General features: G+C 42.6%; 1 protein-coding gene across 2 annotated transcripts; it reads right to left on the bottom strand.

Annotated features, from left to right (window-relative positions):
- Positions 1-48,296: 48,296 nt before the first annotated feature.
- On the bottom strand, positions 48,297-143,731 carry SLAIN1 (SLAIN motif family member 1). Of its 2 annotated transcripts, XM_056555568.1 has the most exons (8): positions 142,936-143,731; positions 127,969-128,108; positions 108,656-108,802; positions 97,392-97,541; positions 79,730-80,083; positions 74,829-74,981; positions 71,311-71,596; positions 48,297-49,183 (listed from the first exon to the last, which is right to left on the bottom strand). In XM_056555568.1, the coding sequence occupies exons 1-8, from the start codon at positions 143,391-143,393 to the stop codon at positions 49,108-49,110; spliced, it is 1,764 nt and encodes a 587-aa protein (XP_056411543.1). In that variant the 5' UTR covers positions 143,394-143,731; the 3' UTR covers positions 48,297-49,107. The 2 variants fall into 2 exon arrangements, with proteins under 2 accessions (XP_056411543.1, XP_056411544.1); XM_056555569.1 differs by lacking the exon at positions 108,656-108,802.
- Positions 143,732-144,179: the final 448 nt, after the last annotated feature.

Below are 144,179 nucleotides of genomic sequence, written 5' to 3'. Positions count from 1 at the left end.
CTTCCTAGTTCACGTGTGTGGTCACATGTCTAGACCATAATTCCTTGTAAAGTGAATGACAGATGGTATGGACCAATGAGCTCAAGGTCAGCCCCTGCCCATATAAGGGAGCTGCCAGCCAATCCTCCCTCTCTTGGGTTCCTGCTCTCTCTTACTCTTGAGCTGCCAAGCAAGCAGCATATCTCTTGATTCCGGATTACCAGACTGAGCAGATCTGTTATATCCTTCAAGACAAGCTTAGGCCTGAAGCCTGCCAGCCTTGACCTGAATCTAATCGCGAGTTACAATACCAATCCCCGCTAAAGCTAGCGTGACTGCTGGACCTAAACTCAATCCCCTAAATCCAGCGGAACAGCGCAAATAAATCTCCTGAGCTTAAAACTCACAAGGTCCCAACCAACTGTCAGGATCCTCATAGACTCTGATTGTGCAAAGACTGTTCCTGTTAAATGTTGCATAAAACTTGCAGTAAAAGTTCCGACAGTTTTCTGAAAACCCTCCGGTTGTGGACAATCATTTATTATACCTCCCTATCGCTCTTGGGACAGGTGACGATAGGAAAAGCATATACAGAGGAGCCCCCACCCTGGTATCACAAGTGATAAGGGTTAAACAAGCACCCTTTAGTTACCGCACAGCTATACCCCATATACCCTACACCCCCAGGCTACCACAAGGACATGTGGGAAAAGGAGCATGGAGGAGGACAAGTGGGAAAGGGAGCATGGAGGAGGACATGTGGGAAAGGAGCATGGAGGAGGACATGTGGGAAAAGGAGCATGGAGGAAGACATGTGGGAAAGGGAGCATGGAGGAGGACATGTGGGACAGGAGCATGGATGAGTACATGGGGTGGGAAAAGGAGCATGGAGGAGAACATGGGGTGGGAAAGGGAGCATGGAGGAGGACATGTGGAAAAAGGAACATGGAGGAGGACATGGGGGGGTGGGAAAAGGAGCATGGAGGAGGACATGGAGGTGGGAAAATGAGCATGGAGTAGGACATGTGGGAAAAGGAGCATAGAGGAGGACATGTGGGAAAAGGAGCATGAAGGTGGACATGTGGGAAAGGAGCATGGATGAGTACATGGGGTGGGAAAGGGAGCATGGAGGAGGACATGGGGGTGGGAAAGGGAGCATGGAGGAGGACATGTGGAAAAGGAGCATGGAGGAGGACATGGGGTGGTGGGAAAAGGAACATGAGGAGGGCATGTGGGAAAAGAATAATGGAGGGGGACATGTGGGAAAAGAAGCATGGAGGAAGACATGTGGGAAAAGGATCATGGAGGAGGACATGTGGGAAAAGGAGCATGGAGGAGGACATGTGGGAAAAGGAGCATGGAGGAGGACATGTGGGAAAAGGAGCATGGAGGAGGACATGGAGGTGGGAAAAGGAGCATGGAGGAGGACATGTGGGAAAGGAGCATGGAGGAGGACATGTGGTAAAAGGAGCATGGAGGAGGACATGTGGGAAAAGGATCATGGAGGAGGACATGTGGGAAAAGGAGCATGGAGGAGGACATGTGGGAAAAGGAGCATGGAGGAGGACATGTGGGAAAAGGAGCATGGAGGAGGACATGGGGGGTGGGAAAAGGAGCATGGAGGAGGACATGGAGGTGGGAAAAGGAGCATGGAGTAGGACATGTGGGAAAAGGAGCATAGAGGAGGACATGTGGGAAAAGGAGCATGGAGGTGGACATGTGGGAAAGGAGCATGGATGAGTACATGGGGTGGGAAAAGGAGCATGGAGGAGAGCATGGGGATGGGAAAGGGAGCATGGAGGAGGACATGTGGAAAAGGAGCATGGAGGAGGACATGGGGTGGTGGGAAAAGGAACATGAGGAGGGCATGTGGGAAAAGAATAATGGAGGGGGACATGTGGGAAAAGAAGCATGGAGGAGGACATGTGGGAAAAGGAGCATGGAGGAGGGCATGTGGGAAAAGGAGCATGGAGTAGGACATGTGGTAAAAGGAGCATGGAGGAGGACATGTGGGAAAAGGAGCATGGAGGAGGACAAGTGGGAAAAGGAGCATGGAGGAGGACATGTGGGAAAAGGAGCATGGAGGAGGACATGTGGGAAAAGGAGCATGGAGGAGGACATGTGGGAAAGGGAGCATGGAGCAGGACATGGGGTGGCAAACGGAGCATGGAGGAGGACATGGGGGTGGGAAAAGGAGCATGGAGGAGGACATGTGGGAAAAGGAGCATAGAGGAGGACATGTATGAAAAGGAGCATGGAGGTGGACATGTGGGAAAGGAGCATGGATGAGGACATGGGGTGGGAAAAGGAGCAAGGAGGAGAACATGGGGTGGAAAAGGGAGCATGGAGGAGGACATGTGGAAAAAGGAGCAAGAGGAGGACATGGGGGGTGGGAAAAGGAACATGAGGAGGGCATGTGGGAAAAGGATATTGGAGGGGGACATGTGGGAAAAGAAGCATGGAGGAAGACATGTGGGAAAAGGAGCATGGAGGAGGACATGTGGGAAAAGGAGCATGGAGGAGGACGTGTGGGAAAAGGAGCATGGAGGACATGTGGGAAAAGGAGCATGGAGGAGGACATGTGGGAAAAGGAGCATTGAGGAGGACATGTGGAAAAGGAGCATGGAGGAGGACATGGGGGGTGGGAAAAGGAGCATGGAGGAGGACATGGAGGTGGGAAAAGGAGCATGGAGTAGGACATGTGGGAAAAGGAGCATAGAGGAGGACATGTGGGAAAAGGAGCATGGAGGTGGACATGTGGGAAAGGAGCATGGATGAGTACATGGGGTGGGAAAAGGAGCATGGAGGAGAACATGGGGATGGGAAAGGGAGCATGGAGGAGGACATGGGGAAAAGGAGCATGGAGGAGGACATGGGGGGGTGGGAAAAGGAACATGAGGAGGGCATGTGGGAAAAGAATAATGGAGGGGGACATGTGTGAAAAGAAGCATGGAGGAGGACATGTGGGAAAAGGAGCATGGAGGAGGACATGTGGGAAAAGGAGCATGGAGGAGGACATGTGGGAAAAGGAGCATGGAGGAGGACATGTGGGAAAGGGAGCATGGAGCAGGACATGGGGTGGGAAACGGAGCATGGAGGAGGACATGGGGGTGGGAAAAGGAGCATGGAGGAGGACATGTGGGAAAAGGAACATAGAGGAGGACATGTATGAAAAGGAGCATGGAGGTGGACATGTGGGAAAGGAGCATGGATGAGGACATGGGGTGGGAAAAGGAGCAAGGAGGAGAACATGAGGGTGGAAAAGGGAGCATGGAGGAGGACATGTGGAAAAAGGAGCAAGAGGAGGACATGGGGGTGGGAAAAGGAACATGAGGAGGGCATGTGGGAAAAGGATATTGGAGGGGGATATGTGGGAAAAGAAGCATGGAGGAAGACATGTGGGAAAAGGAGCATGGAGGAGGACATGTGGGAAAAGGAGCATGGAGGAGGACGTGTGGGAAAAGGAGCATGGAGGAGGACATGTGGGAAAAGGAGCATGGAGGAGGACATGTGGGAAAAGGAGCATTGAGGAGGACATGTGGAAAAGGAGCATGGAGGAGGACATGGGGGGTGGGAAAAGGAGCATGGAGGAGGACATGGAGGTGGGAAAAGGAGCATGGAGTAGGACATGTGGGAAAAGGAGCATAGAGGAGGACATGTGGGAAAGGAGCATGGATGAGTACATGGGGTGGGAAAAGGAGCATGGAGGAGAACATGGGGATGGGAAAGGGAGCATGGAGGAGGACATGGGGAAAAGGAGCATGGAGGAGGACATGGGGGGGTGGGAAAAGGAACATGAGGAGGGCATGTGGGAAAAGAATAATGGAGGGGAACATGTGTGAAAAGAAGCATGGAGGAGGACATGTGGGAAAAGGAGCATGGAGGAGGACATGTGGGAAAAGGAGCATGGAGGAGGACATGTGGGAAAAGGAGCATGGAGGAGGACATGTGGGAAAGGGAGCATGGAGCAGGACATGGGGTGGGAAACGGAGCATGGAGGAGGACATGGGGGTGGGAAAAGGAGCATGGAGGAGGACATGTGGGAAAAGGAACATAGAGGAGGACATGTATGAAAAGGAGCATGGAGGTGGACATGTGGGAAAGGAGCATGGATGAGGACATGGGGTGGGAAAAGGAGCAAGGAGGAGAACATGAGGGTGGAAAAGGGAGCATGGAGGAGGACATGTGGAAAAAGGAGCAAGAGGAGGACATGGGGGTGGGAAAAGGAACATGAGGAGGGCATGTGGGAAAAGGATATTGGAGGGGGACATGTGGGAAAAGAAGCATGGAGGATGACATGTGGGAAAAGGAGCATGGAGGAGGACATGTGGGAAAAGAAGCATGGAGGATGACATGTGGGAAAAGGAGCATGGATGAGGACATGTGGGAAAAGGAGCATGGAGGAGGACATGGGGAGTGGGAAAAGGAGCATGGAGGAGGACATGTGGGAAAGGAGCATGGAGGAGGACATGTGGGAAAAGGAGCATGGAGGAGGACATGTGGGAAAGGAGCATGGATGAGGACATGGGGGTGGTAAAAGGAGCATATAGGAGGACATGTGGGAAAAGGAGCATGGAGGTGGACATGTGGGAAAGGAGCATGGATGAGGACATGGGGGTGGTAAAAGGAGCATGGCGGAGGACATGGGGGTGGGAAAAGGAGCACGGAGGAGGACATGGGTGGTGGGAAAAGGTGCATGGAGGAGGACATGGGGGGTAGTAAAAGGAGCATGGAGGGGGACATGGGGGTGGGAAAAGGAGCATGGTGGAGGACATGGGGGTGGATAAAGGAGCATGGAGGAGGACATGGGGGTGGTTAAAGGAGCATGGAGGAGGACATGGGGGGTGGGTTTTGAAACGTGGGTTTTGAATAGTTTTTCTCACAATCCTGCGAGCTGTTCTGTCTGATATTTTTCTTGATCTTCCAGATCTTGCTTTAACTTCTACTGTTCCTGATGACTGCCATTTCTTAATTACATTCAGGATATTGACATTCAGGATATTGATATCTGAAAGCGTTTTGCTATCTTCTTATAGCCTTCTCCAGCTGTGTGAGCGTCAACTATTTCCAGTTTCAGATTTCTAGACAACTACTTAGAAGAACCCATGGTGCTGATTGTTGGGGCAAGGTCAGATCAGTCTGGGCATTTAAAACCTTTGAGATTGACATCACCTGGTCTTCCCAGATGATGATTGAGAACAATCCATGACACTGGCAGGTCTCAGCTTTGCAAAGGGGGCAGGGCATGCTATAAATTCTGCAGGGTGCCCAAACTTTTGCAGTCGCCATTTTTTTGTTTTCTGTTATTTTGAAAGTGTAAATTATGGAAATAAAATCTAACTTTTGTTGACATATTATAAGAATGTCTAATCTGTAATTTGATGCCTTTTGGAGATTTTTCCATCTTTCCTTGGCTTCTCTAGGCACATTAATACAAATTTTTACCTGGGATGCACAAACTTTTGATCCCCACTGTAGTAAATGAGGGTCATTGAGTTATATATATATATATATATATATATATATATATATATATATATATATATATATATATCGATATAGATATAGATATAGATATAGATAAAGATATAGACATAGATAGATAGATAGATAGATAGATAGAATGCATGTAATAAAATAATGAATTTTATCCATTTTAAAATAAGGCGATAACATGAAAAATGTGAAAAAAGTTAAGGCATCTGAACAGTATTTAAATAGTTATGTATCTCCTTGCAACAGCAGCAAGGGAACATTTCTCCCACAGTGAGATATCTAAAATATTTTCCATTTTGATAAGTCCCTGAAATATTTCAGTTTCCGGCATATTGTTATCAGTTGTAGTATTTTAAATTTAGTAACTTGTTTAAGCTAAAAGGAAAAAAGTCAGATGCCTATTTTCAAGTTCTTTCGCTAACTAAGCCAAATAAATATATTTTTATTTATTTTATTTATTCCTTTTTTTTTAATTAATTTACATCTCAGACAGAAGTTTTGTGAAATTATTTAGATTTCTATATTTTATTTGTTATGCATAAAGATATAACTGCACTTTAACTCAGGAGTTCATAGATTAGAGACCATACAAAAATGTTCTTGTTTATGAGTTTTTAATCCTAAAAAGATTACAATTTGCTTTTCATTTGAAGCCAATAAAAATATTCCATGGAACACATTTATCAGTTCTATTTCTAAATATATTTCATTTTTAATAAAAGCTACAGCTCTACAGGATCTGTTGCAACGCATACACCAGTGCACCCAGTGGACCTTATTGACTTATGATAAAGGAACTTCCAATGCAGATGTTGTTGTTAACCTTAGACAAATAACAGTTGATATAATGTACAGTATATTAAGGAAGAATTGTGTGTGTGTATGTGTGTATACATGTATACACCAATCATCCATAACAATAACCCCTTGGCGACATCTGCTGTCCATTTACAGTGATGCAGTTATGCACCTAATACCCAGAGCCATAAATGTGCCAATCTGCAACAGGTGTTGGCTGTTTGCTACAGTTTACGCTTTGCTGCAATGGCCAGGGTTAAAGATAACAATCAAAAGTGGTTTCTAGAAGAAAATTATATTTATTCCTACAGTGAAAGCTGTAAAAAAAAAAAAACTGTGTCAGAATAGCTGTTGGCTGTTCCTGCTGTCTCCCCCCAAAAATCAGAAAAAAAGTGATCAAAAAGTTATTTGTACTCCAAGATGGTACCTACAACTGACTTCACAAGAAGCAAGGACTGCTATGTTGATGAAAAATAAAAAAAAACCTTGCCCTGCTATGACTAGTTATACTGCCATTGACTGCTTCCAAGAACGTGCCCACCCTACTTTGCAGCTACACACTTATCCACGAGAGGGGCGTCCACGAGAGGGTCGACACGGCTGTTGCCCTCATTGTCATGTTATCGCAATGCCTTCATCAGCACGAACTATACTTGGGGGGGACGCCCCTATACTCGGACTCTTTACTTGACTACAGTATGTACTGCAGTCATATTTTTCCATTGTTTGTAATAGCTTTACTGTTTTGCTATACTATTAAAACTTGAATAAAAATTTATTTTGGAAAAAAAACAAAAACAAAGCTATGAATATCACAAAAAACACAGAACATCACAGTTTGCTGAGTATAAGGCTGCAGTAAGATGCAGTTAGACAACTATCCCCTTTCTTGCATGTACATGAGGACAACCCTGCAACAGTCCTTCTCCAACAAGTCTTCCACCTGTGTCCAAAGTCTGGGTCTGAAATTTACCTATGAAATCAATCGGTATGAACTATGTTTCCTCAATGTTAGATTGAGAAGTGACAGTGGAGGCAGAACAGATATTAGTGTGTTTAGGCAATCTAGGGCTGGGAACAGCTTACTGAAATGGGAGAGCCACCACTCTTTACCATTAAAACGGGGCATCCCTAAAGCACAATGGTCCTGATTTACTAAGAGTGGAGTGTAGGTTTCTTTGTGGGTTTTAATTACCTACAATTTTTTTTTTCCACGGTATTTACAAAGGTTTCCCTACATTTTCCACTTATCCTACACTTTGCTTTTTTTACACATGTTCTGATCTGTCGGGTTTTCCTCAGCTCAAATCCACTACATTTTCTGTGGCAACCTTAGTAATTATGTTGGGTTTTTGTAAAAATGTTGGGGACACCCCCTTTTTGGCAGCCACACCCACTTTTCCTGGCGGCCACGCCACAAATTCTGGCGCAGACAGAAACATGTCGGGTTTACAATAGAAAATCAGGGCCAATATCTTAGAACAAGGAGGAATCGTTTTAACACTGACAATTTTAATATTCAGGCTCGGAGATTTATGGAGTGTGGCTACCCTAATTCTTATTAAGCCATGTTCACATGTCGGAATTTCTGTGCCAAATTCCTCATTGAAATTCAGCATGGAGATTCCGCTGCAGCAAAAGTCCCATTGAATTACACAAGATTATGCTCAGCTGTGCATGGGGCGGAATTTCCGTGTCAGATGTTTTCGGAACGGAAATTATGATTTTCATGTCCGCAGAGAGAATGAAAACATTCATTGGCGGGGGGGGGGGGGGGTTTCTGCACATGCTCCGTGCGGAGCTGAAAAAAAAGAAGCTGTGCCATCTTGCTACACCCTTCGAGTTCCGGCAGGCCGGTCCTGACACTAACAATCTATTTCAAAGCATACGCGCGGCAGCCCGCCAGCTCGCAACATGATGAAAAATTACCATGAGACCCGATTGCCCCGGAATAACGGGCTCCCGCCATTGACACCACAGCGTGTGTCCGCCCTATCCTCTGCTCAAGGAACCCAGGCAATGTAGGTAAGCCGACATTAACTAGGGAAGCCCCAAGTATAGCCTTAACAAGGGGGAAGCGGAGGGACAAGGGGAGCCCCCGGTATACAGCAAAATCTTTGTCCCAGAGACCCCAGAAACCTGAGGTTTGGGGCCCTTGCATTTGCAACGTTCTTCCTTCCTAGAAGAAAATAAATACATGTGTGGTCTGTTCATTGGGGTCTTTATACACTAGGGGGCAGCTGGGGACTATTGAATGAATTGATTAGTGAATGAACTTGTTTAAAATACTTCTATAAAATCCCATATAGAAAAATTATTGCTTGTAAATGTGATGATTGTATTTTCTCTGAATAACAAATGACGATAATGTAACTAACAGGAAGCATATTTCCTAGAAAACATCATGGCAACAGAAAAAAACTGAAGTCTTACAAAGAAAAGTAAAGTGCAAGTAGGTGACCCAAGCTTTTATACAGTTTAGGGCTAATGTGGCTCAAATGTAGAATACATCTGGAATAGATTTTTGTTACTGCTTTTCTCAGTGGATATATTGCTCACAGCTATGTGATGAATATACAAGCATAGATCTTTACAATGAAAGAGACTCCCTGGAGAAGCAGTCTTGTATTTTATACTCATCCATGATTGAATGCGCTATGGGTTTAAAGAAGGAGTCTAGAGATAACAGATTGTTCCATCGCTGCACTTTCCACCTGTCTATCATATGAACTGGACTTCTTGAATATTGCACTTGCTTCCTTGTAGTACATCATCGTGTCTGCATTTAATCAGCCACCATCTTGACTTTTAGAGGTGTTTTGCTATTAAAGGAAATCTGTCATCAGTGTCACTTGCACTAACCTGTTAGTAGAGACAGGTAGTGCAGGTGACACTGCTGACAACGGTACTTACCTTGTCCCATTCCTTGCTGTTGTTCTCCGGCAATCCTCTTTGTTATCTTCAGCTCCGGGTCTGACTTGGAGCATGGGCGGAGCTTAGTGACGTCACCGCTGCTGTTCCCTGCTGGGTCCTGCTGCTAGCAAACAGCAGCAGTGATGTCACTAAGCTCCGCCCATGCTCCAAGTCGGGCCCAGAGCTGAAGATACCGAAGAGGATAGCCAGAGAAAGACAGCACGGAACGGGACAAGGTAAGTACCGTTGTCATCAGTGTCATCTGCACTACCTTTCTGTACTGACAGGTTAGTGCAGGTGACACTGGTGACAGATTTCCTTTAATCCTATAATATATCAGCGCAGAATCACATGGTAAGCTAGAGCCAGTCCTAGCTCTACAATTTAGAAGATGTTGCATATGTCCTCTTACAAGATCTTCTAAATTGCTTTATATGTTTTTTTTTTTTAATTGTTAATAAAAATAAACATTTCGAGAAGCAATTTGACTTATAAAAAAAAGTTCATATTTATCCAAATCCAATTGTGTTATTATTTATTTTCATTCAATTGAGTACAGATGCCTTGAGAAAGGTACTTACCAAAATGCGTCTGAGTTTTTTGTACTATTTTATGGTTTACTTGTATCTTTTTAATATGACCTAAATAAAATGGATGTGTTTTAACTAATCTCCATGCTGTAGTAGGAGTGATGGGATTTTTTCCTACATAGAGTCTTCACCATTTGAACTACTTGCACATCGGCCGCATTGCCCAGAGCACCTGACCGGCTAGAAGTCCTTGGAGGAGATCAATCATAAGGAGGGATGAGCAAACATTTTCTCTTTTTTCCTCTAAATTTCACTTCTATTCTGTTTTTGATAAATTTTATAATATAGTGAAATTGCCTAAAATTAATGATTTTCTGTTTTAGTTAATAATTTACCATATAGGGATTGCTGACAGTTAAATCTGAATTATAGAATTTATGAATGGTTTCAATTATTATAAAGCTGTTTCAATTATAGTAAGTCAGGCTTTGAGGATCTGAGATCACTGACTCACTTCAAAGCTTTCCAGCGTGGTCCATGGCTTCGCCCATTACAGATGTTCCTCTTAGATGCCGAGATGAGCTGAACACTAATTAACTAATAAATTACAAGCGAGCGCAGCCCATTCTTGTGAAATGCACGCCAGCATGGAATACTTGCCATAATAAAATAATTTTCACTCTTTCTAAGTTTTCTTCAATAAAACAGAGGCAAAGATCAGATGACAAATGCTCAATAAGTACAAGCTATATTATTGTGCAACGGTTGTTCAAGCTTGTACAGGAATCTCACACTAAGTGTTAAACAGCATAGCCTGATGTATGTCCAGAAAATTCTAAGGCTATGTTCCCACTGAGTTTTGAGCCATTTTTGGTCCGCAAGGAGCAAAATTGTCACAGAGAGAAATTATAATGGAAAGATTTGATCCTTTTTCTACGTTTTAGAATCACTCTTCGTTTTGGCAAAAACAACATAAGGACCAAAGCTAAGCTCAATAGCAGCTCAAAATATGAGTGGGATCATAAGCTCATGGTGGGTTTAGACATTGTGAATTTGTTACATCATTTCTACGCTGATTTTTAAATGCAAATGGTGAAATCCACACCAAATTCCCAATGTGCACAATGATTTCATGAAGATGTAGTGGGGTTTGGCAGTTTCCTTACCCTAGTCAACTCACTATGCCTGACAGGCGGATCCTGAGCCTCCGCTATCTGGGAGCTGGGGTACATGTCTGCGGCAGTGCCTCCATCCAACAGAGCATCCGGGTAGGGATTTGGGGTCCCACTGGGAACATACTTGATTCAATGAGACTGACACAGCCTAACTCAGACTAACTTGATATGTTAAGCAGAACATTAGCAAGCGGGCATAAAATAATACAATAAACACAGTAAAACAGAGAGAGCAAAGCAGATGTGAACTTTCCTTTCCCACCAACTTGTATAATTGCGGCCCACCCCCTTACCCTCACGCCTATGGCCGTTGGTGGACATATGATCGATGGGGCTCTTACAATTCCTGCCCGACAGCGTTCTGGAATAGGCTGAGATGTGTGAATGTTCGCCACTGGACCTCAAGGCCTTTACTTTGAATAAGAAGACAGGTGCCCTGTTGTAGGACAGGGGAGAGGCTTTAGGCTTACCTTCACAACGCCATATCAAGGTCAGTCCAGCTGTAGTTTTCTCTCACTGCATTCGCAGCCGTTCAGACTTTGTGCTTGTTTCTCTCTGTGCTGCCACCAGGTCTCTCTCTAAACGGGTGGTGTTCTCTGTGAAGAAAGTTCTCACAACTCCCAGCACACCCTCTCTCTGGCTCTTGTTGTCCAAGGAGATCAGGGAGAACACAGGACATGTATGATGTCACAATCATGTGCCCTGTGTCTCAACCAATGCTGAATACCCTCTCTTAAAATGGTTGCTGATCACGTGATCACAAAACTCCATCCATGATGTTATCTTGTAGTTCACAGGAAATCAGCACACTCATGACTTGACTTCCTTTTGACACATTTGTGAGTCAGACTGTTAATCACATGAGCAAGTTAATGAAACGCATAGATGCAGCTGTGCTGGAATAAAATAAATGGGAAACTTGAAGAGTAGATTCAGGAGGCACTCACCACCATAGATTGTGCAAAAATCCAAATTCTTTGTTGCATGGTGCAGAGATAAAAGCAGACAAGTGTGGGCACAGCACACCAGGGAAAGGCAACAGCTATTTCACGCCTATTACAGGTGCCTTATCAGACCACGCCTCTGCGCTCACGTCCAGGTGCTTATAACACCCTACCTGTATGACGTCAGAATTTGGGTTACTTAAAATTCCATGGCCCCTTGGGACCCGGTTGCAGGCGTCATAGGATTTATGCGACTTTATAGTCCAGAATAGGCTAGTTTCTTTCTCGGCCAGGTTAGATACTTTAAATTCCAGATTCTTAGCACTCAAAACTTTGTAAACTTCCCCTTCATTGCAAGCTGCAAAAAAATCATTCACGTCCACACGTCCTGCATTAACTGCATTCACTGCACCCCTTGTAGGTTCCATATTACCTCCAGATGAGTCGCTGACTCAATATCCATGTTTGTAGGAGGGCTTGGCTTCTCAGCATGCTCAGGCTAATAGCAGAAGATTCAACAGGTGCAAAATCACAAGATAGAACAGGCTGACACAGCTTGGTCCAAACTCAGCTTTCCCACACCTCTTTATAACATGTGGTAGCCGGGGTGCAACAGGTGTTCCACACATGCAACAATCCTGATTCGGGAGCTCAATCCCGCAAAGGCAAAGTTCATAGAAGCAAACAGAAATAGTAGATTCAGGAGGCACTCACCACCGTAGATTGTGCAAACAAATTCTTTTTTTTCATGGTACAGACATAACAGCGGACAAGTGTGGACGCAGCATGCCAGGGAAAGGTAACAGTTATTTAATGCCTATTACAGGCAATTTATCAGACCACGCCTCTGCTCTCACGTCCAGGTGCTTATAACACCCTACCTGTATGACGTCAGAGCAAGGTGCGTTTACAAAAGTCACATAAAATCACAATAATACACCATTGTGAATTAAAAACAGATAACCTGGTAGAAAAAAACTGATCTAAAATAAAAAGCTTGCAAAGGGAATAAAAATATATTACAAAGAAAACAACCTAGGCAGAATGGATGGTGCTAAATAAACGGACTCAGATCCAGTCGATCATTGAGTCCTAAGTTGCCCTGTGCGTTTGTCTTTAAGATCCAGTTAGCCTCACATTGAAGTAGAGCTCTCCAACTATCCACACCTTCTGTGGTGTGAACACGTTCCAAACTGAAGAAGGTGAGAACACTAAAGTCTCTGCTATGTTTGTCTCGGATGTGTTGAATAAGTCTTGGTGAGCCTTTTTGTGTTTTTACCGAATGCACATGCTCGCGGAATCTAACATTGAGTGCACTTATAGTGCATCCAATGTAGAACCTCGAGCAATCTGTTTTAGGACAAATTTTGTAGTGTATGCAATCCGATGTACCTGCTTGAGGCTCTACATTGGATGCACTATACGTGCACTCAATGTTAGATTCCGCGAGCATGAGCATTCAGTAAAAACACAAAAAGGCTCACCAAGACTTATACAACACATCCGAGACAAACATAGCGGAGACATTAGTGTTCTCAACTTCTTCTTCAGAAGGTGTGGATCGTTGGAGAGCTCTACTTCAATGTGAGGCTAAATGGATCTTAAAGGGGTTATCCAGGAAAAAACGTTTTTATATATATAAACTGGCTCCAGAAAGTTAAACAGATTTGTAAATTACTTCTATTAAAAAAATATTAATCCTTTCAGTAATTATGAGCTTCTGAAGTTAAGGTTGTTCTTTTCTGTCTGATGACACGTGCTCTCTGATGACACGTGTCTCGGGAACCGCCCAGTTTAGAAGAGGTTTGCTATGGGGATTTGCTTCTAAACCGGGCGGTTCCCAAGACACTTAGACAGAAAAGAACAACCTTAAATTCAGAGGCTCATAAGTACTGAAAGGGTTAAGATTTTTTAATAGAAGTAATTTACAAATCCGTTTAACTTTCTGGAGCCAGTTGATATATAAAAAAAAGTTTTTTCCTGGATAATCCCTTTAAAGACAAACGCACAGGGAAACTTAGGACTCAATAATCCGCTGGATCTGAGTCCATTTATTTAGCACCATCCATTCTGACTAGGTTGTTTGCTTTGTAATGTATTTTTATTCCCTTTGCAAGCTTTTTTGTTTTATATCTTTTTTACCTACCAGGTTATCTGTTTTTAATTCACAATGGTGTATTATTGTGATTTTATGTGATTTTTGTAAACGCCCCTTGCTCTGACGTCATACAGGTAGGGTGGTATAAGCACCTGGACGTGAGAGCAGAGGCGTGGTCTGATGAAGCGCCTGTAATAGGCGTGAAATAGCTGTTACCTTTCCCTGGCGTGCTGCATCCACACTTGTCCACTGTTATATCTGTACCATGCAATAAAGAATTTGGATTTTTGCACAATCTACGGTGGTGAGTGCCTCCTGAATCTCTTCAAGTTTGCTTCCATGAACTTTGCCTTTGCGGGATTGAGCACCCGAATAAGGATTGTTGCATGTGTGGTACACCTGTTCCCCCCGGCTACCACATTTTGCAAAGAGGTGTGGGAAAGCTGAGTTTGGACCAAGCTGTGCCGGCCTGTTCTATCTTGTGATAAAATAAATGGGGCTGGACTAATGATGGTGAGTGTGCTTGACATGGGGAAAAAGACTGAAGTGCTTCTTTAATAGCAGAAAAAAAACATCCCACAATTTCTGTAGTCTCCCAAGCACAGTAATACACCATATGGGGTCATAAACTCATGCACAATGACTGCTGCAGAATGAAAATTGCAATTTTTCTAGATGTATGCCATTTCAGTGCCAAATGTAATGTGCCACTATGGACAGACAACTCATAAATATAAGCCTTGTTTTTAACCCCTTAGGGACAAAGACCATTTTGGTCTTAAAGGGGTTATCTACCATAAGGTGATTTTAGTACGTACCTGCCAGACAGTAATGGACATGCTTATTAAAGACCTGCGCTTGTCTTGGGGCTACATGGCTATGTTGTGAGATTACCATAAGAGTGTGACTAGCTTTTTGTGAACTGGTATTTCCTGTTTCAGTTTTGTTTTTTTGACTAGAAATCCCATAATTCCATTTTCCTCTCTCCCACACATCAGCCACCCCACCCATTGAAACGTAAATGAGCGGCATCCAATCAAAAGACCTGTGGTTTTCCATCTGGGGGCCTACAGCTGTTGCATTAGTTGCAGATTGATCTCTCTCCCACCAAACGATCTCTCCACCCATTGAAGCAGACAGGCTCCCTGTAATCAGCTGACTAGTGAGTCAGGTCTCGGCCGCATTGCAACCTGGGAAAAATCTCAGACAATAGTTATTGTATGCTGTTAAAAATAAATATTGGGGTGAAAATCACAGGAGAATTTTTAGAAAACAGTCACACACAGGTACAGACACTATATTATGAACTACACTAACTTTATAGCCCCTGTAGCAAAGTAAAAAAAAAAAAATTCCTGGAATACCCCTTTAAGGACCAGGTGATTTTTTGTTTTTTCACTTTTGTTTTTACCTCCTCCCCTTCTAAAAATCATAATGTTTATTTTTGATTACATTATTTTATCTAAAAAATGGGAAAAGGGTGGTGATGGAATTTTTTTGTGGGGGAGGGGCTTATTCACATTTATTAACTTTTTACACATTGTACTTTTTTTTTTAGCCCCCACAGGGGGCTACAACATGCAATCTTGTGATTGCACACACTGTTCAATGCTGAGCTTTGACTCAGCATTGGTCAGTGTTATCGGTGCTCTGGTGCTCCAGCCTGCGGAGGCGGGAGACAGCAGAGGATCACCGATTGGACGGCGAGGGGGCAGGCAAGGGCCATCGAGATTTCATCGCTCCGCTGAGCTGCTGGGATTGTTTTACTGTCATTTTAGACGCCGCAATAAACTTTGATCGCAGAGTCTAAAGGGTTAATGCCAGGCATTGGCCCTATCAGTAATGCCTGGCATTAACCGTGGGTCCAGGCTGCTCATAGCAGTTGGGACAGACCGGGTTTGAAGCACACTCAGCCTATGAGCTTGACTTAAACATTGGTATCAGAACCAGGGCATACAGGTACGCCCTTGGTCCTTAAAGAGTACCTGTCATCAACTAACCTTTCCCTGATCCCCCTCCCCATCTGTCCCTTACCCTAACTATGCCTATCCCTGTGTTTATTGAGGTTTAAAACGCTGTGGAAATACCTTTTTTTATCCCTCTTCATTAGCTCAGGAGCACTGCCTTTCTGAGGGGTGGAAGGAGGCGAGTCCCGGCAGGCATGATGTCACATGAAGCCTGGCCGGGACTCTGCTTCTGCCAGTCTTCCTGTATGCTGCTCTCCCTCTGCAGCAGTGTTTCCCAACCAGGGTACCTCCAGCTGTTGCAATACTACAACTCTCAGCATGCCCAGACAGCCAACAGCTGTCCGGGCATGCTGGGAGTTGTAGTTTTGCAACAGCTGGAGGCACCCTGGTTGGGAAACGCTGCTCTGCTGTGTGCATACAGACTAAGTACAGGGGAGGGACGACAGCATCTGACTCTCTCTCTCCTGTGTCTCTCAGCACCTGAGAACCAGGGGTGGTGGGAGCAATTACAGAGGCAGTAACTAAGATGAATGTCGGGGGGGGGGGCACAGAGCAGGGAGTGCAGTGAGATAATACAATGTATAAGATAACGTGTGGTGAGGGACAGGGAGAACACAGAGCAGGGGGGAGGGGGAGGTGACTGGCCTCTGTTATATGAAAGGCATGTGCAGGCTTGTAGCTCACAGTGCTGCTCCAGGCTGGGAGCAAGTCCTGAGCTGAGAGTACTGAACTTCCTGTGGAAGGACCAGTGCCCTTTCAGCATTAGTCCTAAAAGCTAAGGACTAATGAAAAGCATAGGAAGCTGCCTGCAGACCAGGCATAGAAGAGAGACCCCTAGTGGCCAAAAGTATTAAATGAAAAAACTGGTATAAATATTAATATTTTTTAATGAACATATATTAAAATATGTCTTCATTAATGATTAAGAACAACATATTAAAAAATTTTGTTGATGACAGGCACTCTTTAAACCCCTTAACCACGCAGGATGTATATTTACGTCCTGCGCCGGCTCCCGCGATATGACCGCATCACATCGCGTCGGTCCTGGCGCTCATCAACGGCCGGGACCCGCGGCTAATACCACACATCACCGATTGCTGCAATGTGCGGTATTAACCCTTTAAAAGCGGCGGTCAAAGCTGACCGCCGCTTCTAAAGTGAAAGTGAAAGTATCCCGGCTGCTCAGTCGGGCTGTTCGGGACGAGCTGGCGTCCCGAACAGCTTACAGGACACCGGGAGGGCCCTTACCTGCCTCCTCGGTGTCCGATCGACGAATGACTGCTCCGTGCATGAGATCCAGGCAGGAGCAGTCAAGCGCCGATAACACTGATCACAGGCGTGTTAATACACGCCTGTGATCTGTGTAAAAGATCAGTGTGTGCAGTGTTATAGGTCCCTATGGGACCTCTAACACTGCAAAAAAAAAGTTAAAAAAAAGTGTTAATAAAGGTCATTTAACCCCTTCCCTAATAAAAGTTTGAATCACCGCCCTTTTCCCATAAAAAAAAATAAAACAGTGTAAATAAAAAAAAATAAACATGTGGTATCGCCGCGTGCGTAAATGTCCGAGCTATAAAAATATATCATTAATCAAACCGCACGGTCAATGGCGTACGCGCAAAAAAATTCAAAAAAAGCGTATTTTTGGTCACTTTTTATACCATTAAAAAATGAATAAAATGTGATCAGAAAGTCCGATCAAAACAAAAATTGTACCGATAAAAACTTCAGATCATGGCGCAAAAAAATGCGTCCTTATACCGCCCTGTACGTGGAAAAATAAAAAAGTTATAGGGGTCAGAAGATGACATTTTTAAACGTATAAATTTTCCTGCATGTAGTTATGATTTTTTTCCAGAAGTACGACAAAATCAAACCTATATAAGTAGGGTATCATTTTAACCGTATGGACCTACAGAATAATGATAAGGTGTCATTTTTACCGAAATATGCACTGCGTAGAAACGGAAGCCCCCAAAAGTTACAAAATGGCGTTTTTTCTTCGATTTTATCGCGCAATGATTTTTTTTTCCGTTTCGCCGTGAATTTTTGGGTAAAATGACTAATGTCACTGCAAAGTAGAATTGGTGATACAAAAAATAAGCCATAATATGGATTTTTAGGTGGAAAATTGAAAGGGTTATGATTTTTAAAAGGTAAGGAGGAAAAAACGAAAGTGCAAAAACTGAAAAACCTTGAATCCTTAAGGGGTTAAGTACCAGGATGCAAGGGCGTGCTTAACAGGGATATTTTTCATCCCTGCTTCCCATAAGCCATAACTTTTAGAGGCTGCTGCAGTTCCCCGTGCACACAGCCAGACAAGAGTGCTGGTGTAACGGGGAAAACTCCCGCTCATGATCAGTGGCGTCTGAGTAGTCACTTTATGAAATGGGAGAATCATTTAACTCACGCTATATACCTGTCATCTGGGATCCCACAAGGCTTTGCTCTCTAGAAACATAATCCTTTTGTCTAAACAGAGAATTCAACATTACCTAATCAAAAAGCAGTGCAGCACTAGTAATGCAAGTATAATTTAAATGTTATATATGTTTAAGTAGTATACATACAGAAAGGAGCAATGCCCTTTGACAGCACTATAAAACAAACATTGAATTTTTCAGATTTTATGTTTCAGACAGAATTATAATACAAATGATCTTTAACTAATGGGAAAAAAAATTGTAAATAAACTAGGAATGTGATACGTCAAAATGATAGGACTTTGTTTAGACATCAGATAGCGTGAAATATTTGTGTCATAGTACATTGAACTTTTTCCTTGACAAAAATGACATTGATTGCTCTTTTGTTACAGATATTTTATATTTTCCATCAGATGTTCTCTTTTCTGGACTTCAAGGATCGCCAAAACAATCTTATGTCTATTAACCACTTCCTTAACTAGTGAATTTTTAACTCCTCACTCTAAGTACTGTACATTCTTCATTTTACCATATACAGTGAAATTTCTTTAAGCCGACCACTCAAATCTTTGTAAAAAAAAAAAGGTATGTTATGGGGGTGGAAAGTAAAAAAATTAGAAAATGCTGGTTAAAGTGTGAAAGGATACATGGAAAGCATGTATCACACTCCATAATAATGAAGTAGCCATAACTAATGCCTTTATCATGTGTCAAACTACTGGTCCCCTTACATTTTATTGTCCCCTGAATTTTTCCCTATTTAACTAATACTTCCCAGCAAGGCCATCAATTTAATTCCTAGTTCCAATATGATATGGCTCCCTATATCATTCCTAGTCCTCAGTACAGCTCTCCATATAATTTCTAGTCCACAGTATGGCTCCACTTATATCCCTGGACCCAAGCATGGCTCCCTATCTCATTCTTATACACAGCATGCCTTCCTTTCTTGTTCCTATTCCCCAGCCTGGCTTCTCATTTCATTCCTGGTCCATAGCATCTTATTTATTTTCCGCAGCATGAATTTTGATCTCATTCCTGGTTCCATGCATAGCTTCTATCTTATACTTGGTTTAAAGCATGGCTTCCCTTTTCATCCCTAGTTTGTGTTGCACCCGTTCCATCTCTGACAGCCTCCCTCTTTTTGCCTCCTATCCAATTATCTGGCATATCTCACTTGATGTCTATTGCAAGTCTCCTCTTCCTTCTTGCTTTAGTTTGGTAATACCAGTGCATTGTGGATATGCATCCAGATGATTCTGAACATGTAATTCCAATGTATGGTGCTGTCAAAAAGGTTACAGCAAAAATAATTGCTCAAAAAAGTGGCCTTTGGTCAGATAAAGGGGTAGTCTGCTAATAGAGGGAAAGCTCCCGTAGACTATAATGGGTTTAAAATCAGTGAAAGAAAAAAAGAGGTCTAGATAGGAGGGGGTCTTCTCAAAGTGGTGGTCTCATGGTCTTCTCAGGAGGCTTCACTGTAATTTTTTGGTGTAATAGTTAAACTGACTTTTTATTTACATGTCTTAGTAAATATGCAAATAAGGCAGTTTGGTGCACTCAGGGCGTTCCCTAGTCCTGAGTGCCTCATGGTGTCCAACCTGCATCTTCCATGTTAATGCCCTCTTTATGCATATTCATGTTCTTCCTCTCTGAGATCTCTCTTGCTAGCAGAGAGACCTCACAAACTGTGTCACATGCACCACAAAGATTGCTGACACTGTCAATCAGCGCTGTGCGCCATTTCTGGTGAAAGTGCTATTGTCACTCTGCTTGTAAGAGAGATCTCACAGGGGAAGAACATGAATATGCATGAAGAGGGCATTAACATGGAAGATACAGTCCGGATGTCGCAGTGTACTTACAGCTACACAATGCCCCAAGTGCACCAAACCACCTTATTTGCATAATTTTTTTTTTTTTAGGCACTGCAGAAGGAACGGAGACAGGGATTGAAAAACGGTAAAGACCATTGTAATTTGTGCCACACACACTTTAAAGAAAAACTGTAAACAAAGTCACCCGCACTAACCAGTGGTACTGGCTGGTAGATGCTGATTAAAATGCCTGCCTACCATGCCTGGATCTGTGGCAGCGTTCTTCCGTTATGTTCCTAATTGCAATCATGCAAATGACCAGTCAGTGGCACAGGCGGAGTTCCGATGCCGGCCTCGGGCACTGTGACGTCTCAGCGATCGGCCTCTCATACATATTCATACAATTCCCTCCGCTTCCCCACTCTTTATTTACTGCTACTGCGCAAGTCACGATGATCCAAGATGGCCACGCCCATCATCAGCACATGCACAGTAGGAGTAAATACAGAGCGGGGAAGCAGACGGGATAGTATGAATATGTATAAGCGGGCCGAGCGCTGAGATGTCACAGTGCCTGAGGTTGCCATTGGAACTCCACCCATGCCACTGACGGGTCATTTGCATAATCGCAATTAGGAACATAACGGAGAAACGCTGCAACAGATCTGGGCATGGTAGGCAGCATTTTAATCAGCATCATCCGTACTACCAGCCAGTACCCCCGGTTAGTGCAAGTAACTTTTCTCACAGTTTTCCTTTAAGGTTACCTTTCACTTTTTCTGTCTTTTTTTTTTTTTTTTTTTTTAATCTGATAAAATGGCCCATAAAATGTCTGAAAAAAAACGGCTTTTTCAAACATTTTTTCTAAACTTTTTTGGGTCGTTTTTACTTGTGTGTGGAAACAGTAATATTATAATCTGTGACAGTTTTTCACTGCCTTCAGGGTACCACTTCATGAGTTGGATGCAGGGGGCCCAGCCCACAGAGTGTAAGGAGGTAAGTAGTGGCACATAGCGTTACTACTTACCTTCAGCAAATAGTATACACCTGTGCATAGAAAAAGCTCCTGCTCCAGCTATTGTCTTGCTGCCAGACACAGGACCGTAAAAATTTTACTCAACACTAAATAAGATGACAAGTTAGGTAAAGGCCATGAAGTAACACTCAAGATTAGAACTAAGAAACCTCCTTGATAAGAATGACTCCTAGTTACATTCTTGGTCCGATCATATATAAATGTATATAATAATGTTATCACTCTCTTAACTAGCCAAAGAAGAGCAATTCAAAAAGCATTTTAGGACATCATTTTAAAAGGACAGATTCTACCTTCAGTCCTTACATATACAGTACTTGTGCTCTTTTGCACCGACTTGTATAAGTATGCCAATTATGTCAACATTTGCTTTAACTGAAAATAAAAATATCTTTTAAAACATGTACATCTAGACGTACTGTATGCTGCTTAGAAATATAGTCTAATTAACCCCTTAAGGACACAGACCATTTTGGCCATTAGGACACAGAATATTTTCATTTTGCAACATTTGGGGTGTTTCTGTTTTTTTTACGCTGTGCACTTTACGGTAACACTGACATCTTTATTCTGTGGGTCAATGTGATGTAAATTATAAAATGATGTTTATTGTACTACTTTTCAAAAAATGTAAACTTTTTAGACAAAAGAAGCATGTTTAAAATTGCCCCATTCTGACCCCTATTCTGACCCCTGTCGTCATTGGTAAAAATAAAAAAATAAAAAATAAAAATAGTCAATATACTTTACTGAAATTCACAGAGTCTAAAAAGATGAAAACATGTATAAATAACATACATATAGAGGAATATAGCAACAAGAGAACAGGTAAGGTCATCACGGGTAGTACATGTTAATGTTATCAAATGGTCACTAGCAGCGGAATGGAATATTGCATGTCATTATAATAAATGTGGAGAGGCATATGACCAAATTAACTGCTTTATATTGCACATACCCCTGATAAGATAGTAAGCAATACCACACACAATGCAGACCAAAACAGTGAAAAGTTACCCACAGTGGTAAACCGGGACACCCACACTCCTACTCTGACCCCCTATAGCTTTCTTATTTTTTTTTTTATATCTGGGGTTTTGTATACTGGGATATGTGGCTTTTTGATCACTTTTTATCAGGGCTGGACTGGCCTACGGGGTTACCGGCCGCTCACTAACTTGTGCACAAGGTCTTGACTTTAGTTTCAGTACCTTGTTTGCAGTGGCCGCTGAGTGGTGGAGCTATAAGCTCCCAGCCCTGTTACTCAACCCAGTAACGGCTGGGAGGCCACGCAGAACGCCTGTCATGGTGCCGCTGATGCAATGGCATAGACAATCTGTCATTTGTGGAGCAGACAGAACAGCTCTGTGGGGGGCGCGGTGAAAAGGTGAGTATTTTTTTGTTTTTTATATTTTGGAGTGAAGCCTGTCTGTCTACTTACCTAAGGGGGGCAGGGACTGGGATGGAGAAGGCACCTACCTAAGGGGAAGGATGGATGGATGGAGAAGCCATCTACCTAAGGAGGGGTAGTGGAGCTACCTACCAGCCTAAAAGGAGAGAGGTGGGGGAACTGAAGCCACCTACCTAAGGGGGGGGGGAGATGGAGAAGCCACCTACCAGAGAGGTGGAATGAAGCCACCCACAGTGGGGCAAAAAAAGTATTTAGTCAGTTCTCCCACTTAAAAAGATGAGAGAGGCCTGTAATTTTCATCATAGGTATACCTCAACTATGAGAGACATAATGAGAAAAAAAAATCCATAAAACATCATTGTCTGATTTTTTTAAAATGTATTTGCAAATTATGGTGGAAAATAAGTATTTGGTCACCTACAATCAAGCAAGATTTCTGTCTCTCACAGACCTGTAACTTCTTCTTTAAGAGTCTCCTCTCTCTACCACTTGTTACCTGTATTAATGGCACCTGTTTGTACTTGTTATCAGTATAAAAGACACCTGTCCACAACTTCAAACAGTCACTTCATACTCCACTATGGCCAAGACCAAAGAGCTGTCACCAGAAACAAAATTGTAGACCTGCACCAGGCTGGGAAGACTGAATCTGCAATAGGCAAGCAGCCTTGTGTGAAGAAATCAACTGTGGAAGCAATTATTAGAAAATGGAAGACATACAAGACTACTGATAATCTCCCTCGGTCTGGGACTCCACGCAAGATCTCACCCCGTGGTGTCAAAATGATCACAAAAACGGTGATCAATAATCCCAGAACCACACAGGGGGACCTAGTGAATGACCCTGCAGAGAGCTGGGACCAAAGTAACAAAGGCTACCATCAGTAACACACTACGTCATCAGGGACTCAAATCATGCAGTGCCAGATGTGTCCCCTGCTTAAGCCAGTACATGTCTGGGCCCATCTGAAGTTTGCTATAGAACATTTGGATGATCCAGAAGAGTATAAGGAGAATGTCATATGTTCAGATGAAACCAAAGTAGAACTTTTTGGTAAAAACTCAAGTTGTCGTGTTTGGAGGAGAAAGAATGCTGAGTTGCATCCAAAGAACACCATACCTACTGTGAAGCATGGGGTGGAAACATTATGCTTTTGGCCTGTTTTTCTGACTGATCTGTGTAAAGGAAAGAATAAATGGAGCCATTATCCTGAGATTTTGAGTGAAAACCTCCATCCATCAGCAAGGGCATTGAAGATGAAACATGGGTAGGTCTTTCAGCATAACAATGATCCCAAACACACTACTCGGGCAATGAAGGAGTGGCTTCGTAAGAATCAAGGTCTTGTAGTGGCCTAGCCAGTCTCCAGATCTGAACCCCATAGAAAACCTTTGGAGGGAGTTGAAAGTCCGTGTTGCCCAGCAGCAGCCCCAAAACATCACTGCTCTAGAGGAGATCTGCATGGAGGAATGGGCCAAAATACCAGCAATAATGTGTGAAAACCTTGTGAAGACTTACAGAAAACGTTTGACCTCTGTCATTTCCAGCAAAGGGTGTATAACAAAGTATTGAGATTAACTTTTGTTATTGACCAAATACTTATTTTCCACCATAATTTGCAAATAAATTCTTCAAAATCAGACAATGTGATTTTATGTTTTTTTTTTCTCTCATTATGTCTCTCATAATTAAGGTACACCTATGATAAAAATTACAGGCCTCTCTCATATTTTTGAGTGGGAGAACTTGCCCAATTGGTGGCTGACTAAATACTTTTTTGCCCCACTGTACCTACCTAAGGGAGGAGTTGATGGAGAAGCCCCCTACCAGATGGGGAGGCACTGAAGCTACCTACCTAAGGGCTGGGGGATGGATGTAGAAGCCATCTACCTAAGAGGGGGAGACTGAAGCTACTTACCTACTGTAACGGCTGGTGGTGTGGATCCGCTGTACCTAAGTGGACGATGGCGTGGCACCAGGGAGCAGAGTCTAAGGAGCCGCTGGAGCCCGCCACAGAGTGGGATGGACTTTCTGCAGCAGGTGGCTCCCAGGTCGCTACCCCCGGCACGACTCGTCCACAAAGGCAGCCAAGGTGATGCGTGGCACAGAAAGATGAGACGTACTCAGAGTCGGGGACAGGCAGGCAGGTCAGGGCAGGTGGAAAGGAACAGTGGTGTGGAAATGTAGCACGAGAACTGGTACACGTAATAGCTGATACAACAGGGAATGCTTTCTCTAAGGCAACAGGGCACAAAATTCTGGCAGGGAATAGGAGGAAGTGCTAGCTAGCAGGGAGAATGGAGGAAGCAAGAATACGGCGGGGCAGGTGAGAAGCAGCGGACCGCGTGCTTTTGCATCACATCGTGCGAAGCGCAGTACAGTAAGTGCGGGGAGTTGGGCAGGGAGAGCGCCCAAGGCCAGCTGCGCTACTCAGTACCCCCCTTAGATCTTCCCCCAGAGGCTTAAGGAGGGAGACATGGAAGGAGTTCTTCATGAGGGTAAAGGCGTGTTCTAAGGATCGCTGGGTTTCCCACCAAAATAGCCATAATATCTTGGACCTGAACATCCATTGCTGGTACCCCAGAAGAAGTAGGTAGAGGAAAAGGAGGGTGAGGTAGTGGCCGTAGACAATAAAGAATGGTGAATTTCTAGTAGCCTCAGAATCCCGGTGATTATAAGAAAAGTCCGCCCAAGGAAGTAGATTGGCCCAATTGTCCTGTCGTGCAGAAGCAAAGTGACGGGCACAAGTAACAAGAGTGTCCCCACTTCAATACCTTAATTCTAAGGCGGGCACAAAAGACTTTCCTGGTGGAACTTGCAGTAGGTCGAGTGGAGCGACTGAGGTCAAACGTTCAGCAGGGAAGGTTGTGCCAAGGGGAGGAGTCCGGGCCCACCACATCAGAAGCACTGGAGAGAGCATCGGCCTTAATGTTCTTATCAGTGGGCCAAAAGTGAATAAGAAAATTTAATCTGGAGAAGAAAAGAGACCACCTGGCCTGTCGGGGATTCAGATGCTGAGAGGACTGAAGATGCAAAAGACTTTTGATCCGTGTACATACTGACTGGATGAGTAGATCCTTCCAGTAGATGACGCCATTCTCCCAGGGCTAGCTTAACCCGTTCCCGCATAATGACTTATATAAATGTCATGATGTGCAGGTAGTTTGCGCATCATGACGTTTATAAACGTCATGCAGTTAACCGGGCGATACGCGGCATCACACGGGTTAACAGGCAGAACTCCCACTGTCACCGGTGGGAGACAAGTTCTGCCTGACATCCCAGGACCATCTGTGATTGGTCCTGGTCCAAGAGCTCTGTGAATGGTCCCTGAGGACCAATCACAGTGTCTCAGCTACTTTTGTAACAGTAACACTGGCTCCAAAGCTCTCACTTCTGTCTGTGTAGCGATCGGAGCCAGCGTTAGTGTTACAGAAGAAGAAAGAGAGAAGACACAGTGTAGAAATTGCTTTTTAAAAGCTTCTGAAATCGTTAAAGAAAAAGAGCTGTGCCCCTTACCCCTGCTGTTGCTCCATCCACCCATCCCTATTGCTGTAGTCTGTGGATCTGACAGGCTCCAGTGAAGAGCTACAGTGAGTGTGACTGTTAGTTTTTATAAAAGCTAAAGAGCAAGTTCTAAAAAAGAGTTGTGGTGCCCCTTACCCCTGCTGCTGTCCTCATCCCTCCATTCATCGCTCCATTCATCCCTCCATCCAACGATCCATTAATCCCTCCATCCAACCATCCCTCCATCTCTAGTGCTGTAGTGAGGCTGCAGTGAAGCACTTCTTCCCATTCATGAATTCATTTCATTCATTCATTCCATTCATTCAGCTGCTGTAGCCTGTTTAGCTGGAGTTAGTGTAGCAGAAGAAAGAAGATAAAGTTTGTGAAAGCTTTTATAAAAGCTAAAGAAAAAGTTATTAAAAAAAAAGAGCTGTGGTGCCCCTTACCCCTGCTGCTGTCCTCCATCCATCCATCCCAACATCCAACCATCCATCCATCCCTCCATCCAACCATCCATTCATCCCTCCATCCAACCATCCCTCCATCTCTAGTGCTGTAGTGAGGCTGCAGTGAAGCACTTGTTCCCATTCATTCATTCATTCCATTCATTAATTAATTCCATTCATTCATTCCATTTATTCATTCCATTCATTCAGCTGCTATAGCCTGTGTTGCGGGAATTAGTGTAGCAGAAGAAAGAAGATACAGTTTATAAAAGATTTTATAAAAGCTAAAGAAAAAGTTATAAAAAAAAAAGAGCTGTGGTGCCCCCTGCTGCTGTCCTCCATCCATCCATCCATCCATCCCTAGTGCTGTAGCGAGGCTACAGTGAAGCGCTTCTTCCCATTCATTTATTCATTCATTCCATTCATTCACAGCTGCTGTAGGCTACAGTGAAGAAATCTAAGTCTGTCACCCTTTCATCCCATCACCACCTCGTACACCTCCATACTACCTTTTTACATTTTTACCTAGTCCGTCACTGATTTGTGATTCTAGTGACAGTTTGCTATTTTTTTCTATACTGGTCTCACCGCCAGCTTAGTTCTAGAGATCTGTTCAGTACAGTGGTGACAGGTCGCCACTGTTTTGTTGTTTGTAGCGCAGTTACATCCGTACAAAAAAAAAGTTTTAAATAAATATACAAAAAAATATATAGTACTAGTCTTGGTACATCAGAGACACTTGGCCACTGTTCTATCTAAACTAAAAGTGTCTTCTGAAAATGTCAAGGCGTCGCACGTACAGCACTGAGGAGGCATATGCCTTCTTGGCATCTTCCTCAGGTTCAGACAGCGGTGAGGAATTGCTATATTTTCCCTCTTCTTCCTCTACCAATTCTGATGAGGAACCTCCTCGCCACCGCCCTAGGCATAGTACTGAATCATGTCCTAGTACCAGTACTGACCAAGGTCCTAGTACCATCTCTGAGTGGGCTCTGGCTTCTAGCTATATACCCAATTTTCCTGAGTTTGTGGCCACTGCAGGCATTAGTGTTAACACCACAGGGTTAAAAGAAGCTGATTTTTTTCAGCTCTTCTTTACAGAAGAGTTGATTAGCATGATTGTGGAAGAAACCAACAGGTATGGCGAGCAATTTATTGCAGCCCATCCACAGGCATACCATGCCAGGCCTTACCAGTGGACGCCAATCAATCCACTGGAGTAAAAAAAAAATGTTGCCCTTTCGCTAAATATGGGCATAATTAAAAAGCCCACAATTCGATCTTATTGGAGCAATGATATGATTTACCATACTTCATTGTATTGTGCTGTCATGCCAATGGCTCGGTTTGAAGTCCTCCACCAATTCTTACATTATGCTAATAATGAAAATTGCCCACCCCAGAGTGATCCCAATTTTGATCGCATATATAAAATTCGGCCCCTTGTCAACTATTTAAACCACAAATTTTCTGTAGTGTACACCCCTGAAAAAGAAATTGCAGTGGACGTGTCTCTTGTGCACTTCAAGGGAAGGTTGCACTTTAGGCAATACCTGCCTAACAAACGGGCAAGGTATGGGGTAAAACTTTATAAATTGTGCGAGAGTGCAACAGGCTACACACACAAATTTAGAGTCTATGAGGGAAAAGACTCAACAATAGAGCCCCCAGAGTGTCCCCCTGTACTAAAAACAACGGGAAAAATTGTATGGGATCTAGTTCACCCCCTGCTAGATCAAGGGTGTAATAAACGTTGACAATTTTTATACTAGTGTCCCATTACTATAATGCCTGTTTGCCAAGGGTACTATGGCCTGTGGTACCATTAGGTGAAACCAAAGAAATCTTCCAAAAGGAGAGAAAGAAAGGCTGTGTACAAGGATAACATGATGCTTGTCAACTACAGGAACTAGCGTGATGTCCTTGTACTAACCCCCATCCACCCAAATAGATCCACCTCTGTCCAAGTCTGTGGTACCAGACTAAAGTGACTAAACCTGTGTGTATCCAGGACTATAATAAGTTCATGGGAGGGGTGGATTTGTCTGATCTGGTCTTGCAGCTGTACACTGCTCTTCGCCAAACACTGGCCTGGTATAAGAAATTGGCACTGCACCTCCTCCAAATTGCCCAGTACAATGCATTTGTGCTGTACAAATGTGCAGGAAATACAGGAACATTCCTGCATTTTCAGGAAAATGTTATAAAGGCCTTTCTGTTTGGGGACCCGGAAGGGGAAGGAAGCAGAGCCACAGGATCCGAGAACAGAATAGTACCAGGGCAACATTTTCCTGGGGTAATTCCCTGTAGAGAATCGGGGAGTAGGCTGCAGAAGAGGTGAAGGGTATGCTCCAAACGTGGCATTGGAAAAGTCACCATATACCACTGCGAGACATGTCCCCTCAAGCCCGGTCTGTGCATTCAAGACTGTTTCAAAATTTATCACACGTCTTTTAATATCTGAATTTGTCCCCTTTAATTATTTTTACAATTACTTTGGATAACCCTAAACGCACCCTTGGAATTACATTATTATTTATTAGTGAGCAATTCAGTAATTTCCCCTTTTATTTCATTACATTTTATTTCCAAAAATCTAATTGGCAAATCCCTAAAAAAACTAAAAATTCATATTATACCCCTAGATGAATACTTTGGCCGATGCAGTTCTTTATTTTCACCATCCTGCTAAACCCCTAACAAAACTAAAAATAATTCTCATTATACCCCTAGATGAATACCTTGGCAGGTGTAGATTAATATTTTTTGTGAAAAATTGGTGCTAAAAGTGCAAAATATGCATCCAAATTGTACATTTAATTTTCACTGCTTAGTTCTACAAACTTTTTTCAAACACCTGAAGGGTTACAAAACTTGTTACACCCCTAAATGGAGTCTATATGGGGTATAGTTTCCAAAATGGAGTGCTATTTTGGGGGTTCTCTGGTGTTCTGGCACCATGGGGGTTCCTAAATGCGACGTGCACCCCAAAAACCATTTCAGCAACATCCTCTCTCCAAAATTTGCCCCTTCGTTTCTGAGACGTGTAGTTCACCAGCAGAGCATTTTACATCCTCATATGGGGTATTTCCTTACTCAAGAGAAACGGGGCTACACATTTTGGAGTGTTGTTTCTCCTCTTACCCCTTGTAAAAATGCAAAATTTGGGGTAAAACCAGCAATTTAGTGTAAAAAAAGTTTTTTTTCATTTAAACCTCAAACTTAAGGCCCACTGTACCCCTTGTTACATTCCTTGAGGCGGGCAGTTTCAAAAAAGGAGTTCCATGTTGGGGGTCCCACTGTACTGGCACCATGGGGGCTTCCTAAATGCGACATGCCCCCCAAAACCATTTCAGCAAAATTCTCTCTCTCTAAAAGCCAAATTTTGCTCCTTCCCTTCTGAGACCTGTAGTTCGCCAGCAGAGCATTTTACATCCTCATATGAGGTATTTCCATACGTACCCCTTGTAAAAATGAAATGGGGCTACAATAACATGTAAGTGTTAAAAATTTAGATTTTGAGTTTTCACCTGTGAAACACCTATAAGGTTAACAAACTAACTGAATGTCATTTTAAATACTTTGAGGTGTAAAGTTTTCATAATGGGTTAATTGATGGGGGATTTATAACTTAAAGGCCCTCAAATTCACTTCAAAACTGGTCCCTGAAAACTTCAGATTTTGAAATTTTCTTCAAAATCTTGAAAATTGCTGCTAAACTTGGGAACCCTCTAATGTCTTTAAGAAGTAAAAACATGTCAACTTTATGATGCCAACATAAAGTAGACGTATATGTGAATCAATATATAATTTATTTGGAATGTCCATTTTCCTTAAAAGCAGAGAGTTTCAAAGTTGGAAAAATGCAACATTTTCAAATTTTTCATGAAATTATCGCATTTTTCTCAAAGAAATGATTTGCAAGTATTGACAAAAATTTACCACCAACATAGAGTATGTCACAAAAAACAATCTCAGAATCAGTATGATACATAAAAGCATCCCAGAGTTATTAATGAACAAAGTGACACAGGTCACATTTGCAAAAAATGGCTCGGTTCTTAAGGCCAAAATGACCTCGGTCCTTAAGGGGTTAATGGCCAAAATTTCACGGTCTCCAATTGAATAATTCCTCTCGGCAGGCGAAAAAGTCTTGGAGAAGTCACGGTTTTACCCCTGGAAGTCTTTTGGGTCAGTATTGCTCCGGTTCCTACAGAAGAGGCATCTATTTTGGGAAAGAAGGTTTTTTCTGGATCAGGACTCGACAAAACTGGTGCAGAGGCAAATGCCGATTTCAATCGGGTGAACCCTTCTTCGGCCTTAGGAGGCCAGAATTTGGGGTTACCATTCTTCTTAGTGAAAGCCACATTCGGTGCAACCAGTGAGGAGAAGTGTGGTATAAACTGTCGATAAAATTGGCGGACCCCTGAAAGCGTTGCATAGCCTGCAGGCCAGAAGGTCGAGGCCAGTTAAAAACTGAAGACAGCTTATCAGGGTCCATCTGGAGGCCTTGGTTGGAACAATATATCCAAGAAACAGAAGACTTGTCTTCTTGAAGAGGCATTTCTCGAGTTTGGCGTAAAGGCGATTATGCCGTAGGTGTCGTAGGACCTAACGCATATGTTGAGAGAGAAGATCAGGATATCATCCAAATACACCACGACACAAGTGTAGAGAAGATCACGGAAGATGTCATTGACGAATTCTTGAAAAATGCCCGGGCATTACAGAGACCAAAAAGCATCACAAGGTACTCGAAGTCATCATGGATATGAAAGCCCGTCTTCCATTCATCTCCTTCCCGAATTCTGATGAGGTTGTACGCTCCATGCAGATCAAGTTTGGAGAAGACCTTGGCACCCTGCAGGCTATCTAAGAGCTCAGAAAACAAAGGTAAGGGGTACCGGTTCTTGATAGTGATCTTTTTATGTACCCGGTAATCAATACAAGTGCGGAGAGACCCGTTCTTCTTTTCCGCAAAGAAGAATCCTGCACTGGCAGGGGAGAAGGACTTCCAGATGAAGCCCTTCTGGAGATTCTAACCCCTTAAGGACCGAGGGTTTTTCCGTTTTTGCATTTTTTCCTCCTTGCCTTTAAAAAATCATAACTCTTTCAATTTTGCACCTAAAAATCCATATGATGGCTTATTTTTTGTGCCACCAATTCTACTTTGTAATGACGTCAGTCATTTTGCTCAAAAATATACGGTGAAACAGAAAAAAAAATCATTGTGAGACAAAATTGAAAAGAAAAACGCTGTTTTGTAAATTTTGGGGGCTTCCGTTTCTACGTAGTACATGTTTCAGTAAAAATGCCACCTTATCTTTATTCTGTACGTCCATACGATTAAAATGATACCCTACTTATATAGGTTTGATTTTGTCGTACTTCTGGAAAAAATCATAACTACATGCAGGAAAATGAATACGTTTAAAATTGTCATCTTCTGACCCCTATAACGTTTTTATTTTTCCGTGTATGGGGCAGTATGAGGGCTCATATTTTGCGCCGTGATCTTAAGTTTTTAGCAGTACCATTTTGGCATTGATAGGACTTATTGATCGTTTTTTATTCATTTTTTCATTATATAAAAAATTACCAAAAATGCACTATTTTGGACTTTGGAATTTTTGGGCGCGTACGCCATTGACCGTGCGGTTTAATTAACGATATATTTTTATAACTCGGACATTTCCACACGCGGCGATACCATATATGTTTATTTTTATTTACACTGTGTTTTTTTTTTTATGGGAAAAGGGGGGTGATTCAAACTTTTAATATGGAAGGGGTTAAATGATCTTTATTCACTTTTTCCCCTTTTTTTTTGCAGTGTTATAGCTCCCATTGGGACCTATAACACTGCATACACTGATCTATTACATTGATCACTGGTTTCTCATAGGAAACCAGTGATCGATGATTCTGCCACTTGACTGCTCATGCCTGGATCTCAGGCACTGAGTAGTCATTCGGCGATCGGACAGCGAGGAGGCAGGTAGGGACCCTCCTGCTGTCCTGTAAGTTGTTCGATATGCCGCGATTTCACCGCGGTTATCCCGAACAGCCCACTGAGCTAACCAGCATACTTTCACTTTAGACGCGGCGTTCAACTTTGAACGCCGCGTCTAAAGGTTTAATAGCGCGCGGCACCGCGCGCTATTAGGCCGGGCCCGACCCGCTATGATGCGTTATAGATCGGGAGCAGACACATGACGTTCCAGTACGTCATGTGTCCTTAAGGAGTTAATGTATTGAGTCATGGCTTGCGTCTCAGGAACAGACACGGGGTAGATTCTTCCCCGAGTAGACAAAGTCCCTGGCAGAAGGTCAATCGGGCAGTCATAGGGAAGGTGAGGAGGAAGACTTCCAGCCTGTCTTTCACAGAAGACGTCTACAAAGTTCTTTTATAGAACAGGCAAACCCGCCATAGATGAAGGGGGTAGAGAATACTTAGGCTGAGGTTACGCCAGACAGTGGTTCTGGCAGACAGGTCCCAGCGAATGAGTTCAGCAGTTTGCCATTTGAGAACCGGGGTGTGATATTGAAGCCAGGGAAGACCAAAGCGAAGCTCCGAAGTACAAGGAGGAAGGACATAGAACACGATCTTCTCTATGCGTAAAGCACTCACTTGCAACAAAAGTGGTTCAGTGCGGAAGTGCACCGCTTAGTTCAAGCATTCACCGTTGATGGAGGAAATGTATAAAGGCTTGATGAGCCGTGTCACAGGAAGATGGTGCATTAATAAATTTTCCTGCAGAACCAGAATCCAGGAAGACAGAGGCATGGAACGAACCGCCAGCAGAGGTGAATAATAGAACTGGCATAGTAAATCAAGGAGAGGGGGAATTCACACCTAGAGATGCCTCTCCCGCGTCCCCTAGGTGCGTGCATTTCCTGAACGTGGTGGCTGTAGGGGAAAATTTCTGAGGAAATGCTCAGTGCTGGCACAATACAGGCACAAATTCTCTTCACGTCGGCGGGACCTCTCTTGTTGGGACAAGTGGGCACAGTCCACCTGCACTCTTCGGCAGGAGGCAACGTTGGTGCTGGAACACTGGCGCCAATCGGGGAAAACAATGTGTCCGAACTGGTTCATGTTCTTGGCGTTCCTCCTGCCTCTCGGCAAAATGCCCATCCTTGCGAGTGGACAAGAGAATGAGCTCGCTCAGAGAAGATGGAGGATCTCATGCAGAGAGAGAATCCTTAACCCTACTGGAAAGTAGCACACATCACCTGTGATTCACTTGGAGAAGACAATAACTGTGAGTCCCTAACTGAGTCACTTATACGGTCTGCAGTGCCTGAGTAGTGTTGGTATCTACCTGTATATGGTCACTGTATGGGGGGAAATATTGGTCTTTTTATAGTGGATTATTCAATAGCCGTGTTAGGGTAATAGTCATTCTGTGTTAGCAGTAATCATGGTGTGTCGGTATTAGTTGTCCATTGTATACTGGTAATATTGGTCTCAGTATACAGGATTTGGTCTGAACAGTATGATGGTAATATGTATGGAGACAATATTCCTCCTTGTATACTGGTATTATTGATAATATTGGTCTCAGTATACAGGATTTTGTCAATAACAGTATGATGGTAATATATGTGGGGATAATATTCCTACCTGTGTACTGGTTTTAATCGTAATATTGGTCTCAGTATTAAAAATGTAGTCAGTAACAGTATGGTGGTAATATTTCCTTTCCTCTTTATACTATTTTTACTTGGTAAATGTATGACTTATTTATAGGTATTCAGTTTTATAATGCACACATTTTAAAGTAAAATGGCTCCAATGTAGTGAATTACAGTGGCAAATTACATTCTTGATAGATAGATATATATAGTGCATTGTAAAGCAATAAATCTGCAAGCGGCTGATGAAATGCTGTAGGGCTGGTCTGCAATTATTTCCAGGGCTGGTTTTCATCCCCAGTCCGGCCCTGCTTTTTATTCTTTTTTATCTGGGATGTTATTGGATTTTGGTATTTTTTTATGTTCATGCCATTCACCATATGGATTATCAACGTAATATTCTAACAGTACAGACATTTGTGCACGCGGCAATACCAAATATGTTGATAAATTTATAATGTATTTTTTTATTTGTAAAATGGGAAAAGAGGTGGCTTCTTCACTTTTATTAAAACTTTTTTTTACTTTTTTTTTAATACACAGGGTACTATTCATTACAATCTTTTGATTGCTTATACTGGTCTGCCTACTTAGGTCACCAAAGTGGAGGCAGATGAGGAGATCTCCGACCACCGTCTTTACTCATCCGAGCCTTTCAATTGCGCCGTAGGTGGTCCGATGAATCTCTGTATGCCCCTCTAATATTTAAGATGCCGTGATCAGTATTGATCATGGCATCTGAAGGGTCAATGGTGGGTATCAGCATGATTGTTGATTTCCGTCATAACAGGTGGGTCCCAAGCTGCTGATAGCAGCCGGAACCTGCAGTCTATCAAGCAAGCGTCTTTTCTGCCCTCGCTTTATAGTCTATACAGGATTATTATTGCCCTGGCTGTCTTGTACTCTGCACACCTGGACATATAAGTACATCCTGGTGCACTAAGTACCAGGCAGCTAGGGCATACAGGTACGTCCTGATTAAGAGGCTAATATGGGCCTCTTCATGTCTTAATAGAAACATGACAGTAAGGTTTCCATAGGGCGCATTCACATTACGATCAAGATCAGTTGCTTATGCATCTGTGCTCGTATCGGTCCAATTCAAATGTATCTGAGTTTTGGCTTGGACTGAAAAAATTTGGTCTGCCCTGTAGGATTGGGCATGTTGAAATCTTGGAAAACAGCCAACAGAAGCCGCCTCCATATGTTAATACTATGTACTGCTCATGAGATCCCATATTGCATCTATATAAATTTTTCGTATCACTTAATAAAACAAGACCATGAAATTATGTGTAAAAATCAACTGTGTTAAACAAGCATCTGAAAACCATAACGCTTTGCGGTACTGAAACATGCTATAGCAGTAAAAATACATTACACAACCTGCTGCTGCCCTCTACTGTATAGTATAGGTATTGACACCTCAGTGAAAAGACATCAGAGTCCATATTACAGATGTATTCTATATAATGGTTCTGGAGAAGATGATATCTATAACACAGTGCCAAGCAGAGGTATCTTGACAAAACAAGACAATAAATAAACACCATGATCTTCTGTAACTGATGCCGGTTTTGGCAAGTTGTTATCACCAGCCCACAAAAGTATTTTTAGGGCCCATGCTACGAAAGTTCCACACTATGAAAAGTTCCATAGCAGAACCTCCCATACAGATCCAGATTCCACCGAAAAAAATGAACATGTTTAACTGTCCAGAAAAACCTTTGCACCAACGCTTCTAACCTAGTTTTTAGAAGAGAATGCATGACGTTTTAGACTTCAGTGCACCCTGCTCGACTGAACGCGACAAGGGAATATGTCATTGTGCTTTGCTAGTAAAGTCAAACAACATTTTATGCTATTTGTGTTGCAGAGAAAGACCATGCACATTACACCAACCAGATTCTGTAGTCATTGTGCAGCGACTTTGAAACAGGATTGACTACAAGAGAATGCACCACTTTTTGAAAATCATAACAAAACGTAGAAATCAGGTTTAAAAAAAAAAATGAGTTTCATGTTATCTAAACACACATACAGGGAAGAACACCAAATTTTTTAAAGATTATGGGGTTTATTTACTAAGAGTGGAGTGTAGTTATCTTTGTGGGTTTTGATTTCCAACAGGTATTTTCCCAAGGTATTTTAAGGTTTCCCTACATTTTGTACTTTTCCCCACGTTTTGCTTTTTTACAACTGTTCTCATCTGTTGGGTTTTCCCCAACTGAAATCCCCCACATTTTCTGTGGAAACCTTAGTAAATATGTTGAGAGTTCAAATATGTTTGTGCAAAGTACAAAAACGAATATAGTTTTGAGTCCTTAAAGGGATACTCTGGCCCTAAGAGCCTGATTGGGGGGGGGGGGGGGGGGGGTGTCCTGCCGCTGGGGATTCCTGCAATCTTTTATGCAGCAACCCGCTATCATCGGCCTCTGGAGCGAACATTATTCCGGATCTGATAAATCACAATCACGGGGCTGGAGTATTGTGATGTCACGCTCCACCCCCTCAATGCAAGCCTATGGGAGGGGGCGTGATGGAGTAAAAAACAAACAAAATTTGTATGTTTTAAATCGCTTTATTGTGATCCCTCTAATGGTCTCATTACTGTGCTGTATGAGAGTAATTTTATGCGCCGTGATCTGTACATTTTATTTATACCATTTCTGTGTATTTGTGAATTTTTGATCACTTATTTTTTTATTTACCTGGGACGTGATGTTAACAAAAAGCTGTAACTTTGGACTTTTTTTTTAAATTTTTTTTTAATATTTACACAGTTCACTGTACGGGTTAATAATTAACATTATACACTGTTTAAAAAAAAAAAAAAGGGAACACTAAGATAACACATCCTAGATCTGAATGAATGAATTAAATGGTATGAAATACTTTCGTCTTTACATAATTGAACGTGCTGAAAACAAAATCACACAAAAGTGATCAATGGAAATCAAATTTATCAACGCATGGAGGTCTGGATATGGAGTCACACTCTAAATCAAAATGAAAAAAAAAAACACACAACTGATCCAACTTTGATGTAATGTCCTTAATCTCTTAAGGACGCAGGGCGTACCTGTATGCCTTGCACCCAGTCCCGGTGTTTAAAACGGGGTCACGCCGTGACCCCGCATCACACCGGGTCGGTCCCAGCTGCAATTTATAGCCGGGACCCTGGGCTAATAGCGCGTGGCACCAATAGTTGTGCCGCGCGCTATTAACCCTTCAGACGTGGCTATCAAAGTTGATCACCCCCTTTTTTCCCATAAAAAAACCTGTGTAAATAAAAATAAAAATAAACATATGTGGTATCACCACGTGCGTAAATGTCCGAACTATATAAATATACTGTTAATTAAACCGCATGGTCAATGGCGTACGTGAATAAAAATTCCAAAGTCCAAAATAGCGTATTTTTGGTCATTTTTTTATATCATAAAAAAATGAATAAAAAGCGATCAAAAAGTCCGGTCAATACAAAAATGGTACTGATAAAAACTTCAGAACACGGTGCAAAAAATGAGCCCTAATACCGGCCCATACGCAGAAAAATATTATAAAAATATTATGAAAGTTATAGGGGTCAGAAGATGACAATTTTAAACGTATACATTTTCCTGCATGTAGTTATGATTTTTTTCAGAAGTATGACAAAATCAATCCTATATAAGTAGGGTGTCATTTTAACCGCATGGACCTACAGAATAAAGATAAGATGTCATTTTTATCGAAAAATGCACTGCGTAGAGACAGAAGCCTGCAAAAGTTAAAAAATTACATTTTTTCTTAAATTTTGTCGCACAATGAATTTTTCTTCTGTTTCGCCGTGCATTTCTTGGTAGAATTGGTGGCGCAAAAAATAAGCCCTCATATGGAATTTTATGTGCAAAATTGAAAGTGCTATGATTTTTAGAAGGTGATGAGGAAAAAATAAAAATGCAAAAACAGACAAACGCTGAGTCCTTAAAGGGTTAAAACAAGTAAAAATGAGGCTCAGTAGTGTGTGTGGCCTTCACGTGCCCGTATGACCTCCCTACAATGACTGAGAATGCTCCTGATGAGGTGGACAGTCTGTGGTGCAATGTGGCATTGGTGGATGGAGCGAGACATGATGTCCCAGATGTGCTCAATCGGATTCAGGTCTGGGGAACGGGCGGGCCAGTCCATAGCATCAATGCCTTCCTCTTGCAGGAACTGCTGACACACTCCAGCCACATGAGGTCTAGCATTGTCTTGCTTTAGGAGGAACTCAGGGCCAACCGCACCAGCATATGGTCTCACAAGGGGTCTGAGGAACACATCTCGGTACCGAATGGCAGTCAGGATACCTCTGGCAAGAACATAGAGGGCTGTGAGGCCCCCCAAAGAAATGCCACACCATTACCGACCCACTGCCAAACCGGTCATGCTGGAGGATGTTGCAGGCAGCAGAACATTCTCCACGGCATCTCCAGACTCTGTCACATGTGCTCAGTGTGAACCTACTTTCATCTCTGAAGAGCACAGGGTGCCAGTGGTGAATTTGCCAATCTTGGTGTTCTCTGGCAAATGCCAAACGTCCTGCACGGTGTTGGGCTGTAAGCACAACCCCCACCTGTGGATGTCGGGCCCTCATACCACCCTCATGGAGTCCTTTTCTGACCGTTTGACCTGCTTGGAGGTCATTTTGCAGGGCTCTTGCAGTGCTCCTCCTTGCACAAAGGCGGAGGTAGCGGTCCTGCTGCTGGGTTGTTGCCCTCCTACGGCCTCCTCCACGTCTCCTGATGTACTGTCTCCTGATGGTAGCTCACATTGATGTGCCATCCTGGATGAGCCTCACTACCTGAGCCACTTTTGTGGGTTGTAGAGTCCGTCTCTTGCTACCACTAGAGTGAAAGCACCGCCAGCATTCAAAATTGACCAAGACATCAGCCAGGAAGCATAGGGACTGAGAAGTGGTCTGTGGTAACCACCTGCAGAACCACTCCTTTATTGGGGGTGTCTTGCTAATTGCCTATAATTTCCACCTGTTGTCTGTTCCATTTTCACAACAGCATGTGAAATTGATTGTCAATCAGTGTTGCTTCCTGAGTGGACAGTGTGATTTCACAGAAGTGTGACTGACTTGAGTTACATTGTGTTGTTTAACCCCTTAACGACGCATCATATCGCGTCGGTCCCGGCGCTCATCAACGGCCGGGACCCGCGGCTAATACCACACATCCCCGATCGCGACCATGTGCGGTATTAACCCTTTAGAAGCGGCGGTCAAAGCTGACCGCCGCTTCTAAAGTGAAAGTGACCCGGCTGCTCAGTCGGGCTGTTCGGGACCACCGCGGTGAAATCGCGGCGTCCCGAACAGCTTACAGGACACCGGGAAGGCCCTTACCTGCCTCCTCGGTGTCCGATCGGCGAATGACTGCTCCGTGCCTGAGATCCAGGCAGGAGCAGTCCAGCGCCGATAACACTGATCACAGGCGTGTTAATACACGCCTGCGATCTGTGTAAAAGATCAGTGTGTGCAGTGTTATAGGTCCCTATAGGGACCTATAACACTGCAAAAAAAAAGTAAAATTTTTTTTAAATAAAGGTCATTTAACCCCTTCCCTAATAAAAGTTTGAATCACCCCCCTTTTCCCATAAAAAAAATAAATCAGTGTAAAACAAAATAAAAATAAACATATGTGGTATCACCACGTGCGTAAATGTCCGAACTATAAAAATATATAATTAATTAAACCACACGGTCAATGGCGTACGCGCAAAAAAATTGGTCACTTTTTATACCATTAAAAAATGAATAGAAAGTGATCAAAAAGTCCGATCAAAACAAAAATCATACCGATAAAAACTTCAGATCACGGCGCAAAAAATGAGTCCTCATACCGCCCTGTACGTGGAAAAATAAAAAATGTATAGGGGTCAGAAGATGACATTTTTAAACGTATAAATTTTCCTGCATGTAGTTATGATTTTTTTCAGAAGTACGACAAAATCAAACCTATATAGGTAGGGAATCATTTTAACCGTATCAACCTACAGAATAATGATAAGGTGTAATTTTTACCGAAATATGCACTGCGTAGAAACGGTAGCCCCCAAAAGTTACAAAATGGCATTTTTTTTTTCGATTTTGTCGCACAATGATTTTTTTTTTCCGTTTCGTCGTGCATTTTTGGGTAAAATGACAAATTTCACTGCAAAGTAGAATTGGTGACCCAAAAAATAAGCCATAATATGGATTTTAAGGTGGAAAATTGAAAGGGTTATGATTTTTAAAAGGTAAGGAGGAAAAAACGAAAGTGCAAAAACTGAAAAACCCTGAGTCCTTAAAGGGTTAAGTGTTCTCTTTATTTTCTTGAGCAGAAGTGTATTATAATAATTTGGATATGTTTAATGTGTTTATTTTTTTTAAATCTTTTTTACACTTTTTTTTTTTTTTTTAGAAAAAGGAAAAGTAGAATTTTTATTTTTTTTATTAGGGAATGGGGCTTATTCACATTTCGAAAAAAAACTATGACTTTTTATGTCCCATAGGGCAGCGTTTCCCAACCAGGGTGCCTTCGGCTGTCCAGGTATGCTGGGAGTTGTAGTTTTGAAACAGCTGGAGGCACCCTAGTTGGGAAACACTGCCATAGGGGTTAAGAGACTTACACATTTTCATACAATATACCCGGGGTCTCCTATGTTCCTCCTGATGTTGCAAAACTACAACTCCCAGCATGCCTGGAGAGCCAAAGGTTTTCTAGGCATGCTGGGTGTTGTAGTTTGCAACAGCAGGAGGTCCATAGTTTGGAGACCACTGTAATGCACTAACCTTTTTCAGTCTCATGCAGCCAGGAGAAGAGCAGCAGAGGTGATGAAGAGGAGGGCATGGGATGAGCGGCACAGACAGCCTCCTGGGGGGGGGGGGGGTGCTGGCTGCTGAGGAACGTACCGGCCACTGGGAAGCTGAGGACCGGAGGGTGTTGTGCGTCATGGTGTCACCCCATCGGGCTGGTGTCACCTGGTGCGGCTCGCATCCCCCCACAGCCCGGGCCGCAATGCTACGGTTTCTCTGCATAGAAGTCTATGCAGAAAAATGAATGGATCTCTTGGCTGGCCGAGGAGTGGAGCGCAATGCTGCCCACTCCCCCGGCTAATAACTCACAATCGCAGTGGGTCTCAGTAGTAAGACCAGATGCGATCAACAACTTCTGATATGTCTGAGCAACAGGACAAAAGTTGTTTTTATTGATAGTAATGTTTTAAAGAAGCATTGTTATTGTAAAAACTATATCATGTAGAAAATAACATATGTATTATTATCTGTAATATACATTAATTGAAAAATTGATATATTTAGGGGTTAATAAATTCTGTCTTGTTCCTGCACCTATTGCCTGTGTGACTTGGCTGGGACAAATTACAGGAAGTGTAAGTGGAACAAGCAGGGCTCTGTGATATGCCCCCAGCCAAGACACATAGGCAATTAGTGCATAACAGCATTTTTTTTCACCCAAAAAAATAAAAAATGTTACCAATGTATATTACAACTATACATATAATATTATTTACATCATAAAACAGTTTTTGCAAATGACAGTGCCCATTTAAGGTATTACACTGAATGTACCTTCATAAATGATGTAATAGGGGTCAACGGATCAAACCTTTCTCCAGCTCTGTGATACACTGCTGACAAACAGAAAAATGTGGACCTACGAGGACACATAGAACTATAAAAGCAAATATAACAAGGCAGCAGCAAAGCAATCATAGTGTACAGGTATAATCAAGAGGCATTTTAAGTAGATTCAAGCTCGGAAGCCATAGAGGGGATAGCACAGACATATCAGAACCTAAACAAACTGAGCGTTGTATGTTCATTATGCTTAAAAACAAAATATCCAGGTATTGCTGGCTGTTTCCTATCTGGGTTTGGTTTTGGATCAGGATTATGTTTTTTTTTCCCTCTGTTTTTTATTTTTTTTTATTATTATTTAGGTTAATTTTAATCTTCCATTGGAATCTATTAGTGCATTCAACATGTGAACTGATCATCGCAAAACCCAATGAAATCAATGGGCATGCGGTGCAAGTCAGAATCTGTGCAGTCCTTACTGTTAGATTTCCTCATGAAATACAGCTGATGGCTAGGGGTCCAAGGAGGACACTTTGGATGAGCTTAATGTCATGGAACTCTAACAAGTAGGGATTGTTCAAAGCGGGACCCAACTTTAAAGCTCTTGTCTCATCTCAACAACCCCTATCCATGTTCCTTATCAGATAAAGTGATCAACTCCTACCCCTCGTTTAGCCATGGCATTCTGGCTGACCTGGCCAGTCCATGTATTATTCTTGAATGGCCTTTGTATAATACTTTATTTCCTCTGTAGTTTTCATATTTCCGATGGCACCTGAACCGATTAATGGGGGTTTCTAAAGCCATACCTGCAAAGATCATCTGATCACTGGATCAGCTACAACAGAAAATGGGATTGAGATAAGACCATCCCTTTAAATCTAAATACGGTTTACATTAGGGATCGACCGATATCGTTTTTTTAGGGCCGATACCGATAATCTGGGGAGGTTAGGGCCGATAGCCGATAATTTATACTGATATTCCGGTATAAGTTATTGGCTATTTATCCCCCTGCGACACCGCTGCAGATCATTGATTTAATGCGGGCGCTTTAAATCAATGCACTGCAGCGGCTTTTGTGGTGCCATAGGCCGCCACCCGCTTCTCTCCCTCTGCCTGTCCGGGGGTCCTGAGACCTATCACCGCCACCGCTCCCCCCACCGCGCTTGGGGTGCCTCCAGCTGTTGCAAAACTACTACTCCCTGCATGCCCTGCATGCTGGGAGTTGTAGTTTTGCAACAGCTGGAGGGCCTACTGTAGGTATAGTATATTATACAGACCCCTGTCCATCCCAGAACCCTGACTCACCTTCCCAGTTGTTGCAGGGACGGTCCGGAGAGGGTGGTCCGGGCCATCCATCCTTCCTGTAGTGTCCGGCGGCATTCCGGGTGGAGGGTGCACCGGTCCGGGCTGTCCTTCTCCAGGGGTCCTCTTCTCCACTCCGGGCAGGCTTCGGCCTAGTAACGCTGCATAGACGCCGCAGCACAGTGACGCACCTGACGTCACGGCGTAGCGGCGTCTATGCAGTGTACTAGGCCGGAGCCTGCCCGGAGTGGAGAAGAGGACCCCCGGAGAAGGAGGACAGCCCGGACCGGTTCACCCTCCACCCGGAATGCCGCCGGACACTACAGGAAGGATGGATGGCACGGACCACCCCCATTACGGGTAAGTTTAATTTTTTTTATTGACTTGGAGGGTGGGGGAGGGGCCCGACCGGTATAGCGGTATGGGCAAAAATCCATACCGAGGGAGGAAAAAAAACGGTATCCGGTTCATACCGGTATACCGCCCAGCACTACGGTGGGGGGTGCGACGCGGTGCGGTGGGTTGGAGGGGCGGTCGCGGTGCGGCGCGAGGGGTCGGGGCGTTGCGGGGCATTATCGGCTAATCGCCAAGGTAATTGCCGATACCGATAATGCCCAAAATCGTGATTATCGGACGATAATATCGGCCATACCGATAATCAGTCGATCCCTAGTTTACATGATTAAATAAACTACTTTTTAAAATGCTTCCTGTGTCTAATATTTCAAACTTCGTAGAAAAGAAGGTGCCTAAATATGTGCGGTTAAAAATCACAACATGAACAGTTTAGAAAGACTAGATATCACAGCTCTGCTCTTTGTGTACCTCCTACTGAATCTACTTTGGATCTTTTTATCTCATTTGCTTTCAGAAAGTGATGGTTTAAACATCTCATCTGCCAAGCAGTAAAGGAGTGTCTCCTGGGTGCCTTGACTTTTTTGAGAATCTGTAAATTGATATTTGGGGCTTTCAAAACACACTGCAAACTTCAAAACATTGAAGAACATTAAAAACATACTTTCACTGCCCAGAATACTGTCTTAGGAATAAAAAAAAAATCCTTTTTGCAGGCCAGTCTAACATTTATTTTCATTTTTTTTCATCAGTCGCCTTTGCTTGCTTATCACTGTGTACTGTGGAGCATTCTTTGTGAAAGTACAGTATTGCTTTGGCTGCATGTCCAAGATATAGCCTTGGGCTTTCTCAGTCTAATGAGCAGTCCAAGTTCAGGAAGCTTAAGGCTAAGCCATAGGCTCAGAAAACCCAGAGTAATCATTACATATAAACAGAAAATAAATACATAAATAAAATAACAAAGTAAAGTATAGAAAAAGGATTATACCATTTTAATGTTTCTGCTTTGTGCATAGAGACTATGCTAGAACAAAAAAATTAAGTAGACATTTCCAAATAAAGGTATTAAAAAAAAAAAAAAAAAAAAAATCATTTTTTTTTTCTAGATCGGTGGAAAACATTTGTATTTTTTTATTTTTTTTAAATCAACTGGTGCCAGAAAGTTAAACAGATTTGTAATTGACTTCCATTAAAAAAAATCTTCATCCTTCCAGTACTTTTTAGCAGCTGTATCCTACAGAGGAAATTTTTTTTCTTTTTGAATTTCTTTTTTGTCTTGTCCACAGTGCTCTCTGCTGACACCTGATGCCAGTATCAGGAACTGTCCAGAGCAGGAGAAAATCTCCATAGCAAACCTATGCTACCCTGTGGACAAGACAAAAAAGAAATTCAAAAAGAAAAGAATTTCCTCTGTAGCATACAGCTGCTAATAAGTATTGGAAGGGTAAAGATTTTTTAATAGAAGTAGTTTACAAATCTGTTTAACTTTCTGGCACCAGTTTTTAAAATGTTTGCACTTTAGTTTTTTCCTTTTCTTCCTTCTTGCATTCTAATAGCCATAATGCTTTGAATTTTACACCTCTAGACTCACATGAGGGCTTGTTTTTCTGCGCCATCAATTGTACTTTGTAATGACATCACTCATTTTACCACAAAATATACAGTAAAACAATGAAAAAATAATAATAATATGCTGGGCGAAATTGAAAAAAATAAAAGCCAGACACCATGTCGTAAATTTGGGGGCTTCCGTTTCTATGCATTTTTCGATGCAAAAATCCCACGTTATCTTTATTCTGTAGGTTCATACAATCACGACGATACCCAATGTATTTGGGTTTTATTTAGTTTTATTACTTTAAAAAGATTCTTACTTTTTGAACAAAAACTAGTATGCTTAAAATTGTCCTCTTATGACCCCTATAACATTTAATTATATTTAATAAATGTTCCCATGTATGAGGCTATATATGGGCTATTTTTTGTACCAAGATCTGTAGTTTTTATCTGTACCATTTTTGTTTTGATGGGACTGTTTGATAACTTTTTTTTTTTTTTTCTGATAAATGAAGTGAATATATGCAATTCTGGAGTTTGGTATTATTCTTTTTTACCTTTATGCCATTGACCGTGCGGTTTAATTAACATTATCCACTTTATAGCAAGAAGACAAAAGTCGCACTCACCCAGTTCGATGAAAAAATCGTATCCATTTATTAAACACCAACAGTGGATAACAGGATAAAAAGTCACTCACACGCGGGGAGCGAGGGCGCACGCCCTCAGACGCAGGGTATGCCTCAGGAGGCGACTAGTTTCGCGTCACAGCAAGACGCTTCTTCCGGCCAATAGGTATACCAATAGTATACCTATTGGCCGTAAGAAGCGTCTTGCTGTGACGCGAAACTAGTCGCCTCCTGTGGTATACCCCGCGTCTGAGGGCGTGCGCCCTCGCTCCCCGCGTGTGAGTGACTTTTTATCCTGTTATCCACTGTTGGTGTTTAATAAATGGATACGATTTTTGCTTCGAACTGGGTGAGTGCGACTTTTGTCTTCTTGCTATAAAGTGGATTTCTGTTCCTTGCTTTATAAGTCTGCACTGTCTTGAGATATATATCTATCTTATTGAAGTCACTGTGTCAACGGCCCATTCTCTGCACGTCAAAGGGCATTGTGGTTGCAGTAGTGCCGGTGCATCTTTGTTTCTCTTTCAATTTCTTAATTAACATTATGTTTTAAAAGTTTGGACTTTTATGTATGTGGTGATACCACTTTTTTTTTTTTTTTTGCATTATTTTATTTTAAAAATGGGTGATTCAAACTTTAATTAGCGAACGGGCTTATTCCCATTCATTAACTTTTTTTTATTTACATATTATATATAGTCTTTTGATTGCATATACTAAACAATGATATGCCATATCATAGCATTGATCAGAATTATCAGCGCTCAACTAGTGCAAGCTACCATGGCCTCCGCCCGTCCACTGAGCAGATCAGGACACTGCAATTTCATGGTCCCCTGAGCTAACCAGCACTGTATTTTCAGCATTTCAGATGCTGCAATCAACATTGGTCTAAAGGATTAATGCCAGGCATCACCCTGATCGGTAATGTCCGGCATTAGCAATGGCTATGAAGTGCACTCCGCTCCTGAGCATGCTTCATAGTTTGGTATTAGGCGCAGGGTGTACATGTACACCCGGTGTCCTTAACCCCTTAATGACGCAGGACGTAAATCTACGTCCTGGTGAGCTGGTACTTTATGCACCAGGACGTACATTAACTTCCTATGCATAACTGCGAGCATCGGAGCGATGCTCGCGTCATGCGCGGCAGGTACCGGCTGCTGATAGCAGCCAGGGACCCGCCCGTAATGGCAAACATCGTATCTAATGGGTATCATTTTAATCGTATTGACCCAAAGAATAAAGAACACATGTCATTTTTACCGTAAATTTTACGGTGTGAAAACAAAACCTTCCAAAATTAGCTAATTTGCGTTTTTCTTTTTTATTTCCCCACACAAATAGTATTTTTGGGGCTGCGCCATACATTTTATGGTAAAGTGAGTGATGGCATTACAACGGACAAAAAACAAGCCCTCATACTAGTCTGTGGATGAAAATATAAAAGAGTTATGATTTTTTGAAGGCTGAAGAAAAAACAAACGTAAAAATAAAATTGTCTGAGTCCTTAAGGCCCAAATGGGCAGAGTCCTTAAGGGGTTAAAGTGGTAATTAAAGGGGTACTCTGCCCCTAGACATCTTATCCCGTATCCAAGGATAGGGGATAAGATGTCTGACTGCGGGGGTCCCGCTGCTGGGGACCTCTGCGACCTCTCCTACAGCCCCCCGAGTCAACAGCTCTGCAGAGCTAAGTTTGCTCTGTGGCTAATGACTCACAATACAGAGGCCAGCGATTCGTGAAGTCATGGCTCCGCCCCCTTGTGCTATTAAGTCCTGCCCCCTTAATGGAAGCTTATGAGAGGGGGTGTGGCCACCATCACACCACCTCCCATAGACTTGCATTAACGGGGCGGGATGTGACATTACGAGGGGGCACAGCCATGACGTCACGAACCGCCGACCCCTGTATCGTGAGTCATCAGCCACTGAGCAAACTTAGCTCCGTAGAGCTGATGACTTGGGGGGGGGGGGGGGGGGTTGCGGGAGAGATTGCGGGAGTCAGACATCATATCCCCTATTCTTGGATAGGGGATAAGATGTCTAGGGGAGGTGTACCCCCTTTAAGCCATGTAGTCCAGTTTTGAGGATCACTTTGTACCAGAATTCTGGTAAACAGGTGTAATAACCTGTACTACAAGAACTTAAAGATTCCTTTCTTGAAAGATATATTCATGTTATTAAAGAGAATCTTGGTTTGTATAGTTAATACAAATGTCTAGTCTTGCATGACCTCACTGAGCTTGGATTCTAACAATTTGTAAATTTTTCCAGTTTACAACAATAAAAAGGAAAGAAATACAGCAATTCATGCCCATAATGTTACTTACATAATCTTACTGTAATTACAGGTGGCGTAGGGTAGGATATGGGAAGTTTATTGAGGCATGCCCCCCTATTGTGCATTCTTTTAAAAGTCCATGTTGCATCTGCATTTTTTTAAAATCATATACAGAAACCCCACCAGAAAAACTGCGCAAATGAACGGAAATTTTGCAAACATTTTCACACAAATAATAAATCCCCCCTACATCTTAAAAGGGGTACATATTTTGTTTTTAGCCCCTTATATAAAGGTAGGTAAAAATAATATTACCTCAATAAGCCCTCAAGCTTATAAACATTAAAAAAGACAAATATTGAAAAATATTCTTTATTATTGAAACATTCCAAAACTGCAGTACACAGATGTCATCGGTATGAAATCATATACTGTCTTATTAAAGCATTAGTGCAATTTAATTTTGTAAAACGTCTATCAAAAGTTTTATGTCCATTGAGACCTTTGATTTTTCAGTATTTTGACCATAAGTTGTTGTGTACATAAGAAAAACCCAATCCCTGTTGCAGTAGAGCTGCAGAGCATTTTCAATATTAATCAAAAATAATTAAATAATAATAAATTAACATGAGACATAAAAAAGAAACAACATAGTTAAGGTGGTTTGTAGAATGTTATAGTGACTCCTCTTCTTGACTGTGCTTTGCAACAAAATGTGTTAACAATATTTTATGGCACAAACGTGAATCAGCGTCTTGAAAGGTGTATGATCATTCAATGTGACATTTTCATTTTTCATTAAATACACATAATCCCCACAGACTGTAGTAACCAGTATTGCAGTGCTTACTTCGTTGTACAAAAACAGGTTAAGTGCATTGGTAAGTTAAAAATACAAAAAAAAAAAAAAAAGTTAAAAAAGAAAAAAAAAAGTTAGAAAAGAAAAAAGTTTGTATGTGAATCAATATTTGCTGATGCATTTTGCATACGTTCTATACATTATACATGTTGTTAAACAATACAGTTATCATTGTGAAAAGTATATATGAGTCCACAGCAAACATTAAGGAGTTACGTTGTCTTTGATAGCACGCCCACAAAACACATATGTTTCAAATATTAAAATGTCTTGTTCCCAGCCAGCTGGGAAACACATTATCCATAAAATCATTATTCATAACAGCTCAGTAGCATCCATCTCTCCAGTTTCCATCACGAAGAGTACTCAGTGATGAAAGGGTCTTCGGAGGTTGAATAAAGCTGAAAAGAAAAAATGCTATCAATTAATATAAAGAATTGCAAATCTGTACCAACACTCTCAAAATGCTGTCAATTACTGATACAACTGACATGCCTGTGGTGGGATAGATATTGATATTTTGTTTTCATCCCTCTGTATACAAGGCAATACATTTCACAATTACTTTTCAAAATCAGGATAGGTCACTGAGAAAATAGTGCAAAGTCTGATGTAATATTCCAAGTAATGGTGGCAGTCCCAGCTTATACCCAAAGTATTTTCTTATCGGACAATATAAGGTGCCTGTCACGTTTAAAGTGGAAAAAAAATTTTTTTAATCAACCGGTGCCAGAAAGTTAAGCAGATTTGTAAATTACTTCTATTAAATAATCTTAATCCTTCCAGTACTTTTTAGGGGCTGTATACTACAGAGGAAATGTTTTTCTTTTTGAATTTCTCTTATGTCACGACCACAGTGCTCTCCATAGCAGCATTTGTTTGCTATGGGGATTTTGGTCCTGCTCTGGACAGTTCCTAAAATGGACAGCAGGGATCAGCAGAGAGCACTGTGGTTGTGACATAAGAGAAATTCAAAAAGAAAAACATTTCCTCTGTAGTATACACCCCCTAAAAAGTACTGGAAGGATTAAGATGTTTTTAATAGAAGTAATTTAAAAATCTGTTTAACTTTCTGGCACCAGTTGATCTAAAAAAAAAAAAAAAAAAAAGGTTTCCATGGGAGTACCCCTTTAAAGAGGATCTGGTAACATATTCTCCTAGGGTGCATTCACATCAAGATTTTTTACATTAGTCTAGTTCATACCATTTTATATTTAAAAATCTTATAGAATCATTTGTCTGGACATTTCCATTGACTTCTATGGACAAATTATATTCAAAACATGCACCCACACGGTCCATTTACGTTTCTGTCGGATGGAAAATCATAGTTTACAAAAATTACTTCTCCAGATTCAAAAACTATTTTAAACATGTTTTAATTAACAATTCTGTCTATGTGAATGCACTCTTAGAACTCTGTGTTGGGCCATTTCTCTAGGAAATTAAAATACTGACACCTGGGCATTAGAGAGGAGCGAATTTCAGAAAAATTCGATTTGGCCGATTCGACGAATTTTCTGAAAAAAAAATGCTATTTCTGGCTTACAGAGAGGCTCAATAGGGGTGTAGAACACTTTGCCGTGTCCTAACACGCATAGGGAGTGTGCTGTGTTAGTGAAATAATACTGTTATTCAGTATGACATGGAGATTACAGGCATAGCTATTAGAATCACTGCCGCAAAGCGTCTGGATGTGGCAGATTTTTTATGTAAGTTATTTTATTTGAATTTATTTACATTTTTTGATTACCCATTCTGGTGAGCATCGAGCTGGCGGTCCTCTGCAAGGCGAGATACCACCTGTTCCAGCCCCTGCCTCTCAGCGCCCCCTGACTGTGAAAGTGCGAATGTTTCATTTAATCAGTTATGGTTCATTGTTATCACTCCAAGCTGTTTAATTGGACTCTTGTGATAATTCCACAGGTAATATGAGGTCGACGACCATAGGGCCTCAGTCTTGAAAAGATTACATCGATTTTTTCTAAATTAAAATTTAAGATTTATATTAGATTCCCAAGTGTAATGTCCCAGTGTTTACTTTGAACTAATACTGTATGATCACAAAACCCAATCTAACAAGAAGTCCCATGGTGGCACAATGACAGCACCTAGGAGGTGGCAGCAGCATGAGGAGACCATAATCTGGCAGAATGACACAGTCTAGAATTGGCGGCAGCAAGAGGAGACCATATAGTGGCTGAATGAAACAGCCTGGAGTTGGCGGCAGCAGGAGGAGACCATAGGGCCTCACAATCCCTAAGATTAAAAGGTTAATTTTCAAATTTAAATTGAAGATTTATGGTAGCTAGTGCTACCATAAAATTTTTTAGGTAATGTCCCAGGCCCCGCAGCATGAGGAGACCATATAGTGGCTGAATGACACAGCCTGGAGGTGGTGGAAGCATGAGGAGACCATATAGTGGCTCAATGGCACAGCCTGGAGTTGGTGGCAGCATAAGTAGAACATATACTAGTTGAATGGCACAGCCTGGAATTGGCGGCAGATGAGGAGACCATATAGTGGCTGAATGGCACAGTTTGGAGTTGGCAAAAGCATGGGGAGAACATATGATGGCAGAATGAGACAGCCTGGAGGTGGCCGCAGCATCAGGAGTCCTAAAAGTGACTCGGTGCGGTGGGTGGCAATACCAGTACCCGGTGATGAAGGTGGGTGAAAAAAGGTCTGATGGAGAGGAATGTTTGTAACTGGGAAGCAGCGCCTTAAATCTGTTTGGCACTATCCATAATTGTGAAGTGTTGGTGCGGCACCATGGTCAATCCACTCTGATGCATCAGGCATTGGTGAGTGGAAATCCTGGCTGATCCATGCCTGATTCATCTTTACAAAAGGTCAGTCTCTCCACATTTGTCGTGGACAGACGAGTTCTCCTTGGGATGACTGTGGGACACGATGGAGCATGAGGAGGCGGAGTCGCACACTGTCGCAGGACCAACGGCCTGAGAGCGTGGAGACGGAAATGGCGTGACCTGTCCAAGTTGCTGTTGTGGCTGTGCAGGAACCACATTCACCCAGTGGGCTGTAAAGGACATGTATTGTCCCTGACCACAGTTACAGTTCCACACGTCGGGGCTGCCGTGCACTTTGGTACACTTTGGTAAAGTGGGGTGGTGGGTGTTAATACCAGTACCCGGTGACAAAGGTGAGTGAAAGAAGGAGAACTTGGCATCAGATATGTGGCATCAGGCGGGTGGCAGCATCAGAATAGTAGCTGAGGCAGGTAGGCAGAAGAAAACTGTTTTTTTTTGACAAAGTGTTGGTGTGCACAAGTAAGTATTGCATTACGTAAAAATTAACTTTTAACATTATTCTAAGGATAATATATATAGACCCCCAAATTTTTGGGAAATCTTACAAAAGGATAGATGTGCAAAAAACACCATGTGCCATCTACACCACCAAGTATTGATGCAAAGACCTCTAAAAGGTGGAAGGGAACAACGTATGGTCCTTTGTAACAGGTGGGGGTAAAAACTTCCTGTGAGGCCCTACTCTGTCATTATTAATTCCCTTCTTGGCAAGTGCTACTCGCCCTTAAAAAGGGCGGCCCCACACAGGAACCTCTCCCTATTTCCACCTACAAACACTGCCATTTCCCAGGGTTTTTAGATGGGAATAGGGATTGGTTCCTATGTGGGGTTCCCCTTTTTAGGACGAGTAACACTTGCCAAGGAGGGAATGATTAGTGCGAGAGTAGGGCCTTACAGGGGAAGTTTTTACCCCCACCTGTAACAATGGACCATACGTTGTTCCCTTCCACCTTTTAGAGGTCTTTGCATTGCATCAATACTTGGTGGTGTAGTTGGCACATGGCGTTTTTTGCACACCTTTCCTTTTGTTAGATTTCAAAAAAAGAAAAGTTACGTTTTAGCTAATGCATATCCTCACTACTTACTTGTGGTCTAATGCAGTGGAATTTCTTTAACTGGGGACCAGCACCATAATTATGTTTTGCAGTATCCATGGCAGCACAAAGAGAGCCTGGAGGTGGTAGCATCAGCATGAGAAGACCATATAGTGGCACAATGACAGAGCCTGGAGGTGGCAGCATCAGCATGAGACCATACAGCAGCACAATGAGAGAGCCTGGAGGTGGCAGCATCAGCATGAGGAGACCATATAGCAGCACAATGAGAGAGCCTGGGGTGGCAGCATCAGCATGAGAAGACAATATAGCAGCACAATGACAGAGCCTGGAGGTGGTAGCATCAGCATGAGGAGACCATATGGAGGCACAATGACAGAGCCTGGAGGTGGATGCATTAGCATGAGAAGACCATATAGCAGCATAATGAGAGGACCTGGAGGTGGCAGCATCAGCATGAGGAGACAATATTGCGGCCCAATGACAGAGCCTGGAGGTAGTAGCAGCAGCAGCATGAAGGCCATGCCAACTGAGGGATGAGTCAACCGACTGTTGACTGGGGGTGTCGAATGTCACTTGTGATGAAGTGGATGACCGAGTGAACCAATCAATCATGGCTGCTGGGTTGCTGGTCAGGACACGACTGCTAGCGGACACGAGAGCTCAGACCTCTTGCTGCGACTCCTGCTGCCACACGGCCCTACTCTGCTGCGACCTCTGTCTGCACCTAATGAATTTAGGCCTCTGCCACTCCTCTCTGCATGTCCTAGCACTTCTCTGCCTGACATATTTAGTGTGTATATGAGGGAAGTACAATACGCTTCACTACGCTTAAAACAGTATTTGTCTAGAACAGCAGCAGGTGTGTACTTTTGGCTGTCCTTTTACAGTATCTAGGCCCTTGCCAGATTAACAGGTACAAAATAGTACACTACTTAGATTTAGGTATGTGGTATGCACTTATGAGGGCAGAAAAATGCGCTACAGTATGCTGAAATAAGTATTTGTGCACAACACCAGCAGTACACAACAGACCTGCCGCACAAAGTCGCTGTGTACTAAACCCAAAATTGCACTCTCACACAGACTATTAGGAATGGACCATTTGTAGTGGAACAAAGAAACAGAGATGTGCTAAAAACTTATTCCTCCCTCCTCTCCTAACGTTTCTCCAGCTGAGCCAACTTAGTCAAACGTATGAGGCAACACACAGCTCTCTGCCCCTTTCTGTAATACAATGCTGTAGAAAGTGAATGGGAGGTTAACCACTACAGTAAAAATTATTTTCTGTGAAAAACGCACTGCTCTCTGTCCACCAGAACGCTTACGTGACTAGGAGGTGAAACGGTGCTGGAAAAAGCTTGTCTGTGCAACACACAGCGCTATCTGTCCTATCTCTCTGCAGTAAAAGGATGAAGTGACTAGCCGGCATTATGGCTGCCGATTATATAGGGCTGTGACATCACAGGGCTGACTGGCTGCTGATAGGCTACATGCTGCATGTGATTCAGTGGCATCCCGCCAACCTTGTTCCCGCCTTCCCAGGATTCCTTACCCCATGTCGTCACATGTGGATCCACAATTGTAGATGCCCTGGAGCCTGGACCGCACTAAATGGAGTTTAATGTAGCAATTCGCATGATAGAATCGGGCAATATTCGCATCCGTTGCAAATCAAATTTTTCATGAAATTCGTAACAAATTCAGATTTGTCAGATTCCATTCGCTCATTTCTACTGGGCATCACTAAAACAGACATTTTACAAAAAGGTGTTTGGTTCTCAACTCGCAGAGCTCCTACTCTGTCCAGCTTGTTGTCAACAAAAATAGTGACCAACTTAGAAAATAACAATACATGGCTGACGGTTAAGGGTTTCCATAATTGTGCCTAATCAGTTGTGTGGTATGCAAATATGCTGAAAGATACACACCCTGTATGTAATTTTATCAAAAAAGTATGACATATGCCATGACTAAGAGTCTTTGACTTGAAACATGTTAAGTGTTGCTGGTGGGTTTTCCAGCACAAGAGCAGAAGACTACTTGATCCAGCACTACTAAAAGAACTATACATCACACCACACCATCACACCAGCAATCGGAAAAGTCGGCACCATTTCGAGCGCATGTGATCCCTCGGACACTCAGCCAGTGATAAAGAATGCGCATGTGCTCGAAATAAGTCCAACTTGTCTGATTGCTTTGCAGCAAGGTGGTGTGATGTCTTTTATAATGTGTATGTTTTAATACATTCTATTAAGACTAGTGCTTTCAGTAGTGCTGGATCAAGTTTTATTCTGCTCCTTGTTGTTCATGCATATCACCAGGCCATGTGAGGCTCCGAGAACACGACTTCAGAGGTGAGCTGAAGTCTTTCTTTTCCTATGACATTCATGTTCACATTGGCTTTTTCTTGTGCTCACATGTCCATGTTTTCTACTACTGCCTTCTTTGTTGATTTTTAATAAATATTAAATAAATTGAAGATTTTTGTGGAGCTGGCTAAAAGTACTATTTTTGTCCAATGACCAGGTAAGCTGGAAAGATTTAACTTGTCTTAAAACACTCCTATGTGGCCACTCCAGACCACCATTATTTCATATGGTTAGCTATCAAATCAATGAGGTTAGTATACCAACAAATCCAGTATTACAGAACATGTTTAACAGGTTCCTATTTCTGAGAGAATAATCTTGCTAGAGCTCTTGTGGTTTTGGGTGTTCCTTTAGACAGCCTTAGAAAAAGAAACAGCCAGCACCCTTTTATATTCCCAGTTGGTACACTTACCTGATGATTTGACAGTATTACCGCTAGCAGGGCTGGCCAAATTACAGGAACCAGACATTCACTACATCAAGAAATGTGTTGCTGGTTTCTACATACAATATGGGTTGCTTCCTATTAAGATCTATTAAAGTTCTTATTTAGGTTCTAAATCTAAAATATGCACTGAAGTTTCAACAACTCACTAAAATATTAGGTTCCAGAGGCCCACACAGGTCCATGAAGTGGCGGAAAAGAGCCAGAGCAAACACACACTGCAGGAGCTTGTAAGGAGTATTAGATCAGTGCTTACACTATTCAGCACTGCTTCATAATGTTCTCCATTATGCTTTTTCTTAAAGCTGTGCTACAGAGATGAGGATGTAGCATTTACTCGTATATGTGTGTGAAGTGCAAACGACATAGTATCAGCTAGTCTCCAACCACACGCTCAGAGACAAGTAAAATTAGAGATAGAGTTAGCAGAGCAGAAAGTAGTAGAAAAAATGGCATATACATATTATACAATAGCCAGAAGTGCTACTAGCTATAGTTTTACTCCTCATGAACACACACAACAGCTTATCATATAAAGTAATCTAAAATGACAGGTATACTATAAAAAGGTATGTGAACTCCAAGGAATATCAACAAGATAAAATTCTGGGCAAACATTCCGTGTGGAGCACGGAAACGAGCCATTTCAATTGATGGCAATCCAGTTCCATGCGGTATTCCCCCAAAAGAATGAACTTTCAGCGGAGTCTGGAATTTTAATTTCTGGGCAGAATTTAAATTCAGCAGTGTGCACAGTGCAGCAGAATCCCATAGAAAACAATAAGAGGCTGTTGCACCTAAATCTTTGTACAGAATTTCTCCGTTCAGAAATTCTGTAGTGTGTATCGACCCTAAGGGTAAATTCACACACAGCAGATTCGGTGCAGAAATCTTAGTGATTAACCCCTTAACGACAATGGACGTAAATGTACGTCATGGTGACGTGGTACTTACACACCGCCATGATCGCGAGCACCGGAGCAGCCAGGGACCCGCCGGTAATGGCGGAAATCCGCGATCGCGTGGATGTCCGCCATTAACCCCTCAGATGCCGTGATCAATACAGATCATGGCATCTGCAGCAGTGCGGTACTTTGAATGGATGATCGGATCGCCCGCAGCGCTGTGGATCCGTTCATCCAGAATGGCGGCCGGAGGTCCCCTCACCTGGCTCCGGACGTTTCCCGGGGTCTTCTGCTCTGGTCTGAGATCGAGCAGAAGATCACCGATAATACTGAGCAGTGCTATGTCCTATATATAGCACTGAACAGTATTAGCAATCAACTGCTTGCTATGAATAGTCCCCTATGGGAACATAAAAAGTGTAAAAAAAATAAAATAAAATTAAGAATTTAAAATAAAAAAGTAAAAAAAAGTGAAAATTCTCCTCCCCCAATAAAAAAGTAAAACTTCTGTTTTTCCCATTTCAACCCCAAAAAAGCGTAAAAAAAAATTATTAACACACATATTTGGTATCGCTGCATGCGTAAAAGTCTGAACTATTAAAGTATATTGTTAATTATCCCGAACGGTGAACGGTGTAAACGTAAAAAAAGATTTAAAAAGTCCCAAATTGCTGCTGTCACATTTTATTCCAAAAAATTTTTATAAAAAATGTTATAAAAAGTGAAACCTAAGCAAAAGTGGTACTGATAAAAACTACAGATCATGGCGCAAAAAATGAGCCCTCATATTGCCCCATATACTGAAAAATTTGAAGGTTATAGGTGATCAAAATATTGCAATTTCAAACATATTAATTTTGTTAAAATGGTTTGAGATTTCTTTTAAGCGGTACAATTATAGAAAAGCATATAACATGGGTATCATTTTAATCGTATTGACCCACAGAATAAAGAAAACATGTCATTTTTAGTGGAAAGTGTACAGTGTCAAAACAAAACCTTCCAAAATTAGTTAAATTGCTGTTTTCTTTTCATTTTTTCCACAAATAATATTTGTTTGGTTGCGCCGTACATTTTATGGTAAAATAAGTGATGTAATTACAAAGTACGATTGGTGACGCAAAAAACAAGGGGTCTGTGGATGGAAATATAAGAGAGTTATGATTTTTAGAAGGCGAGGAGGAAAAAAACGAGAATGCAAAAATAAAATTGGTCTGGTCCTTAAAGGGGTACTCCTTTTTTCTTTTAAATCAACTGGTGGCAGAAAGTTAAACATATTTGTAAATTACTTCTATTAAAAAATCTTAATCCTTCCAGTACTTATTAGCTGCTGAACGCTACAGAGGAAATTCCTTTCTTTTTGGAACACTGATGACATCACAAACACAGTGCTCTCTGCTGACATCTTTGTCCATTTTAGCAACCATGCATAGCAGATGTATGCTAAGGGCAGCATGGTGGCTCAGTGGTTAGCACTGCTGCCTTGCAGTGCTGGGGAATTGGGTTCAAATCCCACTAAGGACAACAATAAATAAAGCATTATTATTATTATTATAACGTCAGCAGAGAATACTGTGCTCATGATGTCATCAGAGAGCATTCCAAAAAGAAAAAAAATTTCCTCTGTAGTATTCAGCAGCTAATAAGTACAGGAAGGATTAAGATTTTTTAATAGAAGTAATTTACAAATATGTTTAACTTTCTGCCACCAGTTGATTTTAAAAGAAAAAAGGTTTTCACCGGAGTACCCCTTTAACCCCTTAAGGACTCAGACCATTTTGGCCTTAAGGACTCAGACAATAACATTTTTACGTTTTCATTTTTTCCTCCTCGCCTTCTAAAAATCATAACTCTTATATTTTCATCCACAGACTAGTATGAGGGCTTGTTTTTTGCGCGACCAGTTGTCCTTTGTAATGACATAACTCATTATATCATAAAATGTATGGCGCAACCAAAAAACACTATTTTTGTGGGGAAATTAAAAGGAAAAACGCAATTTTGCTAATTTTGGAAGGTTTCGTTTTCACGCCGTACAATTTATGGTAAAAATGACGTGTGTTCTTTATTCTGAGGGTCAATATGATTAAAATGATATGCATTATTACATACTTTTCTATTATTGTTGCGCTTAAAAAAAATCACAAAATTTTTAACCAAATTAGTACGTTTATAATCCCTTTATTTTGATGACCTCTAACTTTTTTATTTTTCCGTATAAGCGGCGGTATGGGGGCTCATTTTTTGCGCCATGATCTGTACTTTATTTTGATACAACATTTGCATATAAAAAACTTAATACATTTTTTATAATTTTATTTTTAATAAAATGTATTAAAAAAGTAGGAATTTTGGACTTTTTTTTTTTTTCGTTCATGCCGTTCACCGTACGGGATCATTAACATTTTATTTTAATAGTTCGGACATTTACGCACGCGGCGATCCCAATTATGTCTATAAAAAAATATTTTTACGCTTTTTGGGGGTAAAATAGGAAAAAACGGCCGTTTTACTTTTTTATTGGGGGAGGGGATTTTTAACTTTTTTTTTACTTTTACATTTTTTTACATTTTTTTTACACTTGAATAGTCCCCATAGTGGACTATTCATAGCAATACCATGATTGCTAATACTGATCTGTTCTATGTATAGGACATATAACAGATCAGTGTTATCGGCTATCTTCTGCTCTGGTCTGCTCGATCACAGACCAGAGCAGGAGACGCCGGGAGCCGGACGGAGGAAGGTGAGGGGACCTCCGTGCGGCGTTCTGAATGATCGGATCCCCACAGCAGCGCTGCGGGCGATCCGATCATTCATTCAAATCGCGCACTGCCGCAGATGCCAGGATCTGTATTGATCCCGGCACCTGAGGGGTTAATGGCGGACGCCTGCGAGATCGCGGGCGTCGGCCATTGCCGGCGGGTCCCTGGCTGCGATCAGCAGCCGGGATCAGCCGCGCATGACACGGGCATCGCTCCGATGCCCGCGGTTATGCACAGGACGTAAATGTACGTCCTAGTGTGTTAAGTACCACCGCACCAGGACGTACATTTACGTCCTGCGTCCTTAAGGGGTTAAGGCCAAAATGGGCCTGGTCCTTAAGGGGTTAAATAATTTCATACGTCTAAAATGAGGGCTTTTTTTTACAACAATCACATGATTTTCTGCAAATGAAAAGCCCATTACAAACACATAATTGGTATTGTTTCTGCTTGTGAATATTCCCTCAAGACCTGTGAATTCTTCTGCCTTCTGGTCTATTTTAGTAAATACTACTATTCCCTAAAACACTGCTATTCTGGATCATCTCTTTGTAGTACTATTCCTGTTATGCTTCCTAACAATTTATGAATACATTGACAACTCAGTGTTTCCCATTAGGAGTGGGTCACTAATTTTTGCTGACAGATCCAGACTGTGTAGGGACACGCCTCTTCAATTAGAAGAATGGCAAGTTGTCAATTTTGTCATACATTTTTAGCAAGACCAAATAAGGTATGGCACGACACACAGATGTAGGATTCCCCAGCATTGTTATTTCATTTGGATTACATTTATTTTTACTAATTTAAGGCAGATACTGTTATGTTCTATTTTTTTTTTTATCGGTTTCTAATTGTTAATTATATTTAATTAATACATTATTACAGTGGCAGACATCTTTCCTGGGCTGCTTCTAGTTGCATCTAGAGATATGCTTTACAACAATAGAGTTTTACAGCAAAAGGTTTCTAGTCCTGCTCTGTCACCTGTGCAGAGGTAATTCAACAGGGAGGGGAAGACTAAGCTATAAGCATTAGCAATTGGGAAGATCTTGTCTTATCTGTACACTGATGTCATCTTTCACCCCTGTCTGAGATAAGGAGGACAGTGCTGGAAAGATCTGTACAGAAGAGGAAATCACAGCTTGTTTTTGAGACCTAGTGGCAAAACAAAAAACTGCAAGATTTCTAAATGATTTTATAACAGATCGAATATGAAAAATTAGAAAAAAAAAAATCACCACCACAAATTCTTAAATATTTATTTTTAACAGCATACAAAATGACGCAGATTTTTCAAAGCTTGCAATGTGGTCGAGACCTGACTCACTAACCAACTGATGACAGGGAGCCTGTCTGCTTCAATGGGTGGAGCGATTGGTGTGACAGCCCCCTGACAAAGCTGACTGAGCGAAAATGCGTTTGGGGTAAGAGGTGAGGGACATTTGCCTAATAGGGTGCACAATCAAACATTGTTGTGCTGCCCTTTTTTTTCTCCTTATGTGCCACTGCTTTATGTTATGCTATTTGCTCTCATTAGGTACTTGTCTATTTAACTTGGTAGTGTTGTCCAATAGACTTATGGATAGTTGCACTTTTTTGCTATTTTGCACATATTTTGTACATGGCTTTGGATACTTATTCCAAGATCTCTTCTCACATGCAATATACATGTGATGTACATGCATCCCCATTCACTTGACATCATATATGAGATACATTTTTTGTTCCAGACAAGACAAGTGCAGAGCCTTCCTAAGCATGTCCATTAATGTATTCCAGGTACATATTAAAATCACCTTATGCGGATAACCCCTTTAATTTACTAATTCTAGTTTTTTGAAAATAGTACAATAATTGTAAAGCATAGGTATCATTTTAATAGTATTGACCCACAGTATAAAGAGAACAGGTCAGTTTTACCATAAAGGGCACTGCGTAAAAACTAAATCCACCAAAATTCGCAAAATTTGGGGTTTCTTTTCACTTTCCCAATATTCACTTTCCAAATATTTTTGGTTGTGCCATACATTTAAGGGTAAAAAAAAGGTTTGATTACAAAGTACACAATTGGTCGTGCAAAAAACAAGCCCTCATATGGGTCGTGGATGGTAAAATAATGGCTCTTAGAAGGTGGGGAAGAAAATACTGTTACGCCGAGCGCTCCGGGTCCCCGCTACTCCCCGGAGCGCTCGCAGCATCCTCTCATTCGCAGCGCCTCGGTCAGACCTGCTGACCGGGTGCGCTGCAATATCACTCCCAGCCGGGATGCGATTCGCCACGCGGGAGGCGCCCGCTCGCGATGCGCGTCCCGGCTCCCGTACCTGACCCGTTCCCCGTCTGTCTTGTCCCGGGTCTCTGCCTTTTAAAGGGCCACTGCGCCACTGATTGGCGCAGCAGGCCTAGTCAGTGTTATCACCTGTGCACTCCCTACTTATACCTCACTTCCCCTGCACTCCCTCGCCGGATCTTGTTGCCCTTGTGCCAGTGAAAGCGTTCCCTTGTGTGTTCCTAGCCTGTGTTCCAGACCTCCTGCCGTTGCCCCTGACTACGATCCTTGCTGCCTGCCCTGACCTTCTGCTACGTCCGACCTTGCTCTTGTCTACTCCCTTGTACCGCGCCTATCTTCAGCAGTCAGAGAGGTTGAGCCGTTGCTGGTGGATACGACCTGGTTGCTACCGCCGCTGCAAGACCATCCCGCTTTGCGGCGGGCTCTGGTGAATACCAGTAGCAGCTTAGAACCGGTCCACCAACACGGTCCACGCCAATCCCTCTCTGGCACAGAGGATCCACCTCCAGCCAGCCGAATCGTGACAAATACACTGCTCAAAAAAATAAATGGAACACTTAACCAACACAAAGAAACTCCAAGTCCATCACACTTCTGTGAAATCACATTGTCCACTCAGGAAGCAACACTGATTGACAATCAATTTCACATGCTGATGTGCAAATGGAACAGACAACAGGTGGAAATTATAGGCAATTAACAAGACACCCCCAATAAAGGAGTGGTTCTGCAGGTGGTGGCCACAGACCACTTCTCAGTTCCTATGCTTCCTGGCTGATCTTTTGGTCACTATGGATGCTGGCGGTGCTTTCACTCTAGTGGTAGCATGAGACGGCGTCTACAACCCACACAAGTGGCTCAGGTAGTGCAGCTTATCCTGGATGGCACATCAATGCAAGCTGTGTCAAGAAGGTTTGCTGTGTCTGTCAGCGTAGTGGCCGGAGCATGGAGGTGCTACCAGGAGACAGACCAGTACATCAGGAGACCTGGAGGAGGCCATTGGAGGGGAACAACTCAACCGCTACCTCCGTCTTTTTGCAAGGAGGAGCACTGCCAGAGTCCTGCAAAATGATCTCCAGCAGGCCACAAATGTGCATGTGTCCACTCAAATGGTCAGAAACAGACTCCATGAGGGTGATAGGAGGGCCCGACATCTACAAGTGGGGGGTCGTGCTTACAGCCCAACACCGTGCAGGACGTTTGGCATTTGCCAAAGAACACCAAGATTGGCAAATTTGCCACTGGCACCCTGTGCTCTTCGCGGATGAAAGCAGGTTCACACTGAACACATGTGACAGACGTGACCGAGTCTGGAGACGTAGTGGAAAACGTTCTACTGCCTGCAACATCCTCCAGCATGACAGGTTTGGCGGTGGGTCAGTAATGGTGTGGGGTGGCATTTCTTTGGGAGGGGCCGCACAGCCCTCCATGTGCTTGCAAGAGGTAGCCTGACTGCCATTAGTTACCAAGATGAGATCCTCAAACCCCTTGTGAGACCATATGCTGTTGCGGTTGGCCCTGGGGTCCTCCTAATGCAAGACAATGCTAGACCTCATGTGGCTGGAGTGTGTCAGCAATTCCTGCAAGAGGAAGGAATTGATGCTATGGACTGGCCCGCCCGTTCACCAGACCTGAATCCGATTGAGCACATCTGGGACATCATGTTTTGCTCCATCCACCAAGGCCACGTTGCACCACAGACTGTCCAAGAGTTGGCGGATGCTTTAGTCCAGGTCTGGGAGGACATCCCTCAGGAGACCATCAGCCACCTCATCAGGAGCATGCCCAGGCATTGTAGGGAGGTCATACGGGAACGAGGAGGCCACACACTACTGAGCCTCATTTTGACTTGTTTTAAGGACATTACATCAAAGTTGGATCAGCCTGTAGTTTGGTTTTCCACTTTGATTTTGAGTGTGACTCCATATCCAGACCTCTTTCGGTTGATAAATTTGATTTCCATTGATACTTGTTGTGTGATTTTGTTGTCAGCACATTCAACTATGTAAAGACGAAAGTTCATTCATTCAGATCTAGGATGTGTTATCTTAGTGTTCCCTTTATTTTTTTAAGCAGTGTATGAAAATGTTAAAGTGAAACTGGCTGTCCTCAAAGCCAAAATGGGCTATGTCTCTTAACCCCTTAAGGACCAATGACGTACCGGTACGTCCTTGGTCCTGCTCTCCTGATATAACGCGGGGTTACACAGTAACCCCGCGTCATATCACGGCCGGCCCGGCGTCATAGTGAAGCCGGGACCTGCCTCTAATAGCGCGCGGCGCCGCTCTGAGCGAAAGCGAAACCGAAAGTGGCCGGCTAGCTCAGTCAGGCTGTTCGGGATAGCCGCGGCTAATCGCGGCATCCCGAACAGCTGACAGGACAGCGGGAGGGCCCCTACCTGCCTCCTCGCTGTCCGATCGCCGAATGACTGCTCAGTGCCTGAGATCCAGGCATGAGCAGTCATGCGGCAGAATCGTTGATCACTGGTTTCTTATGAGAAACCAGTGATCAATGATGAAGATCAGTGTGTGCAGTGTTATAGGACCCTATGGGACCTATAACACTGCAAAAAAAAAGTGAATAAAGATCATTTAACTCCTCCCCTATTAAAAGTTTGAATCACCCCCCTTTTCCAATAAAAAAAAAAAAAAAACAGTGTAAATAAAAATAAAAAACATATATTATTATATGTCCGAATTATAAAAATATATCATTAATTAAACCGCTCGGTCATTGGCGTGCGCGCAAAAAAATTCCAAAGTCCAAAATAGTGCATTTTTGGTCACTTTTTATATCATTTAAAAATGAATAAAAAGCGATCAATAAGTCCTATCAATGCAAAAATGGTACCGTTAAGAACTTCAGATCACGGCGCAAAAAATAAGCCCTCATACCGCCCCATACACGGAAAAATTAAAAAGTTATAGGGGTCAGAAGATGACAATTTTAAACGTATTAATTTTCCTGCATGTAGTTATGATTTTTTCCAGAAGTCCGACAAAAACAAACCTATATAAGTAGGGTATCATTTTAATCGTATGGACCTACAGAATAAAGAGAAGGTGTCATTTTTACCGAAAAATGTACTACGTAGAAACGGATGCCCCCAAAATTTACAAAATGGCGTTTTTTCTTTCAATTTTGTCGCACAATGATTTTTTTTCCATTTCACCGTAGATTTTTGGGCAAATGACTGACGTCATTACAAAGTAGAATTGGTGGCGCAAAAAATAAGCCATCATATGGATTTTTAGGTGCAAATTTGAAAGAGTTATGATTTTTTAAAGGCAAGGAGCAAAAAACGAAAATGCAAAAACGGAAAAACCCCCGGTCCTTAAGGGGTTAAGGGGCTAAGAAATCTTGTAAGTAAATTGAGTCCTATTGTTAATCAAGGACAAATTTTTCCTCTAAAATTGAGTCATTAAGGGAGACACCAAAAAAGTCAGAATATATATCAGTCAGCTAAACACCTTTGTAGACAGTGTTCACATGCAATTAGGTCTGAAAGGAGTTTGCTAGATAAGTTAAAATTTACTATAAACTTACTTTATTTTTTCAAGAATACTGGTTGACTGGTACAGCAGCTTAGGGTATGTTCACTCTACAGAATTTCCACTCATGGAGTTGAGTTCAGGAGTTCCACTGCATTGGTGTGAATGGGTCTTCCGCTGACCCATTAACACTGAAATTTCAGCTGCAGAAAATTCTGTCACAGAAATTGATCCGCCTAAAGAATGAACATGTTCATTCTTTCAGCAGAATTACGCACGGACTGCATTGCAGTTAATGGTGATGGTGCTGAAATATTTTGGCGTTGGCCGCTCAGACAGAATCTCCAGGAGAATTCATAATCAGAATTCCGCACAGATTCCGTAGTGTGAACATACCCTTCGGATTTTCTGACTGTGTAACGTTGTTGTTGTTGTCGTCAATGGTTAAGCGATTTTGATGTTACAACTGCGTACTAGACTGGAACACTCACAGTAGTTTACCAGAACATATTTGTGATGTCAGCTTAACTAGGAACTGTTGTGTGGTCACAGCACCTTAAAAGGCATACTTTTTAGTGATTTCACAGGATTGTACCTGACTGTAACCAACTTGTGATGTCACAGCAACTTACCTCACAGAAAGTTATTTGTGACGTCACACCTGCCTAGATAAACATGTTCTTGTGATACCACAAACAACTTTCTGCCATGTAAGCTGCTGTTACTTCACAAGAGAGTATGCTTGGTAAGCTGCTGTTACTTCACAAGAGAGTATGTTTGGTAAGCTGATGTTGTGAAATTACAAGAGTATGTTTGGTAAACTGCTGTTGTGAAATCACAAGAGAGTATGTTTGGTATACTGCTGTTGTGAAATTACAAGAGAGTATGTTTGGTAAACTGCTGCTGTGAAATTACAAGAGAATATGTTTGGTAAACTGCTGTTGTGAAATTACAAGAGAGTATGTTTGGTAAACTGCTGTTGTGAAATTACAAGAGAGTATGTTTGGTAAACTGCTGTTGTGAAATTACAAGAGAGTATGTTTGGTAAACTGCTGTTGTGAAATTACAAGAGAGTATGTTTGGTAAACTGCTTTTGTGAAATTACAAGAGAGTATGTTTGGTAAACTGCTGTTGTGAAATTACAAGAGAGTATGTTTGGTAAACTGCTGTTGTGAAATCACAAGAGAGTATGTTTGGTATACTGCTGTTGTGAAATTACAAGAGAGTATGTTTGGTAAACTGCTGTTGTGAAATTACAAGAGAGTATGTTTGGTAAACTGCTGTTGTGAAATTACAAGAGAGTATGTTTGGTAAACTGCTGTTGTGAAATTACAAGAGAGTATGTTTGGTAAACTGCTGTTGTGAAATTACAAGAGAGTATGTTTGGTAAGCTGTTGTGAAATTACAAGAGAGTATGTTTGGTAAACTGCTGTTGTGAAATTACAAGAGAGTATGTTTGGTAAACTGCTGTTGTGAAATTACAAGAGAGTATGTTTGGTAAACTGCTGTTGTGAAATTACAAGAGAGTATGTTTGGTAGGCTGCTGTTGTGAAATTACAAGAGAGTATGTTTGGTAAGCTGTTGTGAAATCACAAGAGAGTATGTTTGGTATACTGCTGTTGTGAAATTACAAGAGAGTATGTTTGGTAAACTGCTGTTGTGAAATTACAAGAGAGTATGTTTGGTAAACTGCTGTTGTGAAATTACAAGAGAGTATGTTTGGTAGGCTGCTGTAACTTCCCAACTGTTAATGTCAGGTAACATGGCATCACAAATATATTTTATATGTTAGATAATCTGCTGTGACATCACAAGTGGGTTTCATTCAAATGTCTATTTGCCTTGGTGATATAATAAGTGAAGTAAAACAGACATCACAAATGTGTTTCCACCAAACAAACTGCTGTAAAATCACAAGCATCTTTCCTTCTAGAAAGCTTTTAGAAGAGTTTCTCTCAGATTAGATGCTGTGCTATCACAGGTAGGTTTCACTCAGAGACCCTACGGTGACATCACTAGTGGGATTCAGTTACCTAGACTGTCACTTCAAAACGGTCTTCAATCAGTTCGCTTTTGTGACATCACCAGTGGCTCTTAAAGGTGACATCACAAATCTTGGGTAAAGCTGCTGCTACATCACAACTAGTTTTACAGGTAGGGTCACACGTGGCGTATTTTGCAGTGTATTTGCTGCTGCATATTTTCCTACCCATATAAGTCAATGGATATCAAAATCAGCTGCATATTTTGCTACCCATTGACTTCAATGGGTAGGCAAATACGCAGCAAAATACTAAACATGTGACCCTACCCTTAATCAGATACACTATTCTGATATCTAAAGAGTGTATCCATCAGATAAACAGCTGCGACATTATAACATTCTTTCTGTAATGTACGGTAAAAGCACAACTAGTTTTAGCCAGGTATGTTGCACAAGAGCTCTGTATTGCTAATGTCTACCCCTGAGCAGTACACTTTAATGGCCACTAACTTTTAAACAAACATGGCATAAATCAATAGTAAAAGTGAATATAAGAAACATTGTAATGTTTCTAATTAGAGAAACATGTCTATTTCTCAACTTATCTGGCTCCTTTTTACCTCTCCCAAGGGATCACTGAGGATTGTTACACTGCTGCAACTAAGGATTGTTATACTGCAGTCCGTGTGGATTCTTATACTGCAGCCCCTGAGGATTATTATCCTGCCACCACTAAGGATTGTTACACTGCAACCCCTGAGGATTGTTATACTGCCACCACTTAGGAGTGTTAGACTACAGCCATTAAGGGTTGTTATACTGCAACCCCTGAGGATTGTTAGGGTATGTTCACACTATGTAATTCCCACAGAATTACTGCTACCACTAAGGATTGCTATGCTGCCACCACTAAGGATGGTTACACTGCAGCCCCTGAGGATTGTTATACTGCAGCTCCTGAGAATTGTTACACTGCCTCCACTAAGGATTGTTACACTGCCTCCACTAAGGATTGTTACACTGCAGCCACTAAGGATTGCTACACTGAAGCCACTAAGGATTTTTATACTGCAGCCACTAAGGATTGTTATACTGCCACCACTAAGGATTGTTATACTGCCACCACTAAGGATTGTTATACTGCAACCCCTGAGGATTTTTATACTGCCACCACTAAGGATTGTTATACTGCCACCACTAAGGATTGTTACACTGCAGCCACTAAGGATTGTTATACTGTAGCCATGAAAGAGGTCAAATTTAAACCAGACAAACAAACAATACCATGCAGTCATAATCACATCTGAAAAGAACCTGAAGTGGGCAGCTCTGTGGATAAAACAATATTTATATAATGCCCGCTATGTCATACTTTCCCTGCTGGTGGGTGGTAGGGCCTTCGCTATTGTTATTGCTTATGCCCCCAATAGGGGTCAGTCTGAGTTTGTTGTTGCTCTCGTGGACTTGGTATGGCCTGTCTTAGAGGACTGTGTTTCTGTGCTGGGACTTGAATTTAACTCTGGATCCTGCCCTTGATAACTCCACTGGTCGTTCTAGCCTTTCTTGCGTAGCGATTAAACACGTGAAGCACTCCCTTGCTTTATTGCAGTTGTGCGATTTATGGCGTCTTCAACATCCCTCTGATAGGGATGATAGTTTTTTCTCCTCCTCGCATGGATCCTATAGTCGTCTGGATTAGCTCTTGCTCCAGCATAGTGCCCTGTCCTGGCTTTCATCCTCCTCAATTGGTAATATCCTCTGGTCAGACCACGCTCTGGTCTTTTGCTCCCTCCAACTTCCTTTTTTGCAGAAGCCTGCCTGGTCGTGGAGGCTAAATGAATCTTTGCTTTTAGATCCCTTGTGTATGGCTGACCTGACCGGAGGGGTTTCTAATTTTGTGAACGATCATGCCATGGATTACACTGCCCCTTTCTTCCAGTGGGAAGCCCTTAAATGTGCCCTCAGAGGGGTCCCTATCAGACATGGTTCTAGGCTGAAGTGGGAGAAAGCTCAAACGCTATGTCAGGCTAAAGTCTCTTTGCTTGAATTGGCACACAAGCGTTCGCTCTCGCAGCCGGTATTGCATGATCTGCTGCTGGCTATATTGGAGGTGAAACGTCTATTGGAGGCCTCTTAGGGGTGTTAGCTCCAGGTGGTCAAATTTTACGACTATGGTGACAAGAGTGGACGCATACTTGCCAAGGCGTTACGGACTAGAATGGCTCAGAAGTAGATCCCCAGCATCCACTCTCGGCACACCCTGGCCTCCTTACACGCTGCCAGGGGTGCTGTCAATCTGGTAGACCAATAACTGATAATCCTCACTTTCCGCCTGTGGCCTCTTATGACGGTGGGTTCCTTGGTGCCTCACTCTCTGGTCCAATCTGTTTTGTTCATGTTCTCGCTGAGAGCTCTCTTAAGCCTTTGGATATTATCTTAAGTGACCGCCCCTCTTCCAGACGTGCTCCATTTTCCTATGTCCAGTTGTGCCATTTCTATTTCTCTTTACCCACTGACTTTTCCCTACACCGCAGTCTCACGCCATTTGAATGCCTTTGTATGGCATTTTTTATGCCTTTGTATCCCTCATCGCAGTTTCTCAAGGGATTTTGCTGGGGATTTACACCCTGTGGGTTCTTGCCCCAGAATTGTTCTTTCTTATTTTGCTTGTTTTTCTCTCTTGGACTTCTTCCTTTTCTCCTTTTTCTATTTTTCCTTTTTTTTCTGAGTTTGTTAGTTTTTCAGATTAGCAGCTTTTAGTGGAATGGTGGTCCCTGTTTTTATATTTGCTTTCCCATAGTTTGGGTACTCTAGTGGGCCTCTTTAACTTATCCTTCCCAACTAAGTTATTTTTATGTTCAGTGCTTTCCTGCTGGCTTGAGGGTGGTCCCCCTGGTTGTTTTCATTATATTGTTTATTGTGCTGCCTTACGTGTTTCCACTATATTTTTTGCTGCTCCATAATTTGTGTCCATTTTTACATTTTATGATGTTTTACTGACTGGTTCTGTTCCCGGCCTCACAAGGCCATTGAGTCAGTTGTATCTTTGTCTTTTCTACCATTGTATTTCCAGTTTTACTTAATAAACTCTTTTTGAATAAAAATAAATAAATAATTATTTACATTAAAAAAAAGGTGAAGAAAAAAAAAGTTTTTGAAACACGGATCTGTAATTGTGTGATTCAGAAAGTGGTCATAGGTTCTCATTGACTTCAGTTAATAAAAACAACAAGATAAAGACAGATCTTGCATTATGTACAATGGCAGCCTGCACAGTGTGTGCTAATGCGACAAATTACTAAAAAAAAAATGGTAACTTAACAAATGCAAACATATGGTCTGAAGCAACTTGAACTGCCACTGTCTAATATTTGAATAATAGGAGAAAAACACTGCATTCTAGCCATAGAGAACAGACAGAGGATGCATAAAATATTCTCCAGCAAAGTAAAAATACTCCTCTCAACATTTTTAAAGGGGTATTCCAGGAAAAACTTTTTTTTTATATATCAACTGGCTCCAGAAAGTTAAACAGATTTGTAAATTACTTCTATTAAAAAATCTTAATCCTTTCGGTACTTATGAGCTTCTGAAGTTAAGGTTGTTCTTTTCTGTCTAAATCCTCTCTGATGACACCTGTCTCGGGAAACGCCCAGTTTAGAAGAGGTTTGCTATGGGGATTTGCTTCTAAACTGGACGTTTCCCGAGACAGGTGTCATCAGAGAGGATTTAGACAGAAAAGAACAACCTTAACTTCAGAAGCTCATAAGTACTGAAAGGATTAAGATTTTGTAAGTAATTTACAAATTTAGAAGTAATTTACAAATCTGTTTACCTTTCTGGAGCCAGTTGATATATATAAAAAATTTTTTCCTGGAATACTCCTTTAAGGAGTGTTATTTTATTTGCAGTAATTTAATAGTACATGGGTATATGTGATGTTCAAAATTCCTATTTATATGCAGAAATATTGCAATGACGGATAACAATGCCCCATGAACAAATGGAGAATATTAAACTTTATTTGGTAGATTTTTAAAATTAGTGCAATGCAAAACTAATGTAAAGCAATGAACTGCATGGAAAAATGTATATCCATAAATAACAAATATGTGGGAGCTCTAGAAGTGTTCATTATATAATCCCATACTATCCCTGTAATATATTTCTTCGCATGCCAACTGGTATAATTTTGTCACTTATGATTCAGAAGTTCTGTTCACATTCATCACTGGTAATCGACTTCAATGCAAACTCCCTTGTCTGATATACTGACAAGTAATCCCACTTAAGGTGGGGAGCTGTTTTATTGCTCTAGCATGAAACAATGTGAGAAAATCAAATGAAACAAATGAATAAGAAACATGGTTAAAAGGTAAATATTACCTGCGTGGTGGAGTAGCAATTTTACTCCGTGGTATACTACTTGCACCAACACTAGACAAAGCTGGTCTTGGTAGACCACTTCTTGCTATAGGCAATGAACTTGTAGTCTTGTTTGGCATCGGTATCCCAGAACTTGATAAAGATTGTAGACTAGTTGACTGAGGAATGCCACTATTGCCTTGTATAGTTGGGCTGACGTAGGCTGTAGCTTTCAGAGGTGGCCTGACGGACACTGGAAAATTGCCCACACTATGCACCCTTTGCTGAAGCTGACCTGGTGAAGGTACTGAAAGAGACAGATGTAAGATATATCAAACAGTTCTTACCAATTATCAAGCACATAAAGATTACATACATGTCTTATGATACAGATGAGGACTACTAAAGAACATACTGATTAGCAAAAGCAAGGGTGGGCCTGTGGACTATTTAAGGCTCACAAAATATTTTGGTCTGGCCCTGCCAAGGCAATAGGGAGATTGAACAAAGCAACTGCCCCAGACCCCCATCTCCAAGGGGACCCCTGCAGCTGTTGTAATGCTTGTTGGTCGATGCAGGGGATCAGTAGCTATTGCTGCTGGATAAGGTTCACTTCACACAGCTACAGTATGTGCCAGTAGAGTCATGTTGAGAAGTATCCCTCTAGAGTCGCTGTAAGAAACTTACCGCCCCCTTCCTTCCCCTCAGCTCAAGTGAGGCTCTGGCTACATTCTTACAGTAGATTCTTGTTGATATAGCCACCTCAGTAGACAGGAAGGGGGATAGATATGTCTGCAGACATGTGAGGCTCCCAGTCTGGCCTTTTGCAGACACTTGATGCTCCCAGTCTGACCTCTGCCACCAGCATCAACCTGCTGGCACCTATGAACCCACTCTATACCTTCCCAGCTAGCGATCATAAAAAGCAAGTATATTATCTAGTAAAGTAAAGTATATTATATAGTAACGTATCTAATATTATGTAGAATATCTGTAATATTATAAAATGTAATTTTTTTAAAGGATACCTCCGGAATGCACAAATTATCCCTTATCCTAAGGATAGGGGATAAGTGTTAGATTGTGGGGGGTCTGACTGCTGGGGCCCCCCGTGATCGCCCGAACAGAGCCCTGGCTCACTGCATGGAAAGGGCATTTTCGACCACCGCCGCTGCTTTCGGCAATCTCCAGCTCTGCCATAGAACTGCATGGAAGGGGCGTGTAGGCCGCAGCTTTGTGCTGTGGTCAAAAATGCTTGTATCATGCAGGGAGTCGGGGCTCTGTCCGGGAGATCGCAGGGAGCCCTAGCTGTCTGACGCCCCGCAATCTAACACTTATTCCCTATCCTTAGGATAGGGGATAATTTGTACATCCCATAGTTCTCCTTTAATACTGTAAGTTGAGGTATTATAGTAGTTACAGAACGCCTCTCTCTTTTGCTGATTAGGCAAATTTTTAAGCTTACCATTTTGTATGGCCCAAGAATGATCTAGTAAATATCCAAATGGCATACCTTTTTTTTCCAGAAGCAGCAACACCCTTAAAAACCAGATGTGTCAGCACATCCCTTTTCTAGTGAAATAAACTGAGCTGCAATAGTTTTGTCATCCCCACATTCCAAGAGCCACACCTTTTTTTTTTTTTTATTGATTTAGCCATTTGAGACCTGTTTTTGTGTGATGATCTGGCACCATTTTCTGGGGAAAACACAACTTAAGTTACTTTTATTATTGTTTTTGGGAAGAAATGGGGGACAAAAAGCAATTACACCATATTTGTTTATGTTTGGCTCTAAAAGTCCTGCAGACATTATCATATTTTTTAACATCTATATTCATTTTAGATTGCATCTGTCCAATTGGCAGAGGCAGGGGTAAGGCTTTGAGCCTAATTATACCTTGTTGATGTGAGGAACAGGTCATCAATGAACATATCAGATTTATTCCATAGTATTTTACTCGGATCAAGAAGGACAATTATTCATTCGGGTGGTTTGCCACAGATAAAATGGTATCCTGTTGTGGCAATGCTCTTGCTTCATCATTTCCTTTCATATGCTGAGGTTGTTACTGTGTTTTATGTCTTGTCAAGGAGTAGAACATTTAGTTTTAACCAGAGGTAACTATTTATCTTTAAAGAAACACAGCAAACCCACAAGCAATATTCTAGATATTCTAGCAGTGTCATTAGCCCAGCTGAGTTACATCTATACACTTTGAGAACTTCAACTATGGATGTTGTGTCATATGCTACCCAGTCTGCCCACCACTGCAGAGCTGGCTGACCTGTATAGACATGAGAACAGTCTGCCCTGTGTAGATGACTTCTTGCAAACAGATTACATCAGAATCAATCAAATCCACTTGTCAGTTCTCAGACACATTCCCTCACCACCAAACCCATTCTCTCTTTTTGTTTTGTCTGTTCTTTGTTGTTCTGTGCATAGAGTTCTGCTGAGAACATCATTCTTGCCTCATCTAAGAGACCAGGAGAGTAGTTATATATTAGGTGAGTCCCTACAAAGATTAGCTGTAGTTATACAGCTGTCCTTACACACCTTCAGCATATTCTCTAGTGTGTCCAATGAGATGCAGCTTTACACTGCTGTCTTCTTCCTCCTGTGTGTAAGGGCTAAAAGTAGAGATGCCTATTATAAAGGAAACTGTCTAAAGGTGCATAGGATACACTAACACTGTAGAATGTGGGTTGGGAACAGGAATTCTATGTCACTGATTTCTCACTTAGAGTTAGAGTGCAGATGACACTCTGCCCTCTCTGAGTCCTATCTTTGTCTGCAAAGCCAGGAGCATTATGGGAATAATATTCTACTTTAGGTGAGCTAGAAAAGAGGAAAAGAAGGAATCAAGACGGCAGAAAACACATAAATGACACATTAACTAATAGAGATATACACAAAAGCCTTAACTAATAGAGATATACACAAAAGCCTCTATATAAATAATCTAATGGTTTATCATTCCAAAAAGTACTCAAATAAAGGACTCACAAATATTATAACAATTTAATATTGCTCAAATTTATCTTGCAGTCTGTGTACTGTAAGTTCCAAGGATTGGGTCTTTTATTGATGAAGATATAAAAGTTTTAGGCTTTCCTTTAGATGCACTTTTTCAAAGTTTATTTTTTTTTTTTTTTGGGGGGAGGGGCAAACGCTACAAAAAGCTGCCCATCATGCAAGTTTTTGTGGCGCTTTATCCCAAAATAGTGTGTATAAGTACAGGCATCTTTTTTGTAGCGTTCCCCCCCCCCCCCCACACCTGCATTCTTTTTACATTCTGTGATTTCTGTTGAAGAATGTGAGGGGAAATGCAAATACCTACACAAATTTACATGAGTTTTTTTTTTCTATATGTTTATTTCATCCTATAGATATCTATGGGTGGGGGAAAAGCCCATAAAAAAGAAATGCCAGAGCATGCTGCAATTTCAAAAAGCTGCCACTGACCCATAAAAAGTCCCAAACAAAAATGCTATGTAGTTATTGCATTTCATATATTTTGACAGGCAAAGATACTTACTACTAGACTGCAATCTGGATAATCCATTTGCAACACTATGTAGATTAGAATCAAAACTTTGGCTGTTGCGCACCGTAAGTGGAGAAACCACAGTGGTTGTTGTTGGTGTGCTGGGCATTCGGGCCAGATTTGGCATACTTCTACGCAATTTATCTAGAGACAAGCAAAAAAGAAGTAGTATATAAAATGCAAGAAAAAAAAGTATTAATTGATAATGCCCCTCTAATTTTAAACTATGTCATCTTGTGGGTAGGCTATGTCCTCTTCTGAATCTTCTGTAATGTACAGTGCTTCATTTAGGTACTCCGATTATTAGTTATGGGGTCCAAACCTGCAAGTAGCCTAAAATATTGACAAATCCTACTTCAATAAACCCAAAGCAAGAATAATTGTACCTTTTCAAGTTTTTTGTGCAGAATTTCAGATTGGAATTCCGCACAGAGATTCCGCAGCAGCAGAGTCCTATTGATTTCAATGGGATTCTGCTGCACCGAAATTCAAATTCCGGTGTCTGCAGAAAGAAAAGACATGTCCATTCTTTCTGTGGACTCTGCACGGAATGCATTGCAGTCTATGAGACGGCGGCATGTCATGCCAGTGCCCGAAGTCTGCAGAACAGATTTTCCGTTTCTAACATGTGAACATAACCTAAATGTTGTGGCTAGAAAGCACAGAATGGGACCTTGAAACTAATGCTGAAGCACAACACACTAATGCTAATGTATGCAACAAAGCATTTTGAGCATTTGCATTAAAAAGTGTAAACAGAGCATAAGTCATCTTTGGAAAACAGCAAATTGGTTACATGGAGGATGCCTGGGTGAAATCTTGGAGATGATTATGTAAAGTGCAGAAAAGAGGACAGCTAAATAGGAGGTCTTGTGAGGACCACATATAAGTGGAAGTAAACGTAAGGGAAAGGTTGTGGACAGCCTTGCATGTCACTGTTAATATTTGCAGCTAAATTTCCTATGCAATGGGTAGCCAGTGAAGGTATTGGTAGAGAAGAGATACACATGGTATACTATTTTGGAAACTACACCCCTCAAGGCACGTAACAAGGGTCTAGTGAGACTTAACACCCCACAGGTGTTTGACGACTTTTCGTAAAAGTCGAATTTGTAAATTGAAATTTTTTAATTTTTTTTTACTAAAATGCCGTTTTTTTTCCCAAATGTAACATTTTTACAAGAGGTAATGGGAGAAAATGCCCCCCAAAATTTGTAACCCCATTTCTTCGGAGTATGGAAATACCCCATGTGTGGTCATAAAATGCTCTACAGGAGCACTACAATGCTCAGAAGAGAAGGAGACACATTTGGCTTTTGGAAAGGAAATTTTGCTGAAATGTTGCATTTAGCAAGCCCCTATGGTGCTTCCTAAATTTTAAAACTACACTCCTCAAGGCACGTAACAAGCAGTGCAGTAAGCCATAACACCCCACAAGTGTTTGATAAATGCTCATTAAAGTGGGATGTGAAAAGTAAATATTTTTTTTTTTTACACTAAAATGCTGGGGTTACTCCAAATTTTTCATTTTCACAAGTGGTAATAGGAGAAAATGTCCCCCAAAATTTGTAAATACATTTTTTTTTCGGAGTAAGGACATACCTCATATTTGGATGTAAACTGCTCTGCTGGTGCGCACCAGGTCTCAGAAGAGCAGGTGCGCCATTCGGCTTTTGGAGAATTTTGCTGGAGTCGGAGTCAGGGGCCTTGAGCGTTTACAGAGCTACCATGGTGCCAGAACAGTGGGACCCCCCCCCTCAAGTGCCATCATTTTGGAAACATACACCCCTCAAACCCCAAATTTCTCATTTGCACAAGGGGGTAATAGGAGAAAATGCCCCCCAAATTTTGTAACCCCAAGTATGGACGTAACATGCTGTGCGGGCACATAACAGGGCTCAAGAGTCATAGAGCTAGGTTTGCATTTGAGACCTATGGCATATCAGTACCTGATGGTTACATACATTCAGAGGAAAATAACAAAAATAAACACCCACATATGACCCTATTACAGACAGTCCCTCCCCTGAGGAATGGGTATAGGGGTAAAGTGGACATTTTGAATTTATTTTCCAGGAATGGATGAAGTTTAGTGTGGGAAAAATGAAAATTGCAGTTTTTACCTATGCTCTGCTTCATCTCTCTGGGAACAACTAACATGAGAGCCCAAATTGTTGCCTTGAAATATGACGGGGCTCATGAGAGGGAACTCTGTTCGCATTTGAGGCCTATGTTTCTTATGGGCCTATCAGTTGCTGACAGTTACATACATTCAGAGGAAAATAAAAGAAAGGAACACCCACATGTGACCCTATTACAGACAGTACACCCCCCTGGGTAAGGTGTATAGGGGGGAACATGACATTTGGAATAGACGGGTGTTCCCTAAAAAATTTTTCCAGGAATGGATGAAGAGTAATATGGGGAAAACTAAAATTGCAATTTTAATACTGATATGTCAATTATGTTCCCAGAATGATGACCCAGAGCATAGCCAAAACTAAAAAATATGCCCGCCCCAAACCCTATGCTCTGAATTATCATTCTGGGAATGTGATGTGTGTGGCCGTCCCTAACCTGTTGCCTCAAATGTGCACCCCGCTCAGGTGGGGAGAGAGCGCTGCACATTTCAGGCAACATAAAAAAACAAAAAAAAAACGGATAATAGTGACTAAGTGACCAATTTTTGGAAAAAATACTCCGGACTAGTACATTGGGGTCAAATTATGGGAAAATAAAATGAAAAGGGAAAAGGATTAAAATTTTAGTACTGCATGGAAGTGTGATACTCCCTGAAGCAATCGTTAATGCAGAGACCTGGATGATGGGGGCAAGTATCACACTGAGTGGTGGTGTCCTTCCGTATCCCCCTCCTTTGACACACACTGCATTTTTTCTGGGATCTTCCCTTCTTTCCAGTGTGGGGGACCTCACCTGGAAAGTGTTGGCCTCGCACCTTTATTTCCAGTTCCTTGCGAACTCTGGCCTTGCACTTCCCCGGTCGCCAAAGATCAGGGCCTTTAGGACTTTTTCTTGGAACTGGAGGAATGTCCCTGTGTTGCCAGCATAATGGGACAGTACAAAAAAGAGTTGGACATGGCAACCTGGATCATGTAGACCACATCTTTTCTGTACCATGCCCGTGTTTTCTGCATGGCATTGTATGGCTTAAGGACTTGATCAGAGACATCAACTTCCCCCATATACTGATTGTAGTCCAGAATACAATCAGGTTTGAGGACCGTTGTTGTAGTACCTTGCAAAGGGATAGGTGAGCTGCAGTTACCATGAATTGTGGTCAGCATAAGGACATCCCTCTTATTCTTATACCTGACCAGCAACAGGTTTTCATGGGTAAGGGCACGGGACTCACCCTTGGGCATAGATGTCTGGATAAAATTTAGAGGGCGGCCTCTCTGGTTCTTCCGCACGATCCCAGAAGCGGACGTGGATCTGGCGGCAAGGGATTTGAACAGAGGGATACTGGTATAAAAGTTAACCAAGTACATGTGGTAACCCTTATCCAGCAATGGGTGCACAAGCTCCCAAACCAGTTTCCCGCTAACACTCAGAGTGGTGAGACATTCTGGGGGTTCAATAAGGGAATCTGGTCCCTCGTATACTCTAAACTTGCAAGTGTACCCTGAGGTACTCTCGCAAAGTTTGTAGTTTCACGCCATACCTCACCCGCTTCGAGGGAATGTATTAGTGGAAGATAAGTCTCCCCTTTAAAACTGATGAGACTCAACAACAGAGAGCTTCATTAGGGTATGTAGGCCTCTCCAAATTTGGCCCCAAATTGATCTAGGACCGGCCTCACTTTGTAAAGCTGTTCATAGGCAGGATTATCAGTAAAATGCAGGCATTTCCATATGGCCTCAAATCGTCCCCGTGTCATAGCCATACTCTAGATTGGAGTTTGGTAGAGGACGTCCCCGCTCCAGTATTGTTTTTTATTTTTTATTTTTTTTTTTTTTGACTAGGCCCATGTGCAGCACGAGGCCCCAAAATGTCCTCACTTCGGCTGCATTGATGGCATGCCATCCATTGGGTCTAGCCAAAAGCTAATCTGGATGGTGGGTGATGAACTGTTGGGCGTAAATTCGTCTGCTATACCATTAGGTTCACAAAGTAGTCACTGAAATAATAACTAGAAAAGTCTATTCCAGTGTATCCGACTATGTATTTTTTTTTGCTTTTTTTAACTTTTATTTTTTTATTACAACACCTACCTGTTCCTCACTAAAGCTCTCCCTGCACTAAGAGTGGCAGGAGGCCACTTACTCTGCCCTGAGGGGCACGGATTGTAACAGAGGGTGCTCCCTGGCACCTTCTCTCTCAGCTCTGTCCACTGACTGAGGTAGGTGGGCTGGCAAAGCTGAGAGAAGCGGACATTAACCCCTCCTCTGCCGGCAGCTATGGGTCGAATGATCAATAGCTGCTCTCCTGGGGAGGTGACGTCATTGCTACCTCCCTCTAGCAACAGAAGGTGATTGGTGGTGTGTAGTACACCACCGATCATCTTCTAATTCTGGGTCATCGGGTCACATGAATGATTTCAGCAGGCATCCCGTTCACCTCTCGGTTACTGGCGGTGAATGGAAACATCCAGGGCATACAGGTACAAGTGCTAGAATGCTACTAATGATATAGGTGTACTGCATACTGCTTAAATTAGCTTTATTACTACTTATATTGGCTTTTTTTTAGAAACGTTTTTCACAATTTTTTCGTTTGGTGTGCCAAGCGAAAAAGAATTTCCAGGGTGTGCCATGACCCGAAAAAGGTTAGGAAATGCTGCTGTACTCCCTGTGTCCTGGATGGGTTAAAAAAAATTCTATTTTTTCCCCACATGAGTACCCCTTTAATCATTGTGATAAAATAATCTTTACCTGCACTTGTTCTATTTTGGGGTTGCTCTGGAGTCTGAGGTTGTGAAGAAACACTGTATTGCTGATATCCATTAGAATTCAGGTATTGAGAACTGGGACTTCTTCTGCAATCCCGAATACTAGAGAAAGTTTGCGAATGAGGGATTCCTCGTTGGAGGGGGGAGCAACGGCTGAGTCTTGGTTGAGGTGGTGGCAATAGGTCAAACTCTTCATCTTCATCATCCACACTGTAACGGTCTGATTCCTGATCACTACTGGCACATGATATTTTCTTTCCAGAATACAGAGAAAGGCTTGAGCGATGTCTTGTTACTGAACTACAAGTGGAGGTAGATGCAAAATCTTGCCTTAGGCCTGCAAAAAAAGTAAGCACCATCAAGACAGGTAACCTTACTCCAAAACAAACTTGAAAAGGTTGAATTTATGCATTTAAATAAGGTCCCTATAAGCTCTATGTTTACAGTTTTGATGCATAATACAGGAATCCAAACAACATTCATTGAATGGAAATTCCAGACAGTAAAATTTAATCCCAGGCCGACTTTCACCAACAAATTTCTTGGCATAGGTCACTTTTCATCCCGGTTTGCCAACCTTAACACCTTCATGCTAGGTTTCTACTTCTACCAATAAAAACTCCAAATCTGCCGCACATAATTTTTTTAGTGAAAGAACGCAACGGCCAGATGTTAGCTTGGCGTTTTTGCAGTAGCGATGGGAAAATTGTAGGGAACAAATTTTTTTTTTAAGCAGGGAACAATTTGTGTGTGCAGGCAAGGACCTGAAATTGTGTTTGGCAATATTAAAAATGGATAAGGGGTCCATGTATTTTTAAAAATAATATATTTTTTATTTTATTAAACTGTATAACTAATGTATTTACTGTATTTTAACAGTGTTCTCTCTCTCCCTCTCTCTTATATATATACATACATATATATATATATATATATATATATATATATATCTCAATGTGTGTGTGTGTGTGTTTATGTGCCAGCATCACGTCCAAATGGCTAAAGATATTAACATGAAACTTGGCACACATGTTACTAATATGTCAACAACAAAAAGGATAGGCAATTGAACCCTTACTCACCCCCATTTGCCAGGGTCAGGGTTTTTGTTTAAAGTCCCACACAAAGTCTATGGGAAATATAACTGCATAACTTCCAAACGGCTGGAGATATTTCGATAATACTTGGTCACATGTTACTTATATGTCCACTTAAAATATAGGATAGTTAATTTAACCCTTATCTACCCCCATTTGTGAGGGTCGGGGTTTTTGTTTAAAGTCCCATGCAAATCAATGGGAAATGTATGTTCCCTCATAACTTCTGTACGGCTGGAGATATTTCAATAACTGGTACACATATTACGGGTCGAGAAAGGAGGTCGGGATATGGGGTTGGGATATGACAACAATATATGAGGACGAGATATAAAGTCAAAAGCTTCCTCCTTTGTTGATTTTCCTCAACAACAAGGATTAGGAAGGAAAAACCGGGCAACGCCGTGTACTCAGCTAGTCTATATATATATATATATAAAACTCAATAGCCCTCATTTATTAAGAGTGGAGTGTTTATCTCTGAGTGTTTTTTTATTTACTCTGTGTATTTTGCTCCCTGATTTACTAATGTGTCGCACGGGAAAAAATTTGTGTCGCACGGGTTGGAAATTGTGTCGCACGCCAAATTTTGAAATTAGAAATATCTCAAAAATTAGAGATGGCAATGCAATTCCGAGCGGAAACATCTGCTGTGGAAATTCTGCTGTGTGCTCAGTGGAATTCTGCACGGACATTCCGCTGTGTAAGCATAGCCTCAAAAATGCCCAAAATGGATAATTTCTATTTATGAAACTAAATAATGTTTTGGTTTGGTTAAAAATGAATTTTCCAAAAATAAAGGGTGTCTGACTTGCTTAAAATAAAGTTAAGCGTAATGATTTAAAAAAACTGTGAAATATATATTCTACAAAATTTTACAAATAGAATAAAAAGTATAAAAATAAAAAAATATATAAATAAATTGAATTAAATTATAATTAAATATTATTTCAAATTAAACTTCATTTAATTTTCATATTGGATTAAATGAATGTATGAAACATCTGTTTAAAGGGGTTATCCAGGAAAAAAAAAATTTTTATATATCAACTGGCTCCAGAAAGTTAAACAGATTTGTAAATTACTTCTATTAGAAATCTTAATCCTTTTAGTACTTCTGAGCTACTGAAGTTGAGTTATTCTTTTCTGTCTAAGTGCTCTCTGATGACACCTGTCTCGGTAACTGTCCAGAGTAGAAGCAAATCCCCATGGCAAACCTATTCTGCTCTGTGCAGTTCCCGAGACAAGCAGAGATGTCAGCAGAGAGCACTGTTGTCAGACAGAAAAGAACAACTCAATTTCAGCAGCTGATAATTATTAAAAGTATTAAGATTTTTTAATAGAAGTAATTTACAAATCTGTTTAACTTTCTGGAGCCAATTGATATATAAAATTCTTTTTTTCCTGGAATACCCCTTTAACTAATATAAAACAGCATAGGACATGTTTTGCCACAAAAACCCTCCATTTTTACTTTTTTACCGACTGCCCAGAGCTGTAGGGTTTTCTTCTTCACAAACTCACAACAACAAACATAGGATAAAATCAGGGTTTTTATTTAAAGTCCCATGCAATCTATGGGAAACTTTAGTACCTTTAGTAACTTTAGTACCGCTGGAGATATTTCGCTAATACTTGGACACGTTACTTACATGCCAAATAAAAATATAGAATAGTTTAATTAACCCCTAACCTACCCCCATATGTGAAGGATGGAGTTTTTTTTCAAGTCCCCTGCAAGTACATAGGACTTCTGGTGCCTTACTCCACAAGCTCCGCTCTGCATCTCCTCGTGAATCCTCATCACCTTCTAAAAATCATAACTATTTAAATTTTGCACATAGAATTCCATATGATGTTTATTTTTTGCACCAACAATTCTACTTTGCAGTGAGATTAGTCATTTTGCCAAAAAATCCATGGCGAAACAGAAAAAAAATTCATTGTGCGACATAATTTAAGAAAAAATGCCATTTTGTAACCTTTGGGGGCTTCCGTTTCAAATAAGTGCATTTTTCAGTAAAAATGACACCTCTTTATTCTGTAGGTCCATAAGGTTAAAAGGATACCCTACTTATATAGGTTTGATTTTGTCGTACGTCTGAAAAAAATCAACTACATGCAGGAAAATTTATACATTAAAAATTCTCATCTTCTGACCCCAATAACTTTTTTATTTTTCCGCGTACGGGCCGGTATGAGGGCTCATTTTTTGCACTGTAATCTGAAGTTTTTATTGGTACAATTTTTGTATTGATCGGACTTTTTGATCGCTTTTTATTCATTTTTTTAGGATATAAAAGTTACCAAAAATACACTATTTTGGACTTTGGAATCTTTTTGCACGTACGCCATTGACGGTGCGGTTTAATTAACAATATATTTTTATAGTTTGGACATTTACGCATGCGGCGATACCACATATGTTTATTTTTATTTACACTGTTTGTTTTTTTATGGCAAAAGCGGGGTGATTCAAACTTGTATTAGGGAAGGGGTTAAATGACCTTTATTAACTTTTTTTTTTCACTTTTCTTTTTGCACTGCTATAGATCCCATAGGGGGCTATAGCACTGCACACACTGATCTTTTACACTGATCTCTGCAAAGCCGTAGCTTTGCATGGATCAGTGTCATAGGCGGTCGATTACTCAAGCCTGTATCTCAGGCTTGGAGCAATCAATCGCCGTTCGGACGCGACGGAGCAAGGGAAGGGGACCTCCGCTCGCATGCTAGCTGATCGGGACATCGCGATCAGCCCGACTGAGGTGCCGGGAATATTTAACTTTCATTTTACACGCGGCGATCAACTTTGATTGCCGCGTCTAAAGGGTTAATAGCGCGCAGCACAATGATCGGTACCGCATGTTATTAGCCCAGGGTCCCGGCTATTATTATTAGCCCAGGGACCCAGTTTTAAATACCGGGACTGGGCATTGGGCATACAGGTACGCCCTACGTCCTTAAAGGGGTTATCCAGGATATCAACTGGCTCCAAAAAGTTAAACAGGTTTGTAAATTACTTCTATTAAAAAATATTAATCCTTTCAGTACTTATGAGCTTCTGAAGTTAAGGTTGTTCTTTTCTGTCTAAGTGCTCTCTGATTACACGTGTCTCGGGAACCGCCCAGTTTAGAAGCAAATCCCCAAAGCAAACCTCTTCTAAACTGGGCAGTTCCCGAGACACATGTCATCAGAGAGCACTTAGACAGAAAAAAACAACCTTAACTTCAGAAGCTCATAAGTACTGAAAAGATTAAGATTTTTAATAGAAGTAATTTACAAATCTGTTTAACTTTCTGGAGCCAGTTGAATATATATATATATATATATATATATATTAGTTTTTTCCTGGATAACCCCTTTAAGAGGTTAAGTCCCATGCACGTACCGTATTTATCGGCGTATAACACGCACTTTTTAGGCTAAAATTTTTAGCCTAAAGTCTATGTGCGTGTTATACGCCGATAAGCCGCTGCAGTTCAATGATTTAAAGCTGGCGCTTTAAATCAATGAACTGCAGCGGCTTTGCAGGTGCAGAGACAGCCAGCGTTGCCGGCTTCTCTGCCCCTGCCTGCCCTGGGGTCTAGAGCCCTGCTGCCGGCCCTTCTCTCCCCCTGGCTATCGGCGCCGCTGCCCGTTCTGTCCCCCTGACTATCGGTGCTGGCGCCCCATTGCAGGCGCCGATAGCCAGGGGGAGAGAAGGGGCAGCGGCACCCATTGCCGGCGCCGCTGCCTCCCCCCATCCCCGGTTGCATAATTACCTGTTGCCGGGGTCGGGTCCAGGCTGCTTCAGGCCTCCGGTGTGCGTCCCCTGCGTCGTTGCTACGCGCTGCACGGCGCATGACGTCAGTGCTCCGTGCCGCGCCGTGCAGTGCATAGCAACGACGCAGGGGACGCACACCGGAGGCCTGAAGCAGCGCGGACCCGACCCCGCCAACAGGTAATTATGCAACCGGGGATGGGGGGAGGCAACGGGGCAGCGGCGCCGGCAATGGGTGCCGCTGCCCCTTCTCTCCCCCTGACTGTCGGGGCAATGGGGCGCCGGCACCAATAGTCAGGGGGACAGAACGGGCAGCGGCGCCGATAGCCAGGTGGAGAGAAGGGCCGGCAGCAGGGCTCTAGACCCCAGGAAAGGCAGGGGCAGAGAAGCGGGCAGCGACGGCCTCTCTCCCCCTGCCTTTCCTGGGGGTGTATCAGGGTATACACGCGCACACACGCACCCTCATTTTACCATGGATATTTGGGTAAAAAACTTTTTTAACCCAAATATCCTCGGTAAAATGAGGGTGCTTGTTATAGGCGTGGTATACCCCGATAAATACGGTATATAGGACTTATAGTACTTTAATCCAAGCTCTGCTCTGCATCTCCGGGTGAGTGCGTCAGTCCGGCTACAACCCATCTCGCAAAGCCACACCTACCATTTTAGCAACACCCCTTTTATTTTCTACCCTTTTTATGCATTAACAAAATCGTCTTTAACCCCTTAAGGACCCAGCCATTTTACACCTTCGGACCCGGCCATTTTTTGCACATCTGACCACTGTCACTTTAAACATTAATAACTCTGGGATGCATTTAGTTATCATTCTGATTCCGAGAGAGTTTTTTAGTGACATAGTCTACTTTAACATAGTGGGAAAATTTTGTGGTAACTTGCATCCTTTCTTGGTGAAAAATCCCAAAATTGGATGAAAAATTTGAAAATTTTGCATTTTTTAACTTTGAAGCTCTCTGCTTGTAAGGAAAATGGATATTCCACATAATTTCTTTTTATTCACATATACAATATGTCTACTTTATGTTTGCATCATAAAATTGACGTGTTTTTACTTTTGGAAGTCACCAGAGGGCTTCAAAGTTCAGCAGCAATTTTCCAATTTTTCACAAAATTTTCAAACTCGCTATTTTTCAGGGACCAGTTCAGGTTTGAAGTGGATTTGAAGGGTCTTCATCTTAGAAATACCCCACAAATGATCCCATTATAAAAATTGCACCCCCAAAGTATTCAAAATGACATTCAGTCAGCGTTTTAACCCTTTAGGTGTTTCACAGGAATAGCAGCAAAGTGAAGGAGAAAATTCACCATCTTTATTTTTTACACTCGCATGTTCTTGTAGACCCAATTTTTGAATTTTTACAAGGGGTAAAAGGAGAAAATTTATACTTATATTTGTAGCCCAATTTCTCTCGAGTAAGCACATACCTCATATGTCTATGTAAATTGTTCGGCAGGCGCAGTAGTGGGCTCAGAAGGGATGGAGCGAGAAGGGGATTTTGGAGAGTACGTTTTTCTGAAATGGTTTTTGTGGGGCATGTCGCATTTAGGAAGCCCCTATGGTGCCAGGACAGCAAAAAAAAAAAAACTCACATGGCATACTATTTTGGAAGCTGGACCCCTTGAGGAATGTAAAAAGGAATAAAGTGAGCCTTAATACCCCACAGGGGTTTCACGACTTTTGCATATGTAAAGAAAAATTTTTTTTTCACTAAAATGTGTTTCCCCCCAAATTTCACATTTTTGCAAGGGTTAATAGCTGAAAATACCCCCCAACATTTGTAACCCCATCTCTTCTGAGTATGGAGGTACCCCATAAGTTGACTTGAAGTGCACTATGGGTGAACTACAATGCTCAGAAGAGAAGGAGTCATATTTGGCTTTTTGAGAGCAAATTTTGCTCAGGTGGCATGTTGCATTTAGGAAGCCCCTATGGTGTCAGGACAGCAAAATAACCCCCACATGGCATACCATTTTGGAAACTAGACCCCTTGAGGAACGTAACAAGGGGTACAGTGACCATTTACCCCCCACTGTTGTCTGTCAGATCTTTGGAACAGTGGGCTGTACAAAATTTCTAATTTGCACAGCCCACTGTTCCAAAGATCTGTCAGACACCAGTGGGGTGTAAATTCTCACTGCACCCCTCATTACATTCCGTGAGGGGTGTAGTTTCCGAAATGGGGTCACATGTGGGGTTTTGTTTTTTTTGCGTGTGTCAAAACCGCTGTAACAATCAGCCACCCCTGTGCAAATCACCTCAAATGTACATGGTGCACTCTCCCTTCTGGGCCTTGTTGTGCGCCCCCAGAGCACTTTGCACCCACATATGGGGCATCTCCGTAGTTGGGAGAAATTGCATTACAAATTTTGTCAAAATTAAAAGTATAGGGCAACACCAGCATGTTAGTGTAAAAAATTTATTTTTTTACACTAACATGCTGGTGTAGACCCCAACTTCACCTTTTCATAAAGGGTGAAAGGAGAAAAAGCCCCCCAAAATTTGTTAGGCAATTTCTCCCGAGTACGGCGATACCCCATATGTGGCCCTCAACTGTTGCCTTGAAATACGACAGAGCTCCGAAGTGAGAGCGCCATGTGCATTTGAAGTCTGAATTAGGGATTTGCATAGGGGTGGACATAGGGGTATTCTAGGCCAGTGATTCCCAAACAGGGTGTCTCCAGCTGTTGCAAAACTTCCAGCATGCTTGGACAGTCAACGGCTGTCCGGCAATACTGGGAGTTGCTGTTTTGCCAGTGTGCCTCCAGTTGTTGCAAAACCACAACTAACAAACATTCTCAGACATGCTGGAAGTAGTAGTTCGGCAACATCTTTAGAGCCAGATGTTGCCGAACTACAACTCCCAGCATGCTTGGAGTTGTAGTTTTGCAACATCTGGAGGATTACAGTATGCAGACCACTAATACAGTGGTTCCCAATCTGTGCCCTTCCAGATGTTGCAAAACTACAACTCCCAGTATGCCAAAACTGTCCAGGCATGCTGGGAGTTGTAGTTCTGCAACATCTGAAGGGCCAGATGTTACAGAACTACAACTCCCAGCATGCCTGGACAGTAAGGGCATGCTGAGGATGTGTAGTTTTGCAACATCTGGAAGGGCACAGTGGTCTCCAAACTGTGGACCTCCAGATGTTGCAAAACTGCAACTCCCAGCATGCCCAGATGCCAAAAACATAAACAATATGTTCATGGTCAAAGACAGGCTGTCACAATTGGAAAAGTGGGATGACTTGATTATAAGACAGGCTGACAAGGGGGGTGGTGTCGTTCTCCTCGATAGCGGCCTGTACTGTAAATTAAATACTCAAATGTTATCAGATTCTCATACGTACAGGCCGCTGCCGGGGAATCCGACACCAATTTTCCAAAAGGAACTCCATGATTTGGTACAGTTGGGGGCAAGGAATGGAATATTTACACAAAAAAATTGCTCAGTATCTCATTGTTGAGTATCCAGTGGTGCCAATATTCTATTCCTTGCCCAAGGTCCATAAAAATAATTTTCCACCACAAATGAGACCAATTGTTTCAGGTATTTCATCGCTTAATGAGAGGTTATGCGAATGGACAGATAACATGTTACAACTATACATTCCCCATATGCCAGGGTACATTAAAGACACCCAACAGATGTTGGCAGCATTTGATAAACTAGAGTGGCATGATCACTATAGTTGGAACACTGCCGACATGATAGCATTGTATTCTGTCATTCCACACAATCTGGCTTTGGTTGCGTTAAGTTTGTTTCTTAAGATTTTTTCCTCCTATTCCTCTGATCTGCAGGAGTACTTGGTTATGGTGGTAGAATATCTTTTAACTCGTAACTTCTTTATGTTCAATGGCCAGTACTACATGCAGATCACAGGTGCTTTGATGGGGGCGACATTTTCTCCCTCTCTCGCTAACATATATATGTGTTGGTGGGAGAGGGAGAACTTATTCGCACCCCATAACCCCTCTATTATTTGGTATGGCCGCTACATCGATGACCTCCTATTTATTTAGCGCCCATACAGGGGTTTGGTGACTACCTCAATAATAATTCTTTGGGTTTAATTTTTACATTGAGTTACCATACTACTGACATTTCGTTTCTGGATTTAACATTACAGGGAGATAGAGAGACACATGCTGTCATAACAAGGAGATACAGAAAAGAAATGTCAGTAAATTCAATTCTCCATGCGGGATCATGTCATCCTTCCCATGTTATTAAAAATATACCTACGGGTGAGATGGTCCGCGCTCGGAGAAATTGTTCCAGATTATCGGATTTTAGGATGGAAGCTGATGATATCAGTAGACATCTGCTAGACAGCTCGGCAAATAGAGAGTAGGGATGGAACTAACGAGGTCCACCCCATCAATAGTAAGACCACTAGGGTGAAAAAAGATGTCTATAGAAAACAATGTAGTGTTTTTTTTTTCACCCCATATAGTGAACAATATAAATCTATATGTAATATTATTAAGAAATATATGCCCATTGTCTTATTTGATCCAACTTTTGCTCCAATCCTAACTGGAGGGTATAGGTGTGGCACGCCGTGCCCCGGCATTGAAACAAAAATTATCTCCAAGTCTTTATAATGAAAAATTACAAACAAATCCAACATGGTTGGAACATAAAGGGACCTTTAAGTGTGGCCATAATGTATGCACTTGCTGCAAAATTCTATCACCTGGAACACAATTTCAGTCTTGTACCAGTCACGAGTCCTTTCAGATAAAGCAGTATATCAACTGCAATACCAAGCATGTAGTTTATTTATTCACATGCGACTCGTGGCTGGTACAATATGTTGGATGCACAACCAATTCTTTAAAAACACGTGTCAGGAAACATATATCGGATACACGGATATCCCGTATTTCAAAAGTAGGAATGTCTCCATTGTGTCCAAACACATTGCTGAACACCATGGAGGGGACAACACTACTATCCGGTTGCAGGGGATAGAGGAGGGTATCACGTCCCCTTAGGGGAGGCAATCATAGGCGGAAACTAATGGATCGTGAGATTTTTTTGATCTTAAAATTAGACACTAGGTTTCCAAAGGGCCTCAATATGAGACAAGATGTTATCCTTCATTATTGAATATTTGGGCTTTACTATCTAATTATAATAATTCAGAAATGTGTCTCAAATTTTATTACCATGCTTTGGTTTAAATTAGTTGCATTTAGATACATATTTATCTTAAATTTTTTCAGCAATTTTATGGTTCTGATGAATATGTATGGGTTATCTCTAATGTTATATAATAATAATAAAAATAGTAACTACCGTATATATTTTTTAATAAATATTTTGGAAATTATACTCAATTTAACCCGTACAACAGGACCAGTTAGGCATTCTGTTATACGTGTGCTTTCTATTGTCGGTAGAGCGTGACAGGTGAAACTCTTATCTTTGTATGACCTTGTTCACATTATATGCGGTACTTATGGGAGTTGCATTATGTTCCACATTTGATACATTCTCTTGCAGTATTATGAAAGCACATGTTCTGTTATACTCATACATACAAAATGTTTGAATTAGACAAATACACAGGTTGGCTTTGGATACATTATTTTGATATGCTTAAATGTTGGATATTTTATCCTAGTCACCCAAATGCCAGCCAGTATGTATTTATTTATTTATTTATATGTTTTTTGTTTTATAGATTCCCTATGCAGGATTTTATTTTATTGTATTTTTTATTGATTTTGTTTAATAAAACTATTGTACCGTATATACTCGAGTATAAGCCGACCCGAGTATAAGCCGAGACCCCTAATTTCAACCCAAAATCCCAGGAAAAGTTATTGACTCGAGTATAAGCCTAGGGTGGGAAATACCTCATCCCCCCCTGTCATCATCCAGACCCGTCATTAACATCCTCATCATCCCCTTGTCATCATCCCACACATCCCCCCTTCATCATCCCCTTGTCATCATCCCACACATCCCCCCTTCATCATCCCCTTGTCATCATCCCACACATCCCCTTATCATCCCACACATCCCCCCTTGTCATCATCCCACACATCCCCCCTTCATCATCCCCTTGTCATCATCCCACACATCCCCCCCTTCATCATCCCCTTGTCATCATCCCACACATCCCCTTATCCCACACATCCCCCCTTCATCATCCCCTTGTCATCATCCCACACATCCCCTTATCATCCCACACATCCCCCCCTTCATCATCCCCTTGTCATCATCCCACACATCCCCTTATCATCCCACACATCCCCCCTTCATCATCCCCTTGTAATCATCCCACACCCCCCCTTCATCATCCCCACCCCCCTTCATCATCCCCACACCCCCCCCCTTCATCATCCTCTTCTCATCATTCGCCCTCAGTGGTCTTCAACCTGCGGACCTCCAGAGGTTTCAAAACTACAACTCCCAGCAAGCCCGGGCAGCCATCGGCTGTCCGGGCTTGCTGGGAGTTGTAGTTTTGAAACCTCCGGAGGTCCGCAGGTTGAAGACCACTGCGGCCTTCAACATGCGGACCTCCAGAGGTTTCAAAACTACAACTCCCAGCAAGCCCGGGCAGCCATCGGCTGTCCGGGCTTGCTGGGAGTTGTAGTTTTGAAACCTCCGGAGGTCCGCAGGTTGAAGACCACTGCGGCCTTCAACATCATCCAGCCCCCTCTCACCCCCTTTAGTTCTGAGTACTCACCTCCGCTCGGCGCTGGTCCGGTCCTGCAGGGCTGTCCGGAGAGGAGGTGGTCCGGTGAGGAGGTGGTCCGGGCTGCTATCTTCACCGGGGGCGCCTCTTCTCCGCGCTTCCGGCCCGGAATAGAGGCGTTGCCTTGACAATGACGCATAAGTACGTTGGCAATGAACGCACCTCTGCGTCGTTGTCACGGCAATGTGACTATTCTGAGGCCGGGCCCGAAGCGCTTAGAAGAGGCCTCCCCGGTGAAGATAGCAGCCCGGACCACCTCCTCACCGGACCACCTCCTCTCCGGACAGCCCTGCAGGACCGGACCAGCGCCGAGCGGAGGTGAGTACTCAGAACTAAAGGGGGTGAGAGGGGGCTGGATGATGTTGAAGGCCGCAGTGGTCTTCAACCTGCGGACCTCCGGAGGTTTCAAAACTACAACTCCCAGCAAGCCCGGACAGCCGATGGCTGCCCGGGCTTGCTGGGAGATGTAGTTTTGAAACCTCTGGAAGTCCGCAGGTTGAAGACCACTGCGAGTGGGGGAGTTCACTCGAGTATAAGCCGAGGGGGGTGTTTTCAGCACGAAAAATCGTGCTGAAAAACTCGGCTTATACTCGAGTATATACGGTATGTGTTTGTCTTTTTATAATTTGATGTTATATGTGTTTTTTATCTGTTTTGTTCTGATTCATGCAAAAAATCTTTGCGAATGGGCATGAGGGAGTTAATGGAATTTTCACAGGTTCTTTCACCTGTTTAGCATGTGAAGTTTCCCGCATGCCCATATATACGATCCGTGCAGTGTATTTATTGTATGAGTAAGGCCAGCACCTGGCCGAAACGCGTAACATTCTGTTTGTACCTGTGACCCGTATAGCTTCATGTGATTAAAGACGGCATACTGATCTGTACCAGGCTGGAGTTCTCTCGATTTTGTTGATTCAATTGGGGTGCAGTCCGCACCTTTCTCCGTGCTTGGTTATATGGACTTTGGGGTGAGCTGATATTCATATATATTTGCTACTTTTTATGCTTTGGTCCGGCTTGCAAGTCATGCCCACTGCCACAAAACCATGCCTCCTTCTATATTCGGCCTAGAATCTCTTCATCACAACTCAGCCCCACCTGAGGACGCGATAAGAGGACGAGATAAGAGGACGATTTACTAATCTGTCTCCCGTCTCTATTTTTTTTTCTGTCGCAGGGAAGTTATCTGTCGCCCTTATCACAGAGTTTATTAAGCAGGGGAGTGGGCGGCATGCTCCTCCCCAGCCATATACAGTGTACTTTCACTTTTTTTTTTTCAAATAGAAGAGCTGCGGTGGGGAAAGATATATATAGAATCGCTGGGGGTTTTGTATATGTCTGGCTCCCCACAGCTTCTAGATATCTTGCCCCCTGCTGCGCTATATGTCTTGTCCCTCGCCGCACTTGTCGTATACCCACCGCAGCGCTTGTGAATATATATATGCCCCCACACAGCGCAATCATAAGCTCCCGGCAGCGCATGTATATATATATATATATATATATATATGCCCCCCGCACAGCGCAATCATAAGCTCCTGGCAGCGCATGTAGAGATATATATATACCCCCCGCACAGCGCAATCATAAGCTCCCGGTAGCGCTATCATTGACAAGCATTCTATTAGCAGAGCATCTGGCCGGGAAGCCGGCTGCCCGATGCTCTGCTTGTCAATCATAGTGCTTCAGAGGCATAGGTGTATAGATGTGCTCTGGGGACCAGATAAAGCTATATGTCTGGTCCCCACTTTGCTTCTATACACATATGCCTCTGAAGCGCTATGATTGACAAGCAGAGCATTAGCAGAGCATCGGGCAGCCGGCTTCCCGATGCTCTGCTAAATGAATACTTGTCATTCATAGCGCTTGAGGCATATGTATATAGATGCTCTGTGGGGACCAGACATATAGCATTATCTGGTCCCCACAGAGCATCTATACACATATGCCTCTGAAAGCGCTATCATTGACAAGCAGAGCATTAGCAGAGCATCAGGCAGCTGGCTTCCCGGCCAGATGCTCTGCTAATAGAATGCTTATCAATGATAGCGCTACTGGGAGCTTATGATTGCGCTGTGCGGGGGGCCGCCCATTCACCGGCTTAATAACTTTTGATCGGGTCTCATCATACTCCGAGTGTTTTTTCTTTTCTGTCGGGAACATGCCCCTTTTTGGGATAACCACGCCCATTTTGACGGGTTTAAAAAAACAATCTGAGTGATATCTTTTGTCGGGTTGTGCGACCAAATTTGTGTCGCATGGGCTATGCGACACAAATTTGGTCGCACAACCCGACAAAAAGAGTCGGGTTGACATTAGTAAATCAGGGTTAATGTGCGTGTGTGTGTACAGTCATGGCCGTAAATGTTGAAGAAAGAAAATAAAGTATTTATCACAGAAAAGGATTGCAGTAACACATGTTTTGCTATACACATGTATATTCCCTTTGTGTGTTTTGGAACTAAACCAAAAAAGGGAGAAAAAAGAAGAAAATTGGACATAAATGTCACACCAAACTCCAAAAATGGGCTGAACAAAATTATTGGCACCTTTAAAGGGGTACTCCGGTGAAAAACATTTTTTTTTAAATCAACTGGTGCCAGAAAGTGAAACCTATTTGTAAATTACTTCTATTAAAAAATCTTTACTCTTCCAGAACTTTTTAGCAGCTGTATGCTACAGAGGAAATTCTTTTCTTTTTGAATTTCTTTTTTGTCTTGTTCACAGTGCTCTCTGCTGACACCTGATGCCCGTATCAGGAACTGTGCAGCAGGAGAAAATCCCCATTGCAAACCTATGCTGCTCTGGACAGTCCCTGATACGGGCATCAGGTGTCTGCAGAGAGCACTGTGGACAAGACAAAAAAGAAAATCAAAAAGAAAAGAATATCCACTGTAGCATACAGCTGCTAAAAAGTACTGGAAATGTAAAGATATTTTAATAGAAGTAAAATACAAATCTGTTTAACTTTCTGGCACCAGTTGATTTAAAAAAAAAAATGTTTTCCACTGGAGTACCCCTTTAACATAATATTTGGTTGCACAGCCTTTGGAAAAAATAACAAATTAGTCACTTCCTGTAATCATCAATAAGCTTCTTACACCTCTCAACCAGAATGTTGGACCACTCTTCCTTTGCAAACTGCTCCAGGTCTCTCTTATTGGAAGGGTGCCTTTTCCCAACAGCAATTTTAAAGGGGTTATCCACCATAAGACGATTTTAGTATGTACCTGCCAGACAGTAATGGACATGTTTAGGAAGGATCTGCGCTTGTCTTAGGGCTAAATGGCTATGTTGTGAGATTACCATAACACTGTGGCTAGCTTTTTGTGAACTGGTATTTCCTTTTTGAGTTTTCTTCTTTGCCTACAAATCCCATAATTCAATTTTTCTCCCTCCCACACATCAGCCACCCCACCCATTGAAACATAAATGAGCTGCATCCATTCAAAAGACCTGTGGTTTTCAATCAGGGTGCCTACAGCTGTTGCATTAGTTGCAGATTGATCTCTCTCCCACCAAGCAATCGCTCCACCTATTGAAGCAGACAGGCTCCCTGTCATCAGCTGACTAGTCAGGTCAAGTCTCGGCCACACTGCAACCTGGGAAAAATCTGAGACAACAGTAATTTTGTATGCTGTTAAAAATAAATATTGGGGTGAAAATCACATAAGAATTGTGAGAAAACCGTCACACACAGGTACAGACACTATATTATTAACTACACTAACTTTCCAGCCCCTGTAGCATAGTCAAATAAAAAAGTAAAAAAATCCTGGAATACCCCTCATTCCATTTTCGGTAAACAATAGAATGATGTGCTTTACTAAAAAGCTCTATCTTGGTCTCATCTGTCCACAGTACGTTTTCCCAGAAGGATTTTGACTTACTCAAGTTCATTTTGGCAAAATGTAATCTTGCTTTTTTTCTGTCTCTTTGTCAGCAGTGGGGTCCTCCTGGGTCTCCTGCCATAGAGTTTCATTTCATTTAAATGTCGACGGATAGTCCGTGCTGACACTGATGCTCCCTGAGCCTGCAGGACAGCTTGAGTATCTTTGGAAATTGTTTGGGGCTGCTTATTCACCATCTGTGCTATCCTCCGTTGACACCTTTAATCAATTTTTAAAAAGTGCCATGGGTTGCAAACTTCTTGATACTGTTGCGCATTGTGGACAAAGTCAAATCTAAATCTCTGGAGATGGACTTGTAACCTTGAGATTGTTGATATTTTTCCACAATTTTGGTTCTCTTCTCCTCTTTCTGTTGTCTATGCTTAGTGTGGCACACACAGACACACAATGCAAAGACTAAGTGAACTTCTCTCCTTTTTACCGGCTTTCAGGTGTGATTTTTATATTGCCCACACCTGTTACTTGCCCCAGGTGAGTTTAAAGGAGCATCACATGCTTGAAACAATCTTATTTATCCCCAATTTTGAAAGGGTGCCAGTAATATTGTCCAGCCCATTTTTGGCATTTGTTGTGACATTATGTCCAATTTGCTTTTTTTCCTCCTTTTTTGGTTTAGTTCCAATACACACAAAGGGAATAAACATGTGTATAGCAAAACGTGTTACTGCAATCCTTTTCTGTGAGTAATACTTCATTTTCTTGAAAAATTTCAGGGGTGCCAACATTTACGGCCATGACTGTATGTATGTGTGCATGTTCCAGCATCACTTCCAAATGGCTAAAGATATTAACATGAAACTTGGCACGTGTTACTTATATTTCAACAACAAACATAGGATTTGTTATTTAACCCTTTCCCACCCCCATTTGCAAGAGTCAGTTTTTATTTAAAGTCCCATACAAGTCTTTGGAAAATATATGTTACTGTATAACTTCCAAACAGCTGGAGATATTTCGATACTTGGTCACATGTTACTTATATGTCCACTAAAAATATAGGATAGTTAATTTAACCCTAACCTACCCTCATTTGCGAGGGTCGGGGTTTTTGTTTAAAGTCCAATGCAAATCTATGGGGAATGTATGTTTCAGCATGACTTCTGAATGGCTGGAGATATTTCTATAATACTTGGTCACATGTTACTTATATGTTAAATAAAAATATATAATAGTTAAATTAAGTCCTAACCTACCCCACATGTGAAGGATGGGGTTTTTGTTTAAAGTCACATGCAAGTATATAGGACTTCTGGTGCCATACTCCATAAGCTCCACTCTGCATCTCCTGGTGAATGAGTCAGTCCGGCTGGCAAGCCACACTCTTCATGCATTCCATGCCCCATCTTGCAAAGACATGCCAACCCAAGTCCCACCCCTTTTATTTTCAGCTAACAATATCTTTACAACAACGCAGCCCAACCTAAGGACGGGATGGGAGGATTAGAAATGAGGATTAGATATGAGGACGGGATGTCGGAACAGGCTATGGGGATGGGATATAGGGACAGGATATGAGGTTGGCATATGGGGATGGAATATGAGGATGGGATATGAGGACAAAATATGAGGACAGGATATGAGGACAGCATATGAGGTTGGAATATGAGAAGGGGATTTGGGGTCAGGAAGTGAGGAGGGGATTTGGGGTCAGGAAGTGAGGAGGGGATATGGGGTCAGGATTTAAGGACGGGATATGAGGACAAAAGCTTCTTCCTTTTTTGCTTCTCCTCCCCCCAAAAGGATTAGGTAGGAAAAACCGGGCAGCGCCAGGTACTCAGCTAGTTTTTAATAAATATTGTGTTTAATATTATATTAACTATATGTCCATCCTTATTTGTGGTACTACCACTACTCCCAGCATAGGAACAGATTGTGTTTCATGTTGCGAGCAGTAGTACTTGCACTAAGAGACAGATCGCGGCACCGCTCCGCTCCCATGTACTTTACTCCGGAGCGGTGATGTGAGGAGAACTTCACATCACAGATTCATATTCCTTGCTGAAAGTTGTGATTGGCCAGCACCAATTAAAAAAATCATGAGCTTTTTCTAACTCTCATATGGATAAAGAGACTACAAGAACAAGTAAACTACTAAATCTGCAAGTACAATACAAGACATTGGTAAAATGCCTTACTTTCTTCTTGTAATCGTGCCATGATCTGGACATCAGTGAGGTCCTGTAGTTTGTAACCCATGGAAATTGAGTCATCTTCCAGCTCAGATGTGCTAAGTTCACTATCTACAGAAGACTGTGGACTCAAGGGTGAAGTCTTCATATTGTAACCTGAAAGACAAGAAAATTCTTATGAATTCACAGTAAGAAAAGTACACAATATATAATTGTATATATATAATTATATATATATATTTATATATATATATATATATATATATATATATATATATATACACATACATATACACACACACACCACATCTTTCCAACAATATTAAACTTTAGGTAATTGCTAAACTTTTTGTCTAAGTAAAAAAAAAAGAAAAAATACAAGTAAAAAAATTCAATCTTACAGACAATCCCAGCCAAATACATTATTTTCATCCTATTACATTACACACATGTCCAAAGATGTAAAGAAAAATTAGTAATAGTATTAGCAAACAGATCTGAGTCAACTACTCATCTAATGGATGGGGTGAAGGAGGTTGTTTCTCAATTATTTCACACTAACTAAAAAGGTTAGCAATAATGTAGCTGTCATGTCCTCTTGGGACAGCACCCTAAGTCAACTCTCTTGCAATTTATTTTCCTTTTTATTTTTAATGAATGTAATTGTATTGGGCTACTTCATGCAAAATAAACTAGTATTTTATTTTTTATGGCCTGCAATACTTTACATCACCAAGAAAAAGAGATGAGGGATTGAAAAACCCTGCCCAATTACAGAAAAGGGTGCAAATCTCCCCCATTTTAGTATTTATCTGTGTAGGTTCCCTTCCTGGTTTTGGCAAAAAAAATACTGAACAAAATAAATACCAAAAGTCACAGAATGCCTAGACTACATTGTGAAAAAGGAGTTATGCAGGACTGCAAAAATAGAGCAAAATTTCTTCAAAAAACTGCACACCTGTTCTCAGGTTTTGTGGGGCATTGCAGCTCAGTTCTATTAACCCCTTTCCGCTATAGGAAGTATGCATATGTCCGAGCACCCGACACGTTCGCGCACTGGGACGTTTGCATACATCCTAGCGATCTCCTGCACTGCCGTGGGCAGCGCAGGAGATCGGCATTGTGACCAGGCTGTCAATCACAGCTGGAGTCCCGCTGCAGCTGCGGGGGCCACGATCAGTGGCCCCGGCAGCACTAACCCCATAGATGCCGTGATCAATCCTGATAACAGCATCTATGGTGTTGACAGGGGAAGCGCGCTCCCCCTGTTCACAAACTGCGATGTTGCGACACGATGACCTCCTGTCTTCCTGCTACGGAAGCCTGTGAGATCCAGCCACAGGCTGGATCGCAAAGGCTGTACTGTGTGCAGCTGATCGGGTCATACTGTGCTGCAGTACAAATGTATTGCAGCATAGTATAACTAGTAAAAAGTGTAAAAAATTCAATAAAAAGTTCTTAAATAAAAGTATGAAGTGTAAACATTTTTTTTAAAAGATGCACCTTTCCCAAAAAAAGCCCTGTATTATCACCAAAAAAGATCAAAAACACAGGTATTGCCACGTCCGTAATGATGTGTACTATAATATTATAATGTAAATTTTCCCACACAGTGAACGCCGTAAAAAAACAACAAAAAAGCACAAAATTCGCCAATTTTGGTAAAAATAGCAGAATAAAAAAGATTAAAAAAAAGGTAGCATGTATCGCAAAAATGATACCAATGAAAATTACTGCTCATACTGCAAAAAAATAAGCCCTTAGTCAACGGTGTCAGATGAAAAATAAAAAAGTTACAGCTGTTAGAAAATGAATGGCAGAAAAATTATTTTGCTCAGAAAAGGAAAAAGAACATAGAAAGCTATATAAAATGGGTATCACCATAATCGTACTGACCCACAGAATATATATAACATCACTTTTACTGCATAATGCACACCATAAAAAAAAAAAAAGCTACAGAAATTTTCCAGTTTTTCACAATATTTTTGAGTTTTTCACAAAAAATGCTGCATAGGTCAAAAAAATACCCCACTTATATAAACTAAAATATGTCACGAAAAAACAATATCGGAATCACTCCGCTCAGAAAAAGAATTCTAAAGTTATTACCATTTAAAGAGACACATGTCAAATAAAAAAAATAAAAAATAAAAGAGCCTGGTCATTAAGGTAAAAAAAAAAAAAATGGGTCCGTCCTTAACCTCTTAAGGACGGAGCCCATTTTCACCTCTAGGACGAAGCCCTTTTTTGCAAATCTGACCACTGTCACTTTAAACATTAATAACTCTGGAATGCTTTTAGTTATCATTCTGATTCTGAGATTGTTTTTTCGTGACATATTCTACTTTAACATAGTGGTAAATTTTTGTGGTAACTTGCATCCTTTCTTGGTGAAAAATCCCAAAATTTGATGAAAAAATTAAAAATGTTGCATTTTTCTAACTTTGAAGCTCTCTGCTTGTAAGGAAAATGGATATTCCAAATAATTTTTTTTTGGATTGACATATACAATATGTCTACTTTATGTTTGCATCATAAAATTGACGAGTTTTTACTTTTGGAAGACACCAGAGGGCTTCAAAGTTCAGCAGCAATTTTCCAATTTTTCACAAAATTTTCAAAGTCACAATTTTTCAGGGACCAGTTCAGGTTTGAAGTGGATTCGAAGGGTCTTCATATTAGAAATACCCCATAAATGACCCCATTATAAAAACTGCACCCCCCAAAGTATTCAAAATGACATTCAGTAAATGTTTTAACCCTTTAGGTGTTTCACAGGAAAAGCAGCAAAGTGAAGGAGAAAATTCAAAATCTTAATTTTTTACACTCGCATGTTCTTGTAGACCCAATTTTTGAATCTTTACAAGGGGTAAAAGGAGAAAATGTATACTTATATTTGTAGCCCAATTTCTCTCGAGTAAGCACATACCTCATATGTCTATGTAAAGTGTTCGGTGGGCGCAGTAGAGGGCTCAGAAGCGAAGGAGCGACAAGGGGATTTTAGAGAGTACGTTTTTCTGAAATGGTTTTTGGGGGCATGTCACCTTTAGGAAGCCCCTATGGTGCCAGAACAGCAAAAAAAAACACATGGCATACCATTTTGGAAACTAGACCCCTTGAGGAACGTAACAAGGGATAAAGTGAGCCTTAATACCCCACAGGTGTTTCACGACTTTTGCATATGTAAAAAAAAAAAAAAAAAATTTCACTAAAATGTGGGTTTCCCCCCAAATTTCACATTTTTGCAAGGGTTAATAGCAGAAAAGACCCCCCAAAATTTGTAACCCCATCTCTTCTGAGTATGGAGGTACCCCATAAGTGGACCTGAAGTGCACTACGGGCGAACTACAATGCTCAGAAGGGAAGGCGTCATATTTGGCTTTTTGAGAGCAAATTTTGCTCGGGGGGCATGTCGCATTTAGGAAGCCCCTATGGTGCCAGAACAGCAAAATAACCCCCACATGGCATACCATTTTGGAAACTAGACCCATCACAGAATGTAATGAGGGGTACCAGTGAGCATTTACCCCCCACTGGTGTCTGACAGATCTTTGGAACAGTGGGCTGTGCAAAATTTTTCATTTTCACGGACCACTGTTCCAAAGATCCGTCAGACACCTGTAGGGTGTAAATTCTCACTGCACCCCTTATTACATTCCGTGAGGGGTGTAGTTTTCAAAATGGGGTCACATGTGGGTGTGTGTTTTTTTTTGCGTTTGTCAGAACCGCTGTAACAATCAGCCACCTCTGTGCAAATCACCTCAAATGTACATGGCGCACTCTCCCTTCTGGGCCTTGTTGTGCACCCCCAGAGCACTTTGCGCCCACATATGGGGTATCTCCGTACTCGGGAGAAATTGTGTTACAAATTTTGGGGGGCGTTTTTCCCTTTTACCTCTTGTGAAAATGAAAAGTATACGGCAACACCAGCATGTTAGTGTAAAATTTTTTATTTTTTTACACTAACATGCTGGTGTAGACCCCAACTGTTCCTTTTCATAAGGGGTAAAAGGAGAAAAAGCCCCCCAAAATTTGTTAGGCAATTTCTCCCGAGTACAGGGATACCCCATATGTGACCCTATTCTGTTGCCTTGAAATACGACAGGGCTCCAAAGTGAGAGCGCCATGCGCATTTGAGGCCTGAATTAGGGACTTGCATAGGGGTGGACATAGGGGTATTCAACGCCAGTGATTCCCAAACAGGGTGCCTCCAGCTGTTGCTAAACTCCCAGCATGCTTGGACAGTCAATTGCTGTCCGGAAATGCTGGGAGTTTTTGTTTTGCAACAGCTGGAGGCTCCATCTTAGAAACACTGCCATACAATACGTTTTTCATTTTTATTGGAGAAGGGGGGTGGGGGGGCAGTGTACGTGTGTATATGTAGTGTTTTACTCTTTATTTTATGTTAGTGTAGTGTAGTGTTTTTAGGTTACATTCACACTGGCGGCAGATTACACTGAGTCTCCCGCTAGGAGTTTGAGCTGCGGCGGAAAATTTGCCGCATCTCAAATTTGCAGCGGGGAACTCGCTGTAATCTGCCGCCAGTGTGAATGTAGCCTGTACATTCACACGGGAGGGGGGTCAAAACTACAACTCCCAGCATGCACTGACAGACCATGCATGCTGGGAGTTGTAGTTTTGCAACAGCTGGAGACACACTGGCTGGAAAACCTTGAGTTAGGTTCTATGACCTAACTCAGTATTTTCCAACCAGTGTGCCTCCAGCTGTTGCAAAACTGCAACTCCCAGCATGTACTGATTGCGGAAGGGCATGCTGGGAGATGTAGTTATGCAATGGCTGGAGGCAAGCAAGTACAACTCCCAGCATGCCAAGACAGCCTTATGCTGTTCCTGAATGCTGGGAGTTGTAGTTTTGCAAGATTTAGAGGGGTTCAAGTTGTAAATCACTGTCCAGTGGTCTCAAAACTGTGGCCCTCCAGATGTTGCAAAACTACAACTCTCAGCATGCCCAGCCAGCAAACTCTGGGCATGCCGAGAGTTGTAGTTTTGCAACATCTGGAGGGCTACAGTTTGAGACCACTTAGTGATCTACAACCTGAACCCCTCTAAATATTGCAAAACTACAAGTCCCAGCATGCCCACACAGCAAACAGCTGTCTGGGCATGCTGGGAGTTGTAGTTTTGCAACATCTGGAGGGCCACGGTTTAGAGACCACTGTAAACTGTGGCCCTCCGGATGTTGCTAGGCAACAACTCACCTAGCAGGACCCGGAAGCCGCCGCACGTGGGGGATCCCCGCATGGAGGATCGCGATCCGGGATCCAGGTAGGGACCTTCGGCGCCGACCCTCCCTGGACGGTTCCCCCGTTTTGCCCGGACACCGATAGGTGGGCAAAGCGGGGGAACCGAACTTTAACCCCCCCTCCCCCGGTCTGCTATCGGTCGGTCGCTCGGCCGACCAATAGCAGGGATAGGAGGGGTGGCAACCCTGCCACCAAACTCCTATCCCTTTAGGGGGATCTAGGGTGTCTCGGACACCTACGATCCCTCTTATTTTCCGGGTCACCGGGTCACCAGTGACCCGTATGACCCGGAATCGCGCAGATCGCAGGTCTGAATTGACCTGCGATTTGCGCACATCGCGGTCATGGGGGGGTCTCAGGACCCCCCTCGGCGATGTGCCGGGATGCCTGCTGTTACATAACAGCAGTCATCCTGGCCCGATCACCGCTACCGGTGACGCGGTGCTCCCGGAACCCCGCGACGTACATGTACGTCGCCGCACGCAAAGTGACACTTCGCGGCGCCGTACATGTACGTCGCTCGTCGTGAAGGGGTTAAGGGGATAAAGTGGTACTCAGGTGGAAAACTTTTTTTTTTTTTTTTTTATATCAACTGGTGCCAGAAAGTTAATAGATATGTAAATGACTTCTACTAAAAAATCTTAATCCTTCCAGTACTTATTGGCGGCTGTATACTACAGAGGAAATTCTTTTCTTTTTGGATTTCTTTTCTGTCACAACCACAGTGCTCACTGCTGACACCTCTGTCAAAAATTAACAGAGGTGTCAGCAAGGAGCACTGTGGTTGTGAAAGAAAAGAAATCCAAAAAGAAAATAATTTCCTCTGTAGTATACAGCTGCTAAAAAGTACTGGAAGGATTAGGATCTTTTAATAGAAGTCATTTACAAATCTGTTTAACTTTCTGGCACCAGTTGATTTAAAAAAAACAAATAAAATTAGTTTTCCCCGGAGTACGCCTTTTAAGTGGATAAAGCCAAATTTTAACAACACAATCAACCTGATGACAGGTGTGGTGATGTTTTTGGAAGAAGTTAGCTCATTTGTCAATTTTTGGATAACCCATTTGATGTTAGTGAGAAAGAAACAGGAAAAATAAAGTCAGGTAACAGCAACCTTTACATTACACCACGACTCATTGATACTGGACAAAACAAAAAGAGATATATCTGTTCTTTTTACCATTTTTGTTGCCTCATCCAAGAATATGTTCTCAGACTGGCATTCAAATAAAAGGTTTTTCACTTCAAATTAGTGTTGGATATACCTGTATCAAAGGGATCATACAAGACTACAATACATAGCTATATTTTATATTATAAATATAGGTGGACATTTCATACATAGAAAGGATTTATAAAAAGACAGAAGGAGATTGATCAAAACCTGTCTAGAGAAAAAGTTGCTGAGTTGCCCGTAGCAACCAGATCGCTTCTTTCATTTCTGAAAAGGCATCTGAGACTTTGCATGCAGCATTGTGAACTGCTAAACATAAGCCATACTATTTCTTCGAGGATATTCAAACTGTGTCATGCACATTTGGGACATAAGCCACACCCCATTCTAGGTGTCACACCCTTTTTTTCAACCAATCAAATCTAACCTCTGAATTTTTTAGGCCCTGTGGAAAAAGAAATCAGAGGCTTGATTGGTTGCTATGGCCCCTACTAAAAGGAGTAGTCCAGTGCTGAAAAAACTTATCCCCTATCCTAAGAATAGGGGATAAGTTTCAGATCACGGTGGGGTCCGACCGCCGGGGACCCCCGCGATCTCATGTATGGGCCCAGGCAGCCCGCTGGAAGGGGGCGCGTTGACCACTGCACGAAGCAGCGGTTGAAACGCCCCTCAATACAACTCTATGGCAGAGCCGGAGCGCTGCCTTCAGCAATCTCCGGCTCTGCCATAGCGATGTATTGACGGGGGAGTGTGTGCCACCACTTTGTGCGGTGGTCGACACCCGCTATCTGGCCAGCAAGCCGGGGCTCCATACAGGAGATCGCAGGGGGCCCCAGCGGTCGGACCTCCTTCGATCTGAAACTTATCCCCTATCCTAGCACTGGACTACTCCTTTAACTTTTTGATACATTTCTATTACTGCATCATGCAACCTGACACACACTAAATTGATTTTTTAATGCTATAAATGTTCAGTGTATCTCATTTTTTTTTAATTAGCTCACAAAAGACATGAAGCAGTTGCCTATAGTGAACCATTGGATCACAGCTGTACTTTCCCAGGGCTATAGATGGTCATATCTAATTGCTGATTGATATGGGCAGATGCTGCACTTTCTCCCTAGCTTATGTTTTTTATACATGAAATCCAGTATGTGTATACCTGTATCAGAGCACTGGAAGGAGGTTTCTGGCAATAGTTCCTAAAAATACACTGCTCAAAAAAAATAAAGGGAACACTTAAACAACACCATGTAACTCCAAGTCAATCACACTTCCATGAAATCACACTATCCACTCAACACTGATTGACAATCAATTTCACATGCTGTTGTGCAAATGGAGCAGACAACAGGTGGAAATTATAGGCAATTAGCAAGACACCCCTAATAAAAGGAGTGGTTCTGCAGGGGGTGACCACAGACAACTTCTCAGTTCCTATTTTTCTTGGCTGATGTTTTGGTCACTTTTGAATGCTGGCAGTGCTTTCACTCTAGTGGTAGCATGAGACGAAGTCTGCAACCCACACAAGTGGCTCAGGTAGTCCAGCTCATCCAGGATGGCACATCAATGCGAGCTGTGGCAAGAAGGTTTGCTGTGTCTGTCAGTGTAGTGTCCAGAGCATGGAGGCACTACCAGAAGAAATGCCAGTACATCAGGAGACATGGAGGAGGCCATAGGAGAGCAACAACCCAGCAGCAGGACCGCTAACTCAGCCTTTGTGCAAGGAAGAGCACTGCCAGAGCCTTGCAACATGACCTCCAGCAGGCCACAAATGTGCATGTGTCCACTCAAATGGTCAGAAACAGACTCCATGAGGGTGGTATAAGAGCCCGACATCCACAGGTGGGGGTTGTGCTTACAGCCCAACACTATGCAGGACGTTTGGCATTTGCCAGAGAACACCAGGATTGGCAAATTTGCCACTGGTGCCCTGTGCTCTTCACAGATGAAAGCAGGTTCACACTGAGCACATGTGACAGACATGACAGAGTCTGGAGATGCCGTGGAGAACGTTCTGATGCCTGCAACATCCTCCAGCATGACTGGTTTGGCGGTGGGTAAGTAATGGTGTGGGGTGGCATTTCTTTGGGGGGCCGCACAGCCCTCCATGTACTTGCCAGAGGTAGCCCGACTGCTATTAGGTACCGAGATGAGATCCTCAGACCCCTTGTGAGACCATATGCTGTTGCGGTTGGCCCTGGGTTCCTCCTAATGCAAGAGAATGCTAGACCTCATGTGGCTGGAGTGTGTCAGCAGTTCCTGCAAGAGGAAGGCACTGATGCTATGGACTGGCTCGCCCGTTCCCCAGACCTGAATCCGATTGAGCACATCTGGGACATCATGTCTCGCTCCATCCACCAACGCCACACTGTGCAGCAGTTGCGTTAGTCCAGGTCTGGGAGGCCATCCCTCAGGAGACCATCCGCAACCTCATCAGGAGCATGCCCAGGCGATGTAGGGTGGTCATACGAGCATGTGGAGGCCACAAACACTACTGAGCCTCATTTTTACTTGATTTAAGGACATTAAATCAAAGTTGCATCAGCCTGTAGTGTGGTTTTCCACTTTAATTTAGAGTGTGACTCCATATCCGGACCTCCATGGGTTGATAAATTTGATTTCCATTGATAATTTGTTTGTGATTTTGTTGTCAGCACGTTCAACTATGTAAAGATGAAAGTATTTCATACGATTAGTTCATTCATTAAGATCTAGGATGTGTTATCTTAATGTTCCCTTTATTTTTTTGAGCAGTGTAGTTTACGCCATGTTTTGTGGCGCTGGAAAGAAAGGAGGTCTTTCCAAATACATGTTACATTTTTACAGTTCCCCTCACAGTTCCCCACACAGGTAAGAAAAGAACACAAGTAGCTGAGACTCCTGGCACCCTGAACTCACTGACATTATTGGGTTTATGTAATAGAACAGACCCTGTTCACACTACAGAATTTCCTTGATTTATCTCAATAGGATTTTGCTGCAAGGGTCACACTACCTAAATTCAATAACAGGACTTTTGACATGGAATTGGATTCTATATCTGCCATGGACATTAAACCATTTCCAGCTTACAGTTTTAAAGGAGTTCACCAAAATAGAATTATGGTACATGTAAGATTTTAATAAAAGGATAATGACAGCAACCATGCTCCTCATATTGATACTTGATCCATCCACCATGTTCATAAATGCTACATTCAGAGAGCTGAAATGAACTTAGTTGCTGTTAATTTCTATTCTTATTGGAAGATCTGATGTGAAGTGACCTTGATGAATTTTTGATGTGACTCCAAATCTCTTGTGGCACAGTATAAATGATTGTTTCTACTCTCTTATGACAATAATTGAGGCTGTGTACACTGGATTAGAGCAAGCACAAATATGGCTATTTGTCCCTATTTTCCCGGGGGGTTTAAAACACAGAATACACTTTCTCCTACAATAGGCACTGCTAATAAAGAATACTATTACGAGCGACCACAGCCATCACGCCCCATCCATATATCTCCCACAGACATTAATGGAGGGGGCGTGACGATCACAGCTGCCCGCAGCCTAGCACAGCTGGCATTCTTAACATAAATATTCAGAACGCTGATGTGCCAGGCCAGAGATCGCAAGGGTGTCCCAACGGCCAGACCCTCCACGATCAGACATCTTATCCCCTATTATTTGCATAGGGGATAAGATGTCTATGGGCAGAGTACCCCTTTAAACATGGTATAAACATAACTTAACATCAGATCTTAAGAACAGAGTCCTTCCTCAATATCAAATTCTGACATAGCCATGGTATTTCTTGTTAAGAAAACACTTTAAATATAAATTTTGACCTGTACAACAGTTAGCAGAAAGACTGTTTCATTGGTAAACAAAATATTTCAAATTTCTTTTTCCATTTTTCACACTGACGTACTCGGAAACAATCGTTTCCAAGTCATACAATGGCGGATAACCGTAATCTGGGCAGGACAGTGGCTCACTAGTTAGCACTGTTGCCTTGCAGCGCTGGGATCCCGGGTTCATATCCCACCAAGGACAACATCTGCAAAGAGTTTGTATGTTCTCTCTGCATTTGTGTGGGTTTCCTCTGGGTACTCCGGTTTCCTCCTATACTTCAAAAACCTACTGATAGGTTTAGATTGTGAGCTTCAATGGGGACAGGGACCAGTTTTAGTGTACAGCGCTGCGGAATCTATGTGCTCTATATATAAAGAGTTATTATTATTTAATTTAAAAAAAAAATGTGTAGCTACTGTGTATTATTGCGGTTAAGTAGTAATAAATATACTTTTTAAAATATACTTTCATTAAAAAAAATTCACTTTAACCTTGGTCATTCCATTTTCTCCCAGGGTGCCATACATAGAAGAACCAGCCTATAACCAGAAAGGAGCTACGCATTTTGGTAATTTACTATGTATTTGAAGCACATATACACATTTCAGCTACTTTAAGTGTATTAGTTTTATCAAAATAGCTGAAAGTTAGACAGATAACACATACTTGGTAGAACCTGAAATTCTTTCAAGTAATTGCATCTTCATGTTTTATTTTTCCTGTAATATCAATTAGGGTTTGAAGGATAGAGCTTTAAGACATTTAGTAAAATGTTTAACTTTAAAACCAGCATCAGCGACTTAAGCTGTGATGAAAAAACTAAGAAAATTACAATGGGGGAAAAAATAGAGATGTAAAAACTAAAAAGCACAGAAACCATCACAAATTAGAAAAAAAAAAAAAAAATTTAAAACTTATTTACTGAAGATAACGAAAACCCACAACATTTTTTATACAAAAATAAAAAGAATAAGTTGCAGGTTTACCTGTCTTTTCTGGTGTTAGTATTGCTTTAGTTGGGGTTTTAAGGATGCTGGGAGAATTTAAGCCGTTGCAAAATGGAGTGAGTCTCGCAACTGGACTATATGGGAAAGAGGAAACGGGAGTAGAAAAGAGACTCCTCCAGCGACCAGCTAAATGTAAAAGGAACAAAAATCACTGATTAGTACTTATTGTAAAGCAATATGACATGGATCAGATTGAACAAAAAACCCCATCACCTTGAGATAATAGTAATTGTTTTAGTAAACTGGCTGCAATATGGGTCCGATACAGTTGGTCAACACAATACAAAGATAAGATATTTAGCTAGTCATGTACTGTACATGTGCTAAATGTAAAAAAAAAAAAATTAAAAGGGGTATTCCAGGCAAAAACTTTTTTATATATATCAACCGGCTCCAGAAAGTTAAACAGATTTGTAAATGACTTCTATTAAAAAAATCTAAATCCTTTCAGTACTTCTGAGCTTCTGAAGCTAAAGTTGTTCTTTTCTGTCTAAGTGCTCTCTGATGACACCTGTCTCGGGAAACGCCCAGTTTAGAAGAGGTTTGCTATGAGGATTTGCTTCTAAACTGGGCGTTTCCCGAGACAGGTGTCATCAGAGAGGACTTAGACAGAAAAGAATAACCTTAACTTCAGAAGCTCATAAGTACTGAAAGGATTAATATTTTTTTAATAGAAGTAATTTACAAATCTGTTTAACTTTCTGGAGCCGGTTGATATATATAAAAAAGTTTTTGCCTGGAATACCCCTTTAATACAATATGCTTGCATAAACGCTGGCAAAGGTTATACTGCTTTGTAAACTGTATTATGTCACATTTCCTTTGTTCAGGTACAGAGAAATGCTATAAATGTGCTGCAAACTGTGCATGTGAGGTCAGGCTGCCTACAGAAGATTGAGGATTGGGGTTGACAACAGTGAAACCTGTTTTGGGTGTGGGTAGCCCTTAACTAGAAACACATATTGGAACTCTATCTAATTTTTCCGATTGCCTCCTCCACTGTTAAAACACCATTCCAAAGATGGTTCTAAACATTTGCAATTTTTGTGTGAAACAACATTTCAATTGCAATTAAAGGATCCTCAGTAAAATGACTGTACAATTTTTCTTTGTAAGACAAGACCATCATTGTTATTGTGTCATGGTAGGCATGAATTGAAATACACAGTTAGGATTAGAAAAATAAGCCCTCCTTCACATACTTTATTATTAGTTTTTTTTAGTGTTTTACTCATTTAATGCATTTTTTATAGGTCATGTAAAAAAAGTCCTTTCATAAAACCACAGAAAAAAAAATACCACATACATTTCACGATGTGTGTTTATATACAGAAAAAAATAAAAATAATTGGGGGACTATAAGAGCAAAACTCCAAAAGCTGCCTGAATAAAAACACACCACACCTATAGTTTGCAGCATTTTTCGGATGTCCTGTTGGTTGTTCTTCCTAGTCTGTGTGTCTGTTTTGTGTTGTCCTTGTTTCGCTACTCCCTCCCTTTTTCCACATTTTCCTGCTCCTCCTCTCCCTCATTAGTTTTGTTTATCTGTTTCTTGATTTCCACTTGTTTTATTGCTGCTAATTGTACTAGGTTATGTTATTTTACTGTAGTTCTCTTGGCATGGGCCTTTTGGTTCCCCCACCGCATATTGTCATGATCTTGTTCCCAGTTTCACTGATCTCCCTCTGCGCGGGGACTGTTTCTGTGATATACTAATGTTTCATATTTGTAAATAAAGAATTATTAAGGAAAAAACATGACAAAAAAAGTTATCTTTATAATACATGTAATTGTTCCCTATTTATTTGTAGCTCACAGCTGGCAGCAGCTTTTCTGAGTAAATTAAAAAAAAAAAAAAAAAAAAAAGGACAGAAAAAAACCAAAACAAGAAACATTATACAAGTCATAGAAATATAGAATGTGTCGGCAGATAAGAACCATTTGGCCCATCTGCCAAATAATCTGAATCCTATGAATAGTCCCTGGCCCTATCTTATGTGGAGGATAGCCTTATAATAATTACTAGATGCTAGCTTTTTGTTTTTTAGGATTTTGGCCACTCCTGGATTTGGCTAACAATGGCTAAAGTGAAACATAAGAAAAATTGCTGTGTGTAAATCCACTTAAAACCACTTATTTTTACATTTCCCATCACCCATCCACAAAAATAATATCTGAAGCGTTACATTATAAAATAATTATTTCCTAACATTAGTTACAACTGTTACCCCCAATTATCTTTACAATGATAAAGGCTATATACCAAAAGGAATACAGATTAACATGTGTTGTAGGATTTTACATAAAGAGTAAGTACAGATCACTAAGTGGCTTATACTGAAGTTCTTAAATTTCATCCCCTGGAGGTTACTGATGTGAGAAGGACAGACATATGACCTTGGAATATGCCAAGAAGATCACCACCAATTATTTGCATCTGATACTGGTTGCTACTCCTCCCCAAAAAAACAAAACACCACCACTTCCAGTAGCTATGCATGAAACTTGAATGTGTGCCAAAAAACTGCTATATCAGTATTTTTCTATCAACATAAATTCACACAGCACAGCCCTACCCAAACATCATTTATGAATCGACACAATAACAAGGAGTTGAAACAATAGCCTATGTATGTTCATGATCATAAACTGGCATCATGCTTGTTAAAAACTATACATAGCAGTGTTTCGCAAAGAGTGTGCTTCCAGCTGTTGTTGATGATAGTACGGGCATCCTGGGAGCTATAGTTTTGCAACAGCTGAAGGCACACGGATTTAAAAACACTGATATATAGAATACATATATGTATTGTGCAAACATGTAAAAATTAGAAGCCTATATTATACATCTAAGCAGAGATGTAATAAGTGAAACATATTCTCTATACCTAAAAGACAGATGACGATTATTGAATGTCCGAGGAGCTGCTTAGCTGGTGAAGAAGAAAAAAACCTTGTTCTTTGCTTTATTATTAATGCCTGTTGTATGTCATATAAATGTAATGTGGATATATGTGTTGTCTTTTGCTGTGGTATTACATAATGGGTGTATACCTTTGGCTTTTATTGCTGGATTTGTGGGCTGGGGTACATCTAGCTAAAGTAGAAGGTGCCAACATCAGTTTGGCCTCTGGAAAACATTGAATGTAAGTACTGTGGCTTGGAGGAGACAGAAGGAGTTAAAGGAGATGTCCGGTGCGTTTTTTTTTTCCTATCCCATCCTTCCCGGGCTGCAAAAAAAAAAAAAAAGAGAAAAACGTTCACTTACCTTCCTACGTTCCCCCGGAGCTCCATAACAGTTGATCGGTTGGCCGCGCTGTCTACTACCTACTTCCCTTAGCCCGGTACGTCACACGGCACTTCAGCCTATCACCTGCCCCAGCGATGTCCCACCTCGGCCGGTGATGGGCTGATGCACCGTGTGACGCACCGTGCTAAGGGAAGTAGGAAGTAGACAACCCAGCCGACCGATCAGCTGTTGCAGATCTCCGGGGGAACGTAGGAAGGTAAGTGAAAGTTTGTTTTCTCTTTTTTTGAAGCCCGAGCAGGATGGAATGGGAAAAGTCCGCGCCGGACATCTCCTTTAAAGTGCACCTGTCATGAAATCTGGGTGCAATAACCTGCACACAGCCTTTGTACTGTGTGCAGATGGTGGGTATAGCAATGTTTTTACCTAATAGTTGCAGGCTTTCATGACCCCAAAAAATGCTTTTGATCAAAGCCACTGACTGTCAGATAGGCGTGGCGCGAGGTACGCGATGCCCCGTTGCCGCCATGCCCACCCCCTGTATGTCAGCGCTGGGACTGCTGTATGATTGACACACAGGTCCCAGTGAATCTTCAGCTAATCTAACGTGCGCGACGCTGTGTCATTCAGCAAGCACTGCGGAGGGAGGCGGCGGCAGGAGCAAGCGCTTGCTGGGGGAGTGAGCGCTTGCTGGATGACACGCGGCGGCGCGCACGTTAGATTAGCTGAAGGGCGCATGCGCTAGAACCTGTGAGTCAATCACACAGTGGTTCCAGCGCTGACATACAGGGGGTGGGCCTCGAGCCACACCTATCCGACCGTCAGTGGCTTTGATCAAAAACATTTTTTTGGAGGTCATGAAAACCTGCAAATATTAGGTAAAAACATTGCTATACCCACCACCTACACACAGTACAAAGGCTGTGTGTAGGTTATAGCACCCAGATTTCATGACAGTTGCGCTTTAACATAACACATGTTCATGCTCCAAGTGGCCAACAGTGGAAGGGGTCAGTGTGAAGTCAAATTTACATGTAAATGGTCTGCAGTATGGTGTATGTTTAGGGCTGTAGGATGGTATGAGCTTGTGTGCCAAAGGAGTGCTGGTTGACTGGGGCCAAGTGGCTTATCCATTGCAGAAGAGGCAGTGGGCTGGAGCTCAACAGGGTAACACAGGATTTGCAGAAACACTGTACTCTTGTTTGCCTGGCGCATTCTTTTAGTGACCCACAGCATGAGCCATTAACTTTGCTGCCACCATGCAAGGCCAGCAAAGTCATAAGTGGACGGTAAACTGAGCTAGGGGAATTGTTTTAGTGTAGTGGGTTACTGCAGTCTAGCCAAAGAAGGAAGTTGCTTGCAGGAAGAAGGAAGCAGTGTGGCCTGCTTCTGGGGTATTGCGGCTGGTTCCCTTTATTAGTACAGGTATGGGAGAGTTTAAAGGGGAGTCTGCAGGGGCATTAAGAGACATAGGCCCATGACGGAGCTAATGTAGGATGGCAGATGCTTGACTGAAACCTTGGGGAAGGCTACTACTACTACTACTACTATGATGAAGAGGGATTGAGTTAGAGAGCTGCCTGAGAGAGTTGGTGAAAAGCATGTAGCATGAAAATGACTTCCATGAAGCCTGTGGTGTGACCTAGTTGGTTTATTCTTGTGGCATAGTAAACTAAATTTAAGTAGGCAATACATTGTAAACTGCATTATTAAGTTGAAGTTGAGTAATTGGTTCGTTGTGATAAGTGCTGAGAAGTGGTGTGAAGATAACTCCAACCTAAAAGTTAACAGTCTACAGGATGGAGGTAAGAGAATGGATGTCTTTAATTGTACTTTCTTCCAGCAACCATTTGCATACTAAAATCACATGTAACAATAGAGCATCAATATAAATTACAGAGAAGATGTGCAAAGGTGATCTTACATTCACACTATTCACGTTTTGCTTCAGGCATTTCTTTATATGTGCACAACTCAAATGCATTCACTATAATGGGAAAGGAGATCGACCAAAGGGGTCAGTTTATTTTTATTCATTGCAAAATTAAAAACCAAGAACTTGTCCTGACCTTCTTTTATACCCCCCCATTCTCTATACAACTTATGGTTGTTGACTGAACTCTTGAAGGGAAAGGAATTTCTACCACTGCTTATATGGGGTGACTTTAATTGTGTTCTGACTGAAGTGAGAGATAGGAAAGGAGTGGGAGGTACAAAGCACACAGGTAGATCCCGAAATGTCTCGTATGGTATGGTATGGTATATGATATCTGGCGGTAGCTTAATCCTACATTGTATGTATACTATACTATTTTGCATCATACCAGACCATTTCAAGGATACACTTGGTTTTGGGAAATAGAAAATGAACGAGGAAGGTGAGGAAAATCAAATATCACCCTAAGACAGTCTCAGACCATTGTTTAGTGGTTACTGAAATTGATTTGGATGGGCCTGCATCGGGTAGACCCCGTAATTTCGCAAATAATTCCCATTGGCTATCGATATTAGACAGGAGGGCCTTAATTAACCTCTTAAGCACGCAGGGCGTACCTGTACGCCCTGCGCCTGGTCCTGGTATAAAACATGAGGTCATGCCATGACCCCGCATCATACTGGGTTGGTCCCGGCGGCTAATGACAGCCGGAACCCTGGGATAATAGTGTGCCGCACGCTATTAACCCTTTAGACGCAGCGTTCAAAGTTGATCGCCGCATCTAAAATGAAAGTAAAAGCTTCCCGGCAGCTCAGTTGGGCTGATCGGGCCCATCGCGGTGAAATCGCGATATCCTGATCAGCTGCAACGCGAGCTGAGATCCCCTCACCTGCCTCCGTAGCGTTCGATCGGCGATTGATTGCTCCAAGCCTGAAATACAGGCTTGAGCAATTGACCACCGATTACACTGATCTTTGCCATGTTTATGCATGGCAGTGATCTGTGTATGAGATTGGTATGTGCAGTGAAATAGCCACCAGGGGGGCTATAACACTGCAAAAAAAAAAAGGGCAAAAAAAAAAGTTAATAAAGATTATTTAAACATCTTCCCTAATAGAAGTTTGAATCACCCCCCTTTTTCCCCCATTTAAAAAAAATAACGAAAATAAAAATATAACAAATGTGGTATCACCGGGTATGGAAATGTCCAAACTATAAAAATATATCAATAATTAAACCGCACAGTCAATCGCGTACATGCAAAAAAAAATCCAGTGTATAGTGTATTTTGGTCACTTTTCATATCATGAAAAAATTTGTAAAAAGCGATCAAAATGTCAGATCAATATAAAATTGTACCTATAAAAACTTCAGATCACGGCGCAAAAAATTAGCCCTCATACCAGCCTGCACACAGAAAAATAAAATAGTTATAGGGGTCAGAAGATGACAATTTTAAGCGTATAAATTTTCCTGCATGTAGTTATGATTTTTTTTTTTTTTTAAGTAATACAAACCTATATAAGTAGGGTATCATTTTAACCATGTGGACCTAAAGAATAAAGATAAGATGTCATTTTTACCAAACAATGCACTGTGCAGAAACGGAAGCCCCCAAAAGTTACAAAATGGCATTTTTTTTCTTCAATTTTGTTGCACAAATAATTTTTTTTCCGCTTCGCCGTGGATATTTTGGTAAAAGGACTATTGTCACTGCAAAGTAGAATTGGTGGCGCAAAAAATAAGCTATAATTTGGAATTGTAGGTGCAAAATTGAAAGCGTTATGATTTTTAGAAGGTGATGAGGAAAAGATGAAAACGCAAAAAATGGAAAAACCCTGCATCCTTAATGGGTTAAAACTCAAATACAAGACTTTTGGGAATTTAATTACCGTATTTATCGGCGTATAACACGCACTTTTTAGGCTAAAATTTTTAGCCTAAAGTCTGTGTGCGTGTTATGCGCCGATACACCCCCAGGAAAGGCAGGGGGAGAGAGGCTGTCGCTGCCCGCTTCTCTCCTCCTGCCTTTCCTGGGGTCTAGAGCGCTGCTGTCGGCCCTTTTCACCCCCTGGTTATCGGCGCCGCTGCCCGTTCTGTCCCCCTGACTATCGGTGCTGGCGCCGATAGCCAGGGAGAGAGAAGCGGCGCCGACAGCCAGGGGGAGAGAAGGGGCAGCGGCACCCATTGCCGGCGCCGCTGCCCCGTTGCCTCCCCGGTGGCATAATTACCTGAGTCCGGTCCGCGCTGCTCCGCTGCTCCAGGCCTCCGTCGTGCGTCCCCGGCGTCATTGCTATGCGCTGAACGGCGCGGCGCATGACGTCAGAGCGCCGCGCCGTGCATAGCAACGACGCTGGGGACGCACGACGGAGGCCTGGAGCAGCGCGGACCGGACTCAGGTAATTATGCCACCGGGGATGGGGGGAGGCAACGGGGCAGCGGCGCCGGCAATGGGTGCCGCTGCCCCTTCTCTCCCCCTGGCTGTCGGCGCCGCTTCTCTCTCCCTGGCTATCGGCGCCGGCACCGATAGTCAGGGGGACAGAACGGGCAGCGGCGCCAATAACCAGGGTTAAAAAGGGCCGACAGCAGCGCTCTAGACCCCAGGAAAGGCAGGGGGAGAGAAGCGGGCAGCGACGGCCTCTCTCCCCCTGCCTTTCCTGGGGGTATATCGGGGTATACACGCGCACACACGCACCCTCATTTTTTCATGGATATTTGGGTAAAAACCTTTTTTTACCCAAATATCCGTGGTAAAATGAGGGTGCGTGTTATAGGCCGGTGCGTGGTATACCCCGATAAATACGGTATTCCTCCACTAGTATATTAATGGTATGGGATAGTTTGAAGACCTTTCTGTGTGGGCTCCTATTTAAAGATATTAATATTAAGAAAAGGCAATTCAGTAGTAAAGAAAAGGAGTTATTAGAGGGGATTGAGCAGAAGGAAATTCAGTTTGCGCAAGATCCATAGGTAAATTATGATTCCCTGGAAAACAGTCAAGAAGCAATGAATTTGAAAAAAAAATAAAAAATAATCAACAAAAAGCTTATTTCTCAAGCCCCAAAAAATACATTGAATGAAATAAGCCAGGTAGTATGTTGCCAAAAATTATCAAAAACTCAAATAGCCCTGCAGAAATCAATAATATTGCTAAACCATGGGTGTCTTGGACAAACCCCATCCCCCTTATTTTCCGGGTCACCATAGACCCGTATGACCCGGAGTAGCGCAAATCGCCGGTGTGAATTCTTCTGATGACCCCCCCCCCTGGGCATTTGCACAGGGTGCATGCTGATCGATATCAGCAGTCACCCCGGTCCGGTCCCTGCCCGTTGCGCGCGGCGGGGACTGAAATTCCCACGGATGTACATGTACGTCATGGGTCCTTAACTACCAGGGTCCCATGACGTACCGGTACGACATGGGTCCTTAACAGGTTAAGGACCCGAGCATTTTAAATGAACTGATGCCAGAAAGATAAACAAATTTGTAAATTACTTCTATTAAAAAAAATCTTAATCCTTTCAGTAATTTTTTCCTTTTACCGCTTGTGAAAATTGGAAGTATGGGGCAACACCAGCATGTTAGTGTAAACAAAAAAATAATGTTTACACTAACATGCTGGTGTAGACCGCAACTTTACCTTTTCATAAGGGGGTAAAAGGAGAAAAAGCCCCCCAAAATTTGTAGTGCAATTTCTCTTAAGTCCGGAAATACCCCATATGTGGCCCTAAACTGTTGCCTTGAAATACGACAGGGCTCCAAAGTGAGAGCGCCATGCGCATTTGAAGGCCTATTTTGGGGATTTGCATCTGCCACCAAAATACCCTACGGCAGTGTTTCCCAAACAGGCTGTCTCCAGCTGTTGCAAAACTCCCAGCATGCCTTGACAGTCAGGGGCGGTCTGGCAATACTGGGAATTGTTGTTTTTCAACAGCTGGAGGCTCCGTTTTGGAAACACTGCCGTACAAAACGTTTTTGAATGTCTATATAGGCAATACTAACCTTTCTTCAATTGAATGAAATTCCTCTGAAGCATAGCCAGATCTCGGGGTGCCAAAAAAGCATTCAGGTACTCCATTTGGACAGGTTCACTTTAAAGTTGCTCAAGCAAACAAATGTCTCAAGCTCCTGGAGAGGAAGGAACGTGTGTGGAAGGGCGACATATAGCACTTAGCCGTCTGCATATAGAACAAGCTTGTGGCTGCTCCTCCCCACAGATATCCACTGGACATCAGCACAATTTTGTGCACACCCAAGCACAGGAGGTGATGTATAAGGCCATAATCATGTCAACTAAACCAAGGCTTGGCCTTCTTTAAAAAAAAGAGAAAAGTGCCAGTACACCACGTCAAATGCCTTTTCTGCACCAACCAATAATAAACAAAATGGAATACCCTTAGCCCCATGGGCAATAAAGTAAGATTGTGCAGAGGTTATTGTCCCTTGCCTCCCTATTTTGCACACACCCACTACTGCATACAGTGGGGTCTTTGTTTGGTTTGGTCAGAACCACCACATGCGCCATTAGGGACTATTTGGGGAATGGGCAAGATGGGGATATGCTGTTAAACAATTTATAGAAGAGAGCAGTGAAGTCATCAGGGCCTTTTATCAATTTTAAGAGGTTGCTCTTACTTTCCTTCTGTGAAAGGACCCTCCACATCAGTCATTATCCAAGGACAGCAGATCTGTTTCGAAGTTCATAGTCTTTGAGGGACTATGCCATGCTTGCAGACAGTCACTAACAATATATTTGTCAGAGCTATGTGGTAGCATCCAAACACCTTTCATAATACAGTTCTGAGGAGGGAGCCCCGCAGCATTTTATGTATTACAAATCTGAGGATGCGGTCCCATAGCACCTGAAGTATTACAGCTCTAACCTGGTCAATTAGCCAATTCCTTTGTAGGAACTTTTCTCTTTGTGAACAATAGCAATCCAGCACTGACACTATATAGGCTTGTTGGGAATTTCAGCTAAAACATAAACACCACTTGCAGTAGTCAGTATTTTGTGAATGCAGCATCCACACAGACTGCTACAATTCTATAGTGTTTACAGCTTATTCCCTGAATAAATTCCCTAAATATATTATATTATGGCATCGTAAGTGTGCAATGAAGTGATTTCTCTAGTGCAGTGGTCTCCAACCTGCGGACCTCCAGATGTTGCAAAACTACAACTCCCAGCATGCCCGGACAGCCAACGGCTGTCCGGGCATGCTGGGAGTTGTAGTTTTGCAACATCTGGAGGTCCGCAGGTTGGAGACCACTTCTCTAGTGTCTATTTATCACAAGTAACTGCAGAAAAGTCACTGTTACGCCGAGCGCTCCGGGTCCCCGCTCCTCCCCGGAGCGCTCGCTTCTCTCTCGCTACCGCAGCGCTCCGGGCAGCTCCACTGACCCGGTGCGCTGCGATACCGTCTCCAGCCGGGATGCGATTCGCGATGCGGGTAGCGCCCGCTCGCGATGCGCATCCCGGCTCCCGTACCTGACTCGCTCTCCGTCTGTCCTGTCCCGGCGCGCGCGGCCCCGCTCCCTAGGGCGCGCGCGCGCCGGGTCTCTGCGATTTAAAGGGCCACTGCGCCGCTGATTGGCGCAGTGGTTCCAATTAGTGTGTTCACCTGTGCACTCCCTATTTATACCTCACTTCCCCTTCACTCCCTCGCCGGATCTTGTTGCCATTGTGCCAGTGAAAGCGTTTCCTTGTGTGTTCCTAGCCTGTGTTCCAGACCTCCTGCCGTTGCCCCGACTACGATCCTTGCTGCCTGCCCCGACCTTCTGCTACGTCCGACCTTGCTTCTGTCTACTCCCTTGTACCGCGCCTATCTTCAGCAGTCAGAGAGGTTGAGCCGTTGCTAGTGGATACGACCTGGTCACTACCGCCGCAGCAAGACCATCCCGCTTTGCGGCGGGCTCTGGTGAAAACCAGTAGTCACTTAGAACCGATCCACTAGCACGGTCCACGCCAATCCCTCTCTGGCACAGAGGATCCACTACCTGCCAGCCGGCATCGTGACAGTAGATCCGGCCATGGATCCCGCTGAAGTTCCTCTGCCAGTTGTCGCCGACCTCACCACGGTGGTCGCCCAGCAGTCACAACAGATAGCGCAACAAGGCCAACAGCTGTCTCAACTGACCGTGATGCTACAGCAGCTACTACCACAGCTTCAGCAATCATCTCCTCCGCCAGCTCCTGCACCTCCTCCGCAGCGAGTGGCCGCTTCTGGTCTACGACTATCCTTGCCGGATAAATTTGATGGGGACTCTAAATTCTGCCGTGGCTTTCTTTCCCAATGTTCCCTGCACTTGGAGATGATGTCGGACCAGTCACTGCCTCTATACACTCCTTCTTCTCAGAAATTCGAAGTGTCTTTGAGGAACCTGCCCGAGCCTCTTCTGCTGAGACTGCCCTGTTGAACCTGGTCCAGGGTAATTCTTCCGTTGGCGAGTACGCCGTACAATTCCGTACTCTTGCTTCAGAATTATCCTGGAATAATGAGGCCCTCTGCGCGACCTTTAAAAAAGGCCTATCCAGCAACATTAAAGATGTTCTGGCCGCACGAGAAATCCCTGCTAACCTACATGAACTCATCCATCTTGCCACTCGCATTGACATGCGTTTTTCCGAAAGGCGTCAGGAGCTCCGCCAGGATATGGACTTTGTTCGCACAAGACGTTTTTTCTCCCCGGCTCCTCTCTCCTCTGGTCCCCTGCAATCCGTTTCTGTGCCTCCCGCCGTGGAGGCTATGCAGGTCGACCGGTCTCGCCTGACACCTCAAGAGAGGACACGACGCCGCATGGAGAATCTCTGTCTGTACTGTGCCAGTACCGAACACTTCCTGAAGGATTGTCCTATCCGTCCTCCCCGCCTGGAAAGACGTACGCTGACTCCGCACAAAGGTGAGACAGTCCTTGATGTCTACTCTGCTTCTCCACGTCTTACTGTGCCTGTGCGGATATCTGCCTCTGCCTTCTCCTTCTCTACTATGGCCTTCTTGGATTCCGGATCTGCAGGAAATTTTATTTTGGCCTCTCTCGTCAACAGGTTCAACATCCCAGTGACCAGTCTCGCCAGACCCCTCTACATCAATTGTGTAAACAATGAAAGATTGGATTGTACCATACGTTTCCGCACGGAGCCCCTTCTAATGTGCATCGGACCTCATCACGAGAAGATTGAATTTTTGGTCCTCCCCAATTGCACTTCCGAAATCCTCGTTGGACTACCCTGGCTTCAACTCCATTCCCCAACCCTGGATTGGTCCACTGGGGAGATCAAGAGTTGGGGGCCCTCTTGTTTCAAGGACTGCCTAAAACCGGTTCCCAGTACCCCTTGCCGTGACTCTGTGGTTCCCCCTGTAACCGGTCTCCCTAAGGCCTATATGGACTTTGCGGATGTTTTTTGCAAAAAACAAGCTGAGACTCTACCTCCTCACAGGCCTTATGATTGTCCTATTGACCTCCTCCCGGGCACTACTCCACCCCGGGGCAGAATCTATCCTCTGTCCGCCCCAGAGACTCTTGCTATGTCGGAGTACATCCAGGAAAATTTTAAAAAAGGCTTTATCCGTAAATCCTCCTCTCCTGCCGGAGCCTGATTTTTCTTTGTGTCCAAAATAGATGGCTCTCTACGCCCTTGCATTGACTACCGCGGTCTTAATAAAATCACGATAAAGAACCTCTACCCTCTACCCCTCATCTCTGAACTCTTTGATCGCCTCCAAGGTGCCCACATCTTTACCAAACTGGACTTAAGAGGTGCTTATAATCTCATCCGCATCAGAGAGGGGGATGAATGGAAAACGGCATTTAACACTAGAGATGGACACTGAGTATCTGGTCATGCCCTTTGGCCTGTGCAACGCCCCTGCCGTCTTCCAAGACTTTGTTAATGAAATTTTTCGTGATCTCTTATACTCCTGTGTTGTTGTATATCTGGACGATATCCTGATTTTTTCTGCCAATCTAGAAGAACACCGCCAGCATGTCCGTATGGTTCTTCAGAGACTTCGTGACAATCAACTTTATGCCAAGATAGAGAAATGTCTGTTTGAATGCCAATCTCTTCCTTTCCTAGGATACTTGGTCTCTGGCCAGGGACTACAAATGGATCCAGACAAACTCTCTGCCGTCTTAGATTGGCCACGCCCCTCCGGACTCCGTGCTATCCAAAGTTTTTTGGGGTTCGCCAATTATTACAGGCAATTTATTCCACATTTTTCTACCGTTGTGGCCCCTATCGTGGCTTTAACCAAAAAAAATGCCAATCCCAAGTCTTGGCCTCCTCAAGCGGAAGACGCCTTTAAACGGCTCAAGTCTGCCTTTTCTTCGGCTCCTGTGCTCTCCAGACCTGACCCATCTAAACCCTTCCTATTGGAGGTTGATGCCTCCTCTGTAGGAGCTGGAGCGGTCCTTCTACAAAAAAATTCTTCCGGGCATGCTGTTACTTGTGGTTTTTTTTCTAGGACCTTCTCTCCGGCGGAGAGGAACTACTCCATCGGGGATCGAGAGCTTCTAGCCATTAAATTAGCACTTGAGGAATGGAGGCATCTGCTGGAGGGATCAAGATTTCCAGTTATTATTTACACCGATCACAAGAACCTCTCCTATCTCCAGTCTGCCCAACGGCTGAATCCTCGCCAGGCCAGGTGGTCTCTGTTCTTTGCCCGATTTAATTTTGAAATTCACTTTCGGCCTGCCGATAAGAACATTAGGGCCGATGCTCTCTCTCGTTCCTCGGATGCCTCGGAAGTTGAACTCTCTCCGCAACACATCATTCCTCCTGACTGCCTGATCTCCACTTCTCCAGCCTCCATCAGGCAAACTCCTCCAGGAAAGACCTTCGTCTCTCCACGCCAACGCCTCGGAATCCTCAAATGGGGTCACTCCTCCCATCTCGCAGGTCATACAGGCATCAAGAAATCTGTGCAACTCATCTCTCGCTTCTATTGGTGGCCGACTCTGGAGACGGATGTCGTGGACTTTGTGCGAGCCTGCACTGTCTGTGCTCGGGATAAGACTCCTCGCCAGAAGCCCGCTGGTTTTCTTCATCCTCTGCCTGTCCCCGAACAGCCTTGGTCTCTGATTGGTATGGATTTTATTACAGACCTACCCCCATCCCGTGGCAACACTGTTGTTTGGGTGGTCGTTGATCGATTCTCCAAGATGGCACATTTCATCCCTCTTCCTGGTCTTCCTTCAGCGCCTCAGTTGGCTAAACAATTTTTTGTACACATTTTTCGTCTTCACGGGTTGCCCACACAAATAGTCTCGGATAGAGGCGTCCAATTCGTGTCAAAATTCTGGAGGGCTCTCTGTAAACAACTCAAGATTAAATTAAACTTTTCTTCTGCATATCATCCTCAATCCAATGGACAAGTAGAAAGAATTAACCAGGTCTTGGGTGATTATTTACGACATTTTGTTTCCTCCCGCCAGGATGATTGGGCAGATCTTCTACCATGGGCCGAATTCTCGTATAACTTTAGAGTCTCTGAATCTTCCTCCAAATCCCCATTTTTCGTGGTGTACGGCCGTCACCCTCTTCCCCCCCTCCCTACTCCCTTGCCCTCTGGTTTGCCCGCGGTAGATGAAGTGACTCGTGATCTTTCCACCATATGGAAAGAGACCCAAGTTTCTCTTTTACAGGCTTCATCTCGCATGAAAAAGTTTGCCGATAAGAAAAGAAGAGCTCCCCCCATTTTTGCTCCCGGAGACAAGGTATGGCTCTCCGCTAAATATGTCCGCTTTCGTGTCCCCAGTTACAAACTGGGTCCACGCTATCTTGGTCCCTTCAAAGTCTTGTGCCAAATTAATCCTGTCTCTTACAAACTTCTTCTTCCTCCTTCTCTCCGTATTCCTAATGCCTTTCATGTCTCTCTTCTTAAACCACTCATCATCAACCGTTTCTCTCCCAAATTAGTTTCTCCCACTCCTGTCTCCGGTTCTTCTGACGTCTTCTCAGTGAAAGAGATACTGGCCTCCAAGACGGTTAGAGGAAAAAAGTTCTTTTTGGTGGATTGGGAGGGCTGTGGACCTGAAGAGAGATCCTGGGAACCTGAGGACAACATCCTAGACAAAAGTCTGCTCCTCAGGTTCTCAGGCTCTAAGAAGAGGGGGAGACCCAAGGGGGGGGGGTACTGTTACGCCGAGCGCTCCGGGTCCCCGCTCCTCCCCGGAGCGCTCGCTTCTCTCTCGCTACCGCAGCGCTCCGGGCAGCTCCACTGACCCGGTTCGCTGCGATACCGTCTCCAGCCGGGATGCGATTCGCAATGCGGGTAGCGCCCGCTCGCGATGCGCATCCCGGCTCCCGTACCTGACTCGCTCTCCGTCTGTCCTGTCCCGGCGCGCGCGGCCCCGCTCCCTAGGGCGCGCGCGCGCCGGGTCTCTGCGATTTAAAGGGCCACTGCGCCGCTGATTGGCGCAGTGGTTCCAATTAGTGTGTTCACCTGTGCACTCCCTATTTATACCTCACTTCCCCTTCACTCCCTCGCCGGATCTTGTTGCCATTGTGCCAGTGAAAGCGTTTCCTTGTGTGTTCCTAGCCTGTGTTCCAGACCTCCTGCCGTTGCCCCGACTACGATCCTTGCTGCCTGCCCCGACCTTCTGCTACGTCCGACCTTGCTTCTGTCTACTCCCTTGTACCGCGCCTATCTTCAGCAGTCAGAGAGGTTGAGCCGTTGCTAGTGGATACGACCTGGTCACTACCGCCGCAGCAAGACCATCCCGCTTTGCGGCGGGCTCTGGTGAAAACCAGTAGTGACTTAGAACCGATCCACTAGCACGGTCCACGCCAATCCCTCTCTGGCACAGAGGATCCACTACCTGCCAGCCGGCATCGTGACAGTCACTGCCAAGCTGGTACTTAGTGTTCTGAAAAATAATATGATGCCAAAACCTTTTTTTTCCCCCATAAAGCAGGGGCTAGTTACTTAATTTTAACAAATGTCTTTTCAAAAAAATGTTCTGGAGGATAAGGATAAAAATGTAATGATAAAAGCCGCATTGGCTGTATCCCATCATCCAGAATTCAGAGAGAAACTCAACCATGACTCCAGAAAATTGTTATAAACCTCACAGGGTCTCAAGTGAGACAGAAACAAGATTGGCGTGATTAAGGAAGCACCAAACTATTCAGGTGAATCGGGAAAGGCAAGCAATTTCTCACACAAACCAGTGAAGCGATCACAGAATACTCCCCCTCCCAACACATAAATGTACTGCATCACATCTTTCCATGAAATGGTACCAGCATCTCTCAGTCATGCTTAATGAATCATTTAGACTATTATGTGCAGTTCAGTTGTGCTTGCTGCATACAAGTAAGCATGCTCCAGATTAGGAGCCTTTATCTTTATACATAATGTTTAGCATTTACAGTGCATACATACAAAGTGCAGAGAATTAATATGGGCTTCCCCATACTACCCTCTTTAATGGCATACTGGGATACAATGGAACTTTCATATAAGAGAGCAGGGTGAGAAGTGCTATTAATCCTACTTCCCAGAAGGAGTATGTAAATAAGTTCATTGCTAAACAAATAAATAAAGTAGCTTGCTTTGACATGTATCATTATAAAACCATGATAAATATTATTAAAGTCAACTGAGGTAAGAACTATGGGTAATTCTCTGGAGTGTTTATTTTGTAATTCCACCAATTGCCAAAATGGAACAAAAGTGAAAAAAAAAACGGAGACATGTAAAAAATTTTGATTGGTTTGCGTCTGGGTTTTCAACCCCCTCCTCCAGAAACAGCAAGCCAGGGAGGGCTGCACTCAGTCCTGTGCTTCTACTAGCTTGTTCTAATGATTGGTGGGGGTCTGAACTTCCAGAGCCCAACCAGTCAAAACTTTTGAGATCTCTATATACAACTATGGCACTGCCTTTGGCAATCTCCGGCTCTGCCATAGCGATGTATTGAGGCGGCGTGTCGGCCGCCGCTTCGTGCGGTGGTCGACACCCGCTATCTGGCCGGAGAGCCTGGCCCCCGTACAGGAGATCCCGGGGGGGGGGGCAGCAATCGGACTCCTCGTGATCTCAAACTTATCCCCTATCCTTAGGATAGGGGATATGTTTTTCACCACTGGACTACCCCTTTAAGGCTAAGTTTCCACTTGGGTTTTTTTTCAGGCAGTTTTTGGATATCTGCCACTGCAGCTTTTGAGCCCAACTCAGAAATGGATCCATAAGGGAGGAGAAGTGCAAGTCTTTCCTTTATATGTCCTATTCCTTTTGAATACACTTCTGGCTTTGGCTCAAAAACTGCAGTAGCAGTTTTCAAAAAACTGCCAGGAAAAAGGCCAAGTGGAAACTTAGCCTAAAGGAGTCTTCCAACCCATACTCACATCTCCACTTGCTCTTGGTCCTACCACTAGGGACTGCACAGGCAACAGCAAGTGAGTGCGACCACTCAGGCTAGTGATTGGCTGCAGTGTCCAGTGCACAGTAAAGTCCCAAAGCAGGACCAGGGGAAAATAAAAATACATTTGTGGTGCAGTGCTGCAACTCTTTTTCTATTATATTGACATCCAATATTAACAGCCTGTACAATAAACTAGAGATATGTTTTTTACCTTTCTCATTTCTGATTTAGCTTGTCCAGGTGTCCTTTGCCTTACATTACAGGGGGATTATAATTCAATGTTTAACTGGGTCCCAAATGACATAATCTATTGATGATCTATTGATGACATATCTGATCTATACAGCTGAATAGACACATTAACTGATGCATTCTGCTAATATTTTTTTCATATCTGGTGTTCAATATATCACTAGCCATAGTGGTGGGAGGTTTGCGTACTCTCATTAAAATGCATTTAGTCTCTTTCCACAGTACTCAAAGAGATTTTGGAATGTAAATGTGTTAGTTTTAGATAAATGTCCTAACATGGCTGTGAAAGAGGAAATGTAACATTAATCTAATGAAACATATCCTCGCCACGGGTACAGGACATTACAAGCCCTAGTTTTGTTTCCTTTGCTATACATCATTTCAGTGGCAGCCATCAGAGAAAAAAATCTTTGAGGAAACAGACAAATGCTGCCATCATAAAATATGTGTGTATACTATTTTTTTTTATAATATATATATATATATATATATATATATATATATATATATATATATATTGGGCACATTGTGATTACCAAAAAATTATGTTAAAAGGCTGGAGTCATTGTGTGTGTGTAAGGGGGGGAGGCATGAGGGATTTGGGGGGAGGCATGAGGTAGTGTGTGCCTGTGGGGATGGGGGGTTCATAGGCAAACAGTTCATAGGCAAACAAAAAAAAAATAAAAAAAGAATAATTATATATTCATCATAATGCAATGTGGACTAACAGATGAGAAGTTACATTATGAACTTGCTTTAAATGCACATTGAAAAGTGACTGTAGTAGATGCATGTGCTCCATGAAGATCTTGCTGTAGATTTTACCCTTTGCATAGCACAACCTGTGCAGCTTTTCTCATTGTTGTGTATAAGGTGGCATTTACAGTATTTTACTTCTATTGTGGAATCGTCTGTGTGGACAAATGATACGAGACATCATGGCTGACAGTAACTACCATATGTACATTTTTGTGCTTTAAAGGTTTCCATATAAAGCTCCCTGATACCAAAGTTAACCATGCCTGTCCTGCTTAACAGCTTATGAATTAAGGTAATTGTGTTGATATTGTCAAACTGAACAAAATAAATAAGAGAACCCTCACAGTAAAAGACATACTGACCTTTCTATGTTCCCTAGACAACTGAGTGTCTGTGTGTGAGTTCAAAGTCATAAGATCCATCACCATCAAAGGTGACATCACTTGTCCCCAGTTCTGTATCTCTGAGCACACTGCCAGTAAAGCCCCCCCATGGTTACCATAACACCGTATAAGTATTTAGAGGGCAATGCACAGATTGACTGGAAGTATTGATATGCTAAGGCGCTCCCAGGCCTCACAACATATTGTGGAGTTTTTTTCCCATCAATTCTATGATCACGTGAGACATTCCGTGAGAGAATTATCCGATTTGCAAAATGCATAAAAGACATTCATAGAAGGGCGAAGAGTCAAAAATAGCAGACGTCAATATTATATTGATTACCTTGTTCCAGTCGGAAGCAAAGTGATCTCTTTGCTGCTTCTATTTCAGGACTTGGATGATCCAGAACTTGCCTACACCATTTCAGTGGACTAAGAGTAGACTCAAACAGTGTTTGCTTCTTAGAAGGGGACACATAAAGCCTGGAAAAACCAAGAAAAATCTGTTGTTTTTTTATATCATTTACTTTTAGGCTTCACTGCTGAAGAAATCTTACAATAACTCACATGTATAGGGGATGATTTAAGTAAGATCTACACTAAAGAGCCGGTCTTTGCTGTCCCTGTCACGTACCCGCAGCGTATTTGACGGCAGAGTGAGCTCCCTGCTCTGCTGTGTGAGTGGCGAATTTCAGTCACAAACTCAGGCAGAGCTACCCGGAGTCACTCTGCAGTAGCTCTTTGGATGCTACTGTGACCCTACCCTAAAACAAGTTAGCAAGCCTGCAGGGTTAAAGAGTTGATACTCTAAGGCCCTACCACACTACCATACTTGTAGCCATGGAATAAAATTGACAAGTATTCACCATGCTCTGTTCAAATTAGCTTTGCAGACAGCTAAACCAGATCTCCAGCACCACAATGTATTCAGGAGCACCCTGGGGTATAGTCACACATCCTGTAATCTGCTGCTGCATATTTTCCTTCCCATAGAAGTCAATGGGGAGCAAAATCAGCTGCAGAAAATAGGCAGCAAAATACGGCACGTGAGACCCCACACTTAAACTTTCCAAGTAGGACTTGAGTGGAACAGTAAATTACAAAGAAAAGTTAAATGTTTTTTGCTACAACTCAGCTGATCGCTAAGACTTTTACACTGGGAAAAGCTTCTTGAAACAGATCAAAAAGAAGACATATCTGTTGGTGATGAAATACTTCTGTTTAAATGTATAAAATGCTGTGTTATTAGGGTAAATATAAAATAGTCATTGGATGGATTGTGTAAATCTATTAAAAGGTAATCAGATGATTCCTCAGGTGACATTTCACACACATCGGGGTAAATCTATCAAAAGTTGACCAGCTGTCCATAGCAACCAATCAGATCGCTTGTTAGATTTTTAAAAGGGCTTTTGTTAACTGGTCAACTTTTCCTTTGCACAACTTTTGATAAATATTCCCCATAGATACACTAATTCTCTTAATCCCTGCTCTTCACCCTTTCCAAGGTTTACAAGGTCTTACTTATAAACTGCTACCCAGACTGTACAGAGTATTGAGCATGATGTCTAACTACAGTGATCCCTCAACTTATAATCGCCTCAACATACAATAGTTTCAACATACAGTGGTCTTTTCTGGACCATTGTAAGTTGAAACCAGACTCAACATACAATGTACAGACAGTCCAGTACTGTGAAACATGTCAATGGCCAGAAGAACTGACCAATCAGAATGGGCAATTTACTGGTAAAACATCTGTATTACTGAGGCGTATGCACTGACTGATGTCTGGTAGCGCCCCCTACAGTACAGGGAGGTATTACATGTTCTGTACACTTTACCTGTACCAGGGTTAGCTGCTCCTTTGGACACCAGGTGAGGGCGACTCCATGTTACTTTTTTAGGACATTGTGTACTGTACAGGACCCTGTAGAAGCTCCTGTCCTCTACATAGACCAGTGTTTCCCAAGCAGGGTGCCTCCAGCTGTTGCAAAACTACAACTCCCAGCATGCCCGGACAGCCAAAGGCTGTCCGGGCATGCTGGGAGTTGTAGTTTTGCAACAGCTCGAGGCTCCCTGCTTGGGAAACACTGAAATAGACAGTGATTTACAGCTCCCAGCAGATCTTTCTTACTTTTATATGTAAGAACTTGCTTTATCTATATTAATTATCTACTTATTTTTCTTTAATTCTCACTTTTTCCTATTTTTGGATGACATTTTGGGGCTTTAGAACCAATTACCAGGTTTCCATAGAGTTCTGGTCTCAACATACAATGGTTTCAACATACAATGGTCATTCTGGAACCAATTAATATTGTAACTTGAGGGACCACTGTATGTATCTATATAAAACTATAGCTTTCATTATGGCCAATATGTTTCTTTTAGTTATATTAGGGCCTGCTTTCTAGCTTAACAATTCTGGCCAACCGAAAACTTCTCTAAATCCCTCTGTAATAAAACACCATGCTCCTGTGTGATCGCCTGTGAACTCTAAAAAGTTGAGTTTTATCAACAAATATGGAATTATTACTCTGTGTGCCAGTGCCAATAGGGCAAAATAATGACTAAAGACTTTCCCCATTACTGTGTTTCTGCTCTGTATCTAAGCACTCAGTTATCCGTTCTTAAAAAGTTGTCCACAATCACAACCATTTTTTTTAAATTGCTACAAAGCAGGTTTCATAAAAAGATAAGCAATTCTATAGCTCCTATGCAGACACACTGTATATCCATGGTAACAAACAAACTATGCTGCCTGTAGTCAAGCTTCCTCCCATGTGTTCCCTATACACTCTACATTCAACAACAAAAAAAGTCTTCCAGATCAGCCTACTCAGGGTTCTCGTTTCTTCAACTACCTTAGCGGAATAGTAAAAGAAGAAACACGCTACCTTTGAAATCACTAAAGGGTCTATTCACACGGTGGAACTTCCGCTTGTGGAATTCCGCCTCAAATTTAAGCCCATTGACTTCTATGGGATTCCACACTCCCATTCAACATTCTGAAATTCCGCCATGTGAATAGACCCTAACAGGCAGAGCTGTATGCGTTAAGCGGACACTAATATTGATTCCCCTCTTTCAGAAGACCATAACTTTATCATACTACCCATCTTCTTTGAGAAGGCTACATACCAAGAAGAACATTTTTCAATGGCATTTCTGGTGGTCTTCTCAAAGATTTTGGCAAACCACAGCAAAAAAGAAAAACCCAAACAACTCAATTTGACTGTACCATGTGGATGAGCCTCTTGTAATGAGCAGAGTGCCTGTGCCGGGTGCTGCAGATGTTTCTACAAATCAAAACCCATTTCCTACATCTGAATAGAATCTTGCATGGATTTCTGCAAACCCTACACTGTTGAATGCCTCAACTGAGGTCTTAAAAAATTTCTTAAGGACACAGTCATTTTTCATTTTTGGGTTTTAGGTTTTCCTCCTCGACATTTAAAGAGACTTCACTCTTATTTTTCCATCCACTGAGCCATTCAGTAGCTTGTTTTTTGCGGGGGCAATTGTATTTTGTAACAACACCTTTACCATAAAATAGAGAGTAAGGCAAAAATATTTTTTCAGAGGGAATATAGAAAACAAAAGACAATGTTGTTAATTTTGTTTTGACACATGATTTGACCAAATATCAGCAATTCTGGCGGTTGGAATTTTTTTTAACGTTTACGCCATTCATCGTGTGGGATCATAAACATAATATTTTAACGGTTCAGATATTTCTGCAAATGCTAATACAAGATATTTTTTATTTATTTTTTTTTACTTTTTTTGGGAGGGAAATAGGGGGTGATTTTGATTAGGGGTAAGTTTTTATGTATTTTCTAAAAACTATTTTATATTTATTTAAACACTTTTTCAGTCCTCATAGGGGACTATTAATAACAATTATTAGTTTGCCAAGTACTGTCCGAGACTATGTAATATCCTAGTACTGATCACTGCCATGGGTGATCTTATGAGTATGCATGCAGCACAAGAAGATTGGCCATACTGCACGCTGCAGGATAGTAAAAGACCTCCTTTGACAACTTGCACTTATTGAACCCCCATAATCACATTGAGTGGGTCTAATGAGCCCACCCAAACCCACAGGCATCTCTATTTTCTGGCATCTGCATTGATCACTGTATTTATAGCAGTAATGGCGAACATCAGCATGCCATTATCAGCGAGTCCCTGGCTTTGAACTCAACTGCTATTAAGAGAGCGCAGTTCTTGTGCTCACTTTATAGCCGTGCTGGAAATGTACAGTGATGTGCACAAAGTTATTTAATGCAGGGCCATACATTTACACCTTGTGTGCTTAAAAAGCGGTACTCCGGAGGAAAACATTTTTTTTTTTTAAATCAACTGGTGCAAGAAAGTTAAACAGATTTGTAAATGACTTCTATTAAAAAATCTTTACCCTTCCAGTAATTTTAAGCAGCTGTATACTACAGAGGAAATTCTTTTCTTTTTGAATTTCTTTTTTGTCTTGTCCACAGTGCTCTCTGCTGACACCTCTGTCCGTGTCAGGAACTGTCCAGAGCAGCATAGGTTTGCAGAGGGGATTTTCTCCTGCTATGGACAGTTCCTGAAAAAGGCATCAGGTGTCAGCAGAGAGCACTGTGGACAAGACAAAAAAGAAATTCAAAAAGAACAGAATTTCCTCTGTAGTATTAAGCTGCTAAAAAGTACTGTAAGGGTAAAGATTTTTTATATAGAAGTCATTTACAAATCTGTTTAACTTTCAGGCACCAGTTGATTACAATATATATGTTTTCCACCGGAGTACCCCTTAACCCCTTAAGGACCCGGGCTTTTTCATTTTCAATTTTTCCTCCTTAACTTTAAAAAATCATAACTCTTTAAAATTTTCACCTAAAATGCTATACGATGGCTTATTTTTTACGTCACTAATGGTATGTTCACTCTGAGGAATTGGGGCGGAAATCAAGCAGAAATTTTCTGCCTCAAAATATTGTTACTTTTCCACAAGAACTCAGAGATTTCGCGCGGAATTCCACACGGGGAAATCAAAATTTCAAGCGGAGGAGAAGAAGAGTATAATATATATCGTTTTTTTTTTTTTTCCATGCGGAAATTCCACGCCAATTCGCGCCAATTCCGCGTGGAAATGATTCTGACTGAAAAAAAAAAAATTTACATTGATCTCTATGGGAGTAAGAAGCTGCTTCCGCCTGAAAGAAAGAACATGTTCTTTCTTCAAGAGGAACAGACTTCCTCGTCAGAATTCTGCTTGAGGAAATTCCTCAGTGTGAACTGAGGGGCAGAAATTCTGCAGAGCTCTATGGGGATTTTCACTGTTGAATGAATTGGAGAGGAAAAAGCAAGCAGAATTACTCTCCAATTCCTCAGTGTGAACATACCCTGATTCTACTATGTAATGACAGTCATTTTACCCAAAAATCTACGGTGAAGCGGGAAAAAAAAAATCAATGTGCGACAAAATTGATGAAAAAACACTATTTTGTGAGTTTTGGGGTCTTCCGTTTTTACGCAGTACATTATTCAGCAAAAATTACACCTTACCTTTATTCTGTAGGTCCATACGGTTAAAATGATACCCTACTTGTATAGGTTTGATTTTGTATCACTTCAGATAAAAAATCATGAATATATGCAGGAAAATGTATACGTTTAAAATGGTCATCTTCTGACCCCTATAACTTTTGTATTTTTCTGTGTTCAGGGCGCTATGAGGGTTCATTTTTTGCGCCGTGATCTGAAGTTTTTAGTGGTACCATTTTAGTTCTGATCATCCCGAACAGCTCCCTGAGCTAACCGGCAGTGATTTACTTTCACTTTAGATGTGGCGTTCAACTTTGAGTGGGTTAATAGCGCGCGGCACAGCGATCATTAGCCACGGGTTCCGGCCGGGCCCGACCCACTATGACGCAGGGCCACGTCGTGGCCCCGCGTTATAGAAAGGGAAAGGACTCAGGATGTACCGGTATGTCCTTGGTCCTTAAGGGGTTCAAGTCTAACTACAAAGTTGTGTGGTGGCAGAAAACACTTTAAAAACTCCCAGCATACTGCCGTCTACAATATTCCTAGCAGACCCCCAGATTTGCACAGCACTTCTGGCATTGCAGTACACTGCTTGCTTTAGCAGTGGGCTATGGAGTTGCTGGGAGTTTTAAAAGTGCCACTGCAATAACATTGTAGTTACATTTTATTAAATACTAAAAATGCAAACATTTTCTTGTCCTTTACATACATCCCAGGTGTATGGAATTACTTTTAGGGTATGTTCACAAGGAGTATTTTTCTGGTAGCAGAAAAACATGACATGCAATACATGGCAGACGTTCCTTGAATTTGTCACATTTTCCTCAAGGTCATGGATATAGATTAGACTAATTCAATGGGGCTAATCAGGGTCCAGTGCTTGTCCAAGCAATGGTCTTGGAACATGTGATGTTACTTATGCCATCATATTTTTAATGTATACACAAAAACAAATCACACCATAAATCGCCATGTGAACTGCAGCTTGTACTCCCAATGAAAATAATGGGGTGTGCATTGAGGGTGTTTTTTCACACATATTTTGCCACATGATACACATGGAAAAACTGCATGTGAATCTGGCTTCAATTAACACAGTACAAATCTGTTGAGCCATTATCAGCTCCTCCAAATACGTTGTCAACCACATCAATAATATGTTAAACCCAAACAACACAGAACACAGCTAGGATTTATCTTGCAGTTCATGGAAAATTCAAGGAAAACTTAGAGCAACAAATAGAGGAGTCCATTAACTACCTGGTTAATTGCACCAAAACAATTAATTTTTGAAGAGGTATTCCGGGTAAAAACATTTTATCCCCTATCCAAAGGATAGGGGATAAGATGTCTGATCAGGGGGGGGGGGGCGCCGCTGGGACCCCCGTGATCTCCCTGCAGCACCCGCATTCTATGCGGGAGCTGCGTCTCCAGTTCCGGAAACCTCCGGATTTCCGGGACTGGGGATGTGACATCACACCACGGACCCCTCCATTCATGTCTATAAGAGGGGGCGTGAGGGTAAATGGTTGCCCTGCTCTCCCTCTTATCAAGCACTCTGTTTCACCCACTCTTACAATAGCAGTGCCAACTGGTCAACCCACAAACTCTATTGTGAATGGGCTTGTCAGCGGTAACCAGTCCTATCTGAGAAACAGAGAGCCCAGCAAGGGGAAGCCACTTACCCTCACTGTACTAATAGAAGGACTGAGAAAATAACTTTTGGATGTAATGTCCCAGATATTACTGAAGTAGAGGGAAGCTCATTTTTACTATTAGCCTGAAGTACAGTTAAGGTACATATACTTTATAATACACGTATAACATGTTGCTTTGTCTATATAATACAGGATACGTTGCTTGTCCCACTAAAAGAGCAGTTTGTCACACGCCTTGAACGCGGAGCTAATCTAAAGGCTTTGTCGACAAAGAATGTTTTACTCAATTCTTGACCCACTTAGAGGAAAGTTGTTTCTGAAGAAAGGCATCAATAGCCTGAAAGGGCTCAGCAATGAAGAAGGAAACAAGTAAAAGTAGGTTATACTTTACAAATGAGAGAACCATTCAACAGGCAACAGAAATCACATTTTATATCAATAGTAAAGTTTCAGACTGGTCTCCCTTGTCCTTGGTTAATAATGCGTTGTTATTGTTGTTGTCATTACAGACTCAACAGTGTAAATATTTTATAACCTTATATTCAGATATGGACAAGAAAGGTTACATGAGGCAAGGTCAGCCAGATAGGATGATGAAAATGTGTTACATTATTTGTATAGCAATAAATGTCTTATCAGGGGTGTGAAAATTAAATTAAAAAAAAGGAAAAGAAAGAAAAACTTGTCCAAGAGACTAAGACAGAACACAATCTACTTGTCCCTCATGAAAATCCACTTGTCCTGGTACACAAAATAATTTCAACCAAAATAGTACGTAAATAAGTTCTTTATTAGTTTATTTATTTTAGTTTTTGCACTTTTGTTTTTTCCTCCTCGCCCTATAATAGCCACAACTCTTATTTTTTCATCTACGGACCCATGAGGGCTTGTTTTTTGTAGGACCAATTGTACTTTGTAATGACACCTTTCATTTTTCCAAGACTTATGCTCCGAAACAAAGTTGAACAACTTTGCAAACTTCAATTTTTTTTATTTTTTTATTTTGACTCCTATAACATATTTATGTTTCCGTATGAGGCCTCATTTTTTGCGCCATAATTTGCTGTTTGTATTGGTACCATTTTGGTATTGGCTTTTTAAACGTTTACATAATTTTTTCTGGGATATGATGTTATAAAAAAAAAAGCGCAATTTTGTAGTTTGGTATTTTTTTACATTAACGCCATTAACTGTACGGATGGGGGCACGCCTCCTGCACAGGAGAGCCGAGGGCGAAACGGGGCCCTGTACATGAGATTGCAGGGGGTCCCAGCATTCGGACCCCCCACAGACACTTGCATAAGTGTCTATGGTTGCAGATCTCCTTTAAAAGTCTACATTGTTTTTGAGTCTAACTAGAATGTATATGCATGAGGCTTTTACAGTATCTGAGTATGCCACTGTCATTTATATTCAGGCTTTTCTGACAACTTCCACACAAACTGAACTGAAAAAAGTGTGGAATATTCCATGGGATTCTGTATGTACAGAGGTACCTAAATATGGCCATAGTAGCACACAAAGGCCTTCAGCTCTGTACTGTCCTACAGTCTACATGCACAGCAGTACAGGGGCTTTGCTTAGTGAAAACATACAGTCATGGCTGTAAATGTTGGCACCCCTGAAATTTTTCAAGAAAATGAAGTATTTCTCACAGAAAAGGATTGCAGATACACATGTATATTTCCTTTGTGTGTATTGGAACTAAACCTAAAAAGGGAAGAAAAAAAAAAAGCAAATTGGACATAATGGCACACCAAACTTCAAAAATAAGCTGGACGAAATTATTGGCACCCTTTAAAAATTGTGGAAAAATAAGATTGTTTCAAGCATGTGACGCTCCTTTAAACTCACCTGGGGAAAGTAACAGGTGTGGGCAATATAAAAATAACACCTGAAAGCAGATAAAAGGAGAGAAGTTCACTTAGTCTTTGCATTGTGTGTCTGTGTGCGCCACACTATGCATGGACAACAGAAAGAGGAGAAGAGAACTGTCTAAGGACTTGAGAACCAAAATTGGGGAAAAATATCAACAATCTCAAGATTATAAGTCCATCTCCAGAGATCTAGATTTGCCTTTGTCCACAGTGCGCAACATCATCAAGTAGTTTGCAACCCATGGCACTGTAGCTAATCTCCCTGGGCGTGGACGGAAGAGGAAAATTGATGAAAGGTGTCAACGCAGGATAGTCCGGATGGTGGATAAGCAGCCCCAAACAAGTTCCAAAGATATTCAAGCTGTCCTGCTGGCTCAGGGAGCATCAGTGTCAGCACAAACTATCCGTCGACATTTAAACTAAATGAAAGGCTATGGCAGGAGACCCAGGAGGACCCCACTGCTGACACAGAGACATAAAAAAGCAAGACTACATTTTGCCAAAATGAACTTGAGTAAGCCAAAATCCTTCTGGGGAAACATCTTGTGGACAGATGAGACCAAGATAGAGCTTTTTGGTAAAGCACATCATTCTACTGTTTACTGAAAACGGAATGAGGCCTACAAAGAAAAGAACACAGTACCTACAGGGAAATAGGGTGGAGGGTTAATGATGTTTTGGAGTTGTTTTGCTGCCTCTGGCACTAGGTGCCTTGAATGTGTGCAAGGCATCATGAAATCTGAGGATTACCAATGGATTTTGGGTCACAATGTACAGTCCAGTGTCAGAAAGCTGGGTTTACGTCCGAGATCTTGGGTCTTCCAGCAGGACAATGACCCCAAACATACGTCAAAAAGCCCCCAGAAATGGATGGCCACGAAGAGCTGGAGAGTTCTGAAGTGGCCAGCAATGAGTCCAGATCTAAATCCCATTGAACACCTGTGGAGAGATCTTAAAATTGCTGTTGGGAAAAGCCCTTCCAATAAGAGAGACCTGGAGCAGTCTGCAAAGGAAGAGGGGTCCAACATTCCGGCTGAGAGGTGTAAGAAGCTTATTGATGGTTATAGGAAGCGACTGATTTCAGTTATTTTTTTCCAAAGGGTGTGCAACCAAATATTAAGTTAAGGGTGCCAATAATTTTGTCCAGACCATTTTTGGAGTTTGGTGTGACATTATGTCCAATTAGCTTTTTTTCCTCCCTTTTTTAATTTAATTTTAATACACACAAAGGGAATAAACATGAGTATAGCAAAACATGTGTTACTGCAATCATTTTCTGTGAGAAATACTTCATTTTCTTGAAAAATATCAGGGGTGCCAACATTTACAGCCATGACTGTATGATGTTGCAGGGACTCAACACAAATGCAACACATGTCTATTACTGCAAAGTCTATGACTGCCTACTTTTTTTTTTTTTTTTTTTTTTCATTTGTCTTAGGGCTTATTAACAGTACCACATCAGGAATCTGTGTACAGCAGATCAGTAATAGGGGTCCTTAAAAATAAAATGGGGATAATAAACAAAATTATTTCTTTTTTTTTTTTGCAGAAAAAATTTGGCACATGGGTTATTCTGTACGTGATGCAACACATTTTGCTTCACTTTTTGTTCAACGCGTTATTATGGATTGAAAGCTCAACTGATTGATCTAAAATACATCTCCAGGGAATTTTTAAAATGTCACCTGTTATATTTTGTGCATTTTCGGCAGATAGACTTTTAGTGCATATGCATCACAAACACAAATTTTTAAAGGCGTTGGTCGCTTTTATTTATTAGAAGCCACATAAAGGTGGGGCCATTTTTTTCATAATTATAGCGTCATCTATGGTTTCTATACAAAACCTTACACTGAATAAACAATATTAAAACAAGCTGAGATGGACACCCAAGGACTGACCATCTGCTCTCCACTCAGCCCATTCTTTTTGGCAAAATTGATGGCTCCCTCTGAAGCCGGGTTCACATAGCCAAAAGTGTATGGAAAAAATGGGCGGACATTCCACACATTTGAAAAATCCGTCAGGCGCAAGGACCGCTTGGAAATATAGACTGCAATGCATTTCAGAGCAGAATCCGCAGAAAGAATAGTCAAGTCTATTTTTCAGCAGAGGTCGAAATTGTGAACCATATGCCGTGGAAATTCCACTGTGTGCACAGTGCAGCAGAACCTCGTTGAAATCAATGCTGCATCGCAACGTCTGTGCAGAATATTCCTGCAGAATTCCCCATGGACATTCTGCCGAGTGAACATAGCCTTAGGCTAGGTTCACACTACGGAATTTCCGCCTGCAATTCCGCTTGGAAATTGCAGGCAGAGATTCCGCTTGCTAAAATGTATAGTATAGTGAATGGGTTTCCGTTCACAAATTCACCCTTCGGAATTTGTGAAGCGGAATTTGTGAATGGAAAATCCGCTTGGGCAGGGTTATGACGTCACAAGCTCCCGGCACCGACTCCAGAGTTCGGAACAGTTTGTTCCTAACGTTGAGCAGCAGAGTACCCCTTTAACAAAGCCTCTTCAAAATTAAAGAAGCAATCTGATTGGTCCTCTGGACAGGTTTTGATAAATCTCCCCCTAGTTTACTATCTTTGGCCTATTTAATTTATTATGCCCCTGTTTGTATACTTCGGTGCAGTTGCTGATGTATACCCAGAACGTACAGGGAAAACATCATATGAACCTAACCTTACTCCAGTGTATTTAGAATGTGTACCATAAAATGCATGCCACTAGCAGAAAAACGCTGTGTGAACACAGACTTACTCTCCAAGAAATGTAGAAGGCTTCCAACACAGCCTAAAGTGCATTATGGATATACAGATGTCTCTTACTAATCAATTGATCTAGAAGCCTTAAAGCCTTATCCATTACCTAGATAGATTACAAGACCATTAGGAAAGCTATTGCCTTACCCATGGGTTTTTAGCCATATGTCATGTAACTAAAGGGAAGCTATGAATACATCAGACATCATTGCACATAGCATGCATGTATATCGTATTAGAATATGTTCACGTCGCAGACATGCTGCAGATTTAGGCTGTGTTAACATGTACGTCAAAGACTCTATTTAGAGCCTCCGTTGTGGGATCAATTTAAATAAATAGTTAGGAAACACTGCATACAGTATTTTTTGGTTCGATTAATCCAGTAGAATGACGGACGTGCAAAACCTGATGGACCCTATTAAAGTCAATGGGGTCTGTTGGGCTATATGCAGACAGCAGAAATTTCACACAGATGTGGAATTCCACGGGCGCGTTCATTTGGCCGGAATTCTGCATCTATGCAGAATTTCTGCAAAATTTGTGCAGAATATCCGCATGAATACACAGAGCTTGTTTAAAAGTGCTTTGGTTTATTGAAAAAGTTTAAATTTCCTGCAAATTCAAACGATATCCGCATTTAGTGGTAAAAATAAAGTCCCATTGACTTCAATGGCCTTCTGCAGCTTAATTCCACAAAAATATAAGACTTGACATATTTTTGCAGAACTTTAGCTGTGGAACCTCCGCAGCGAAAATTCTTCAATGTGAGTGGGACTGGGGAATCCCATTGAAGATAATAGGTTATAAACAATTTTCATGCGCATTTTAAATGCTGAAATCCATGCGGAAGATTCCCACAGGCAGATTACCTGCGGAATTTCCGCAGCGAATGTGCTGCGGAAAATCTGCAGCGGGTTTTGCTGCGGAAAACCTGCAAATCATTCTCTATTGCAGATTTTCTGCTTACCCATTGAAGTCAATGGTAGCAAAATCCGCAGCGGATTTTCCGCAGAAAATATGTTGCAGAAATTCCGCAGGTAATCCGCCCGTGTGAACGTACCCTCAGGGTGCGTTGACATGCTAGTAGCGAGTTTCCCGCTGCAGGAAACGCGCTTCGAGTAACGCTACCATTGATTTAAATGGGTCAGCAGACAGTCCGCAAATCTGACACTATTGCGGACCGTCTGTGGACCCATTTAAATCAATGGTAGCATAACTCGCAGCGGGATTTCCGCAGCGGGCAACCTGCTGCTAGTAATAGCGTGTGAACACACCCTTAGAATACGTTCACATGTGCATATTTTTGCTGCAGATTTGCTGCTGCAGATTTTGTTGCCCATTGACTTCAATAGGCAGTTAGATCTGCTGAAGCAAATCTGCAGCAGAAAATATGCACATGTGAACAAACCCTTAGGAGATTCTGAGTGCGGCCAGCACTGACTGAATCAGTCGGCGCTAGGACCCTAGGACCGTGCGGACACTGCAGTCTCCAATAGACTGCAATGTGTTCCGCGCGGATTTCCGCCTGAAGAAAGAGCACGATCATTCTTCAGGCGGAAATTTCCAAGCGGATTTTCCGTTCACAAATTCCGAAGTGTGAATTTGTGAACGGAAACCCATTCACTACACTAAGCATTTAAGCAGGCGGAATTTCCGCCTGCAATTTCAAAGCGGAATTGCAGAGGGAAATTCCGTAGTATGAACCTAGCCTTAGGGTACGTTCACACGTGCGGATTTTCGTAGCGTATTTTGCTGCGGATCCACCGCTGAAGGACCTCTATATGCTGCCTATACATGTGCCTGCTTGGAGCGGCACTATGCCGCTCCAAGCAGACACACTGCTATGTGCGAGTCGCCGCAGTATACTTGCACATCGCGGCAGCTCTTGGCCTAGCTCATTGAGCAGGGGGAGCGGCCGCGACGTGTGGAAGTACACTGCACATGCGCGGCGACTCGCACATCGCAGTGTCTGCTCGGAGCGGCGTATTGCCGCTCCGAGCAGGCACATATAAAGGCAGCATATAGGAGATCCTGGTTAACACCTAGGTTGAAGCCAGGGGCATTTGCGGCCCCTTAGTAGCTTCGGCGCGGAGGTGAAGGGTAGGTTTGTTGGGGGGCCTCTCCTGTTGGAGAAAGGCTCAACGACAGACCACATCCTTTGTGCACGTTTTTTAATGTGACACCTTTGCACTTTTTCTTGCACTTTGGGTGATAGAGAGCACTTGACTCGGCTCTTTAAAAAAATAAATAAATACGCTGCGAAAGTCCGCACGCGTGAACGTACCCTTAGGCTGCGTTGGTGTCTATCATGCAGTGGACCGGTCAGCTACATTTTTTGCTGAGGAACTGAATTTTTAATGGCGGCCCGGAACAGAAACTCCTGTGCAGATATGAACCCAGCCTAACCCAATTAGGAAAGTCTAAGTCTGCAACAAGTCTGCAGCGTGTGAACTTACCGAGATTGGCTTTGCAGGTGTTTGGTGTGGATGGACACACCTTACATGCAGCTGGTATATACAGGCCATTTACTAAAAGATTTGTCAGCTATAAATGCTGACTGCCATCGAACAAATCATATTCTTTTACCAGGCCTTTAATACAATAGAGAATAGAACAACTATCCGGCAATGTCTGCTATAAATACCAGCTTGGTGATGCACTGCATAGGACCAAAGAGATGGTGTGATACAAAACAAGACGCCCCCCTCCACGCCAAGCCAATCCTATGCAGCATAGTAAGAAAACACATGACGCTTTGCCATTCAGAATAAATAAATGAAGGCTGCATTTAATGCCATGTAGAGAGACGCTGTGCCAACCACAGCATAAAACCCATTTATAAAAAGCACATCAAGAGAAGCAGCTCTGTCTAAGCTCTCTAGCCTGTGATAACCCCAAATCCTATTGCCTGGAACAGATTGTAATGCCAGGGTAAATCCTCTTGAGCTAATAAAGGCCCTTCCTGTGTGCGGGGACAGCTCAGGACTGCAAATGTAGCAGAGATAAATGTGTCATTGACCTTGTAGGCCAGTGTTTCCCAACCAGGGTGCCTCCAGCTGTTGCAAAACTACAGGCTGCCCCGGGCACGCTGGGAGTTGTTTTTAAACATCTGCAGGCGCCCTGGTTGGAAAAAACTGCTGTAGGGGCTACAAGAGCATAAATGGACGGAGCTGGGCTACATGCAGAGGCTCTAGAACTGTGTTTCCCAAGCAGGGTGCCTCCAGCTCTTGCAAAACTACAACTCCCAGCATGCCCAGACAGCCTTCGGCTGTCTGGGCATGATGGGAGTTGTAGTTTTGCAACAGCTGGAGGCACCCTGCTTGGGAAACACTGTTCTAGAACATACAGCTTCATCACTGCAAGCTAATCTGCATTCATGCCATGCACCTTCCATCCAGAGCCAACCTGTCCCCTCCTCCTGAGCCCAATACTACTACTCCTCCCATGCCAGCAGGTAGAATGATTACCAGGTGTCTTCCTCTTCACTACAATACCCATCTTCCAGGTCCAGTACCTCCACCTCATCCAGGAGGGTGGCACCGGTATCAGGCAGTGGCCCCTCGGTGGCACTCAGACATGACAGTTGTGGTCTGGCACTGTAATAGCCTAGATTATCCGGAGGGTACAGGCTTCCCCCGATAGAGGAGGTGCATAGCAGAGTGGGCACCGGGCTGGGCAGGCAGAGTCCAGCGGGCCGTGCCAGGCATGCCCCCGGCTGATGCATTGCGGGCGGCGGTGGCAGCAGCAGGTGCGGGCTGGCAGTGCAGTTACTGACGGCGCTCGCCCGGTTCCTCAGCTGCTCGTTCTGCTTCTCCAGCTTCCTGACCAGCTCCTGCAGCTTCTTCACCTCCAGCTCTGCGTTCACCACCATCCCGTTAGTGGAGGCGGGAGCGCCCGCTGCGGTACCGCACTTCACCTCCGCCATGGCACAGCCTGCACACTGGGTCGGAGGTGGGCGGCGGCGGCGCAGGGCAGCGGGTCCGGCTCCTCAGTCAGGGACACTGATGGCTGCTGCACTTCAGCTCAGGCTGCATCCTCCTCCGCTCCGAGTGGATGCGCCTCCTGTCAGCGCTGGGAATATTGATGTGAGCGCCGGGCTCCCTCCCACTAACGCTCAGAGAGGGGGGGACACACAATGGGAACAAAGAGAAGCCAGGCTCTGGGGACTGCTGCCTGATAGCGAGGAGCCCACAAGCACCCCACGTCCATCACAGCTGAGGAGAGGTGGGGAGGGAGGCTCCGCTCATCTGGTCAATCACTAGCGCCCACTACCACCTATGCAGCACGTCAGCCATTCCCACACATCAAGGCATTTAGTGTTCTTTGGAAGCAGCCACTTCTGCTGAGGGGAATTATTTCCAACCAGGGTGCCTCCAGCTGTTGCAAAACTACAACTCCCAGCATGCCCAGACAGCCGAAGGCTGTCTGGGCATGCTGGGAGTTGTAGTTTTGCAACAGCTGAAGGCATCTTGATCTTGAGGAGGCTTGTTATTTTGTATGGCATAGGATTAGAAGTCACTCATCTTTTCCATGCCCTGTCATAACTAGACAGCTTATGGAGGAGCCCTGAAAATCAGGATGATAAAATCCTGTTGTGGCGATAAGGTAGACTGAAAAGCTGGGTAATGAAATCCTCATGTGGGATAAGTTGCATAGAAAAGCTGAGTGATAGAAACCTCATATGATGATAAGGTAGAAAGAAAAGCTTGGC

Source organism: Hyla sarda, chromosome 2 (assembly GCF_029499605.1).
Source record: "Hyla sarda isolate aHylSar1 chromosome 2, aHylSar1.hap1, whole genome shotgun sequence".
NCBI classification, from domain to species: Eukaryota; Metazoa; Chordata; class Amphibia; order Anura; family Hylidae; genus Hyla; species Hyla sarda.
The sequence above is the reverse complement of the archived record's forward strand: the minus strand, read 5'-3'. Positions and strand labels throughout refer to the sequence as shown.

What these genes read in the sequence shown, in the direction of transcription:
- SLAIN1 (XM_056555568.1), bottom strand. Translation starts at nt 143,393, where the DNA reads ATGGCGGAGGTGAAGTGCGGTACCGCAGCGGGCGCTCCCGCCTCCACT. An exon ending in TTGCTTCCGACTGGAACAAG is followed by an intron (nt 108,803 to 127,968) that starts GTAATCAATATA and finishes TTTTACATTTAG; the next exon opens with CTGGTCGCTGGAGGAGTCTC. An exon ending in CCAAAATAGAACAAGTGCAG is followed by an intron (nt 74,982 to 79,729) that starts GTAAAGATTATT and finishes GCTTGTCTCTAG; the next exon opens with ATAAATTGCGTAGAAGTATG.